The sequence below is a fragment of the Oncorhynchus gorbuscha genome, linkage group LG05 (assembly GCF_021184085.1).
Source record: "Oncorhynchus gorbuscha isolate QuinsamMale2020 ecotype Even-year linkage group LG05, OgorEven_v1.0, whole genome shotgun sequence".
Lineage (NCBI taxonomy): Eukaryota > Metazoa > Chordata > Actinopteri > Salmoniformes > Salmonidae > Oncorhynchus > Oncorhynchus gorbuscha.
Genome location: NC_060177.1, coordinates 68,758,822 through 68,901,346, shown reverse-complemented (window position 1 = coordinate 68,901,346; position 142,525 = coordinate 68,758,822). Strand labels below are relative to the sequence as shown.

Here is a 142,525-nt window from a genome sequence, read left to right as displayed (position 1 = left end):
CCTCCGCCGACAGCTTGGAGATCTTTAACGGCGACATGACTCGGAGGAACGAGAAGGAGATTCTGCAGACACTCAATGACCGTTTCGCCGGCTACATCGATAAGGTGCGGAACCTCGAGCTGATGAACTCGAATCTGGAGCAGGAAGCGGCAGCGCTGCGACAGAGCCAGACCGGGCGCGCTACCGTGGGAGAGCACTATGAGCGCGAGCTGGGGAACCTGAGGGGTCTGGTTCAGCAGCTGACCGGGGAGAAGGCATGCGCACTCTTGGAGCAAGACCACCTGGAAGAGGATATCCAACATGTGCGGACCAGGCTCGAGGACGAGGCACGCAGCAGGGAGGAGCTGGAAGCCAAGGCACGCCTAATGAACAAGTATGTGGATGAGTCTGGGCTCGCACGGCTAGAGCTGGACAAGAAGCTGAGCGCGCTGCAGGAAGAAGCAGCGTTCCTGAAGAAGAACCACGAGGAGGAGGTGGCGGAGCTGCTAGCACAGATCCAGGGTGCACAGGTGAGCTTCGAGGCTCGAGACACAATCAAGGCGGACGTCACGAACGCCCTGCGGGAGATCCGCGCTCAGCTGGATGGACACGCGACCAAGAGCGCAACGCACGCGGAGGAATGGTTCAAAGGTGAGAGGCGCAACTTTATGTCAATCTACCTTTACCTGGTTTTACTCAGCGATGTGTCAGTCAGTATGAGAAAGCCTGGTTTATAGAGTTTTAGGGCTCGGATGTTACGGTGCAGTTTGCTGTCCATGGTGCTGAACTTTGGAGGAGTTGGCTGGATCTCGTTTGTTTTATTATCAAATAGGCTCTTGGTACATAGTGGTGCATGGCCTATAGGCTATTATCAAACCTATTTGGGACATTGATTCGTTGTAAGGTCATCATTTGAAGTTAACTGTATTAGACTCGAGGCTATATATTCAGTTAAATCACTGCATAAACATCATCTAGTGCGCACCAATGACTGTAATGACAGCGTGTGTTACCCAAGAGTAGTATCGAATTGAACCATTCATAGTTATGGAATTATAGGCTCTGATTGCATTTGGAAAAATAAAATATGTGAATAATGTGGTGAAATAGCCTATTGGTTTATTTTATGGAGAGGAGAAAGTGTTCTGTCTGGTGTAAATGTGTGTCTGCAACAGTCCTGTTTTGAAAGCCTTATTGGTGCTCTGTCTGATCATGCATTCCTGCCGCAGGCAACTATGAGTCAGCACTATTAGGTCCCTAGAAACACTGATGCCGCATTCTAGTGTCCTTGGAAATGTATCTTGCCAAGAAAGCCCCCCCCCAATCCCTACATCATAAGATATTAAATATGTCTCTCAATCATTCCCGACGTGGCCCTGGTGAATGCACGCATTAACTCCATAATCAGATATATTTTGCAACTCAAAGTCACGTATCTTATCTCACCGTCCTACCTTTTCTTATAACTTGCAGTCTCTTGAGTGTCATGCCATGTTCCTACCACAAGGGGAGCGCTCCTCTGCAGAGTCAGACGCCGCAGGGTGAGATGACATGTATAGGGGGCGTCTGAGTACAGTGTGTATATAGCATGTTAATGGGACCATAGAAATAGAATCAATGGATTATATTTCTATTAATGTGACTGTGGGGGTTTGCCTGTGTTTGGTGATTATGTGTTTGAGGATGTTGTGGCCTTGTGTGTGTGGTTTCCAGTGAGTGTTGTGTATGTTTTCTAACCTTCATAACATTATAGAATTTCCTGAGGGCTACTGCCTCTACCTGATAGAAGAGATCAGAGGGCAATAACAATAAGATCAGGGATAATGCAGGCCTCCACCTCTAGCTCAGCCATCAGGGTCATGACCTGTCCCCATAGACCCACAAGCAATGCTATTGTGTCCTAACTATGTTATGTACCAGTGTTGGTGCTAGAATTAGGATTAGAGACCTTAGTTAAACTCTCTGAATGGATGGATAAATGTTGTGCATGGCTTGATTTGTACTAGTCCACCACCTCCCTGATTCAACAGTCCTCCTACCAGTGACCATTCCCCCTCTTTGTAGCTCTGAAGCCGACTGTGATGGAGCTGTCCGGCTGACTCTGGCAGCATGTTGTTCAGTGTCCTGTAGCTGAGTCAGACCTCAGACAGACAGACAGACAGACACTGTCAAGGTTACTCCTGGAGGAGAGGATTTGTGTTCTCAATGACCGACCTCTGTGGTGGTCACGGAGGAAAAGAGACAATGAGAGGATACAAGGAAAAGACACTATCTGAGAGTATAGGGTTGTTATAGCCCCTGTCTCTATGACCTCTAAAACCCTGTCTCTGACCCTGTTCCCCAACCTCACACCTCTCTCCTGTAGTGCGTATGGAGCGGTTGGCAGATGCAGCTCACTCTAACACAGATGCGATCCGTGGTGCCCAGGATGAGATAGCAGAGTACAGACGGCAGCTGCAGAGCCGCACCATCGAACTGGAGACCCTCAGAGGAACCAAGGACTCACTGGAGAGACAATGCATGGAGACTGAGGACAGACACCATGGAGATATCCACTCACTACAGGTACGTAAACTCTTCTGCCAGTCTGGCTCTTCTCTTTGCCTACACTTTGGCACGCATTTCTCACCAAAATTTATGTGTGTAGGAGACTATTCGTCAGCTGGACGGTGAACTGAAGAGTACTAAGTGGGAGATGGCCAGCCAGCTGAGAGAATACCAGGAGCTGCTGAACGTCAAGATGGCTCTGGACATAGAGATAGCAGCCTACAGGTGGGTCAGAGGTTAAGGGTGTGGTATATTATTTTGTTGGTGCACTCATGCAGACTCAGATCTCTAAATAAACCCTGCTCTTGTGGAAAAAACATGATCATCACAGAATCATTACTGATATGTTTTTGAACAGGAGACTGTATTGACACACACAATTCAGACTGTACTTCCTGTGTTCTTCCCCTAAACAGGAAGTTGCTGGAAGGGGAGGAGACTCGGTTCATACCTGGGCCAAGCCTGTACTCCTACTCCTCTGCCCACCTGAAGCTGAAGGGGGAGGAGCTCTCAGACACAGTCATACTGGAGGAACAGACGGATGAGACACAGGTCACTGAGGTGACAGAGGAAGCAGAAGATGAGGAAGAGGAAAAGGGAGAGGAGACAGAAAAGGAAGAAGAGAAGGAGGAAGAGGAAGAGGGAGAAAAGGAGGAGGAAGAGGATGAGACCAAAGCTGAGGAAGAAGAGGGAGAAGGAAAGGGAGTTGAGGATAAGGGGGGAGAGGAAGTGGAGGCAGGTGAGGAGAAAGAGGAAGAGAAGTCTAAGTCACCTGAAAAGGCTGCTTCGTCTCCATCCAAATCTCCCCAATCTCCCCCCAAAACCCTCCAGCCCAAATCACCTGCCCCCAAATCACCTGAATCAAAATCTCCCCTCCCCAAATCACCCGCCAAATCTCCTGCCCCCAAATCACCTGCCCCCAAATCACCTGAATCCAAATCACCCCAAGCCAAATCTCCCCTCCCCAAATCACCTGCCAAATCTCCCCTCCCCAAATCACCCACAGCTGTGAAATCACCAACATCTACATCTCTCCCCAGCAAATCCCCAGAGTCTAAGTCTCCCACTCCCAAATCCCCTCTCCCAAAGTCTCCTGAACCCAAGTCCCCCATCCAGGAGAAGGCCAAGCCCCCTGCAGAAGACAAACTGGCCAAGCAGGAGAAGAAAGAGAAGGAACAACCCCAGCCTGTAAAGGAGGAAAAGAAACAAGAGCCAGAACCCAAGGAGAAGGAGAAATGTGAGAGCCAGCCTAAAGAGGAGAAGGTTGAGGAGAAGACAGACAAACCAGATCCCAAGGAGAGCAAGCCAGATGAGAATCCCAAGATTGAGACCCCAACACCTGCCCCCCCTGCTGCCACCCCGGCCAAGCCTGTAGAGGAAAAGCCCGCCCCCGCCAAGGAGAGCCACGGCCCTGCTAAGAGAGAAGAGGAGAAACAAGCCAAAACAGATGACACACCCCAGGTAGAGGTGAAGCCTGCCCCCAAAGAATCACCACAGAAAACAGAGAGCACAAAGGAGAAGAAAGCAGAGCCCAAAGAGGAGGTGAAGGAGGAGGATAAGAAGGAGGACAAGAAGGAGGCCTCTAAAGCATCTGACAGTAAAGAGGCAAAGGATACGAAGGAGGTAGGGAAGGCAGAGAAGGACAAGAAATCTTCTGGCACTGAAGTCATAGACGAGAAATCTCCTGGCACTGAAGTCAAAGACGAGAAATCTTCTGGCACTGAAGTCAAAGACGAGAAATCTTCTAGCACTGAGGTCAAAGACGAGAAATCTTCTGGCACTGAAGTCAAAGACGAGAAATCTTCTGGCACTGAAGTCAAAGACGAGAAATCTTCTGGCACTGAAGTCAAAGACGAGAAATCTTCTGGCACTGAAGTCAAAGACAAGAAATCTTCTAGCACTGAGGTCAAAGACGAGAAAGCCAAGAAGTGAGTCACTAACACGCTGCATATGAGCCAGGAGAAGAGAGACGCCAAGGAACTATCGGGAGGTGGGGGGGGGGGGGGGGGGGCTTCTGAAGCCCTAAGCAGCCTTTGTAAAGGGAAGCCAAAGGGAAGCAGAACAGAGCAGGAGACAAACAGTAAAACAAACAAAGCAATAGCTTTTCTCTAGTTACTATCCCCCGGGTACTCAACCCTGATATGATGCTTCTTCTAATCTATGACTGTAGTGAATGCAGAATGCTCTAAACTCTATCTGAATTGTATCTATATAATTGCCCGTAAATAATAAGTGCATTAAAACAGCAGCTTTGCCTTGGCTGGGAGCACAGCACAGGGCTATGCACCTTCTAAAGCCTTCAAGGGTAACAATGTCAACAAATGTCTATAAAAGATTGTGACAGATCAATATATTGTACTGTATGTGTATATTTATGAAGATATAAATGTGTATATTATATTAACAACTATAAAAAGCAGAGAAAGACTACAAACCTGCTCATTGTGCATCTTAAACAGCTCCCTGTCTGATGGTTGTGCTGACTCACTGTGCTGTGGTCAGTAATGATACCTAGGCCAGTGAGGAGAACTCTGAAGTCAGGGATGACTGTTCTATGTATAAACTGCTGAGAGTATGCAATACAAACAGATGAAATAATAAAAGTTAAAACCAAAATATTTCTGTGTGTTGTCATTATTATATTACTCTAATACAAATGCAAAGAGATACTGTATTACTCTGGTGTGAATGATACGGATGGCTGCTGTGATGGTCTTGATCTGATGTGCTCACTTAGAGACAAATTAGCTCGCTAAAATAGATCATTTCCTGGTACAGTACTAAGACACTGAACTAAATGACGTAAATGCTATAGCTTCTGTCATGTTCTTCTCATGTACATTTCAGCATACACACTACGAAGGAAGGAACAGTTCTGAACAGTACACTGTCTGAGTGCTAAGGTGGTATGAAGAGAAGCACAGTGGAGGTGAGGAAGATGAGGTGTGTGTGAGAGGGAGGAAGTTGAAGTGTGAGAGGGGTGTGGTTCTCCTAAAACACTGTGTGTGTGTTGTGCTGCATTGCGGCTGAGGGGTGCAGTGACTGGTGTTGCAGCACCCTCACATCGCTCTCTCCTCCCCTCCACTCCCTGCTCTGACATCATTTATCTTGGGCTCATACATACATCCGGAGGTGGTCTGGAGAATAGAGCTACCTGAACAGAACTGTTCCCCTCTTCCACACAACATCCTAGACCTAGAGAATACATCTGCCCCTTCACATCTCTCTCGTCCTTTGGTTAGGTCTCTCCTTGTCTCACCTCTCCCTTCTTTTACCTCTCTCTCTCACACACACTGTACCTGCTCTACAATACCAGCCTGCTACAACAGTAACCATAAAGTAGAGATACTGCAGTAACCTACCCAGCCAGGGAAGAATCTACACACGCTAATCTGAAGATCTATGCAATTGCTGCAAAAGATAGATCGCAGTATGAGAAGTGCTTAAAAAAACACCCCATTTATTTCTGAACAGAAAAAGGTCTATTATTGACTTTGATATCAGTTTCTCTGTCATTTCCTTGATGTAACACAGTGGTCCATAATCATCATGGAAACAACACTAGTCAACTGCACTGGGGGACAGTGGTTGTGATATGCTGTGTAGTTGCTGACAGGTGTTTAAAATTGAGAACACAACCATGCAATCTCCATAGACAATCATTGACAGTAGAATGGCCTTATCGAAGAGCTCAGTGACTTTCAACGTGGCACTGTCATAGGATGCCACCTTTCCAACAAGTTAGTTTGTCAAGTTTCTGCCCCGGTCAAGTGCTGTTATTGTGAAGTGGAAACGTCTAGCAGCAACAACGGCTCAGCCGTGAAGTGGTAGGCCCCACAAGCTCACATAACAGGACAGCTCAGTGCTGAAACGCTTAAAATTGTCTGTAACACTCACTACCAAGTTCCAAACTGCCTCTGGAAGCAATGTCAGCACAAGAACTGTTTGTTGGGTTTCCATGGCCGAGCAGCCATACACAAGCCTAAGATCACCACGTGCAATGCAGAGTTGGCTGGAGTGATGTAAAGCTCACCGCCATTGAACACTGGAGCAGAGGAAGCGCATTCTCTGGAGCGATGAATCATGCTTCACCATCTGGCAGTCCAACGGACAAATCTGGGTTTGGAGGAGGATGCCAGGAGAACGCTACCTGCCCCAATGCATAGTGCCAACTGTTAAGTTTGGTGGAGAAGAAATAATGGTCTGGGGATGTTTTTCATAGTTCAGGCTAGGCCCCTAAGTTCCAGTGAAGGGAAATCTTAACGCTACAGCATACAATGACATTCCAGAGGATTTTGTGCTTCAAACTTCGTAGCAACAGTTTGGGGAAGGCCCTTTCCTTTTTCAACAAAATACCCCCGTGCACAGAGCAAGGCCAATACAGAAATGGTTAGTAGAGATCTGTGTGGAAGAACTTGACAGGCATGCACAGAGCTCTGACCTCAATCCCATCGAACACCTTTTTGGGTGAATTGGAACGCCGACTGCGAGCCAGACCTAATCGCCCAACATCAGTACCCGACCTCACTTACGCTCGTGGCTGAATGAAAGCAAGTCCCCGCAGTAATGTTCCAACATTTAGTGGAAAGCCTTCCCAGAAGAGTGGAGGCTGTTATAGCAGAAAAGGGGGGACCAACTCCATATTAATGCCTCTGACAAACAGGTGTCCAGATACTTTTGGCCATGTGGTGAATCTCCCTGAATTCTGACAGGATATCATCACGCATGTTAAGTTTCTCCTCTAATTATTTCATTCTCATTTACATTTACATTTAAGTCATTTAGCAGACGCTCTTATCTCTTTGTCTGATGGATGACTGGGTATCAACAGGAGACACAACCTGCAGCAAAACATCCTCAGAATACCACTTCCCCTAATGATCACCATGGTATGGAACCCACAAAACACCTCAGCTACATCCTAACAGTGGCAAGCTTGTCCTGGAGGAGAGAGCAGTACTGGGGCTCTGTGATGCTGCACTAATGTCAGATTACATCCAGAGCAATAATCAAGTGGTCCTGTATTATTCAACAGCTCTTGCCACACTGCAAGTACAGGATAGGGAACACATTTAATCATCTCTTACTGTAAATACATAGGAAACAATTAATCAGCTCTTATTACACTATAAATACAGAATAGGGAACACATTTCTAAGTGTGTGTGATAGTGTATACACTGTTTTTCCAGGACCCATAGGAATGAGTCATTTTAGAGAAGTGCTGAGCCATGATAATAAAGGACATAACAATGTGATCTGATGCAGAGAGAGAGAGAGAGAGCGGGGAGAAAGAAAAAGGGATGGCAGGGAGAGATGAGGAAATAAATATGTACTAGCTAAAAGAGAGATCATTCATAGTAGAATAAAAGTGAGCATAAATCAGTCAGCAGTGAAGAATAACATTAAAAAAGACAAAGAACTTGCAGATCCAAACAAGATCACTAGCTTTTTATTAACCAACCGACACACATAATGTGTCAAACAGTGTGTTAAACAAACAAGATATGGGGATATGAGGGCAGGGGCATGACAGAGGGTAAATTCAGGAGTCACTGGTGACTGAAGAAGCCTCGAGGTAGGGTAAGAGATCTGGGGTGAGGGGGTCAGGGGTGAAGGAAAGGTCAGCGGAGACTGAAGAAGCCTCGAGGTAGGGTAAGAGATCTGGGGTGAGGGGTGAAGGAGAGGTCAGCGGTGACTGAAGAAGCCTCGAGGTAGGGTAAGAGATCTGGGGTGAGGGGGTCAGGGGTGAAGGGAAAGGGGTAAAGGAGTGGTCACCGGTGACTAAAGAAGCCCTGGGGGTGGTTGTACTTGAATGGCTTCAGACGGTTCGGACCCCTGAAACACAACCAGAGAGAAACACACTGTCAGATATTTTGAGAGCAAGAGAGAGAGTCAAATCAAATTGTATTGGTCGCATACACATATTTAGCAGATGTTATTGTGGGTGTAGCGAAATGCTTGTGTTCCTAGCTCCAACAGTGCAGTAATATCCACGCATGCACACACACTACCAGTCAAAAGTTTGGACACACTCATTTAAGGGTTTTTCTTTATTTTTATATTTTTTTCTACATTGTAGAATAATAGCAAAGACATCAAAACTATGAAATAACACATATGGAATCATGTCGTAAGCAAAACAAAATATATTTTATAATTGAGATTCTTCAAAGTAGCCACCCTTTGCTTTGATGACAGCTTTGCACTCTTGGCATTCTCTCAACCAGCTTCATCTGGAATGCTTTTCCAACAGTCTTGGAGGAGTTACCACATATGCTGAGCACTTGTTGGCTGCTTCTCCTTCAATCTGCGGTCCAACTCATCCAAAAACCTCTCAATTTGGTTGAGGTCGGGTGATTGTGGAGGCCAGGTCATCTGATGCAGCAATCCCATAAATGTCACATTCAAACCCTTTACTCAGTAATTTGTTGAAGCACCTGGCAGCATTACAGACCGAGTCTTCTTGGTTATGACGTTACAAGCTTGGCACACCTGTATTTGGAGAGTTTCTCAAATTCATCTCTGTAGATCCTCTGTCCGGTTGGATGGGGAATGTTGCTGCAATGCTATTTTCTAGTTTCTCCTGATATGTTCGACTGGGTTCAAGCCCGGGCTCTGGCTGGGCCACTCAAGGACATTCAGAGACTTGTCCCGAAGCCACTCCTGCGTTGTCTTGGCTGTGTGCTTAGGGTCGGTGTCCTGTTAATATAATAATAATAATATATGCCATTTAGCAGACGCTTTTATCCAAAGCGACTTACAGTCATGTGTGCATACATTCTACGTATGGGTGGTCCCGGGAATCAAACCCACTACCCTGGCGTTACAAGCGCCATGCTCTACCAACTGAGCTACAGAAGGAAGGTGAGCATTTGCACCAGTCTGTCCTGAGCGCTCTTGGAGCAGGTTTTCATCAAGGATCCCTCTGTACTTTCCTTTGATCCTGAGTAGTGTCCCAGTCCCTGCTTTCAGATGTGTGATCATAATCCCTAGCTGTGTATTGCCACTTTCCATGTTGTCTGTAGCTTGTGAGGTGTGGAAACACAATTTTGTCTTGCTGCTTTTTGTTCTACGTTGCTCAATCTGTATGTTACGTCTTGCTTGTCCTATGTTGCTCTGTCTGTATGCTATGTCTTGCTTGTCCTATGTTGCTCTGCGTGTGCTCACTGCTCAATGATTGTCTATATTGTAATTGTTTTTAATAACCTGCCCAGAGACTGCGGTTGAAAATTAGCTGGCTGGCTAAAACCTGTACTTTTACTGAAACGTTGATTAATGTGCACTGTCCCTGTAAAAATAAAAAACTCAGACTCAAGTAATTAAAGAGGAGCAGTAAAAAAAAAATACATATATATATATATATATATATATATACAGGGGGTAGCCGGTACAGAGTCAATGTGCGGAGGCACCAGTTAGTTGAGGTAGTATGTACATGTAGGTAGAGTTAATTAATTAAAGTGACTATGCATAGATGACAACAGAGAGCGGCAGTGGTGTGGAGAGGGGAGGGGGCAATGCGAGTAGTCTGGGTAGACATTTGACTAGATGTTCAGGCGTCTTATGGCTTGGGAGTAGAAGCGGTTTAGAAGCCTCTTGGACCTAGACTTGGAGCTCCGGTACCGTTTGCCATGTGGTAGCAGAGAGAACAGTTTATGACTAGGGTTGCTTCCTTCCTCTGACACCGCCTGGTATAGAGGTCCTGGATGGCAGGAAGCTTGGCCCCAGTGATGTACTGGGCCGTTCACACTACCCTCTGCAGTGTGTTGCGTTCAGAGGCCGAGCAGTTGCCATACCAGGCAGTGATGCAACCAGTCAGGATTCTCTCGATGGTGCAGCTGTAGAACCTTTTGAGGATCTAAGGACCCATGCCAAATCTTTTCAGTCTCCTGAGGGGGAATAGGTTTTGTTGTGCCCGCTTCACGACTGTCATGGTGTGCTTGGACCATGTTAGTTTGTTGGTGATGTGGACACCAAGGAACATGAAACTCTCGACCTGCTCCATTGCAGCCCAGTTGATGAGAATGGGTGCTTGCTCTGTCCTCTTTTTCCTGTAGTCCACAATCATCTCCTTTGTCTTGATCACATTGAGGGAGAGGTTGTTGTCCTGGCACCACACGGCCAGGTCTCTGACCTCTTCCCTTTAGGCTGTCTCGTTGTTGTCGGTGATCAGGCCTACCACTGTTGTGTCATCGGCAAATATAATGGTGTTGGAGTCATGCCTAGCTGTGCAGTCATGAGTGAACAGGGAGTACAGAAGGGGGCTGATCACCCACCCCTGAGGTGCCCCTGTGTTGAGGATCAGCGTGGCAGATGTGTTGTTACCTACCCTTACCACCTGGCGGCGGCCCGTCAGGAAGTCCAGGATCCAGTTGCAGAGGGAGTTGTTAAGTCCCAGGGTGCTTAGCTTATAGATGAGCTTTGAGGGCATTATGGTGTTGAACGTTGAGCTGTCGTCTATGAATAGCATTCTCACATAGGTGTTCCTTTTGTCCAGGTGGGAAAGGGCAGTGTGGAGTGCAATAGAGACGGCATCATCTGTGGATCTGTTGGGGCGGTATGCAAATTGATATGGGTTTAGGGTGTCAGATAAGGTGGAGGTGATATGATCCTTATCTAACCTCTCAAGGCACTTCATGATGACAGAAGTGAGTGCTACAGGGCAATGGTCATTTAGCTCAGTTAACTTCACTTTCTTGAGTACAGGAACAATGGTGGACATCTTGAAGCAAGTGGGGACAGCAGACTGGAATAGGGAAAGATTGAATATGGCCGTAAACACTCGAGCCAGCTGGTCTGCACATGCTCTGAGGACACGGCTAGGGATGCTGCCTGGGCCGGTAGCCAAGCAAGGGCTAACACGCTTACTCACGTCAGCCACGAAGAACGAGAGCTCCCGGTCCTTGAGAGTGGCCCGTGTCGGCAGCACTGTGTTATCCTCAAAGCGGGCAAAGGTGTTGTTTAACTTATTCGGGAGCAAGACGTCAGTGTCCGCGACGTGGCTGGTTTTCCCTTTATAATCGCAGATTGTCTGGAGCCCCTGCCACATACATCTCGTGTGTGAGCCATTGAATTGCGACTCCACTTTGTCTCTGTACTGACGTTTTGCCTGTTTGACTGCGTTGCGGAGGGTATAACTAGACTGTTTCTATTTAGCCATATTCCCAGTCACCTTGCTGTGGTTCACACTTTCAGGTTTGCGTGATTGCTGCCATCTATCCACGGTTTTTGGTTTGAATAGTTTTTAATTGTCACAGTTGGAACAACATCCCCTATATACTTCATTATGAACTTAGTGACCATGTGTCAGCGTATAGGTCAATGTTATTCTCATAGTCAACCTAGAGCATATCCCAGTCCTGGTGATCAAAACAATCTTGAAGCATGGATTCCGATTGGTCAGACCAGCGTTGAATAGACCGTGGAACAGGTACTTCTTGTTTGAGTTATTGCCTATAGGAAGGGAGGAGCAGAATGGAGTTGTGATCTGATTTGCCGAAGTGAGGGCGGGGAGGGCCTTGTAGCCATCCTGAAAGGAAGAGAAACAATGTTTCAGAGTTTTTGAAGCACGAGTATATGTCGATAAAACTTAGGTAGCGTTTTCCTCAGATTTGCTTTATTAAAGTTCCCAGCTACAATAAATGTGGCCTCAGGATATGCGGTTTCCAGTTTGCACAAAGTCCAGCGTAGTTCCTTGAGAGCCATCGTGGTACCGGCTTGAGGGGGAATATACATGCCTGTGACGATTACCTCCTAAGACAATTATCTTAGGAGGTAATGCGATCAACATTTGATTGAGGTATTCTACGTCAGGTGAAAAAAAACTTGAGTTCCTGTATGTTACCACAATCTCGCCATGAGTAGGTAATCATGAAGCATACACCCCCCACTTTTCTTCTTCCCTGAGAGTTCTTTATTCCTATCTGCGCGATGTACTGAGACCCCAGCTGGCTATATGGAAGGGGACAGTATATCTGGAGAGAGCCATGATTCCGTGAAACAGAGTATGTTACAGTCCTTGAAGTCTCTCTGGAAGGAGATCCTCACCCTGAGCTTGTCTACTTCATTGTCCAGCTGACTGAACATTAGCGAGTAATATACTCAGAAGCGGTGGATGGTGTGTCCAAATACCTCTTCTCCACTGGCGGCGTCTTGGAGCAGCCACTGGGATAAGTTCAATTGCTTTGGGGGGTACCAACAAAGGATCCAATTCAGGAAAGTCGTATTTCTGGTCGAAACGCTGGCGAGTTACTGCCACTCTGATATCCAGAAGTTATTTCTGGCTGTATGTAATAATGCAAAAAACACTCTGGGCTAATAATGTGAGAACAACAACAAAAATATATACTGCAAAGTTGCTTAGGAGCCAGAAACAGGACGACCATGTCTATTGGCGCCAACTCTGTGTGTGTACGTGTACCTGACAGTGCGTAGACACATCTTCTCTCTGGGGAACTCCCTTGGTCCCTCCACGCTGTCGTCCTGTCCATCAGTTTCCAGGTACACATCCAGACAGACACCCAGACGAGCTACCTGATTGGTCAGCAGCTGGTGGCCTGGGCGGGGCCCCTGGAGCTCTGATTTGAAAACGTTCACCTCACTCTCCATGGCCTGGGGGAGGGGTTAGATGTGTCAATCACAGCCCGGTGAGTGTCTAACCACTAACATCAAAGGGCATAACAGCATATAGATTTGCCCTCCCCTGTGATAGCATCTCGTATTCACAGTGTGTGATGGGTGTGTATACTCACTCGAAGGTTGTCATCAGTACGTCCACTGCGCTCCCCCTTCCAGCTGATTGAGACAGCAAAGAGAGGAGAAATGACTGGGTAACGGGGGTTCAACACCACCGCAGCCTGAAGACGAGCTGGAAGGGAAAAAGATAACTTATTTCCCTGACTTTTCTAAAGAATTTGTCCAAACAAAGCAGACAGGCCTCCAATTCTTCAGGAATGTCTTAATATATTACATAGTGAATCATCACTTTAACCCCTGGTAATGACCTGTTCCTCTCTCCAACACGGCCATGAAGAAGAGGTCAGTTTCCCGAGCCAGACCTGCTTCTGACACATGCTGCGTGAACACCAGATTCTATAGAGCGAGAGAGAACAAAGAATAGTAAACTATATGGTTTATTTAATTAAACCACAATGCCTTTTATAGCCACACCATCTACACAGCAGCTACAATGAGAGTCAGAAATTGTTATATTGAGTGTGAGGTTGAGTTGTAGTCAAAGTTGTGTACTTCCTGTGTACTCCTCGGTTGTGTTGACAGCAAACAAAATGTGAGGAAGTGTTTTGTGTGTTCGTACCGTGTACTCCTGGTGTGTGATGGTAGTCCAGCGAGCCAGGCGAGAGAGAACCTTAGCAGGGAACAGGTGCTTGCAGTCACTGGACACTGGAACAATACTGTGCTCTGAAAAACACACACGCATACAATACCCTAAACATTTATTTTATTGTCTGTGTGCGTGTACCCAGTGATGAGAAATGTGAGGAGAACTGTTTGTGCAGGGCCAGGCGTGTGTATACCTAGTGAGGAGAACTGTTTGTGCAGGGCCAGGCGTGTGTGTACCTAGTGAGGAGAACTGTTTGTGCAGGGCCAGGCGTGTGTGTACCTAGTGAGGAGAACTGTTTGTGCAGGGCCAGGCGTGTGTATATCTAGTGAGGAGAACTGTTTGTGCAGGGCCAGGCGTGTGTATACCTAGTGAGGAGAACTGTTTGTGCAGGGCCAGGCGTGTGTATACCTAGTGAGGAGAACTGTTTGTGCAGGGCCAGGCGTGTGTGTACCTAGTGAGGAGAACTGTTTGTGCAGGGCCAGGCGTGTGTGTACCTAGTGAGGAGAACTGTTTGTGCAGGGCCAGGCGTGTGTATACCTAGTGAGAACTGTTTGTGCAGGGCCAGGCGTGTGTGTACCTAGTGAGGAGAACTGTTTGTGCAGGGCCAGGCGTGTGTGTACCTAGTGAGGAGAACTGTTTGTGCAGGGCCAGGCATGTGTATACCTAGTGAGGAGAACTGTTTGTGCAGGGCCAGGCGTGTGTATACCTAGTGAGGAGAACTGTTTGTGCAGGGCCAGGCGTGTGTGTACCTAGTGAGGAGAACTGTTTGTGCAGGGCCAGGCGTGTGTATACCTAGTGAGGAGAACTGTTTGTGCAGGGCCAGGCGTGACAGGACTCGTCCTCTCAGCAGCTTCATGGTGCTTTCCATGTGACTGGCACTCAGAGAACTGCCTGCATGCAAACCCTGACACACACACGGAGAGAAAGAAGCACACCATAGCAGCAGACACTTCATTAAATGCAATGGGAGGGCCACACACACACCTCCGGGGTGTCACTGGGGAACTTCAGTCCTCCCAGACTCTGCACCCACAGGTAGGGATGACCCAGTTCTGCCACGTAGTCTCCAAATGAACTGATCCTACAATAACACAAAATATATCAATTAATACTGATCCTACAATTAAACAATATCTGTACTGATACTGAAGCAACTGTACACACTGTGTATATAGGTGTTGGGCTTTAGGACAGCATCCTTACCCCACTTTATCAAACTGGTAGCGATTAGAGGGGTTGGGCGTTCCGCACCCCTGGTCGTTGGCATACAGGCAGTTGAGCAGCGTGCCAGAGTTCAACAGCTCCCTGGCAGAAAATAGAATCATTACAAGACAGACAGACACGCACTCCCCAAACTCCACACACACACGCAAGCACAGGCACGCACCCGGCGCTGATGGCTCCAGTGAGATCTGTGGCGCTGGAGACTTTGGCCTTGACAGTCATGATGTTCAGGTTCATCAGGTAGTAGAAGAACAGATGCAGCACACTGCCGTCTGGAAACAGAGGGACAGGGCTTCACTTAGTGTGATGCGATCTATTCATAATATATACATAATAGGCTATTTAGCAAACAGGGAGATGAAACATTGTGTGTGTGTGTGCGCATGTATCGTGGATGGAAAACTGCAAACAGGGAGATGAGACATTGTGTGTGTGTGTGTGTGTGCGCATGTATCGTGGATGGAAAACTGTATCTGCCACAAGACAGCCCAAAGGCCGGCAGATGGAAATATAGAGATGGCAATCTTAGCGTTCAAAAGCATTGTATGCAGCCAGCAATACACTTGTATCCCCCGTGGACTGGTTTGTACCTAAAACATTGTCCATTCAGGCTGCAAAGGCGTCAGATTCCTCAACTGTATTTAATGGGGAGAAGGCAGAGGAAAAAAAACAGGGAAAATATGCGTACTTTATGAAACACCATTTTCTATCACCATGCTAGAGTAGCTAATGCCTAGAAATGCTACTTTCTGATGTTGCGCCCGCTTTCATTCAGTGGTGAACAACAGACTGCTGTTACCTGATTGGCTGAATGCCATATGCAACATCCATATGCCACTCTAGCATGATGGTGGAAAATTATGTTTTTATAAAGAAAAGTATGCATAGTTTCCCTGTTTTTTCCATCTTCTCTGCATTAAATAAAGTTGAGGAAATTGAAGACTTTGCAGCCCGAAAGGAGAATGTTTTAGGCACGAACCGGTTCACGGGTGATGTCAATGTGAATTAACACAGGATGACTAGATTCTTAGCTATGACACGGTTACTCGGGGCTCTATTGTAACAAACCTAACGTACAAGGTAAATCTAGGTGATAGCGGTAGCGCTATAGGTTGGTGGGTCAAATATTTGTGCAATTTTCACAGCCGTTATTATGAACGCAATAGCTAGTGGTGGTGCGAAAGGGTTTTGATGAATAAACAAGTTGTAGGTGTGACAAAGGCTTGGCCCCTCACTGGCCAATCAAGGTGTTCCATGGCTTAATACTGCATGCGTTTGTCTCAAGTTCTGTAGGTTACTGATGGTCTTTGTGTTGTCATCAACTCCAATTCTGCGGGGGGGGGCAAGGAATATTCTCATCCTGGTCCATTGTGGATTGATACCACAGTTTATCAAATAGCATAGGTTACAGTAATGAGTAAGAGCAACATCTAGTGTTTGCTCAATATGCTTGGAGTGTTGACAGTCAACGTTGTTGTAAAAGGCCTATACTTCAACAACTTCTCCTTAAATAAAAAAAATACTATAGGCTCCTGTAAATTGTATGTGAGGCACATTCTCAATAAGCAAGGCCTACCGTGGATATGGCATTATAGGAATTAACATTTTAATATGTAGGAGCGCGTGTTTGGTAACCAGACAAGAGGCTGTCTTTGGAAATGGGGGTGGATAACAGTAGAATGGAGGATGCACGGCAGGTATGTGTATCGTGAATAATGCAAAAGCATGACGGCAAAAGCTTCATGAGTAGATCATTTAGAAACCCTTTATGGAAAGGCTACGTGGCTAATGAATGGCCAGGATAAGGAAGACAGCAGACACATAGCTGTTGAACTAGCTTTCATTATAGTAGCATAAGGGTAGTCTAAGGCCTTGCAAGCTTCTGAATATAAGTGTCACTGGATTATCTCATCTCTCGGTCCATGATGGGCATATAGCCTACATGGAGGGTATTTTAAGCACATCCAAAATAATAACATGAGCTGGTTAAAATAATGTACAATCGCCTACATAGATAAAAGGGGGATGTCCGCTCACTGTTTTGCTGCCGCCAAACTTTGGTGATTAAGACTCATTTCAAAGCGGACTCATGAGTCAAACTCTTCATCAACAGTCTTGACTACTTGACGAATGAATTGGACAGGGGAAAAACAGCCTTCATTGAGAGAGGGGGAAAAAACACGAGTTTGTGTTTCTAAATACAAGGTTTATGGGCACAAAAGGCACATCTCTTGTTCCATGTGTATATGGGCACTGTGCTTCACGGCTAGATAGGCTGCACTTCCAATGTTAAAATCCATGCCATAACCCATGTTAAAATCCATGCCATAACCCATGTTAAAATCCATGCCATAACCCATGTTAAAATCCATGCCATAACCCATGTTAAAATCCATGCCATAACCCATGTTAAAATCCATGCCATAACCCATGTTAAAATCCATGCCATAACCCATGTTAAAATCCATGCCATAACCCATGTTAAAATCCATGCCATAACCCATGTTAAAACCCATGCCATAACCCATGTTAAAATCCATGCCATAACCCATGTTAAAATCCATACCATAACCCATGTTAAAATCCATGCCATAACCCATGTTAAAATCCATACCATAACCCATGTTAAAATCCATACCATAACCCATGTTAAAATCCATACCATAACCCATGTTAAAATCCATGCCATAACCAACAGTGTTAGCGCTAAGACCAGCTTTCGGTTGGTCTTAAATAGCCCTACCAGCGCATAATGAAATTGCCACTTCGGCGTACGTTTTCAAGGACACACCTCAGATATTGCCAACCCTCCCACTTCAACGCAAGTGAGCTCATATACAACAGGTAAATAACCAATCCTGGCGCTAGGGTTTGAAAATAGCTTTTGGCTTCATAGCAGCCAAAAACAGAGTTCACAAGTACTATATAGGATGAAGTGAGGCATTATCTTGCTGACAGGGGAAGGAGGGGAGGAAGAGAGGAACTGGGGAATGGAGAAGAGGAGGGGAGGGAGAGACGTTAAAGAGGAGGAGAGATGAGGTGAGAGGGGAGGGGGATGTTCTGCATTGCAGGCGTAACTCTATCCACTGTCAAGCAGGGAGGAGAGGACGTATGTGTGTGTGTGTGTGTGTGTGTGTGTGTGTGTGTGTGTGTGTGTGTGTGTGTGTGTGTGTGTGTGTGTGTGTGTGTGTGTGTGTGTGTGTGTGTGTGTGTGTGTGTGTGTGTGTGTGTGTGTGTGTGTGTGTGTGGAGCTGGCAGCGATGTTGCGCTGCAGGCAGGGAGGAGAGGACAGTATGTGTGTGTGTGTGGAGCTGGCAGCACTGTAGCGCTGCAGCACTCACACCTTATTTTAAGCACATTTACATCAGCCTCCTCTCACACTCTCTGTTGTCCTCTAAACCAGTGGTTCCCAACCAGGAGTACTAGGACCCATGGGGGGTACTGGGCCTATCCACAGGGGGTATTTTAGAAGACTCATGAGACCATAGGCTTCGGTTGGTGGTACAGTAACTGAAAAAGGTTGGGAACCACTGCTCTAAACCATGAAGCAGCTTTTGGTGGTTTGCAGCAGTAAAAGCTGCGTATGTGTTTGTGTATATTTGTGAGAGCGTGTGTGTGTCTGGGTGTCCGTCTCTCAGGGTGCCATTGGGTTCTGTCTGACTGCAGAGCCAGGAGAGACGAGGCGACATTGCGTAACCTTAGTAGTGATGTTATTGTTGATTACACTAAATTAATAATTCTTGTTCAATCTATACACTTAACCATCACCATATACACTGCACCACAAAATCCTTATCACCAACATTAATAGCCATTTATAACAGTCATATACAGTTGAAGTCGGAAGTCTACATACACTTAGTCAATAAAACTTGTTTTTCACAAATTTCTTGTTAACAAACTATAGTTTTGGTCGGTTAGGACATCTACTTTGTGCATGACAAGAAGCTTCTGATAGTCTAATTGACATCATTTGAGTGAATTGGAGGTGTATCTGTGGATGTATTTCAAGGCCTACCTTCAAACAGTGCTTCTTTACTTGACATCATGGGAAAATTTTAAAAAATCAGCCAAGACTTCAGAAAAAGAAATGTAGACCTGCAAAATTTTGGTTCATCCTTGGGAGTAATTTCCAAATGCCTGAAGGTACCACATTCATCTATACAAACAATAGTAAGTATAAACACCATGGGACCACATAGCCGTCATACCGCTCAGGAAGGAGACGCATTCTGTCTCCTAGAGATGAACATACTTTGGTGCGAAAAGTGCAAATCAATACCAGAACAACAGCAAAGGACCTTGTGAAGATGCTGGAGGAAACAGGTACAAAAGTATCTATATCCACAGTAAAACGAGTCCTATATCGACATAACCTGAAAGTCCGCTCAGCAAGGAAGAAGCCACTGCTCCAAAACCACCATAAATAAGCCAGACTACAGTTTGCAACTGCACATGGGGGACAAAGACCGTACTTTTTGGAGAAATGTCCTCTGGTCTGATGAAACAAAAATAGAACTGTTTGGCCATAATGACCATCGTTATGTTTGGAGGAAAAAGGAGGAGCAACATCTCAAGACATCAGTCAGGAAGTTAAAGCTTGGTCGCAAATGGGTCTTCCAAATGGACAACGACCATAAACATACTTCCAAAGTTGTGGCAAAATGGCTTAAGGACAACAAAGTCAAGGTATTGGAGTGGCCATCACAAAGCCTTGACCTCAATCCCATAGAAAATATGTGGGCAGAACTGAAAAAGCGTGTGCGAACAAGGAGGCCTACAAACCTGACTCAGTTACACCAGCTCTGTCAGGAGGAATGGGCCAAAATTCACCCAACTTATTGTGGGAAGCTTGTGGAAGGACACCTGCAACTTTTGACTCAAGTTAAACAATTTAAAAGGCAATGCTACCCAATACACTCAATTAGTATGTAAACTTCTGACCCACTGGGAATGCAATGAAAGAAATAAAAGCTGAAATAAATCACTCTACTATTATTCTGACATTTCACATTTTTAAAATAAAGTGGTGATCCTAACTGACCTAAGACAGGGAATTTTTATTATGATTAAAATGTTAGGAATTGTGAAAAACTGAGTTTAAATGCATTTGGCTAAGGTGTATGTAAACTTCCGACTTCAACGGTAGCTCTGAATGATGTAATTTCTCCCCTTTACTGTCCCAGAGAGACTAAGAAGCAGTGACAGCGTCCTGCTGCCTGTCACACAGGAACAGTGTGTGTGTCACTGAGGAGCAGTGACGGAGTACTGCAGTCTTTCACAGAGATAAAAAAACAGCACCATCTGTGAGAGGCTGACACACAGAAACTACTGGAATAGAAAGTGTGTGTGTGTGTACCTTTGCATCTGAGGTCTAGGCAGAGGGAGAGAGGGTGTCTCTTCAGTATTTCACATCTCTTATCATCCAGCTGTCCACCTGTAGTAGGTCTCCTCCTCTTCTACACACACACAGAGAATTACCATTACTATGTAATCACACTGTCATGTTCTACTGCTCATTAATCAGATGTACTGATGTCTACACTAACTTAACCAAACATTAGGAACACCTTCCAAAAATGGAGTTGCACCCCTCCCTCTTTGCCCTCAGAACAGCCGCAATTTGTTGGAGCATGGACTCTACGAGGTGTCGAAAGCGTTCCACAGGGATGCTGGCCCATGTTGACTCCAATGTTTCCCACAGTTGTGTCAAGTTGGCTGGATGTCCTTTGGGTAGTGGACCATTCTTGATACACACGGGAAACTGCGTGGAAAAACCCAGCAGCGTTGTACTTCTTGACACAAACCGGTGCACCTGGCACCTACTACCATACCCCATTCAAAGGCACTTAAAATATTTTGTCTTGCCCATTCACCCTCTGAATGACACACATACACAATCCAGGTCTCAATTGTCTCAAGGATTAAAAACCCTTCTTTAAAAATCAGTCTCCTACCCTTCATCTACACTAATTGAAATGGATTTAACAAATGACATCAATAAGGGATCATAGCTTTCACCTGAATTCACCTATTTTCTATATTCAGTGTGTAAGTATATATATATATATATATTACCTTATGCCTTATATAGTGCACTACTTTAGACCAGAGCGCTGGTACAGCGCATTGGAAAGTATTCAGACCCTTTACTTTTTCCACATTTTGTTAGGTTGCAGCCTTATTCTAAAACACACACAATATCCCATAATGTAAAGCAAAAACAGTAAAAAAATTAAAAAGGATAGCTAATTTATACCAAAATTTAAACTGAAGTATTACATTTACATAAGTATTCAGACCCTTTACTCAGTACTTTGTTGAAGCACCTTTGGCAGTGATTACAGCTTTGCGTCTTCTTGGGTATGACTCTACAAGCTTGGCACACCTGTATTTGGGGAGTTTTTCCCATCCTTCTCAGCAGATCCTCTAAAGCTGTGTCAGGTTGGATGAGGAAAGTTGCTGCACAGCTATTTTCAGGTTTCTCCAGAGATGTTCGATTTAAGGTTTAAGTCTGGGTTCTGGCTGGCCCGCTCAAGGACATTCGACGAGTTGAGTTGTCTTGGCTGTGTGCATAAGGTTGTTGTCCTGTTAGAAGGTGAACCTTCACCCCAGTCTGAGGTCCTGGGTTCTCTGGAGCAGGTTTTCATCAAGGATCTCTCTGTACGATGCGCCGTTCATCTTTCCCTCGATCCTGACTGGCCTCCTAGTACTTTCCCCTGAAAACATCACCCCAGCATTATTCTGCCACCACCATGCTTCACCATAGGGATCGTGCCAGGTTTCTTCCAGATGTGATGCTTGGCACTCAAGAGTTGAATCTTGGTTTCATCAGACCAGAGAATCGTGTTTCTCATGGTCTGAGAGTCTTTAGGGGCATTTTGGCAAACTCCAAGTGGGCTGTCATTTGCCATTTAATGAGGAGTGGCTTCCATCTGGCCATTCTACCATAAAGGCCTGATTGTTGGAGGGCTGCAGAGAGGGTTGTCCTTCTGGAAGGTTCTCCCATCTCCACAGAGGAACTCTGCAGCTCTGTCAGTGACCATCGGGTTCTTGGTCACCTCCCTGACCAAGGCCCTTCTCCTCCGATTGCTCAGTGTAGCCGGGCGGCCAGCTCTTGGAAGAGTCTTGGTGTCTCCATCATTCTTCATTTAAGAACGAAGGAGGCCATTCAATGCTGCGACATTTTTTGGTACCCTTCTCCAGATATGTGCCTCGACACAATCTTGTCTCGGCGCTCTCCTGGCAATTCCATCAACCTCATGGCTTGGTTTTTGCTCTGACATGCACTGTCTACTGTGGGACTTTTTATAGACAGGTGTGTGCCTTTCCAAATCATGTCCAATCAATTGAATTTACCACAGGTGGACTCCAATCAAGTTGTAGAAACATCTCAAGGATGATCAATAGAAACAGGATAGACCGGAGCTCAAATTCAAGTCACATGGGTCTGAATAGTTATGAAAATAAGGTATTTAAAAAAATAAAATTGTTTAATAAATTTGCACCAATTTAAAAAATAAATAAAAAAGCGTTTCGCTTTGTCATTATTGGGTAGTGTGTGTAGATTACTAAGGATTTTTATTTAATCTATTTTAGAATAAGACTGTAATGTAAGAAAAAGTGGAAAAAGTGAAGGGGTCTGAATACCTACCGAAGGCACACATATATACGTACGTGTGTATATACACACACTTTTGGGGGAACTTAGTCTGGCTTTCAACTTACTTATGAAAGTTGTAATAGTAGAATGCACAAGTTGAAATTTTGAAATTGGGTAGTTCATCATCAGTTGCATACCTTAAAGAACCATTTATAACTAGTCAGAAATGTCCAGATCAACTAGCCCATGTCAGATAATGTTTTTTAGCTACCGGTAGGTTTTTTTGTGGTAATGTTGGAGTCACTCAAATGTCACAAGAATACTCATTAGACATGGCAAAATGTTAAGAATTGCAAGATTATTATTATTTAAAAAAAAATGTAAACAGTTTGTGTCATGAACAGTGTTTGTTTCCATAGAAAAGACGTTGCAGGATGTTCAACAATGCTGGAAGGGGGGCCTGAGTGAAAAAGTTTGGGAACCCTTGATATAGGGAATAGGGTGCCACTTGGGAAGCAATCTATAAGTGATCATCTGTTATTAAGATGATAGGAGGAGTATTCAATAGAGACAATCAGATCATACATATTTCACAGAGAAAGAGAAGGACTAGCTGGCGGGAAGGGAGGGAGGGAAGAGGGGTGAAAAGGAGTTTCAGCTGAGGTTTGGCAGAGCAGCAGTAATGTGTCCAGGCAACCACAGACAGTTGCTTTCAGCAGAAATATGAATCAATAAATAAATAACAACAATAGGCAATTTAAAATGTGTGTACGTAGGAGGGTTGGGTATAGGAGAGGTGAACTCGTTGACCCTGACACGTGTGTGTGTGTGTGTGGTATTACAGGGGCCTCTCGTGGCAGCATGGTGTGGGATACTCTCACACTCACCGTTTTCTCCTGTTCCTCCTCTGCATCAGAATCCCCAGAATCATCATCTAGAGAGGAGACAATCAAATGACACACACTTAGATACACATAGTCAAAATACACATAGACGTTTCTCTATTTAAATCACTGCCCTGTCGAACACTCACACGCACACATAATATAGAGTCATTAACATGCAGCCAGGCAGGTGTGCTGCAGTCTTACCCTGGGAGTCCTCTGGAGGTTTAGACAGAGCTTTGGCCTCGTCCACATCTCCACTGATGGACACACTCAGGCTCTTATCTGAAACACACACAAACACAAAACGCATAAAAACCGCATGTCCTCATCAAAATGGATAATGTGACAATTTAAAAAAATGTCTGGCACACAGTCACGTTCACAAATTTAAGTGAACACACACAAACGCTCACCGCAGGCCTGTCCGTAAGCACTGGCCTGTACCAGTAGGACATAGAGAGAGGTGGGAAGGTGGCGGGCGATCTCCGTCTGACTCTGGGTCTGTTCAAACGGCATGGAGAGATACTCCTGGACTGGAAGGGATGCCTGGGGAAAGGGACAGGTTTAGGCTTCAGGCCTGGAAGGTCACAGGAGTGTGAGTTACAAAGAGTGTATATGTTACCTGCATGATAGCGTTGAGTCCAGGCTGTAGAGAACTCAGGTGTTCCTTCTTCACCTCAATGCCTTTCTGGATCTTCTCCTTACTGGAGAGAGACTCCTTGTACTGCTCAGCCAGCCTACACACACACACAACAGTGGGAGCTCATGTACTGCTCAGCTAATCTACAGAGCAAGAAAGGTTTCTCAGTGTGTGTGGCACCTCTTCCTTTGCTCCAGTTCCCAGTCCAGCCTGGCCAGCGTGAGTTGGTGGGTGTCGTCCTTGGTGAGGGGGGTGCGGGATACCTCAGGGGGGGCCTCCTGGTAGAACTCATCTACACTCACAAGATCTATCTCCTCATGCTTTGACCTGGACACACACACACACACACACGCAGAGGACAACATCAACTTTGAAAATATACTATTAACGTTAGACATTGTGCCTCAAAACTCTTAAGCTTCTCATTCCTGGACAAATGTGAATTAGAACCCCATCTCCCCCTTTTACTGACTTGAACTCCAGACACTTGCTAATCTCCTTCTGCAGGTGCATGACCTCATAGAGCAGGTTCTGGAGCTGCAGGTGCAACACATCTACTCTCTGCTTGCCCTGGAGGAGGGAGAGCGGTGAGGAGAGTCAATAACTGCTTTTGCTGTGTGTGTGTGTAGAGGGAACTGTGAGTGAGAAAGAGAGAGACATACACATATATATATACACACACACACACACACACACACACACACACACACACACACACACACACACACACACATACATACATACATACATACATACATACATACATACATACATACATACATACATACATACATACATACATACATACATACATACATACATACATACATACATACATACATACATACATACATACATACATACATGTGTGTGTGTACCTCATGCGTCTGGTCTCTCCCCCTCTTCAGTCTCATGTGAGCCAGGCGGTTGAGTTTCTTCAGACTCATAAAGTGGATACAGCTCTGCATCCTCTTCTGTTCTACCTCAGCACACTGGAGGGAAGGGCAGACAACATGGGGGTTAGAGCAACAACTATCTTTTAACACCGAGGAGCGTCTGTGTCAAGGTTTCCCGTCAGGAAAATTTGCAGCCAAACAAGCAACTGGGAAGATTGACATTATTTGGGCATTTAAGAAATGTACCCGTCATCCATGTGCATTGGGTGCGTAACCCATTAGACCGTCCACCCACGCAGCGCTACTTTTTGTCAAGTAATGCCTCAATGTGAGACAGCATCATTGTGTTTTGGTACACCAGAAGTACATTCATTTCCAATGGAACGCTGCGTTTGCCTTGAAGCATTGTGTTGCATTGCATAAGTTGTATTTATCTAATGTATGCATCAAATTGTGTGCGTAGACTTGACAGAAATAGTAGCAAAATGTGAATGTTGAACTTTATTGGCACTCATATCCAGTATAAATGTTGGAATAAATAATTAAATACGTTTGACTGGCCAAACCCTCCTCGAACCCGGACGATGCTGGGCCAATTGTGCGCCGTTTCATGGGTCACCCGGTCGCGGCTGGCTGCGACAGTCTGGGATCGAACACGGGTCTGTGGGGACACCTCTAGCACTGCGATGCAGTGCCTTAGACCGCTGCGACCACTATGGAGGCCCTGCCATGTCCATTTTTACATGGCGGGAGATCATTCCTGCCAGAATAACGTACTGTTTGCAAAAATCCAACGGCCGTGTGTTTTCAGAGTCATTACAGAGTTTGACAGGTTCTGTTCGCAGTTAGAGCCAAAAAACAAGAACTGATTAGAATACAAATTATGCTTAAAACAAAGTACAGCGCACATATTTCATATGAATGGCCTACATTTAAAACGTTTTGGAGAAGGCAAGTTTACTTTCTCATCCATAAATTAGTGCAAGTGCGCTGTTCAGCAGCTCATGTCAGTGGGATTGGGGGGTGGCTTTTCATTAGCATGGACGTCTACTGTGGATCGCTAAAATAACTATTATGATCACACTTACTCAATTTAAATATTATGTGGACACCTACACATTTGGCAGACAAGTGTGATATATCAGTTTAGTCCTCACAACCAGAATAAAAACTACTCAATTGAATGAAAGAAAAAATTGTATCCCTTCCCAAACATCCTTGCTTTCTCTCTTAGCAGATGACCAACACCAATTTAGGGAATTCATCTTTCAGAACATTCATACCTATCCTACTGGTCAATAAGCACACAGTCGTCTGGACACTTTCCTACATGTGCAGGTCAGTCACATTCAGTATTTTCATATAGAAAAAATGCAACTGGTAATAGGCTAAAGTCAGACTTCACATATTGGTGCCAATCACTAGTAGCCTTAAACTCCTCCAATTGATGGAAAAATTCGGAGTGCTGACAAGTTCGAGAGGATCGGCCAGAACCAGCCACAATGCTTTGCTAAAGGCAATTCCTATCCAACATATTCTGTCTGAGTCTACATTAATGAAATATCATAGGCCTAGTTTTACTATTGATAATTAGATTATATGGCCAATTGAAGAAAATTAATTATTACCAGGATTACAGATTAGGCTAGTAAATGTTTCAAATAATCCGCCCAACCCTGTTTTATTCTTTCTACAAGGAAAACATCAAAAGGAGCGCATGCATCCTGTGACTCGTTCAATTGCATGCAGCTCAGATTTGTTATAGGCAAAGATATAATATAGGCTGTTTTCAGACAGGTTTAAACAGCCAGCCGTGTGTGCGCGTGGACGAAAGAGTCACATATGAAGGAGTTTGTTTCTTCTGCAGCATTCACCATATAGCACTTTGAGGCGGTGCTTTGATCTGCTTAACAGATATAGCCGAGGTTCATTCTTAAAGTATTATATTTTAAATGACAAGAGTTACTCTGGTAGGCCTAAAACATTCTTCCTCACCTCAAGTTTAACTGTCGGAGTAGAGCTGGGCAATATGGACAAAAATCCATATGGCACCAGGCCAGAGTTTGGGAAAATCTGTTTTAAACTAGTACTACTCGTTTGATGGTTGTAGCCATTCATTTTCACATTAACAAACACCTATATTAGCACACTCAATTTCCATCTTCACATCTCTCTAGTATAGGCTACTTATCGCAATGAACAAGATCTGCAAAATGTCTGCGATAAAAGTGAACGGTCTCGATAATTGTAGGTTTATTGGAGTCAGTCAGAGCGCCAATGCACACTGCCTTCATATCATTGGCCTACAGTATAAACGTTTCTAAACATTATTAGGGTAATATCAAAATGAAGACATTGTTTATAGGGAAAATACAAGCAGGATATTATATTGTGGTAAACAGAGTTAATTTGGCCAAAGAAATGGATCAACAAAAGGAAAAGAAAACACTTGCGAACTAATTTAAACCTTCAAAAGTTTTGAACAGGCTATATGGCAGCAATTATCAAGAAAGACTAGTGCCTACAGTATCCAACAAATGACAGCAACAAGCTAATGATACAGTGCCTTGCAAAAGTATTCATCCCTCTAGGCGTTTTTCCTATTTTGTTGCATTCCAACCTGTAATTTAAATAGATTTTTATTTGGATTTCATGTAATGGACATACAAAATAGTCCAAATTGGTGAAGTGAAAAAATAAAAATAAATACTTGTTTTAAAAAAATTCTAAAAAATAAACAAAAACAGGAAAGTGGTGTGTGCATATGTATTCAACAACAGACATAAACTGAACAAGTTTCAAGACATGTGACTAACAGAAATGGAAAAATATGTCCCTGAACAAAGGGGGGGGGGGGTCAAAACCAAAAGTTACAGTCAGTATCTGGTGTGGCCACCAGCCTCATTAAGTACTGCAGTGTATCTCCTCCTCATGGACTGCACCAGATTTGCAAGTTCTTGCTGTGAGATGTTACCCCGCTCTTCCACCAAGGCACCTGCAAGTTCCAGGACATTTCTGGGGGAATGGCTCTAGTCCTCACCCTCCGATCGAAAAGGTCCCAGATGTGCTCAAAAGGATTGCGATCCGGGCTCTTCACTGGCCATGGCAGAACACTGACATTCCTGTCTTGCAGGAAATCACACAGAACGAGCAGTATGGCTGGTGGCATTGTCATGCTGGAGGGTCATGTCAGGATGAGCCTGCAGGAAGGGTACCACGTGTGAGGAGGATGTCTTCCCTGTAACGCACAGCATTGAGATTGCCTGCAATGACAACAATCTCAGTCAGATGATGCTGTGACAAACTGCCCCAGACCATGACGGACCCTCCACCCCAAAATCTATCCCGCTCCAGATTACAGGCCTCGGTGTAACGCTCATTCCTTCAACGATAAATGCAAATCCGACCATCACCCCTGGTGAGACAAAACTGCGACTCCTCAATGAAGAGCACTTTTTGCCAGTCCTGTCTGGTCCAGCGACAGTGGGTTTGTGCCCATAGGCGACGTTGTTGTCGGGGATGTCTGGTGAGGGCCTGCCTTTACAACAGGCCTACAAGCCCTCAGTCCAGCCTCTCTCAGCCTACTGCGGACAGTCTGAGCACTGATGGAGGGATTGTGCAATCCTGGTGTACCTCGGGCAGTTGTTGTTGCCATCCTGTACCTGTCCCACAGGTGGTGATGTTCGGATGTACCGATCCTGTGCAGGTGTTGTTACACATGGTTTACCACTACGAGGACGATCAGCTATCCGTCCTTTCTCCCTGTAGTGCTGTCTTAGGCATCTCACAGTACAGACATTGCAATTTATTGCCCTGGCCACATCTGTAGTCCTCATGCCTCCTTGCAGCATGCCTAAGGCACATTCACGCAGATGAGCAGGGACCCTGGACATCTTTCTTTTGGGTGTTTTTCAGAGTCAGTGGAAAGGCCTCTTTAGTGTCCTAATTTTCCACAACTGTGACCTTAATTGCCTATCGTCTGTAAGCTGTTAGTGTCTTAACGACCGTTCCACAGGTGCATGTTCATTAATTGTTTATGGTTCATTAATTGTTTATGGTTCATTGAACAAGCATGGGAAACAGTGTTTACACTCTTTACAATGAAGATCGGTGAATTTATTTGGATTTTTACAAATTATCTTTGAAAGACAGGGTCCTGAAAAAGGGATGTTTCTTTTTTTTGCAGAGTTTATAAACCTTTTCTGAAAGGCCCCAGAGTCTGCAACACCACTAAACAAGGGGCAATATGAAGACCAAGGAGCTCTCCAAACAGGTCAGGGACAAAGTTGTGAAGTACAGATCAGGGTTGGGTTATAAAATAATATCTGAAACTTTGAACATCCCATGGAGCACCATTAAATCCGTTATTAAAAAATGGAAAGAATATGGCACCACAACAAACCAGCCAAAAGAGGGCCACCCACCAAAACTCACAGACCAGGCAAGGAGGGCATTAATCAGAGAGGCAACAAAGAGACCAAAAATAACCCTGAAGGAGCTGCGAAGCTCCACAGCGGAGATTGGAGTATCTGTCAATAGGACCACTTTAAGCCGTACACTCCACAGAGCCGGGCTTTACGGAAGAGTGGCCAGAAAAAAAGCCATTGCGTAAAGAAAAAAAATAAGCAAACACATTTAGCGTTCGCCAAAAGGCATGTGGGAGACTCCACAAACATATGGAAGAAGGTACTCTGGTCAGATGAGACTAATATTGAGCTTTTTGGTCATCAAAGAAAACGCTATGTCTGGCGCAAATCCAACACCTCTCATCAACCCGATAACACCATCAGTGAAGCATGGTGATGGCAGCATCATGCTGTGGGGATGTTGTTGTTTTTTTGTTTGTTTTTTAATCGTCAGGGACTGGGAAACTGGTCAGACTTGAAGGAATGACGGATGGCGCTAAATACAGGGAAATTCTTGAGGGAAATCTGTTTCAGTCTTCCAGAGATTTGAGACTGGGACGGAGGTTCACCTTCCAGCAGGACAATGACCCTAAGCATACTGTTAAAGAAGAACTTGAGTTGTTTAAGGGGAAACATTTAAAGGTCTTGGAATACCCCAGTCAAAGCCCAGACCTCAATCCAATTGAGAATCTGTGGCATGACAAATATTGCTGTACACCAGCGGAACCCATCCAACTTGAAGCAGCTGGAGCAGTTTTGCCTTGAAGAATGGGCAAAAATCCCAGTGGCTAGATGTGCCAAGCTTACAGAGACATACCCCAAGAGACTTGCAGCTGTAATTGCTGCAAAAGGTAGCTCTACTAAGTATTGACTTGCGAGGGTGAATAGTTATGCACACAAGTTTCTTTTGGTCTTATTTCTTGTTTGTTTCACATTAAAAACTATTTATCATCTTCAAAGTGTTAGGCACGTTGTGTAAATCAAATAATACAACCCCCCCTCAAAAAAATGTTAAAAAATAGGAAAAATGCCAAGGAGGGGTAAATACTTTCAAAAGCCATTGTATCTATTTTACAACAAGCCTACTTAACACCCATCTTAAACTAAACACATTTTGCATATTTAAAGAACTGGTTTATATTAATCAATAGGCCTACAACAACGACATATAATAATAATGCTAAAACAAATTATTATAAATACAAATGTTTTTATAAATAAAAGTTCCTACCTGAATACAGCTGCACAGTAGCCTGCATTTGGCCCCGCTAAAGAGGACATGCCCCTTCTACGCTATTCAACATAGAGATTATGCCTAATTTTCGCTTTACATCAATGAAAAAGTCCTCCCTCTTCACAATCAACAGTAGCGCAGGCCAAGGCTCCTCTCTCTCTTACCTCAGCAGCAGGTGCACGCACGTAAGGCAGTTGGCAATGCCAAGGAGTGAGAGAATGGTGCTTAAGCGCAAGATCCGGGGGTATGATATGCAGCTCCAGACAATATGGCCGGCTACATTTCTTTTTTGTTGTTGCTTTTATTAGATTTTATCGGCCAAAAGCCGGCAATTACCAGCTAACAAAAACCCTGGTGTGTGTATGTTTCTTACCCCATCCTTGGCTCTGTTGGCTTTCAGCTCCTGGATATCGTTCATCAGTTGGGCCAGAGCTTCACAGGTTAGTTTATATTGCTGGTAGTCCTCCTCTGGGTCCCTGCCATCCAGCTCCACCTCCTCACTATACACACGTACATCCTGAATACACACACACACACACACACACACCAAAGTAGTCAATTCCAGTAATGCTCCATCCTCTCTGCAGTTCCCATCTTGACCCCCACCCCCTCCCTTCCTCCACTGTACCTGCTGTCCACCCCTCTCCTCTCCAGTGCTCACCTGGTCCCCCTCTCCACGGCCACGTTTCACCTCCGGTGTGCCCATCTCGCTGCGGAGAACCTTCGACTTGCGCTTCTTCAGGGCGTCAGACATGGCTGGTCAACGTCAGACTAGTCTAGGACACTATAGCAGGTTTTTGGTATGGAAACAGACCAGTAAAAAATACAATGCCACTCTAAATAACATTTACATATCTTACATGTATAAACTGTATTTTACACCATCTATTGCACCTTCCCTATGCAGCTTGGCCATCGCTTATCCATATACTTATGTACATATTCTCATTCACCCCTTTAGATTTGTAAGTATTAGGTTGTTGTGGGGAATTGTTAGATTACTTGTTAGATATTACTGCACTGTCGGAACTAGAAGCACAAGCATTTCACTACACTCGCATTAACATCTGTTAACCATATGTATGTGACAAATAACATTTTATTTTATTTGTTACTAATGCATTTCACATAAATAGCTATTTACCAAAGTTCAACAAATGTTAATCATAAGTGACCATATGATTGTTCTAAAAACAAAGTCAACGTCAGTAACTGAGAGGATCTAGCTAGGTAGATGTGCTGAGCGATTACTGCTATTTGAGATTGGTTCGTTTTCAAAAATAGCACACATTCAATTGCCAAAACATTGAAAATATTCCATTGTCCACAATGGATAAACATCAATACAAAAAAAGGAAATTACTATGAAATAATACAATATTTCAGTTGTGTATATTACTTATGACTTCATTATTTTTAATTCCTTAAAGTCTTCATCTCAGCTCAGGCAGTTGCAGCCAGACAACCATCTAACGTTATTTCTGTACTGTCTTTAGTCATCCAATTTAGCTAGGCTTGACTGCCCAAGTATGCTGCAGAGCTGTCTGACTAAATAATTGTACTCGTTTTTCAAAGTAGTACTTTCACGAACTGTGTCTATCCTTCTCATTGTTGTGTTGTGTACATTCCTCTCTCATGTGGTCAGTGTGTATCAAACCTAATGTAGCAGGCGTAAACGTGTATTACAAGGAACCCAAACCGGCTGCACACGTGCGCCATCATGCATGAATTTATTTTGTCCCCCCACACCAAACACGATCACGCAGGATAAAATATCAAAACAAACTCTGAACCTATTGCATTCATTTAGGGACAGGTTGAAAAGCATTAAACATTTATGGCAATTTAGCTTGTCCTATTTAGCTAGCTTGCTGTTGCTAGCTAATTTGTCCTGGGATATAAACATTGAATTGTTATTTACCCTGATATGACCAAAGGTCCTCTACTCCAACAATTAATCAACACATAAAACGGTAAACCGAATCGTTTCTAGTCATCTCTCCTCCTTCCAGGCTTTTTTCTTCTCTTGACTTTATATTGCGATTGGCAACTTTCATAAATGAGGTGCATTACCGCCACTGACCTCATTCGTCTTCAGTCACCCACGTGGGTATAACCAATGAGATTGCACGTGGGTACCTGCTTCTACAAACCAATGAGGAGATGGGAGAGGCAGGACTTGCAGCGTGATCTGCGTCAGAAATAGAACTGATTTCTATTTTAGCCCTTGGCAACACAGACGCTCGTTGACGCGCACGAGCAGTGTGGTCAGCCTATTACACGGAACCCAAACCGGCTGCATGTGTGCATAAATGTATTTTGTCCCCCCACAACAAACGCGATCATGACATGCAGGTAAAAATATCAAAACAAACTCTGAACCAATTACATTAATTTGGGGACAGGTCAAAAAGCATTAAACAAAGTTGCCAACTTGCTGCTGCTAGTTCATTTGTCCTGGGATATAAACATTGAGTTATTTTATCTGGAAATGCACAAGATCCTCTACTCCAACAATTAATCCACACATAAAATGGTCAACTGAATAATTTCTAGTCATTTCTCCTCTTTCCAGGCTTTTTCATCTTTGGACTTATATGGTGATTGACATCTAAACTTTCATAGTATTACGACGACTACCAATTACGACGACATGCAACACAAGCGGTGTAGTTGGGTTATTAGTCTGTGCGAGCCGGAAAGAACAGGTGCAATGGATTATGGTCATTGTAGTTAATAACTACGTTTCTTCTCTGAACTTGGTCAGAAAGGAAAAGAGGCAAAGCGAGAGGTTTCACTTGCCAACATCTGTCCAAAATAATCCCAATGCATTTCTATGGGTTTATTTTGGAGCTAAACTTGTCGCCTGCCTTCCCAAATTGGGAATGACCCCTTCGCAACGACGATCGTTAGGGCGGAGACATGAGCATCTCGTCATTATAAAAAGATCTCTGACGAGGTTGAATAGTTAATTAAAGAAAACTACAATTCCCTTCAGCCCAGCATCCCACACAGTTCTTGCCTTGATCTCTCTCATGGATGATTTGATTTCGTTCTAGAAAACAGCACTGGGCTCACAAAAAGAACTCAAACTGAATGGAATTCAAGTAATTGAACTGATATTGGTCAATTAGTTGTTTAATACCCCCCCGCCCCGCCAAAATGGTGGTTAATCACCCAGCACTACTAGCCACGATGTAGGTACAAAACTTGGTGATGCTTTCAAATTATGTAGGAAACGCCATGCACATTTAGGTTCAACAATTCCGAACTGTCCCTCTACAAGTCCGAATGTTGAATAAACTTCATTTGACCTCTGCTAATTGTCTGTGGTGTTGGGTCCTTCAGTTGGTCTAAATTTGAGACAAAATATCCACAGGATAGTGTTCTTAACCCGTCTTCAAAACATGGGTCTATGTGTGGCAATCAAGATTTGTTTTCTTCTGACCAAAGGCAGCTGCTGAACACAAGACAGAAGAAAACGCCTACCTGTAACCAAAGTGTTGAGGGGCTTACATGCTTTTGCCAGGTGATTTACATTTCAACGGTAGTACGGGCGCTCTAAAAAGTAGGGTAAACAATACTTTCCTGTTGATATTTTGTCCCCCAAAAATTGAGTGGATGAAGGTACAACTGCACAGTTAGCGCCTAGACCCCTAGTTACCTCTAGGTGTCCACGCAGTGAGCCTAGCCGAAACATATTCTACCAGTTTTATCGCTGTTGGTCCTTTCGAAGGTAAGAATGCGATAATTATACTTTCCTGTGGATATATAGTAAGTCACCTTATCAAAGTGCTGGCAGTGCTTTCATATTTCTATCACCTGAAGCATATGCAGAACTCGGCAAGTATGGTGTGGCCGATGTGAAATGGCTAGCTAGTTAGCGGTGGTGCGCACTAATAGTGTTTCAGTTGGTGACGTCACTCGCTCTGAGACCTAGAAGTAGTTGTTCCCCTTGCTCTGCAAGGGCCGAGGCTTTTGTGGCGCGATGAATAACGATGCTTCGTGAGTGACTGTAGTTGATGTGTGCAGAGGGTCCCAGGTTGGGGCGAGGAGAGGGACGGAAGCTATACTGTTACATATGCACGCATGTATTGTCATCGTGTGTACATGCTTCAAGTGACAGCAATCTGAATGTACTACCAGCACTATAGTTGATATGTCTAATTCCTACCTGCAAAAGGACCAGCCACATGGACAACCGGTAAAGTAAGTTAAAATATAATTTTAATCAATGCTGCGTAGAGGACACATAACTGCACTCTATACTCCTCTGTAAACTGGTCATCTCTGTATACCTGTCGAAAGACCCACTGGCTGATGCTTATTTATAAACCCCCCCCATTTGAGATGCCTACTGCAGCCCTCATCCTCCATATACAACACCAGTCAGATTCTGTTAAAGGTCCCCAAAGCACACGCATCCATGTGTCACTCCTCTTTTCAGTTCGCTCCTGCAAAGGACTGGAACGAGCTGCAAAAAACACTCCCAACTGGACAGTTTTATCTCCATCTCTTCATTCAATGACTCAATCATGGACACTGACAGTTGTGGCTGCTTCGTGTGATGTGTTGGCTCTACTTGCCTTTGTGCTGCTGTTGTCCGTGCCAAATAACGTTTGTATGTTGTTATGTGGTGTTGCTGCCATGCTATGTTGTCTTAGATCTCTCTTGTTTTGTCCTATATTTTTAATCCCAGCTCCCACAGGAGGCCTTTTGGTAGGCCGTCGTCATTGTAAATAAGAATGTTTTCCTTACTGACTTGCCTAGTTAAAGTCCAGCATTGACGTTGTCGTGCTAAAAACTTACTTCCTGATGTTGCGGTGTGAATTTAGCCAGCAGTAAACAACAGCCTCACGCGGTGTGCAACATCAAGAATATCTGACAATTGTGAAAATTTGTTTTATAAGGAAGTACGCATATTTGATTTTTTCCAACGAGAAGTCATTCAATCAAGTTAAGGAAAAAACGACGCATTTCCAGCCTACATGGAGGATGTTTTATGTACGAGTTGGTCGATGGGGGACACCAGTGTATTGCTGGCTGAGCACATTGACAAACGACGTAGAATAAAATACATAATAGCTCCATCATGCGGCCGGTTGGGCTACCGCACAATTGAGTTCAAATGTAATTTTATTCTACATTCTTGCTTTTAAGGAACACTTCGACGATTTTGCAATGCTATGTTTGACTGTATATCAAGTATTGATATAAGTCAGATTTATTAGGCAAGCCAGGTTGGAGCTGTGTGAAGCGAGCCAGCTAACGTTAGCAAATGCACAAACTAGGTAGCTATCAAAGTAGCAATAACAAATATTACAGGCAACACACATACTCACCAAAACGAAATAAAATACGAAAAACTAAATCAGAATTAATTTAACCATAAATCTCGTGCACAAGTTGTTCTAAAGACACTTTGTTTCCAGTTCCAAAGCAAAGCACTATGGGTAACGACCTTCTTCGTTGGTGGCAACAACAGCAGGTAGTTTAGCGAGGAGAGATGCATACCGCTTCTTAGGGTACTGGAGGCCCGAACCTCAGAGAGTACAGTACTGAACAAAAATATAAATGCAATTTCAACGATTTTACTGAGTTACAGTTCATAGATGGAAATCAGTCAATTGAAATGAACTCATTTGGCCCTAATCTATGGTTTCACATGACTGGACAGGGGCACAGCCATGGGTGGGCCTGGGAGGGCATGGGCCTACTCACTGGGGAGCCAGGCCCAGCCAATCAGAATGAGTTTTTACCCACAAAATGGCTTTATTACAGACATAAATACTCAGTTTCATCAGCTGTTGGGTCTCAGATCCTGCAATTGAAGAAGCCAGACGTGGAGGTCCTGGGCTGGCGTGGTTACACTTGGTCTGCAGTTGTGAGGCCACCGCACCTGTCAGGTGGATGGATTATCTTGTAAAATTAGAAATGCTGACTAACAGGGATGTAAACTTTTCACGAAATAAGCTTTTTGTGCATATGGAAAATTTCAGACATATTTTATTTCAGCTCATGAAACATGGGACAAACACTTTACATGTTGTGTTTATATTTTTGTTTAGTAAAAAATATAATTTGCACCACAGTGGTAGGTATACACAAGGGTTTCAGTCAGCAAAAATGCTTATCTGGAATTATCAGTTAACTATTTTAACTCCCACTCTTGGCTTGCAGCGGTGAGTCTAACAATTTAAAAATAGGAGTCTAAAATAGAAAGTCCAAAAATCATTTATTCATGGTTCCCAATGACATATTCCAGTGACCTCTCCTCCCCAATGGCACCCTCCATCACTTGGCCATATCGATGAGACTCTGTAGGGACGTAGGGACCCAGGTCTTCTCTCCCGATGTAGATGAGGATGTGTCCGAAGGTGTACAGCTGTTTGGCAACCAGCGGCATGAAGACAATGTTGTTCTCCTCAGCCGTGGTCTGGATAAGGTCGCTGGTGGACAGGCTGGCACCGATGCCACACTGTGCCACGCTCGCAGCATCCCCGATGCTCTTGCAAAGCCTCGCACTGGTCCTTACAATGCTCTGTGTGTGTGAGATACGCTATGTTCTCACAGGTACCGGGCTGCATGTACCCCCCACCTACAGAAGGAGAATGAGAAGGGTGAGTATCATACTGTAGACCCCAGGAAGAGTAGTAGATGTTTTTGCAGCAGCTAATGGGGATCCTAATAAATACCAAATATTAACCTATACAAAGGTCAGTTCTCAGTTCATGTTGTCTGGTGCTGTGTGTGTGTGTTTGTAATACTAACCTAGGCTAGAGGAGAGAGTTCGGTTCATGATGTCCAGAGCTTCATTGTCTCAGGATGGTAAGTTGGTGGTTGAAGATATCCCTCTCGTGGTGTGGGGGCTGTGCTTTGGCAAAGTGGGTGGGGCTATATCCTGCCTGTTTGACCCTGTCCGGGGGTATCGTCGGACGGGGCCACAGTGTCTCCTGACCCCTCCAGCCTCCAGTATTTATGCTGCAGTAGTTTGTGTCGGGGGGCTAGGGTCAGTCTGTTATATCTGGAGTATTTCTCCTGTCTTATCCGGTGTCCTGTGTGAATTTAAGTATGCTCTCTCTAATTCTCTCTTTTTCCCTCTTGGAGGACCTGAGCCTTAGGACCATGCCTCAGGACTACCTGGCCTGATGACTCCTTGCTGCCCCCAGTCCACCTGGCCGTGCTGATGCTCCAGTTTCAACTGTTCTGCCTGCGGCCATAGAACCCTGACCTGTTCACCGGACATGCTACCTGTCCCAGACCTGCTGTTTTCAAATCTCTAGAGACAGCAGAAGAGGTAGAGATACTCTGAATGATCGGCTATGAAAAGTCAACTGACATTTACTCCTGAGGTGCTGACCTGTTGCATCCTCGACAACCACTGTGATTATTATTATTTGACCCTGCTGGTCATCTATGAACATTTGAACATCTTGGCCATGTTCTGTTATAATCTCCACCCAGCACAGCCAGAAGAGGACTGTCCACCCCTCATAGCCTGCTTCCTCTCTAGGTTTCTTCCTAGGTTCTGGCCTTTCTAGGGTGTGTTTCCTAGCCACTGTGCTTCTACACCTGTATTGCTTGCTGTTTTAGGCTGGGTTTCTGTACAGCACTTTGTGACATCAGCTGATGTAAGAAGGGCTTTATCAATTAATGTAATTCATTCATTGGTTGAACAAACTTGTCCTTTGAGTGGATGAGCCAGAACAGCATCACTGAACATGGACTTCCAGCCCAAGTACCACCTAGTAATCTCCTCATAGGTAGGACTGTTACTGAGCCACGAACACAACACCTACAATAAACAGTTATCTGCAATTACCCTACTATTTTAGGTCTAAGCAACAGCAACGGTAATCATAAATGAGTAAGTCAATGTGTTTTTTCACACACATACACTACTGGTCAAAAGTTTTAAAAGACCTACTCACTAAAGTGTTTTTCTTTATTTGTACTATTTTCTACATTGTAAAATACTATGAAATAACAAATATGGAATCATGTAACCAAAACCGTGTTAAACAAATCAACATTTTATATTTGATATTCTTCAAATAGCCACCGTTTTCCTTGATGACAGCTTTGTACACTCTTGGCATTCTCTCAACCAGCTTCACCTGTAATGTTTTTCAAACAGTCTTGAAGGAGTTACCACATATGCTGAGCACTTGTTGGCTGCTTTTCCTTCACTCTGCGGTCCGACTCATCCCAAAGCATCTCAATTTGGTTGAGGTTGGGTGATTGTGGAGGCCAGGTCATTTGATGCAGCACTCCATCACTCTGCTTCTTGGTAAATTGCCCGTACACAGCCTGGAGGTGGGTCATTGTCCTTTTGAAAAACAAATGAAAGTCCCACTAAGCCCAAACCAGATGGGATGGCGTATCACTGCAGAATGATGTGGTAGCCATGCTGGTTAAGTCTGCCTTGAATTCCAAATAAATCACAGTGTCACCATCAAAGCACCCCCACATTCTCCATACTTTACGGTGGGAAATACACATTCAGAGATCATCCGTTCACCCACACCGCATCTCACTCCAGACCAAAGGACACATTTACACTGGTCTAATGTCCATTGCTCGTGTTTCTTGGTCAAAGCAAGTCTCTTCTTATTGGTGTCCTTGAGTAGTTTCTTTGCAGCAATTCGACCATGAAGGCCTGATTCACACTGTCTCCTCTGAACAGTTGATGTGTCTTTTACTTGAAACTCTGAAGCATTTATTTGGGCTGCAATTTCTGAGGTTGGTAACTCTAATGAACTTATCCTCTGCAGCAGAGGTAAAGTCCTCATGAGAGTCAGTTCATCATAGCACTTGATGGTTTTTGCGACTGCACTTGAAGAAACTTTCAAAGTTCTTAAAATGTTCCATATTGACTGAACTTCATGTCTTAAAGTAATGATGCACTGTCATTTCTCTTTGCTTATTTGATCTGTTCTTGCCATAATATGGACTTGGTCTTTTACCAAATAGGACTCTCTTCTGTATACTCCCCCCATCTTATCACAACACAACTGAATGGCTCAAATGCATCAAGAAGGAAATAAATTCCACAAATGAAGGCACACCTGTTAATTGAAATGCATTCCAGGTGACTACCTCATGAAGCTGGTTGAGAGAATTCCAAAAGTGTGCAAAGCTGTCAAGGCAAAAGGTGGCTATTTGAAAAATATTTTGATTTGTTGAACACTTTTTTGGTTACTACATGATTCCATATGTGTTATTTCATAGTTTTGATGTCTTCACTACTATTCTACAATGTAGAAAATAGTAAAAATAAAGAAAAACCCTTGAATGAGTAGGTGTTCTAAAACTTCTGACCTGTATTGTACATACTGTAGCCACTTGGGGAAGTAGTGTTTGTCCAGCAGTGATACGAGGCTTGAGGGAGACAGCATGCCCTCCCAGTCTAACATCCAATTGAATTTCTTCATCTGCTGCTGGTGTGGATTTATTAACAGCTCCCCCAGACACAGAGCTATAAGAGGGGAGGCATAGCATGAAGTATGGAACTACTGTTCTACTAAGTAATATCTGTCTGCTTCCTTTTCACTTTATATAGTGCACCACTTATGACCAGAGCTGGACAAAACCAGTGCACTTGCATTTTAATGTGGGTGTGTGTGATAATGTACAGTGGGGCAAAAAAGTATTTAGTCAGCCACCAATTGTGCAAGTTCTCCCACTTAAAAAGATGAGAGGCCTGTAATTTTCATCATAGGTACACATCAACTATGACAGACAAAATGAGAAAAAAAATCCAGAAAATCACATTGTAGGATTTTTAATGAATTTATTTGCTAATTATGGTGGAAAATAAGTATTTGGTCAATAAGAAAAGTTCCTCAATACTTTGTTATATACATTTTGTTGGCAATGACAGAGGTCAAATGTTTTCTGTAAGTCTTCACAACGTTTTCACACACTGTTGCTGGTATTTTGGCCGGAAGCAAAAGATGCTACGCTTTCACCACTTTCAAAACAGTTTCCCCATGTGCTGCTATACATGGAAATAGCATGTTGTTTTATGCCTTAAAAATAAAAACATAGACCCATTTGATCATACGTGAGAGTATCGGTATCATTCACAATTGTGTCTAATCTATCTATATTGTATGTAGCTAGATAGATAGATAACGTTAGCTACCTAAACGAATTGGTCCAGATGTGGATATATCCACCGGAAGTAGTTAATGGTAGGGGTGCTGCGATTTATTTTTCCAGCTCTGAAGACTTCTATATCAGTCAGCTAATATAGGACTGGTAAATGCCCAGTGCACTACTTTTGTGAATTTTTTAAAACTACATGTATGAGTGTTTACCAGCATTTTCTAATTGAGCCTGATAAATATCTGCACCAAACAGTTAATCTGATAATACTTGTGGAATATAGAAATACTTGCTTTATATGTTTTCCAGTTTCTTGAAAAAATGTACAAATGCAACTTATTTCTGTGAAAACTGAAACAATCTATTCGTTCCTTTTCCATTCAAGTAGACACAAATATCCAAAGCAACTTACAGTAGTGAGTGCCTAGATTTTCATACTGATCCCCCGTGGAATCTGAACCCACAACCCTGGCATTGCAAGTGCCATGCTCTACCAACTGAGCCACATCATCACATCATAAACCACTTGATGTCTCAGTGTACTCAATTATTGTATTGTACATTGTTTTTCTACATGGTGATAGGAAGTCTACAGGTACACACCTAGATGACCAGCCTATGTACACCACAGTAATGTACATTTACATTAAGTGGTTTGTAAGGATGGTAAATTAACACTGCACATGTTGTTTGATCAAGAAAAATATTACATTTGATGTGGATGTTTTTTGTCTTTGTTCATAGCTTTTTGCCCAGGCTACAGACGTCTATATTGGTCTACTAATATTAGTAAAGGCCCAGTGCACTACTTTTGTGATTACATTTTATATATATTTTAATTGTGATTTTTCAGGGGGTGCTGCAACACCCCTACTTCTCGCGGCTATGGATGTGAAACAGAGGTAACAAGTGGTCCAGCGACGTAAGGGAGCAGCCCCACTGAGGGAAGCCTCACACGGCCCGGCAGATACCGGGACATGCCGACACCAGTGGAGGCTGCTGAGGGGAGGACGGCTCATAAAATGGCTGGAACGGAGCAAATGGAATGGCATCAAACACCTGGAAACCATCTGTTTGAGGTATTTAATAAAATAAAAGGTGCCACCAACACGGACAGGACCAAACAACAATGTAAGAAGAACACTATTAAAACCCAGGACTATCCTGACTGTTCCCTTAGCCTAGCATGTCATTCCTTGTTATAATGTATTGTACTAGTTGGACAGTAGGCCTATCTAGTCAAGGCAGTTGACACAAAATGATAAACTGTTGCTCACGTCCCTCTTTCTCCCCCTGTAGGGCTGGACTGAGTTGTGCAGACTTCTTGTTGGAGTGTAGAGGTCAGTTGAAGAACTCTAATGAATTATGTTGTGCCCCGTCCAGTCCCTTCGCCCAGTCCCCTTACTTTCAGCCTCTACTCATATAGCTACACACTAAACCTGAAAGGATTAGATAAGTGTAAACACTATGATAAGAGTTCCTTTCTGTGGTAAAGACAGACTCCCAGAGGCTGGAGCGGATCCAGCAGCAGGCTGTGACCCAGGGCCTGAGGGAGGGGAACTGGCCCCCTGAAGTCCCAACGGCCCGCCAGAGTCTGTGTATTATGATCTAGCCTCTTTTTCCTGTGTAACAGCTCATTACCAGCTTGTCATGCTTTTACTGCTGTTGGAATCACTACAGGCTCTCTCTCAAAAGACACAGCTTCACAGTTTATCCTGGCCCACTCTAGATCCCCATGGAGCAGTGTGGTGTGCAATGACACTGTATTCCATAATATACTGTATGTCATGTAAACTGTATTCCTGTCTAGATCTCAATTGAGCTGTGCAGTGTGTACGACCCTTTGTTCTCCTAAGGGGAGTTGGCGGTACTGAGACATCTTGACTTCACCGTGCTGACTGAAAATGAGGTAGGTTTGGTGTGTGTTCGGTTAAGTAATACAGAAGACAATGTGGGTCTCTGCAGATGGACTAATGAAGTACTGTTGTATTCATATGTGGGATCCTGGAGGGGAAGTGAGCTGTGTCGAGGCCAACTCTTTTCTACCTGATGCATTGGGGGAAGGACCTGTAAAACAGCCTGATGTGTAAATACCAGAGTAGAGAAACACTGCCTTTACTGACTATGACAGGAAACAGCTGGTATACAGGACCGGTCTGAGTGTGTGTGCGCACGCACATGTGAAACCTTGCCTTTAAACAATTGCCTTTTCCTTCAGGATGTTTCATAGAGAACTCAAGATACACAGTAGAAATCAAGTGAGATTCATATGATCCACTGTCTCTGGAGGTGTTTGACCCTTAACCTCCCTCAGTCAGGCTGTGTGTGTATACATATATATAAGGAGTGGCAATTCCCATGCCCAGCCAGACGTCTTCAATTACACTGCCACATCGCTTTCAATCCCAGCAGCCTAAAAAAACTCCCACAATCAACCTTGGCTGAGGTGCCAGAACTCCATTATCAACACTGCCCCGATCATACAGAGGGAACCACAGTGCTGAGAGGAAGGGGTGGAGGATGAAGGAATTATTAGAGTGGACGATGGAGAGATAATGATGAAGTAGTCTATGGATTCCAGTCCATTAAAATAGGATTGTGGGATCCTGGACATCCTGTTCTCTAAGTTGGATTTCTATAGACTCTCAGGCTGCTGTGTGTGAGTGCTGTATAACTTGTGTTTATTCATCTGTGGAATAATATATATATACAGACACATACATATACACACACCATGTGGAAAGTATTCAGACCTCTTCCCTTCTCCACATTGTGACTTTGATTCCAGTTTCCCTTGATCAACCCTTGAGTCCCCCTGTGGTAAATTCAATTGATTTTACATGATTTGGAGAAGCACACGCCTGTCTATATAAAGGTCCCACAGTTGACAGTGCAAAAACCAATTAATGAGGTCGAAGGAATTGTCCGTAGAGGTCCGAGACAGGATTGTGTCGAAGGCACAGATCTGGGGAAGCGTACCAAGAAATAGAAATGTCCGCAGCATTGAAGATCACCAAGAACACAGCCTCCATCATTCTTAAATGAAAGTTTGGAACCACCAAGACTCTTCCTAGAGCTGGGCGCCCGGCCAAACTAAGCAATCGGGAGAGAAGGGCCTTGGTCAGTGGGGTGACCAAGAACCCGATGGTCACTGACAGAGCTCCTCTGTGGAGATGGGAGAACATTCTAGAAGGACAACCATCTCTGCAGCACTCCACCAATCAGGCCTTTATGGTAGAGTGGCCAGATGGAAGCCACTCCTCAGTAAAAAGCACATGACAGCCCGCTTGCAGTTTGCCATAAGGTAACTAAAAGACTCTCAGACCACGAGAAACAAGATTCTCTGGTCTGATGAAACCAAGATTCAACTCTTTGGCCTGAATGCCAAGTGTCACATCTGGAGGAAACCAGGCACCATCCCTATGGTGAAGCATGGTGGCAGCATCATGTTGTGGGGATGTTTTTCAGGGGCAGGGCCTGGGAGACTAGTCAGGATCGAGGGAAAGATGAATGGAGCAAAATACTTGATAAATACCCAAGAAGACTTGAGGCTGTAAATCACTGCTTCAACAAAGTATGAAGTAAAGGGTCTGAATACTTATTTAAGTGTGATTTTGCAACCATTTAAAAAAACAATTGATTTGCTTTGTCATTATGGGGTATTGTGTGTGGATTGATGTGATTTAAAAAAATCAATTTGAGAATAAGGCTGTAACAAAAAGTGTAAAAGGTAAAGGGGTCTGAATACTTTCTGAATGCATTGTCAGTATGAAATGTACATTTTTTAAATTCATATTTTGGTTCAGTTGTAAGAATGATAAACTATAAAAATAGAGTCGCACACTCCATATATAAATTACTGGGGGTTTATGGAGTGCACAACTCTTTTTATAGTTTATTTGCCATTAGTCAGCACCTCCACATAAAATAATTTATCTTGGTGTGCGCCAGCTCATGTTTTTATTCAGTTGTATGAATTCACATTCAATTATATGCCATCTGTGACTAAATCAGATAACAGCAGTAAGATTTTTTTTTAATGGTTTATTTAAGAGTCAATGAAGTTACATGTTTCATAAACCCTGATGGGACAGTGATGCCAAAACGTTGGTGATAAAGACCAAATAAGTTCTCTCCCAATATCAGTAAACAACCCAGATAAAAGAGAACGGCACACTTCTATATTCTTTCTCCTCGTTTTCCCCTTTCATCATCCACAGCCATCTGCTCTCAGGATTCTGATCCAGCTGAATCGACAGCCCCTTTAATATGCCTATGGCTTCTCTTTGGTTATTTGTTCTGTTAATCCCTTAAAAAAAAATCCTCCCTCTCTGACAGATGTTCCGTTAGCTAGCATCTCACCCTCTGCTGTCGTCAGGGTTAGTTTTGCTTGGTCGATGGATAGAGGCATTCCCGTTCATGACGCCCTCTTGTTGTTCTGATTGGTCATCACTGGTGATCTGTTCACATCTGACCCTGGCTTATCATTGACTATCTCCATCTCACTGTCTGATTTGTTTCCGTCAGATTCCAAACCTCAATTTTGTGTCAGACTCTCCTCTATACTGGCTCAGTTTCCTCAGTAACCATCAATTCTGCCTCTCCATCCTCTGTCCCCTGTGTGCTGCTCAGCCTCTGGGGCAGCTCGGTCTTAATCTCCCTCACTGGATTATCCAAAAGCTCCACTCACTACTACTGAGCCCAGCTCTACGTTCTCCTCAATGGGCTCCAGTTGATGGCAGTCCACTGTCTGTTGGCTGGGTTCTTATTGTGACCTGCCTCTACTGAGAGCACCTTGCTGGTGATCTCCTGGACTGCCTCAGCCTCCTCTCCTTTAGATGTCCCCTCTGCTTCTTCTTCGTTCACAGTTTCTGTGCGTGTGTTGTCTGGTTTGACGTTAACTGCCTCTCTCTGTTCCATCAGCTTCTGTTTGAAATCCAGGAGCCTGTCTCTAAGAGACCAGAACGAGCCCATGTTTAGATTCATGTCTACTAATACACGTGGGCACTCACACGGTGGGATGGTAGGGGTGTGGTGCTTCTCTTCCGTGTTACCTGTGGCTTGGTGTCCTAATGCCTGTGACCAGGGCCAGCTGCTCCAGAGTGGTCTCAGCTGAGGGAGAAAGAGACTGACCCTGTGGAAAGAGGAGACAGACAGAAGAGGTCTTAATGGTCACCTCTTCCAGACCTTATTTAATACACAAGAAGAGAATAGTCTGTTATTACCTCAGCTGTGAGCGGGTCCCCGCCTTTCCTTGTAGAGCGCTCCACATGCACTGCCTGCTGGGTAATGGAGTGCAGAAATTCTTCTCTGGGGGTGGTCCTCACCATACTGAGAGAAACAACAAGGTCACACACAAACAGATAGTGTGATAGGTACTGAACAGGCTGGTGAAAGCAGACAGAGCCTCTATTTCATGGTTCATGGCAGAATGATGGTCTCCCACTCCGCACATCCATTGGGCCAACAGATGCTGACTGAAGAAAGGGGAGGCGAAGTGATTGAATAGTTAGTTGGTTGATAGGTAAATTGTGAGAATGATTTGAATGATAGATACCTGAAAGCGGTGTGCACATCAGTGGGGCCAAAGAAGGAAGTATTGATTTTGAGCGCGCTCTGTAGGAACTGCCCTGCCTGTTCATTTGGCAAAACCAAACCTAGACAGCTCTCTCTGTGTGTGTGTGTGTGTGTGTGTGTGTGTGTGTGTGTGTGTGTGTGTGTGTGTGTGTGTGTGTGTGTGTGTGTGTGTGTGTGTGTGTGTGTGTGTGTGTGTGTGTGTGTGTGTGTGTGTGTGTGTGTGTGTGTGTGTGTGTGTGTGTGTGAGAGAGTTATTCCCCTCAAGCAGTAGAGGTCTTGGAGTTGGGAGTGGGTAGGTATAGCATTACAGGATTAGATTTACTAGTGTAGCAGTGTCGGGGTGGTCTTCTCCATGAACTGTGAGCGTCAGGAGACGTGCTCTGAACAGACACCTCTGAGCTAGAGTAGACTCTCCTCCAGCAAACACATACACTGCCAACAGAGCCTCCAGGACACACACCTCATTCACAGCTAGGGATTACTCAGATTACAAATAAATAAGGTAAACAAAGGCTAACTTGTTTATTGGTGTTTTGATTTCCTCCAACTTGTGGGTGGTGGTGAGTAGTGGATGACAATGTGATACTTACGTAGTGTTGGGGTGGTCAAAGCCCAGGACCCTCTCACTGATGACCACAGGCTTGAGCTGAACACTGCGGGCCTGGTAGTTGTGGGTGGGGGTAGAGAGGCACAGGATAAGTTACAAAGCCCTTGAGACCATAATTGGAGGTGTGTGGGTGTGTGTACTAGAGGCTGACCGATTAAATGGCAACACACCACATCCACCAGCCTGGTCAGATAGACTAGACGTAACAGAGTAAAATGTACATTCCGGGACACTCAAATTAGAATGAAATGTTACATTTGATATGGTTACACAGATGGTTACTTAAGACAAAAATAAAGTAGGGTAGTTGGTCGGGGTGGAAGGGTGGGGCGCATAATGTGAACGTCTAGCAACAAGAAGGTTTCGAGTTTGAATCTCATCATGGACAATTTTGCTAATTAGCAACTGTTCAACTACTTAACTAACCCTTTCCCTAACCCTTTTAGCTAACCCTTTAACCTAACTCCAACCTTAACCCCTAGCCTAGTTAACGTTAGCAAGTTAGCTCATGTTAGCCACCGAGCTAGAATTTGTAACATATTGTAACGACCCTGGGTTTATAAGCCCAGAAATCGACCGCGCCGCACGAGCATGCTTTTTGCGGCACAATCGATAGCGTGCCGGACCTCGGGCTCAAAGGTCGAGGGTTCGACACCTACTCCCTGCCCGTTTCATTACAATATCATAGGTTTTGCAAATTCGTAACATATACTGTAATACAAAATGGGTGATGTACAACCACAAATTAATACATAGCATATGAATTGTAACATATTGTAATGAAACAGGCAGGGAGCAGGTCTCGAACCCTCGACCTTTGAGCCCGAGGTCCGGCGCACTATCGATTGTGCCGCAAAAGCATGCTCGTGTGGCAGGGTCGATTTCCGGCGCTTATAAACCCAGGGTCGTTACACTACTCCCTCCTTTCAAAGAGTGCATCCTCGCGCTAGCTTGCGACTCTACGTCTTACAGGAACGCGCTCACCGGCCAAGCACACACACTGTCGTGGATGGGAGGTCCGATCCCTTCTGACACCAATGTAATGAAACAGCAGGGAGCAGGTTTCGAACCCTCATCCCTCTGGCCCGAGGTCCGATCACTTCTGACACCAATGTAATGAAACAGGCAGGGAGCAGGTCATGAACCCTCAACCTTCTAGCCCGAGGTCCAATCACCTCTGACACCAATGTAATGAAACAGGCAGGGAGCAGGTCACAAACCCTCGACCTTCTAGCCAGAGGTCCGATCACTTCTGACACCAATGTAATTAAACAGCCGGGAGCAGGTCTCGAACCCTCGACCTTTGAGCACGAGGTCCGGCGTGCTATCGACTGTGCCGCAAAAGCATGCTCGTGCGGCAGGGTCGATTTCCTCGCTTATAAACCCAGGGTCGTTACACTATCATACTAAATGGAGCGTTTTGGATTTACGTAAAGAATAATACAAAACTCTGAGACCAAGTATTTTATTTATTTAACTAGGCAAGTCAGTTAAGAACAAATTCCTATTTTCAACAACGGCCTAGGAACAGTTGTTGTTCAGAGGCAGAACGACAGATTTTACTTTTGGTTACTAGTCTAATGCTCTAACCACTAGACTACCTGTCCTTGCATCCACTGGCAAGGAAAGAAACACACCATTACCAGGTGTGTTAAGCAAAGCGTGGCTGATGTGCACCCGTGACCGGCTCGGGAACCAGATTGCATAGTGGAGAAGGTACGGTGGGATTCGAAATGGTCAGTTATCTGTTTGTTCACTTGGCTTTCGAAGACTTTAGAAAGGCAGGGCAGGATGGATATAGGTCTGTAGCAGTTTGTGTCTAGAGTGTCACCCCCTTTGAAGAGGGGGATGACCGTGGCAGCTTTCCAATCTTTAGGGATCTCGGACGATATGAAACAGAGGTTGAACAGACTGGTAATAGGGTTTGCAACAATGGCGGCTTGATCCAGATTGTCTAGCCCAGCTGATTTGTAGGGGTCCAGGTTCTGCAGCTCTTTCAGAACATCTGCTATCTGGATTTGGGTGAAGGATAGGCTGGGGAGGCTTGGGTAAGTAGCCGCGGAGCTGTTGGCCGGGGTAACCAGGAGGAAAGCATGGCCAGCTGTAGAGAAATGCTTATTGAAATTCCCGATTATTGTGAATTTATCGGTGGTGACAGTGTTTCCTAGCCTCAGTGCAGTGGGCAGCTGGGAGGAGGTGCTCTTATTCTCCATGGACTTTACAATGTCCCAAAAGTGTTTGGAGTTTGAAAAAGCTAGCCTTTGCTTTCCTAACTGACTGCGTGTATTGGTTCCTGACTTCCCTGAACAGTTGCATATCGCGGGGACTATTCAATGCTAGTGCAGTCCTCCACAGGATGTTTTTGTGCTGGTTGAGGGCAGTGAACCAAGGGATATATCTGTTTTTAGTTCTACATTTTTTGAAAGGGACATGCTTATTTAAGATGGTGAGGAAATTACTTTCAAAGAACAACCAGGCATACTCTACTGACGGGATGAGGTCAATATCCTTCCAGGATACCCGGGCCAGGTCAATTAGAAAGGCCTGCTCGCATAAGTGTTTTAGGGAGAGTTTGACCGCGGACCCATAACGGACGCAGGCAATGAGGCAGTGATCGCTGAGATCCTGATTGAAAACAACAAATGTGTATTTGGAGGGCAAGTTGGTCAGGATAATATCTATGAGGGTGCCCATGTTTACGGATTTAGGGTTGTACCTAGTGGGTTCCTTGATAATTTGTGTGAGATTGAGGGCATGTGTCTTAGATTGTTGGACTGCCGGGGTGTTAAGCATATCTCAGTTTAGGTCACCTAACAGAACGAACTCTGAAGATAGAGATGGGGGGGCAATCAATTCACATATATTGTCCAGGGCACAGCTGGGGGCTGAGGGGGGTCTATAACAGGCTGCAACATGCAACAGTGAGAGACATATTTCTGGAGAGATTCATTTTTTTTTTAGAAGCTCGAACTGTTTGGGCATAGACCTGGAAAGTATGATCGTATAATAGCTCATGTTTATGTTGCTATTGAGCTTTACCTGGTAGGAGCAGAGGGGCCCTCCAGGCCAGAGGCCAGACCCTGGGCAGACAGGCGGATTCCCCTGTAGTCCACGGTGGCAGTGGGCAGGGTGTGGAGGCCCTGGAGCACCCCCCTCCAGGTCACTGTATGACTGTATACCCCTCAGCTGCAGCCTCTGGGCTGCCCTGGGGAGGGGTGTGTTATACAGCAGCATGGTGCCTTTAACAGGATTTTCTATGATTATACATTATGACAAACACTTCATTCTCCATCTACATACAATTAGACCGGCTGTAGACAAGCAGAACAAGAGCTTACCTGTGTCCCCTCTCGCCCCCTTGCCCCTCCCTGGTTCAGGAACAGCCTGCCCCAAAGGAAGGCAGTATTATCAGGACATCCACTGATTTGCTCTACACAGCTGTCAATAACAGTCTCTGCACCCTGGGCTACTGCCCACACAAACACACTGTTCACCTGAAAGGGTGATGAAAGAAGATAGACATTTCTAGAAAATACTAAATAATTTTACAGTTTTACAGTCCTCTCAGTGGCAGACCACGTGTAACAACACCTGCACAGGATCGGTACATCCGAACATCACACCTGCGGGACAGGTACAGGATGGCAACAACTGCCAGAGTTTCACCAGGATTGCACAATCCCTCCATCAGTGCTCAGACTGTCCGCAATAGGCGGAGAGAGGCTGGACTGAGGGCTTGTAGGCCTGTTGTAAGGCAGGTCCTCACCAGACATCACAGACAACAACGTCACCTATGGGCACAAACCCACTGTTGCTGGACCAGACTGGCAAAAAGTGCTCTTCACTGACGAGTCGTGGTTTTGTCTCACCAGGGGTGATGGTCAGATTCGCGTTTATCGTCGAAGGAATGAGCGTTACACTGAGGCCTGTACTCTGGAGTGGGAGGTGTATCACAGCATCATCAGACAGCTTGTTGTCATTGCAGACAATCTCAATACTGTGCGTTACAGGTAAGTCATCCTCCTCCCTCATGCGTGATTCCCTGCAAGACAAGAATTTCAGTGTTCTACCATGGCCAGCAAAGAGGCCGGATCTCAATCCCATTGAGAATGTCTGGGACCTGTTGGATCAGAGGGTGAGGACTAGGGCCATTCCACCCAGAAATGTCTGGGAACTTGCAGGTGCCTTGGTAGAAGAGTGGGGTAACATCTCACAGCAAGAACTGGCAAATCTGGTGCAGTCCATGAGGAGGAGATTCACTGAAGTACTTAATGCAGCTGGTGGCCACACCAGATAAGGGGGGGTCAAAATCTAAAGTAACAGTCTATGTTCAGGGACACATTATTCCATTTCTGTTAGTCACATGTCTGTGGAAATGGTTCAGTTTATGTCTCAACTGTTGAATCGTGTTGTGTAAATATTTGTGTGAACATATGTTAAGTTTGCTGAAAATAAAACGCAGTTGACAATGAGAGAACGTTTAGTTATTTTGCTGAGTTTAATTCTCAGCAAGCTCTACATCAGGTAGATTTCTTTTAGAATTGTTTTTAATTTGTTTTTGAAGTGTACATTGACTGATTGATTAATCTTATGCTAAACAAAGAAATCCCATTGTTTTGCACCCGTTACTGAAATGGTTGTTAGCGTTTAAATGGTTTAGGTAGTCTCTTCACAAAAATGGAAGAGTTAGCGGAATTTTGCAAGCCTACTTGCATGCCTGATGTGGCCTGTAATGCCATGCGTTTTAGGCCACTTTATTAGGGTGAATCTCAAAATAAGGCCTTATGAGGCATGTAATGTATTGTCATAAAGAGTTTAATTTATTCCTAGAAACTCACTTGGTGAAGGCCACAGGACTGAACATGAATGAATTCAACAACCATGTCGCTGTCACTAACAAATACAGGCATGGATGGTAAATCTACAATTCACTCAAAAAAAGGTAAGGCACACCAGGAAATTATATTGAGGGTGTGGCATAGTGGGGAAGTAGCTTTCAAATAGTTATTTCTGGTCACCCGTGAGTGGAAGTGTTGTACCAATTTAAGTGGTCTTTGGTAGAGGAACATTTTTGCCACTTTGCCACAAAGAACAAATAGTTTTGTCACTGTGGTGGTATATCAAAAGGCATACTTAGTACCTTTCTCCACAGGTACATATCTAAAGTATGGACTGGGGTACAATCATGTACCTATAACTAAAAGTACAAAGAGGACCTTACAGGGTACCACCCATGTGACAAGCAGTTATACCGCTTTGGGAACAAATCTAAACTTTATAGGGTCTGTGTGTGTGTGTTGCGTTGCTACCTGGCTCTGAGGATGGTGAGGGCCTGTTTGAAGGCAGGGCTGATGTGAGAAAGCAGGTTAGTGAGGCAATGGCTGACTGGAGAGGACGAGGCTGGACGAGGATCAAACACTCCTACTGTAGACCTGGAAAACACACACACACACACACACACACACACACACACACACACACACACACACACACACACACACACACACACACACACACACACACACACACACACACACACACACACACACACACACACACACACACACACACACCTGCTATTATTGTGGTGATAACATCTAGCTGAGATGTAATTTCGTTTAGATAACATTTATATGCCGGTTACATCTGAGAACCTCACCTATTCAGGAAGAATCCCCGAGGACAGGATGTGATGTCACACTTCCGGCTTCACACTTCTCTCCTGTGAGAGACGCACGGAGAGTGTGTGTAATTAATACACAGTATGTCATGTTTTGTCTTAGAGTGTCTTGTCATTATGCTTTCCCTTCTGTTCATTTTCCCCCTGCTGGTCTTTTTAGGTTCGTTCCCCTTTTTCTCTCTCCCTTCCTCTCTCTCTTCTCTCTATCGTTCTGTTCCTGCTCCCAGCTGTTCCTATTCCCCTAATCAATCATTTAGTCTTCCCACACCTGTTCCTTATCTTTTCCCCTGATTAGAGTCCCTATTTCTTCCCTTGTTTTCCGTTCCTGTCCTGTCGGATCCTTGTCTATTGTTCACCGTGCTGTGTCTGTGTATCGCCCTGTCGTGTCGTGTTTCCCTCAGATGCTGCGTGGAGAGCAGGTGTCTGAGTCTGCTAGGTTCAAGTGCCTTCCCGAGGCAACCTGCAGTTCTTGATCGAGTCTCCAGTCTGTTCTCGTCATTACGAGTGGAATTATGTCTTATGTTTGTAGAATTACGTTACTGGATTAAAGACTCTGTTTTCGCCAAGTCGCTTTTGGGTCCTCATTCACCTGCATGACAGAAGGATCCGACCAAAGAATGGACCCAGCGACTACAGACGTTCGTAACACTGCCGTCGAGATCCAAGGAGCCATGCTCGGCAGACACGAGCAGGAATTGTCTGCTGCTCGCCATGCCGTGGAGAACCTGTCCGCTCAGGTTTCCTACCTCTCTGGACAGTTCCAGAGTCTTCGTCTCGTGCCACCTGTTACTTCCTGGCCTGCCGAGCCTCCGGAACCTAGGGTTAATAACCCACCTTGCTACTCCGGGCAGCCCACGGAGTGCCGCTCCTTTCTCACCCAGTGTGATATTGTGTTCTCTCTCCAACCCAACACATACTCTAGCGAGAGAGCTCGGGTTGCTTACGTCATTTCACTCCTTACTGGCCGGGCTCGAGAGTGGGGCACAGCTATCTGGGAGGCAAGGGCTGATTGTTCAAACAATTACCAGAACTTTAAAGAGGAGATGATTCGGGTTTTTGACCGTTCAGTTTTTGGTAGGGAGGCTTCTAGGGCCCTGGCTTCCCTATGCCAAGGTGATCGATCCATAACGGATTACTCTATAGAGTTTCGCACTCTTGCTGCCTCTAGTGACTGGAACGAGCCGGCGCTGCTCGCTCGTTTTCTGGAGGGACTCCACGCAGTGGTCAAAGATGAGATTCTCTCTCGGGAGGTTCCCTCCAGTGTGGACTCTTTGATTGCTCTCGCCATCCGCATAGAACGACGGGTAGATCTTCGTCACCAAGCTCGTGGAAGAGAGCTCGCGTCAACGGTGTTTCCCTGCTCCGCATCGCAACCATCTCCCTCCTCTGGCTCAGAGACTGAGCCCATGCAGCTGGGAGGTATTCGCATCTCGACTAAGGAGAGGGAACGGAGGATCACCAACCGCCTGTGCCTCTATTGCGGATTTGATGGACATTTTGTCAATTCATGTCCAGTAAAAGGCCAGAGCTCATCAGTAAGCGGAGGGCTACTGGTGAGCGCTACTACTCAGGTCTCTTCATCTAGATCCTGTACTACTATGTCGGTCCATCTACGCTGGACCGGTTCGGGTGCTACATGCAGTGCCTTGATTGACTCGGGGGCTGAGGGTTGTTTCATGGACGAAGCATGGGCTCGGAAACATGACATTCCTTTCAGACAGTTAGACAAGCCTACGCCCATGTTTGCCTTAGATGGTAGTCATCTTCCCAGTATCAGATTTGAGACACTACCTTTAACTCTCACAGTATCTGGTAACCACAGTGAGACTATTTCTTTTTGATTTTTCGTTCACCTTTTACACCTGTTGTTTTGGGTCATCCCTGGCTAGTATGTCATAATCCTTCTATTAATTGGTCTAGCAATTCTATCCTATCCTGGAACGTTTCTTGTCATGTGAAGTGTTTAATGTCTGCCATCCCTCCCATTTCTTCTGTCCCCACTTCTCAGGAGGAACCTGGCGATTTGACAGGAGTGCCGGAGGAATATCATGATCTGCGCACGGTCTTCAGTCGGTCCCGAGCCAACTCCCTTCCTCCTCACCGGTCGTATGATTGTAGTATTGATCTCCTTCCGGGGACCACTCCCCCTCGGGGTAGACTATACTCTCTGTCGGCTCCCGAACGTAAGGCTCTCGAGGATTATTTATCTGTGTCTCTTGACGCCGGTACCATAGTGCCTTCTTCCTCTCCGGCCGGGGCGGGGTTCTTTTTGTTAAGAAGAAGGACGGTACTCTGCGCCCCTGCGTGGATTATCGAGGGCTGAATGACATAACGGTTAAGAATCGTTATCCGCTTCCCCTTATGTCATCAGCCTTCGAGATTCTGCAGGGAGCCAGGTGCTTTACTAAGTTGGACCTTCGTAACGCTTACCATCTCGTGCGCATCAGAGAGGGGGACGAGTGGAAAACGGCGTTTAACACTCCGTTAGGGCATTTTGAGTACCGGGTTCTGCCGTTTGGTCTCGCCAATGCGCCAGCTGTTTTTCAGGCATTAGTTAATGATGTTCTGAGAGACATGCTGAACATCTTTGTTTTTGTCTATCTTGACGATATCCTGATTTTTTCACCGTCACTCGAGATTCATGTTCAGCACGTTCGACGTGTTCTACAGCGCCTTTTAGAGAATTGTCTCTACGTGAAGGCTGAGAAGTGCTCTTTTCATGTCTCCTCCGTTACTTTTCTCGGTTCCGTTATTTCCGCTGAAGGCATTCAGATGGATTCCGCTAAGGTCCAAGCTGTCAGTGATTGGCCCGTTCCAAGGTCACGTGTCGAGTTGCAGCGCTTTTTAGGTTTCGCTAATTTCTATCGGCGTTTCATTCGTAATTTCGGTCAAGTTGCTGCCCCTCTCACAGCTCTTACTTCTGTCAAGACGTGTTTTAAGTGGTCCGGTTCCGCCCAGGGAGCTTTTGATCTTCTAAAAGAACGTTTTACGTCCGCTCCTATCCTCGTTACTCCTGACGTCACTAGACAATTCATTGTCGAGGTTGACGCTTCAGAGGTAGGCGTGGGAGCCATTCTATCCCAGCGCTTCCAGTCTGACGATAAGGTTCATCCTTGCGCTTATTTTTCTCATCGCCTGTCGCCATCTGAACGCAACTATGATGTGGGTAACCGCGAACTGCTCGCCATCCGCTTAGCCCTAGGCGAATGGCGACAGTGGTTGGAGGGGGCGACCGTTCCTTTTGTCGTTTGGACAGACCATAAGAACCTTGAGTACATCCGTTCTGCCAAACGACTTAATGCCCGTCAAGCTCGTTGGGCGTTGTTTTTCGCTCGTTTCGAGTTTGTGATTTCTTACCGTCCGGGTAGCAAAAACACCAAGCCTGATGCCTTATCCCGTCTGTTTAGTTCTTCTGTGGCTTCTACTGATCCCGAGGGGATTCTTCCTTATGGGCGTGTTGTCGGGTTGACAGTCTGGGGAATTGAAAGACAGGTTAAGCAAGCACTCACGCACACTGCGTCGCCGCGCGCTTGTCCTAGTAACCTCCTTTTCGTTCCTGTTTCCACTCGTCTGGCTGTTCTTCAGTGGGCTCACTCTGCCAATTTAGCTGGTCATCCCGGTGTTCGAGGCACTCTTGCGTCTATTCGCCAGCGCTTTTGGTGGCCGACTCAGGAGCGTGACACGCGCCGTTTCGTGGCTGCTTGTTCGGACTGCGCGCAGACTAAGTCGGGTAACTCTCCTCCTGCCGGTCGTCTCAGACCGCTCCCCATTCCTTCTCGACCATGGTCTCACATCGCCCTAGACTTCATTACCGGTCTGCCTTTGTCTGCGGGGAAGACTGTGATTCTTACGGTTGTCGATAGGTTCTCTAAGGCGGCACATTTCATTCCCCTCGCTAAACTTCCTTCCGCTAAGGAGACGGCACAAATCATCATCGAGAATGTGTTCAGAATTCATGGCCTCCCGTTAGACGCCGTTTCAGACAGAGGCCCGCAATTCACGTCACAGTTTTGGAGGGAGTTCTGTCGTTTGATTGGTGCGTCCGTCAGTCTCTCTTCCGGGTTTCATCCCCAGTCTAACGGTCAAGCAGAGAGGGCCAATCAGACAATTGGTCGCATACTACGCAGCCTTTCTTTCAGAAACCCTGCGTCTTGGGCAGAACAGCTCCCCTGGGCAGAATACGCTCACAACTCGCTTCCTTCGTCTGCTACCGGGTTATCTCCGTTTCAGAGTAGTCTGGGTTACCAGCCTCCTCTGTTCTCATCCCAGCTTGCCGAGTCCAGCGTTCCCTCCGCTCAAGCGTTTGTCCAACGTTGTGAGCGCACCTGGAGGAGGGTGAGGTCTGCACTTTGCCGTTACAGGGCACAGACTGTGAGAGCCGCCAATAAACGCAGGATTAAGAGTCCTAGGTATTGTTGCGGCCAGAGAGTGTGGCTTTCCACTCGCAACCTTCCTCTTACGACAGCTTCTCGTAAGTTGACTCCGCGGTTCATTGGTCCGTTCCGTGTCTCCCAGGTCGTCAATCCTGTCGCTGTGCGACTGCTTCTTCCGCGACATCTTCGTCGCGTCCATCCTGTCTTCCATGTCTCCTGTGTCAAGCCCTTTCTTCGCACCCCCGTTCGTCTTCCCTCCCCCTCCCGTCCTTGTCGAGAGCGCACCTATTTACAAGGTACGTAGGATCATGGACATGCGTTCTCGGGGACGGGGTCACCAATACTTAGTGGATTGGGAGGGTTACGGTCCTGAGGAGAGGAGTTGGGTTCCGTCTCGGGACGTGCTGGACCGTTCACTCATTGATGATTTCCTCCGTTGCCGCCAGGATTCCTCCTCGAGTGCGCCAGGAGGCGCTCGGTGAGTGGGGGGGTACTGTCATGTTTTGTCTTAGAGTGTCTTGTCATTATGCTTTCCCTTCTGTTCATTTTCCCCCTGCTGGTCTTTTTAGGTTCGTTCCCCTTTTTCTCTCTCCCTTCCTCTCTCTCTTCTCTCTATCGTTCCGTTCCTGCTCCCAGCTGTTCCTATTCCCCTAATCAATCATTTAGTCTTCCCACACCTGTTCCTTATCTTTTCCCCTGATTAGAGTCCCTATTTCTTCCCTTGTTTTCCGTTCCTGTCCTGTCGGATCCTTGTCTATTGTTCACCGTGCTGTGTCTGTGTATCGCCCTGTCGTGTCGTGTTTCCCTCAGATGCTGCGTGGAGAGCAGGTGTCTGAGTCTGCTAGGTTCAAGTGCCTTCCCGAGGCAACCTGCAGTTCTTGATCGAGTCTCCAGTCTGTTCTCGTCATTACGAGTGGAATTATGTCTTATGTTTGTAGAATTACGTTACTGGATTAAAGACTCTGTTTTCGCCAAGTCGCTTTTGGGTCCTCATTCACCTGCATGACACAGTAGGGCAAAAAAGTATTTAGTCAGCCACCAATTGTGCAAGTTCTCCCACTTAAAAAGATGAGAGAGGCCTGTAATTTTCATCATAGGTACACTTCAACTATGACGGACAAAATGAGGAAAAAAATACAGAAAATCACATTGTAGGATTTTTAATTAATTTATTTGAAAATGATGGTGAAAAATAAGTATTTGGTCAATAACAAAAGTTTATCTCAATACTTTGTTATATACTCTTTGTTGGCAATGACAGAGGTCAAACGTTTTCTGTAAGTCTTCACAAGGTTTTCACACACTGTTGCTGGTATTTTTGGCCCATTCCTCCATGCAGATCTCCTCAAGAGCAGTGATGTTTTGGGGCTGGTGCTGGGCAACACAGACTTTCAATTCCCTCCAAAGATTTTCTATGGGGTTGAGATCTGGAGACTGGCTAGGCCACTCCAGGACCTTGAAATTCTTCTTACGAAGCCACTCCTTCGTTGCCCGGGCGGTGTGTTTGGGATCATTGTCATGCTGAAAGACCCAGCCATGTTTCATCTTCAATGCCCTTGCTGATGGAAGGAGGTTTTCACTCAAAATCTCACGATACATGGCCCCATTCATTCTTTCATTTACACGGATCAGTCGTCCGTGTAAAGGACAGCCCCAAAGCATGATGTTTCCACCCCCATGCTTCACAATAGGTATGGTGTTCTTTGGATGCAACTCAGCATTCTTTGTCCTCCAAACATGACGAGTTGAGTTTTTACCAAAAAGTTATATTTTGGTTTCATCTGACCATATGACATTCTTCCAATCTTCTTCTGGATCATCAAAATGCTCTCTAGCAAACTTCAGACGGGCCTGGACATGTGCTGGCTTAAGCAGGGTGACACGTCTGGCACTGCAGGATTTGAGTCCCTGGCGGCGTAGTGTGTTACTGATGGTAGGCTTTGTTACTTTGGTTCCAGCTCTCTGCAGGTCATTCACTAGGTCCCCCCGTGTGGTTCTGGGATTTTTGCTCACCATACTTGTGATCATTTTGACCCCACGGGGTGAGATCTTGCGTGGAGCCCCAGATCGAGGGAGATTATCAGTGGTCTTGTATGTCTTCCATTTCCTAATAATTGCTCCCACAGTTGATTTCTTCAAACCAAGCTGCTTACCTATTGCAGATGCAGTCTTCTCAGCCTGGTGCAGGTCTACAATTTTGTTTCTGGTGTCCTTTGACAGCTCTTTGGTCTTGGCCATAGTGACGTTTGGAGTGTGACTGTTTGAGGTTGTGGACAGGTGTCTTTTATACTGATAACAAGTTCAAGCAGGTGCCATTAATACAGGTAACGAGTGGAGGACAGAGGAGCCTCTTAAAGAAGAAGTTACAGGTCTGTGAGAGCCAGAAATCTTGCTTGTTTGTAGGTGACCAAATACTTATGTTCCACCATAATTTGCAAATAATTAATTAAAAATTGTACAATGTGATTTTCTGGATTCTTTTTTTTCTCATTTTGTCTGTCATAGTTGAAGTGTACCTATGATGAAAATTACAGGCCTCTCTCATCGTTTTAAGTGGGAGAACTTGCACAATTGGTGGCTGACTATATATATATACAGTTGAAGTCGGATTACATACACCTTAACCAAATACATTTAAACTCAGTTTTTCACAATTCCTGACATTTAATCCTAGTAAAAAATTCCCTGTTTTAGGTCAGTTAGGATCACCACTTTATTTAAAGAATGTGAAATGTCAGAATAATAGTAGAGAGAATGATTTATTTCAGCTTTTTTTTCTTTCATCACATTCCCAGTGGGTCAGAAGTTTACATACACTCAATTAGTATTTGGTAGCATTGCCTTTAAATTGTTTAACTTGGGTCAAACGTTTCGGGTTGCCTTCCACAAGCTTCCCACAATAAGTTGGGTGAATTTTGGCCCATTCCTCCTGACAGAGTTTGTGTAACTGAGTCAGGTTTTTAGGCCTCCTTGCTCACACATGCTTTTTCAGTTCTGCCCACAAATTTTCTATAGGGTTGAGGTCAGGGTACGGTGATGGCCACTCCAATAACTTGACTTTGTTGTCCTTAAGCCATTTTACCATAAACTTCCTGACTGATGTTTTGAGATGTTGCTTCAATATATCCACATAATTTTCTTTCCACATGATGCAATCTATTTGGTGAAGTGCACCAGTCCCTCCTGCAGCAAAGCACCCCCACAACATGATGCTGCCACCCCCGTGATTCACGGCTGGGATGGTCTTCTTCGGCAGGCAAGCCTCCCCCTTTTCCTCCCAACATAACAATGGTCATTAACAGTTCTATTTTGGTTTCATCAGACCAGAGGACATTTCTCCAAATAGTACAATCTTTGTCCCCATGTGCAATTGCAAACCGTAGTCTGTCTTTTTTATGGCGGTTTTGGAGCAGTGGCTTCTTCCTTACTGAGGGGCCTTTCAGGTTATGTCGATTTAGGACTCGTTTTACTGTGGATATAGATACTTTTGTACCTGTGTCCTCCAGCATCTTCACAAGGTCCTTTGCTGTTGTTCTGGGATTGATTTGCACTTTTTGCTCCAAAATATGTTAATCTCTGGGAGACAGAACGCGTCTCCTTCCTGAGCGGTATGACGGCTGCATGGTCTCATGGTGTTTATACTGGCGTACTATTGTTTGTACAGATGAAAGTGGTACCTTTAGGCGTTTGGAAATTGCTCCCAAGGATGAACCAAACTTGCGGAGGTCTACAATTTTTTTTCTGAGGTCTTGGCTGATTTCATTTAATTTTCTCATGATCAAGACACTGAGTTTGAAGGTAGGCCGTGAAATACATCCACGGGGACACCTCCAATTGACTCAAATGATGTAAATTAGCTTATCAGAATCTTCTAAAACCATGACATAATTTTCTGGAATTATCCAAGCTGTTTAAAGGCACATTCAACTTAGTGTATGTAAACTTCTGACCCACTGGAATTGTGATACAGTGAATAATAAGTGAAATAATCTGTCTGTAAACAATTGTGTCATGCACAAAGTAGATGTCCTCACCGACTTGCCAAAACTATAGTTTGTTTACAAGATATTTGTGGAGTGGTTGAAAAAGGAGTTTTAATGACTCCAACCTAAGTGTATGTAAACTTCCAAATTCACCTGTATAATGTATATATAACATAGTTACAGGTATAAGGCTACTTATTGTAGGCAGGGTTGGATGGTGACCACAGGCCATAAGTTACTTTGGCATTAAGGGAAGGGCAATATCTGCACTTGCAATGTCATCGTAGGATAAGACTGATTCCTCATGTTTGTGATAGCATTAATAACTGTTAAAACGTGACATTTTAAATTATGTTGTTGCATGATGTGTCTGATCAATTACATTTGTATGTAATAATATCTCCCTCTCTATGAAGCAATTCAGGAGCCAAGTAGAGAGGAGTCTCGTCAAGAGGAGGTGAGTAAAGAAGAGAATCGGAAGAATAAATATTTTATTTTACCTTTATTTAACTAGGCAAGTCAGTTAAGAACAAATGCTTATTTTCAATGACAGCCTAAGAACTGTGGGTTAACTGTCTTGTTTAGGAGCAGAACGACAGATTTGTACCTTGTCAGCTCAGCAATTTGATCTTGCAACCTTTCAGTTACTAGTCCAACGCTCTAACCACTAGGCTACCTGCCACCCTGGTGGGATGTTAAGCTACGTACACTACCATTCAAAAGTTTGGGGTCACTTAGAAATGTCTTTGTTTTTGAAAGAAAAGCACATTTTTTGTCCATTAAAATAACATAAAATTGATCAGAAGAACATTGTTAATGTTGTAAATGACTATTGTAGCTGGAAACGGCTGATTTTTTTATGGAATATCTACATAGGGGTACAGAGGCCCATTATCAGCAACCATCCCTCCTGTGTTTCAATGGCACATTGTTTTAGCTAATCCAAGTTTATCATCTTAAAAGGCTAGCTCGTTATTAAATAGTGATAAAGTTAAGTTTGAGGTTAAAGATCTGCTTTCACACTTTTGGGAAAGGGCTTGTGAAGAAAAATCTTATTACAAGAACTGGGAGCTCTTTAAATTTGAGGTGTCCAAATAACTTAGAAAATATGGTAGTAATCTTGCTAAGACTAGAACAGCTGAGGAGGAAAAGGTGATCTTTAAGATAACTTCCCTTTCTTAGAGGTCCCCAGTCAGCCTCTTTGTTGGAGAAGAGGATGGAACTGATTGAGTTACAAAATCAACTGGATAATATATATAGATTAAAAGCAGAAGGAGCCTTTATTAGATCTAGGAAAAAATTGATTGAGGAGGGAGAACAGAATTCATCCTATTTCTTGAGAAAATTCACTCTACAAATAACACTATCCATAAGTTAAACATTGATGGTGTTATTACAGATGACCAAAAATCAATTGCTAAATACTGTAGCAATTTTTACAGAAAATTGTATACTGTAGCTCTATGTACTGTCAGGAATCCACAGATATGTTTTTTACTCAGGGAATAATGTTCACTCTATTAGTGATACAGAATCTAAACAGTGTGATGAACCCATCAAAGTTGAAGAGATTATAGTGTCTATCAAACATCTAAAGAACAATAAATCACCAGGTGTTGATGGAATTACATCAGAAGAAGCTAAATCAGTGGCTACAGAGGGACTTATCTTTAAAAGGAAGAGTCCTAACCAAGGCTGAAGGTATCTCTATCTTTATATCTTGACGGTAAAATAAGCAAGGAGATAGACCAGATCATTTTCAATTTTCTGTGGAGAAATCGTACCCATTTCATTAGGAAAACTGTTCTAATGAATACTTATGAGAATGGTGGGCTGGATTTTCTGGACTTTACTACCTTTAACAATACTTTTAAGATCAATTGGATAAAACAATTCCTAAGAAGACCCACTTCTATGTGGAATTGAGCCAACTGGTAAATGCAGAGGGTCTTTTACTTAGTTATATGGTATTCTTATCACTTTACAAGGTCCCTGAAACACCTAAAGATTTTGCAATTGTTTTAGATGCTCAGGTGTTGCTTTATTATTCAGGAACGTGTCAAGACCTGACCCTCAGAGCCTACCTTCCATTGACCCTGTTGACTCATCAGTAGGAAAAATGTGTTTCTCTTTTGGTCCATTCAACAACAAAGCGATACGAACCGTGTTTCAGCAGGATGTTGTATCTATCTATACCATGCCTTATTGGAATAGATTTATTGATAATATCTGTTGGAAAAAAGTTTGGAAGTTGCCACACACATACCTACTTGTTAACAAAATTAAGGACGTTTCCTTTAAAATGATTCATTAATATTATCCTGCCAACCATTATATGAAGAAGTGTAAGGAAAACATCAAATCAAATAGTTCCTTTTGTAATGACCACCCAGAAACAGTGTTGAATCTTTTTTGGCATTGTATTCATGCAAGAAAACTGTGGCAAGACATCAGTAGATTTATAATTGAACACATTTATGACGATTTTACACGATTATGGAGAGATGTACTGCTTGGATTCTTTACCTACGATAGAAATAAGCTGAAACATTTTATGTAATTAATTTCATTATTCTTTTGGACAAATTTCATATTCACAAATGTAAATTTACAAACAAAACACCACATTTTCTTAACGTACAAAAATAAATGTAACTATATTTTAAGACAAATTAAATACTATACTAACAAAAAAAGCTGTTAGAATAATAAGTGTATGTATGTCCCTTAAGGCCCTTGTGTAATGTGATATTGTGCCCCTTAGTCCAATTGTCCATTGTATATTATTTATATATACTTGCGTTCCCACATGTTCTTCCTGTATTGAGTTGTTGTCAATAAAACCTTTTTTTTTTTTTAACATCGCCAGTAGTGACAGGACAGCCTCTCTACAACTACACAACCGAGAGATGACCGCACACATTAGGTAGTTTGATAGCTATCTAGCTAGCTAGCTAGCTTTTGATTGTTTCAACCGTTTCTACACAGTTTTATTGATTTGGCAACCGTGCTTGGTGGAGTGATAGGTTGTTACGTCTGTAATGTAATAACAGTAGAAGAGCTATGTGAGTCCCCCGACCACCTAGTCCAGCAGCAGCAGGTCAGTTAATGTTGTTTTCTGACTGCCTTCTCCGTCCTGGCTAGCTAGCTACTACTGGCGCTACATTAACTGAGGAGAATCCGTTATAGCTGGCTAACTAAGAGTGTAGTGTTCCTGTAGGTAATAGTTAGCTAATAATCAAAAACATCTAATCAAGCGATATTAGCTAAACATGCAGCCAGGCTAAGCAAGCTATCCCAGATTGGTGGCTGACTGGCGTATGCCAGATGGTCTTTATTCATTAATGTTAGCTAGTTAGCTATCTCGCCATCACCGTCATGAGCCTCTAGTAAAAGCCAACAATTTGACCTGTACTCCTGACAGCTCTTCTCTTTCCGTCCTACAAGAGAAACCTATAACGTTAACGCGCTGCCATAATAGTAAAGAACCAGCAAATAATAACGAACCAGCACTATTCCGTCACCATTTGGACTATTGCGGATCTAATCCGAAATAGATACCATGCATGGGTTCCGTTACTTTCTTGTGTATCTCTAGTTAGTGCTAAATAAATAAAGGTCTAATAAAACAAAGTGCCCACAGATGAGCTAACATGATGGTTTTGTTGTTATTATTTCTCTTTCAGGTCCTCAGTTAGCTACAGTAGTACCTCAGTGTGCCTCAGTGCCCAACTCTCTCTCTGTGTAGGGCTGTGCAGTAAGGGTGATGTCAGAGGGCCTGGGGCCAGAGGGGGGGCACTCACAGCCTTCCCCCACCATCACTGTTCAGGACCTGTCAGACAGACCTGCACATACACCTCTGGACAGGATCCCACCTGCGCACACACTTCTGGATGGGAACACGCCTGTGGAGCAGGTAAGTTTGTGTAACTGTGTACTGTGTAACTGTGTACTGTGTAACTGTGTAACTGTGTACTGTGTAACTGTGTACTGTGCAACTGTGTACAGTTCTGTGACGGCATAATCAGTAAAGTGTGTGTCAGGGTTGGGCTCAATTCAGGTTTGAATTGAGAATGCTTCATGAATTCCAATTTAATTATCAAATTTTAATTACATTTTAATTGATGTACTAAACAGAATATAGAATTGCAATTTGAATTAAAAGGAAATAGAATTTAATTTGAATTTAAGGAAATAGAATTGAATTCAGTTAAATTCAATGAAATTCAAATGCCTCTTCTATTCCATGTTAGGTGTAGTCTATACACATATACATATTGTAAATAAAACATCAAACATGTCGTTATATACTGCATATTAAATATTTGTTGAAGCAGTTGATTTTCAGGACAAACTTTTGAAATGAATGATCAAGGAAAGCGAAACCTGTATGTGAATATTCTGTTATTATATTTAATTAATCACTTACATTTAGTTCAATATGGGGGCAATGTCCATTGTTATCAGGCTTCCCTGTCACTCTCCAATAACCCAGTAGAAATCCCCTGATAGTCTATAACCACAAATACATCAGACCTGGCTGATGTAAAACAGATTCTGAAAGGCCAAAAAAATCCCCAAATGTCACAAGTGAACAGTAATGTTATCACACTATAGGCAATGGGAATACAGCGTGTACTGGTGGTATTTACTCCTCCCATAACACTTCTATAGCAGAGGCCCTATAAGGCAGCTTGTCTTGTCAGTGAACACTTGACTAATGTCAGTCACTGCTAGGCCCCTCCCCGGCCTCTTACAACTATGCCCCCTCCGATAGTCTCCCTGCTCTAGTGTGTGTGTGTGTGCTCTGGTCCCCTTGCTCAAAGTCAACTGTTACATTCTCCTGCCCCACAGAGCTAATGTTACAATAAGAATTATATGTCCTGCAGTTACCTTAGGGCCTGTGCCAACTGCCAACACACAACAGAGGTTAGGAAGGGAGAGGTAGTCATACAGTTGACACTTTTATAGTGTTGGTCTATTCAGAAGCATTGTCATGATTGGCAAAAGCCAATTTGTGTGAGCGGGTACAGGTCATTTATTAGTTTGGTTAAAAACTCAGTTGCGAGCCGAAGGAGACTTCCTGTTTGGGCAGCTAACAGGAAGAACCTTCCCATAAACATTCCTGGTTCATTCCTGAAGCCACATTACGGAATCTGTTTTAGAAGAACAATGTCATGGTGAAGTTGTGTAAAATCTGCATTGGTGTCACAATAATAAAATTATTGCCCAGGCAACGGAAGATTTAACAGCACAAATCAGAGATTTTATTTCGCAACCCAGAGTTTAAAGGTTTGGCTGTGGAAAATACTGTCGCAGAATCTCCTTTTGCGTACAGAATTCTAGCACAGCACGTGATGTGAGGATGTCAATCTCCCTTCCAGAGGTACAGAGAGATCCAACCTTTGTGCTGTTCTTTCACACACTGGGGCCGAGCCCGGGCCCATGTTAGCTGTGAATAGAGGAGAAAATTGGAAAATAGAGGGGAAGAGTGGAGAGGAAAGAAGAGCGGAACAGAGGAAAGGCAAAGGAGAGAGGAGATGCTTGCTGCAGTAGAGAGAATAAAGCAGGGTTTGTTTAGCCCGAGAGAGGTCCGTTACGCTGTGCTCTGTCCTGGACTCGTCTCTGCTCGTCTCCTGAGGATCAGTGACCAGTGGGAGCTACAGGAAAAAGGAACAACCGAAGCCCTGCTTGGCTGCTGTTTAATTATTGAAGCTCCTGGATGTAACTGTAGAATGGTGTGATTGTGGAGAGACTGTGCTGAGTGGAGGGGAAGGTAGGTCGAACTACGTCAGGGGTTGTGACGATACTACCTCCCTAGAATAGAAACTATGGATCTCTACAGAGACCTCCTGGTTATAGGGGTCTTAAAGTAGACTTTCCCAGTGAAGGTGAATGATCACTAAATGATCAGGTGGGTGCTACTGTAGCTGCTGTGTTTCACAGAGCTTAGTGTTATTTATATTTATACACACACACAGACGGTTATTTATACTATTTGTTTATCCAGTGTTGATTCTTACTGTATGTGCATGTGTAAATACAGAATTCTAGTCGCGTTCATGCTGCATTCAAGGCAACTCGGAAAGGTATGCACATTTTCACTCAGAGGTTCCGAGTTTCTGAGTTGTCTTGAAAGCACCATTACACCTCAGGTATCAGTATGATGATGTCATGTTGATGATTTCACCCCTGCAGGTGTCAGGAGTGGTGGAGGAGACCTCCCCTTCCTCCACTTCCTCCTTCGAGTTGGTTGACATGGAGCCAGCCCCGCCCCTGTACCAGCCCGTGCAACCCCATTGGTTCTACTGTCGCCGTGTCGACTCCAAGGATATGTGGCTCCCTTTCAGCAGAGAGGACTCGGAGAGACTGGAACATGCCTTGTCTACCGGTGAGTGGGAGAGAAGGAGAGCAGCAGAAAGAGGTAGACGTAGCGAGAGAGAGGTGGAGAGAGTGTGTGTTGAACAACTGTCAGATATCACCATAACAGCCCTCTCTGGTCTGCTGCCCACTGGGTCAGTCCCTGCGGCTGGCAGAAATGAGAGGAATAGGCTACACACACTCACATACTCACACGGTCTCTGTATCAGTGTAATCTGTGTTCATTGAGAATATTTGTGTGTGTATGTTGTGTATGTTGTATGTGTTGTGTATGTTGTGTGTGTTTAGCAGGAGAGGAGGAGGTGGTGGTGGCAGTAGAAGGGGAGAGGTATGACGTGCGTGTTCGGGAGCGGCAGAGGTATGCGGTGTACTGGGAGCAGGGCCCGTCAGAGGTGCGACGCTGTACCTGGTTCTATAAAGGAGATAAAGATACCAGATACATGCCCTACCCGGAGGAGTTCAGCACCAACCTGGAGGTACGACACTCTAACGTTACCCTGGCAGTGCTGTAACATCACTACAATGTTATTACAGCATCATGTCAACATCAGTACCCCCATTATTACACCATTGGTACAACATTTCTACAACATAATCAACATTACAACACTAATACACCATTACAACAACAATAGTACATAACTACAATATTATTACAGCACTACTAAGTTGTGTAATCCCCCCGTCTGTCCGTCCGTCCGTCTGTCCGTCCGTCTGTCTGTCCGTCTGTCTGTCTGTCTGTCTGTCTGTCTGTCTGTCTGTCTGTCTGTCTGTCTGTCTGTCTGTCTGTCTGTCTGTCTGTCTGTCTGTCTGTCTGTCTGTCTGTCTGTCTGTCTGTCTGTCTGTCTGTCTGTCTGTCTGTCTGTCTGTCTGTCTGTCTGTCTGTCTGTCTGTCTGTCTGTCTGTCTGTCTGTCTGTCAGGAGGCCTATATGATAGCAGTGACTCTAGATGAGTGGAAGAGGAAGCTGGATTTTCCTTCAGGAGAGACAGTCATCCTGCACAACCCTAAAGTAAGAATGCTGACCGCTCCTCATGTCTGTACTACACCAATGGGACTGACTCATGCTATGCTAAGTTTGGATGCATTAGTTATGGGGTGTCATGTTTTTAGCATCTCCTCAACCTGTATTTACTCTCTCTCTTTTTCTCTCCACCTCTAACCCCCCTTCCATGGTCAGCTGATCATGCAGTACCAGCCAATCACATTGCAGGACGAGTGGGTCTCCTCTCCCTCGGAGCAGACTCGCCCACGTACTGTCAAGAGGGGTGTCGACAACATCACAACAGAGATACCTGACGGTGTGTGTGTGTGTGTATATATGTGTGTGAGAGATATATTTACTGTTTGACCTCTGGTCAGTCTCAAAACCATTTAGGATAATGGATTACTTTCAGTATATCTGTCCTACATTACTAAACACCTTTTTTGGTGTGTGCGCGAGTTTCTAATCTCCGTGTGTGTGAGAGACATGCGTCCTGCTCTACTGAAGGCCTGTTTGTTTGTGTTATCCAGGTGAACCAGAGACAATAGATCACCTGGTATTCATGGTTCACGGCATCGGCCCCGCCTGTGATATACGCTTCAGATCTATCATACAGTGTGGTGAGTGTGTGTGTGTGCCTGTTTGACTGTGTTGTGTGTGTGTGTGTGTGTGTGTGTGTGTGTGTGTGTGTGTCAATGCATCTGTTTGACTGTGTTTGTGGCTGTGTGTGTATGCGTGTGTTAACGGTCTCTGTGTCTGTGTGTGTCAACTATCTCTGTGTGTTAATGGTCTGTGTGTGTGTGTGTGTGTGTGTGTGTGTGTGTGTGTGTGTGTGTGTGTGTGTGTGTGTGTGTGTGTGTGTGTGTGTGTGTGTGTGTGTGTGTGTGTGTGTGTGTGTGTGTGTGTGTGTGTGTGTGTGTGTGTGTGTGTGTGTGTGTGTGTGTGAATGCCTTTCTGTGTGTGTATGTGTGTATTAACGGTCTCTCTCTCTTTGTATAGTGAATGACTTCAGGAGTGCGTCCCTATCCCTACTGGGGAGCCATTACAGGAGAGGTCAGGAAGAGGGCAGGGTGGGCAGAGTGGAGTTCCTACCTGTCAACTGGCACAGCGCACTACACGGAGACGCCACTGGAGTAGACGAGTAAGAATACACACACACACACACACACACACACACACACACACACACACACACACACACACACACACACACACACACACACACACACACACACACACACACACACACACACACACACACACACACACACACACACACACACACACACACACACACACACACACACACAAGCATCCTCAGTCTAGTCAACCAGTATCTAGTACTGCATTTTTTACTAATATTTTTATCTCTTGTCTACCGACCTCCTCTCTCCACTCTCCTTATCTCATCTCATCTCACTCCCCCTCACCCCTCCTCTCTCTCCTCCTCTTAACCCCCCCCTTTACCCATCTCTCTCCCCTATCCTCCCCTTCTCACCCCCTCTGTCCCCTCGCATCCCCTTTTCTCTGTCCCCTCTTATCCCCTTTTCTCTCTCCCCTCTCATCCCATTCTCTCTCTCCCCTCTCATCCCATTCTCTCTCTCCCCCTCACCTCTCCCTCCCCTCTCATCCCCTTCTCTCTTTCCCCCTCACCCTGCTCTCTCCCCTATCCTCCCCTTCTCACCCCCCTCTGTCCCTTCTTATCCCCTTCTCTCTGTCCCCTCGCATCCCCTTTTCTCTCTCCCCTCGCATCCCATTCTCTCTCTCCCCCTCACCCCTCCCTCCCCTCTCATCCCCTTCTCTCTTTCCCCCTCACCCTGCTCTCTCCCCAACCTCCCTTTCTCTCTCTCTCCCCCTCTCCCCCACCTTCTCTTTCTCTCTCCCCTCTCATCCCATCCTCTCTCTCCCCCTCACCCCTCCCTCCCCTCTCATCCCCTTCTCTCTTTCCCCCTCACCCTGCTCTCTCCCCTATCCTCCCCTTCTCACCCCCTCTGTCCCCTCTTATCCCCTTCTCTCTGTCCCCTCGCATCCCCTTTTCTCGCTCCCCTCGCATCCCATTCTCTCTCTCCCCCTCACCCCTCCCTCCCCTCTCATCCCCTTCTCTCTTTCCCCCTCACACTGCTCTCTCCCCAACCTCCATGTTTCTCTCTCTCTCCCCTCTCCCCCCTTCTCTTTCTCTCTTCCCTCTCTTCCCATTCTCTTTCCCCTATCTCTCAGGGACATTCAGAGGATCACTCTCCCCAGTATCAGTCGTCTGAGACATTTCACCAATGACACTCTGCTCGACCTGTTCTTCTACAACAGTCCTACCTACTGCCAGACCATAGTGGACACTGTGGCGTCCGAGGTTAACAAGCTCCACTCACTGTTCAAACACAGACACCCAGAATTCACTGGAGCAGTGTCTGTGGTTGGACACAGCCTGGGTGAGACACACAGCCATGCACACACACCAGGGTTCGATAGTGTGATCAAAACAGCATTTGCGACCATTTGACTTGGGAGTGCAACACACATTTTTTCTTTGCAAGGGTGCCAGTGAAATTGTTTAACCTGGTCACATTATAATTTGCTTTATCATCATGATTTATTGAAACAGTAATGTGCAATTGACCAAAAATAAACCAACTTTCTGAAGAGGCAGCAACGGTACAGGTGTGTGTGTGTGTGTGTGTGTGTGTGTGTGTGTGTGTGTGTGTGTGTGTGTGTGTGTGTGTGTGTGTGTGTGTGTGTGTGTGTGTGTGTGTGTGTGTGTGTGTGTGTGTGTGTGTGTGTGTGTGTGTGTGTGTGTGTGTGTGTGTGTGTGTCAGTCAGGACTCGATATGAAGATGGGGGGGTTTCGGGCCAGTAGATCATCCCTGTGAGGCGCTGCTTGGGCCAGTGTAAAAATGATTGTAATATTGCTATTTTTAACCTAGTCTATTGTATTTATCACATGCACACTGCACACACACAGCCTATAGATCAGGGATGGGCATTTGGCGGCCCACAGGCTGCATGCGACCCTTGGCCCCTCTTTTGTAGGCATGCCAATATATATTTTTTTATCAAATAAATAAATATATACACACACACACAAAATGCATTCGGAAAATATTCAGACGCCTTCCCTTTTTCACATTTTGTTACGTTACAGCCTTATTCAAAAATGGATTAAACAAAAAAAAAATGTCCTCCTCAATCTAAACACAATACCCCATAATGATGAAGCAAAAACCTTTTTTTATACATCTTTGCAAATTTATAAAATATAAAAGCGGATACCTTAATTAAATAAGTATTCAGACCCTTTGCTATGAGACTCGAAATTGAGCTCAGGTGCATCCTGTTTCTGAACATTTCAACAACTTTTGAAAGTTTCTTCAAGTGCTGGTCACAAAAACAATCAAGCGCTATGATGAATCTGGCTCTCGTGAGGACCGCCACAGGAAAGGAAGACCCAGAGTTGGGTGCAAAGGATAAGTTCATTCAAATTACCAGCCTCAGAAATTGCAGCCCAAATAAATACGTCACAGAGTTCAAGTAACAGACAGCTCAACATCAACTGCTCAGTGGAGACTGCCTGAATCAGGCCTTCATGATGAATTTCTGCAAAGAAACCACTACTAATGGACACCAATAAGAAGAAGAGACTTGCTTGGGCCAAGAAACGCGAGCAATGGACATTAGACCGGTGGAAATCTGTCCTTTGGTCTGATGAGTCCAATTTTGAGATTTTTTGTTCCAACCGCAATGTCTTTGTGAGATGCAGAGTAGGTGAACGGATGATCTCCACATGTGTGGTTCCCACCGTGAAGCATGGAGGAGGACGTGTGATGGTGTGGGGGTGCTTTGCTGGTGACACTGTCAGTGATTTATTTAGAATTCAAGGCACACTTAACTAGCATGGCTACCACAGCATTCTGAGGCAATACGCCATCCCATCTGGTTTGGGCTTAGTGGGACTATCATTTGTTTTTCAACAGGACAATGACCCGACTCACCTCCAGGCTGTGTAAGGGCTATTTGATCAAGAAGGAGAGTGATGGAGTGCTGCATCAGATGACCTGGGCTCCACAATCACCCTACCTCAACCCAATTGAGATGGTTTGGGCTGAGTTGGTCCGCAAAGTGAAGGAAAAGCAGCCAACAAGTTGTCAGCATATGTGAGAACTCCTTCAAAACTGTTGGAAAAGCATTCCAGGTGAAGTTGGTTGAGAGAATGCCAAAAGTGTGCAAAGCTGTCATCAAGGAAAAGGGTGGCTACTTTGAAGAATCTCAAATATAAAATATATTTTGATTTGTTTAACACTTTTCTGGTTACCACATAATTCCATATGTGTTATTTCATAGTTTATGTCTTCACTATTATTCTACAATGTAGAAAATAGTAAAAATAAAGAAAAAGTGTGTCCACACTTTTGACTGGTACTGTATATATTGTAGTGGCTAAATTGTCCAATATAACATTATTCTTTTAAAAATTATTATTAGGTTATTTTTTTTAAATTGATGAACTCAGTCGTGGTCTCAGCTTACTATTGAAAGTTTGAATAATAAAATACGCAAGGTGCAATTTGGTTGTGCATCAGCAGTCACTAAATTAGCCCATGTCAGCAAAACGTTTTTGGATTGGTAAATTAGTCTAGCGGCCATCTGTTTAAACTTGTAGTAAGCATGGTCGAATTGCCGACCGGGGTGGGGCCCATTGATCATCAGTTATCATATTAAAAACTGCAAACATTTGCACCTACATCCTATGGCCAAATGTGTAGAATTGCTGGAAATTATCTGTACAACTGCTTATTATTCTCTCTGCCCCATGGCAAAATTAATACAATTACATTAAATGAGTTGTACAATTGCTAAATCTTCTGTCAGCCCCATGGCAAAATGTGCAGAATTGCTGCAAACCTGCTATAAAACTGCCCCCCAAAATTCTATGCTCCATGGCAAAATGTGCTGAATTGCAGGAAATTAACTGCGGCCCTTCTTGAGGAGTTCAGATTTTTTGGTGGCCCCAACCCCATTTTAAGTTGTTCACACCTGCTATAGATAGTCTGTCGGGCAGAGAGAGCACGCAGCCTGAAACAGCTGGTTGTTGTGTGGAGGAAAGATCGCCAGCGGAAAGGGTACGAAAGATTTTCCAAGTTATGATACAGTATCTACTAATAAATGTTAAGGCAAAAATGGCTATGCAAGCCAGGTATTTATAAAGTTCAGTCTTGGTTGAATATTTGCATGCACAATTCACTCATAATGAGATTGCCTACCTTGAAAATCAAGACATTTCTCTAGTCTAGGCTCTTTGGTCCTTGAAAAGTCATTGAAGTTAGTCGCCGATTTAAAAGTTCTACCGCTCCAATATAATTATTCCATGATTTCATTTCTGGTCAGTTTTTATGAGAGATGTAACGTTAGGTGCTTTCGTTTGTTTTCCGACGTTTCTATTGAAGTGTGTTGTGCTAGTGTGTTGCCGTAAAACCATGTGCGGTTATTATGAGCAAGATGACATCGAATGTTGCCTTCAACATAGTTGTCCATACAAAGTGTTGCATTACAAACAGAACCCGGTTCTTCGTCTCTTTTACGTTTTAAAACATACAGTAACCCCTCAATATCTCTTCAACATCTCAAATAGCAAGACAGACTAGATACCACATGGACAGACTCCATTAGTTGTGATTGTGTCGGGAGCATGACTATTTAGTCAGGCAATGCCCACATTATTCTGACGTTTTAGAATGTAAAATAATCCTTATTCTAAAATGTATTACATTGAATTTTCCCCTCATCAATTTACACACAATAGCCCATAATGTCTTTTTGCAAATGTATAAAAAGAAAACAACTGAAATATCACATTTACATAAGTATTCAGACCCTTTACTCAGTACATTGTCGAATGGCAGTGATTACAGCCTCAAGTCTTCTTGGGTATGACGCTACAAGCTTGGCACATCTGTATTTGGAGAGTTTCTCACATTCTACTCTCCAGATCCTCTCAAGCTCTGTCAGGTTGGATCGGGAGCGTCACTGCACAGCTATTTTCACTTCTCTCCAGATATGTTAGATCGGGTTTAAGTCTGGGCTCTGGCCGGGCCACTCAAGGACATTCAGAGACTTATCCCGAAGCCACTCCTGCATTGTCTTGGCTGTGTACTTAGGGTCATTGTCCTGTTGGAAGGTGAGCCTTCGCCCCAGTCTGTCCTGAGAGCTCTGGAGCAGGTTTTCATCAAGGATCTTTCTGTACTTTACTCTGTTCATCTTTCTCTCAATCTTTCCCTGACTAGTGTCCCAGTCCCTGCTGCTGAAAAATATCCCACAGCATGATGCTGCCACCACCATACTTCAGCGTAGGGATGGGGCCAGGTTTCCTCCAGATGTGACGCTTGGCATTCAGGTTAATTCAGAATCTTTGTTTCATCAGACATAAAAACCTTGTTTCTCATGGTTAGAGTCCTTTAGATGCCTCTTTGAAAACGTCAAGCAGGCCGTTGTGCATTTTACAGAGGAGTTGGAGGAGTGCTGCAGAGATGGTTGTCCTTTTGGAAGGTTCTCCCATATCCAAAGAGGAACTCTGGATCTCTGTCTGGATGATCAAGGCCCATCCCCCCCTCGATTTGCTCAGTTTGGTCAAGCGGCCAACTCTAGGAAGAGTCTTGGTGGTTCCAAACTTCTTCCATTTAAGAATGATGGGGTCAATGTATTTTTGGGGACCTTCAATACTGCAGAAATGTTTTGGTACCCTTCTCCAGATCTGTGCCTTGACAATTCTGTCTCGGAGCTCTACGAACAATTCCTTCAACCTCATTGCTTGGTTTTTGCTCTGACATGCACTGTCAACTGCAGGACCTTACATAGACAGGTGTGTGCCTTTCCAAATCATGTCCAATTAATTGAATTTACCACAGGTGGACTCCAATCAAGTTGTAGAAACATCTCAAGGAAGATCAATGGAAACAGGATGGACCTGAGCTAAATTTCAAAACTCATAGCAAAGAGTATGAATACTTATGTAAATAAGGTATTTCTAAAAACCTGTTTTCAATTAGTCATTATGGGGTATTGTGTGTGTAGATTGATGAGGAGAAAAATGCATTCAATCAATTTGACAATAAAGCTGTAATGTAATAAAATGTGTGAAAACAGTTAAAACAGTTCAATATCAAATGTAGGTCCTTGAAAATGATAATTAAGTGCTTGAAGAAGTCCTTGAATTTGACCTGCCAATGTATTTATGAATCCTGTATAGGCTACTTGCTCACCACGCAAATGAAAGATAAAATCCCCTGCTATTAAAATGATGCATGCATCATACTGACCCTGGCCAGTATAGATTTTTTCATTTGGGCCAGTAACTTTCAGTTGGCACTGGCCTGGTGTGCCACTGGCAGATTTACCTGAATGTCGAGCCCCGCTGTGTGTGGTGCCTGTAGGGCCTATATACTGTAAATGTCTACCACTTTGTGTAACCGTAATGGCGATGCTAATGATAGCCTAAACTTTTTTCGGGTAGATAGAAAGGCAATTAAAGGGTAACTACAAAGTAGCCTATGCCTACTTGGCAGAATCATGATTATTTTTATCAATCAAGTGGCCATTTGTTTTGAAAACTCCCATCGCATGTGTGCTGCAGAAACACCGCTAGCTAACTGTCTGGCTGGTGCACATCTGAAATAAAGGTTGTCTACACAAAAAATATACATTCCTCAGATTTTTCGCAGACCTCAAATTGTCCCTTGATGTGGTTTTAAGCATTGTTGTGGACTTAGAACATCCAATTTTGTTGTTTTTCTATAAAACATTGTTATTTTGGGAACGAAACCCCTCCCAGAATTTTGGGAAATCAGTCTTTCTCCCCGCTTTCTTTTTTTGTTGCAGTGATATCATTTTGGCGTCTAGTATCGTCTTTTTTTCTTCAAATTCTGCCCTCCAAAGGATTTAGCAGAAAATAAAACATGGCACTAAGAAATCTGCAGAAAATATATTTAGCACTTTATTTGAAGTCTCTTTTCTTTGCTGTAAGAACACAAGGGCCTACTAATTTAAAATACATTTTTGTACAAAGAAAATTGGTGCGAACAAACACACACACCCACACACGTTGTTGGCAAGGGTTTCATTTGTATGATACAGTTTGTCAACTGTCCTCCTCAAAATATGATTTGACAACCATTCTAATTAGAATTCATTCAAATGATGCAAGTGTCTAGAAACACCACCTGTAGGAATCGTACATCTTATACAGGATTGGCCTATCTTGAACTGTGACCTTTATTGAATGACCTTGGATGCCCCTACAGGCTCGCTGATCCTGTTTGATCTGCTGACCAATCAGAAGACAGGATCAGGAGAGGCAGACAGAGATGAGGTAACCAGGTTTTTGCCATGACAGAGACTCAGTATTATTACATACCTGACACACACCTCAAGCTAAACTCCAGGTAACAGAGATCTTTTATAATCTGATAAGGGAATTTATATGTTTAAAGTAATGACTGAAGGCTTCCACCCTGAAATCATATAATTGTATGAAATGTGTTAGTCGTCATAATTCCATAATATGTGTGACTGGACCATTGTGTTGCTGTGTAGTGGTGTGAGAGTTGAAAGAACAAAGGACAACAGGAAAGAGGCTCCTTCCAAGGTCCCTCTAATCTAGGGAGGGAGGGAACGGCATGGAACTGCCAGCTTGGTAGTGATAAACGAGGAATGTGGACTGTTGGGAAAGATACAGCCCACCTACTGTTTGTGTGTCTGTGTGTGCATGTAAGTAGGACTGTGGGGAAAGATACAGCCCACCTACTGTGTGTTTGTCTGTGTGTGTGTGCGTGTTACTAGTTGGTGGATGGGAGTTATAAAATTACATGTCTTTGCATTTTGGACTTTAGAACGTTCTCTGAATAAACTTTACGGACCTTTTGCTGAAGCTGAGTCTTAGCCTAATTATTATTAAACCCAGAGTCTTACAAACCTCGGGGATTGGTCAAAGCTTAAATAATTGTAGTTATAATCATTGGGATTGAAAATTCTCGTGACATAATCTCACAGCAGTGCGGTTCTGTTGCGGTAAATGTACTACATAGCTCACGTCTTCTCAATATTAGGGGGAACTGTAGGCCTCTTAGTGATATACATCCTGCTGTAAAGTGCAATTAAGGTCTAGATGCCACTTTGTTAATGCTATAGACATCACAGTGTATGAATGTAATGACTATCCCATTATATTTATGTTCTATAACATGATAACACCCCTCGTCTGGCCTGTAGGGTCGTAACCGTGACCCCTGCCCTCTGACCTGTGATGCGTTGGAGCAGGCTCTATGCAGAATGGGCCTCCAGGAGCACCTGGCTACACTACAGAGCGTGGACCTAGACCTTGACTCACTGGTGAGACTGTGTGAGTGCGTACCTGCCTGCCTGTCTGTCTGCGTGCGCTAATCTCCCAGTCTTCCCTCAGGCTATGTGTGACGAAACTGACCTGACAGAGCTCGGAATCCCTCTGGGACCGAGGAAGAAGATCCTCAGCTTCATACGGAAGAGACACTTCCTACAGGTCAGGGTTCATAAGGTCACAAAGTACTGTATCTGTGTGTGCAGCGCTTTCATGCAGTGGAGTCTCAGCTGCAAACGTCAGATATTTAACATTCTCATTTATTGTTCTTTGTCACATATTTGTGTGTGTGTGTAGGAGGGTCGGCAGGGAACGGTGCTTTTGGCCCCCGGGCTGCAGGCCCTTCCAGACCCCTCCGAAGATTCCCCCTCTCCCACGGTTAGCTTTGGCAACCAGTCTTCAGAGGCGTCAGCACGCCGACAGCAGTTTCTCAGAGCCCAGTCCATAACCAGCGCCGTTGACTACGAATACTTCGACGTGGGCATTGGACAGGTAACACAAACACACAAAGACACATACCCACTACCTGGGGTTGCGTGCAAGGTGTACTTTGTGGTAACTAACTCTGTAGTGACTAACTCTGTGGTGACTTAATTGGTAACTAACTCAGTCATAATTTGGCAGTAACTTAAATCAGTGGTAACTAAATCAGTGGTAACTCGGAGACAACTAACTCAGTGACAACTAACTTTCTACTCTTGAAACACTGCTCTCAAGGTATCATCACCTCTGCTGCCCTGTCTGATTGGTGTGATCTGTAGTAGTAGTAGTAGTAGTGTCGACGTCGCAGTAGTAGTAGTAGCAGCATTAGTTGTAGTCATAGTAGTAGTCGTCATCGCAGCAGCAGTCGTCGTTGCAGCAGCAGTCGTCGTCGTCACAGCGGCAGTTGTCGTCGTCGTCACAGCAGCAGTCGTCGTCGTCACAGCAGCAGTTGTCGTCGTCGTCACAACAGCAGTTGTCGTCGTCGTCACAGCAGCAGTCGTTGTCGTCACAGCAGCAGTCGTCGTCGTCACAGCAGCAGTTGTCGTCGTCGTCACAGCAGCAGTCGTCGTCGTCACAGCAGCAGTTGTCGTCGTCGTCACAGCAGCAGTCGTCGTCGTCGTCACAGCAGTAGTCATCGTCGGATCAGCAGCAGTCGTCGCAGTAGTACTAGTAGTAGTAATAGTCGTAACACCACTAGTAGTAGTCGTAGTAGTAGTCGCCGTAGTAGTAGTCGCCGCAGTAGTAGTCGCCGTAGTAGTAGTAGTTGACGTAGTAGTAGTTGTTGTCGTAGTAGTAGTCATCGCAGTAGTTGTAATAGTAGCAGTAGTAGTAGTAGCAGCAGCAGTAGACTGTAGTAGTAGCAGCAGTAGTAGCAGCAGCAGTAGACTGTAGTAGCAGTAGTAGTAGCAGCAGCAGTAGTAGCAGCTGTAGCAGTAGTAGCAGCAGTAGTTGTAGCAGCAATAGTTGTATCAGAAGTAGTAGTTGTAGTAGTGGTAGCAGCAGTAGTAGTTGTAGCAGTAGTAGTTGTAGCAGTAGTAGTTGTAGTAGTTGTAGCAGCAGCAGTAGTAGTTGTTGTAGCAGCAACAATAGTAGTAGTTGTAGTAGCTGTAACAGCAGTAGTTGTAGCGGCAGCAGTAGTAGTTGTAGCAGCAGCAGTAGTAGTTGTAGTAGCTGTAGCAGCAGTAGTAGCAGCAGTAGTTGTAGTAGCTGTCGCAGCAGTTGCAGCAGGAGCAGTTGTAGCTGTAGCAGCAGTAGTTGTAGCAGCAGTAGTTGCAGTAGTAGTAGTTGTAGTTGTAGCAGCAGTAGTTGCAGCAGCAGCAGTTGTAGTAGTTGTAGCAGCAGTAGTTGTAGCAGCAGTAGTAGTAGTTCTAGTAGCAGTAGTAGTTGTAGCAGCAGCAGTAGTTGTAGCAGCAGTAGCAGTTGTAGTAGTTCTAGTAGTTGTAGTTGTAGCAGCAGTAGTTGCAGCAGCAGTAGCAGTTGTAGTAGTTGTAGTAGTAGTTGTAGCAGCAGCAGTAGTAGTTGTAGTAGCTGTAGTAGCAGTAGTTGTAGCAGCAGTAGTTGCAGTAGTAGTTGTAGCAGCAGCAGTAGTAGTTGTAGTTGTAGTTGTAGTAGTTGTAGCAGCAGTAGTAGTTGTAGTAGTTGTAGCAGCAGCAGTAGTAGTTGTAGTAGTTGTAGCAACAGCAGTAGTAGTTGTAGTAGTTGTAGCAGCAGTAGTTGTAGCATCAGTAGTTGTAGCAGTAGTAGTTGTAGTAGTTGTAGCAGCAGTAGTTGTAGCAGCAGTAGTAGTTGTAGAAGTAGTTGTAGCAGCAGTAGTAGTTGTAGCAGCAGCAGTAGTAGTTGTAGTAGTTGTAGCAGCAGTAGTAGTTGTAGTAGTTGTAGCAGCAGTAGTTGTAGCAGCAGTAGTTGCAGTAGCAGTAGTAGTAGTTGTAGCAGCAGTAGTAGTTGTAGCAGTAGTAGTAGTTGTAGTAGTTGTAGCAGCAGTAGTTGTAGTTGTAGCAGCAGCAGTAGTAGTTGTAGCAGCAGCAGTAGTAGTTGTAGCAGCAGCAGTAGTAGTTGTAGCTGCAGCAGTAGTAGTTGTAGTAGCAGCAGTAGTTGTAGCAGCAGTAGTTGCAGCAGCAGTAGTAGTAGTTGTAGCAGCAGCAGTAGTAGTAGTTGTAGCAGCAGAAGTAGTAGTTGTAGTAGTTGTAGCAACAGCAGTAGTAGTTGTAGTAGTTGTAGCATCAGTAGTTGTAGCATCAGTAGTTGTAGCAGTAGTAGTTGTAGCATTAGTAGTTGTAGCAGCAGCAGTATTCGTTTTAGTAGCTGTAGCAGCAGTAGTTGCAGCAGCAGTAGTTGTAGCAGCAGTTGCAGCAGTAGTAGTTGTAGCAATAGTAGTTGTAGCAGCAGCATTAGTTGTTGTAGTAGCTGCAGCAGCAGTAGTTGTAGCAGCAGTAGTTGCAGCAGCAGTAGTAGTAGTTGTAGCAGTAGTAGTAGTTGAAGCAGCAGTAGTTGCAGCAGTAGTTGTAGCAGCAGTAGTGGTAGCAGCTGTAGTTGTAGTAGTAGGTGCAGTAGTTGTAGCAGCAGTAGTTGTAGTAGTTTTAGCAGCAGTAGTAGTTGTAGTAGTTGTAGCAGCAGCAGTAGTAGTTGTAGTAGTTGTAGCAGCAGCAGTAGTAGTAGCAGCAGTAGTAGTTGTATTAGCTGTAACAGCAGTAGTAGCTGTAGCAGCAGCAGTAGTAATTGTAGTAGCTGTAGCAGCAGTAGTTGTTGTAGTAGTTGTAGCAGCAGTAGTAGCTGTAGCAGCAGTAGCAGCAGCAGCAGTAGTTGCAGCAGCAGTAGCTGTAGCAGCAGTAGTTGTAGCAGTACTTGTAGTTGTAGCAGCAGTTGTAGCAGCAGTAGTTGCAGCAGTAGTTGTAGCAGCAGTAGTTGCAGCAGTAGTAGTTTTAGCAGCAGTAGTAGTTGTAGCAGCAGCAGTAGTATTTGTAGCAGTAGTAGCTGTAGCAGCAGCAGTAGTAGTTGTAGTAGCTGTAGCAGCAGTAGTTGTAGCAGCAGTAGTTGTTGTAGTAGTTGTAGCAGCAGCAGTAGTAGTTTCAGCAGTTGTAGCAGCAGTAGTTGTAGTAGTAGTTGTAGCAGTAGTAGTTGTAGCAGCAGCAGTAGTAGTTGTAGCAGCAGTAGTTGTTGTAGCAGTAGTTGCAGCAGCAGTAGTTGCAGCAGTAGTTGTAGCAGCAGTAGATGTAGTAGTAGTTGTAGCAGTAGGTGTTGTAGTGGTATCAGCAGTAGTAGTTGTAGTAGTAGTTCTAGTGGTAGCAGTAGTAGTAGCAGCAGCAGTAGTAGTTGTAGCAGTTGTAGTAGTAGTAGTTGTAGCAGTTGTAGTAGTAGTAGTTGTAGTAGCTGTCGCAGCAGTTGCAGCAGGAGCAGTTGTAGTTGTAGTAGCTTTAGCAGCAGTAGTTGTAGCAGCAGTAGTTGCAGTACTAGTAGTTGTAGTAGTAGTTGTAGCAGCAGTAGTTGCAGCAGCAGTTGTAGCAGTAGTAGTTGTAGCAGCAGTAGTTGTAGCAGCAGTAGTAGTAGTTCTAGTATCAGTAGTAGTTGTAGCAGCAGCAGTAGTTGTAGCAGCAGTAGCAGTTGTAGTAGTTGTAGTAGTAGTTGTAGTAGCTGTAGCAGCAGCAGTAGCAGTTGTAGCAGCAGTAGTAGTAGTAGTTGTAGCAGCAGTAGTTGTTGTAGCAGCAGCAGTAGTAGTTGTTGTAGTAGTTTTAGCAGCAGTAGTAGTAGTAGTTGTAGCAGCAGCAGTAGTAGTTGTAGTAGCTGTAGCAGCAGTAGTTGTAGCAGCAGTAGTTGCAGTAGTAGTTGTAGTAGTAGTTGTAGCAGCAGCAGTAGTTGTAGTAGTAGTTGTAGTAGTTGTAGCAGTAGTAGTTGTAGTAGTTGTAGCAGCAGCAGTAGTAGTTGTAGTAGTTGTAGCAGCAGTAGTTGTAGCATCAGTAGTTGTAGCAGTAGTAGTTGTAGCAGAAGCAGTAGTAGTTGTAGAAGTAGTTGTAGCAGCAGTAGTAGTTGTAGCAGCAGCAGTAGTAGTTGTAGTAGTTGTAGCAGCAGTAGTAGTTGTAGTAGTTGTAGCAGTAGTAGTTGTAGTAGTTGTAGCAGCAGTAGTTGTAGCAGCAGTAGTTGCAGTAGTAGTTGTAGCAGTAGTTGTAGCAGCAGTAGTAGTTGTAGCAGCAGTAGTAGTTGTAGCAGCAGCAGTAGTAGTTGTAGCTGCAGCAGTAGTAGTTGTAGTAGCAGCAGTAGTTTTAGTTAGTTGCAGTAGCAGGAGTAGTAGTTGTAGTAGTAGTTGTAGTGGCAGTATTAGTAGTTGTAGTAGTAGTTGTAGCATTAGTAGTTGTAGCAGCAGCAGTATTAGTTATAGTAGCTGTAGCAGCAGTAGTTGCAGCAGTAGTAGTTGTAGCAGCAGCAGTAGTAGTTGTAGCAATAGTAGTTGTAGCAGCAGTATTAGTTGTTGTAGTAGCTGCAGCAGCAGTAGTTGCAGCAGCAGCAGTAGTAGTAGTTGTAGCAGTAGTAGTAGTTGAGCAGCAGTAGTTGCAGTTGTAGCAGTAGTAGTTGTAGCAGCTGTAGTTGTAGCAGCAGTAGTTGTAGCAGTAGTAGTTTTAGCAGTAGTAGTAGTAGTTGTAGCAGCAGCAGTAGTAGTTGTAGTAGCAGCAGCAGTAATAGTAGCAGCAGTAGTAGTTGTAGCAGCTGTAAGCAGCAGTTGTAGCAGCAGCAGTAGTAGTTGTAGTAGTGTAGCAGCAGTTGTTGCAGTAGTAGTTGTTTTAGTAGTTGTAGTAGTTGTAGTTGCAGCAGTAGTAGTTGTAGTAGCTGTAGCAGCAGTAGCAGCAGCAGTAGTTGCAGCAGCAGTAGTTGCAGCAGCAGTAGTTGCAGTAGCAGTAGTAGTTGTAGCAGCAGTAGTTGCAGCAGTAGTAGTTGCAGCAGTAGTTGCAGCATTAGTAGTTTTAGCAGCAGTAGTAGTTGTAGCAGTAGTAGTTGTAGCAGCAGCAGTAGTATTTGTAGCAGTAGTAGCTGTAGCAGCAGCAGTAGTAGTTGTAGTAGCTGTAGCAGCAGTAGTTGTAGCAGCAGTAGTTGTTGTAGTAGTTGTAGCAGCAGCAGTAGTAGTTGCAGCAGTCGTAGCAGCAGTAGTTGTAGCAGCAGCAGCAGTAGTAGTTGTAGCAGCAGTAGTTGTTGTAGCAGTAGTTGCAGCAGTAGTTGCAGCAGCAGTAGTTGCAGCAGTAGTTGTAGCAGCAGTAGATGTAGTAGTAGTTGTGGCAGTAGGTGTTGTAGTGGTATCAGCAGTAGTAATTGTAGCAGTTGTAGTAGTAGTAGTTGTAGTAGTAGTTGTAGCAGCAGTAGTTGCAGCAGCAGTTGTAGCAGTAGTAGTTGTAGCAGCAGTAGTTGTAGCAGCAGTAGTAGTAGTTCTAGTATCAGTAGTAGTTGTAGCAGCAGCAGTAGTTGTAGCAGCAGTAGCAGTTGTAGTAGTTGTAGTAGTAGTTGTAGTAGCTGTAGCAGCAGCAGTAGCAGTTGTAGTAGTTGTAGTAGTAGTTGTAGCAGCAGTAGTAGTAGTAGTTGTAGCAGCAGTAGTTGTTGTAGCAGCAGCAGTAGTAGTTGTTGTAGTAGTTTTAGCAGCAGTAGTAGTAGTAGTTGTAGCAGCAGCAGTAGTAGTTGTAGTAGCTGTAGCAGCAGTAGTTGTAGTTGTGCAGTAGTAGTTGTAGCAGCAGCAGTAGTAGTTGTAGTAGTAGTTGTAGTAGTTGTAGCAGTAGTAGTTGTAGTAGTAGTTGTAGTAGTTGTTGCAGTAGTAGCAGCAGTAGTTGTAGCAGCAGTAGTTGTAGCAGTAGTAGTTGTAGCAGCGCAGTAGTAGTTGTAGCAAGTAGTTGTAGCAGCAGCAGTAGTTGCAGCAGTAGTAGTTGTAGTAGTTGTAGCAGCAGTAGTAGTTGTAGTAGTTGTAGCAGTAGTAGTTGTAGCAGTTGTAGTTAGTTGTAGCAGCAGTAGTTGTTGTAGTAGTAGTAGTTGTAGTAGTTGTAGCAGCAGTAGTTGTAGTTGTAGCAGTAGTAGTAGTTGTAGCAGCAGTAGTAGTTGTAGCAGCAGTAGCAGTAGCAGTAGTAGTTGTAGCAGCAGTAGTAGCAGCAGCAGCAGTAGTTGTAGTAGTAGTTGTAGTTGCAGTAGTAGTTGTAGCAGTAGTTGTAGCAGCAGTAGTTGTAGCAGTAGCAGTAGTAGTTGTAGCATAGTAGTTGTAGTTGCAGTATTAGTAGTAGTAGTAGTAGTTGCAGTAGTAGTAGCAGTAGTTGTAGTAGTTGCAGTAGTAGTTGTAGCAGCAGTAGTTGTTGCAGCAGTAGTTGTAGCAGCAGTAGTTAGCAGCAGCAGTAGTAGTTGTAGCAGTAGTAGTAGTTGTAGCAGCAGTAGTAGTTGCAGCAGTAGTTGTAGCAGCAGTAGTGGTAGCAGCTGTAGTTGTAGTTGTAGCAGCAGTTGTTGCAGCAGTAGTAGTTGTAGTAGCAGTAGTTGTAGTAGTTGTAGCAGCAGCAGTAGTAGTTGTAGTAGTTGTAGCAGCAGTAGTAGCAGCAATAGTAGTTGTAGTAGCTGTAACAGCAGTAGTTGCTGTAGCATTAGTAGTTTGTAGTAGCTGTAGCAGCAGTTGTTGCAGCAGTAGTTGTTGTAGTAGTTGTAGTAGTTGTAACAGCAGCAGTAGTAGTTGTAGTAGCTGTAGCAGCAGTAGCAGCAGCAGTAGTTGTAGCAGTAGCAGCAGCAGTAGTTGCAGTAGCTGTAGCAGCAGTTGTAGCAGCAGTAGTTGTAGCAGCAGTAGTTGTAGCAGCAGTAGTTGCAGCAGCAGTAGTTGCAGCAGCAGTAGTTGCAGCAGTAGTTGTAGCAGTAGTAGTTGTAGTTGTAGCAGCAGCAGTAGTTTTGTAGCAGTAGTAGCTGTAGCATCAGCAGTAGTAGTTGTAGTAGCTGTAGCAGTAGTAGTTGTAGCAGCAGTAGTTGTTGTAGTAGTTGTAGCAGCAGCAGTAGTTGTTGCAGTAGTTGCAGCAGTAGATGTAGTAGTAGTTGTGGCAGTAGGTGTTGTAGTGGTATCAGCAGTAGTAGTTGTAGCAGTTGTAGTAGTAGTAGTTGTAGTAGCTGTAGCAGCAATAGCTGTAGCAGCAGTAGTTGCAGCAGCAGTAGTTGTTGTAGCAGTATTTGCAGTAGCAGTAGTTGTAGCATTAGTAGTTGTAGTGGGATCAGCAGTAGTAGTTGTGGTATTAGCAGTAGTAGTTGTAGCAGCAGTAGTAGTTGTAGCAGTAGTAGTTGTAGCAGCAGCAGTAGTAGTTGTAGCAGTTGTAGTCGTTGTAGTAGCTGTAGCAGCAGTAGTTGCAGTAGCAGTAGTAGTAGTTGTAGCAGTTGTAGTTGTAGCAGCAGTAGTCGTTGTTGTAGTAGTTGTAGTAGTTGTAGTAGTGGTATCAGCAGTAGTAGTTGTAGCAGTAGTAGTAGTTCTAGTAGTTGTAGTAGTAGTTGTAGTAGTTGTAGTAGCAGTAGTAGTTGTAGCAGCAGCAGGGTTGTAGTAGTTGTAGCAGCAATAGCTGTAGCAGCAGTAGATGCAGCAGCAGTAGTTGTAGTTAAGCAGTAGTTGCAGCAGTAGTTGCAGCAGCAGTAGTTGCAGCAGTAGATGTAGCAGCAGTAGTTGTAGCAGCAGTAGTTGCAGCAGTAGTAGTTGTAGCAGCAGCAGTAGTAGTTGTAGTAGTAGTTGTAGCAGCAGCAGTAGTAGTTGTAGCAGTAGTAGTTGTAGCAGTAGTAGTTGTAGCAGCAGTAGTAGTTGTATTGGTATCAGCAGTAGTAGTTGTAGTGGTATCAGCAGTAGTAGTTGTAGCAGTAGTAGTTGTAGTGGTATCAGCAGTAGTAGTTGTAGCAGCAGTAGTAGTTGTAGCAGCAGTAGTAGTTGTAGTAGTTGTAGCAGTAGTAGTTGTAGTAGTTGTAGCAGCAGTAGTTGTAGCAGCAGTAGTTGCAGTAGCAGTAGTAGTTGTAGCAGTAGTTGTAGCAGCAGTAGTTGTAGCAGCAGTAGTAGTTGTAGCAGCAGTAGTAGTTGTAGTTGCAGTAGTAGTTGTAGCTGCAGCAGTAGTAGTTGTAGTAGCAGCAGTAGTTTTAGCAGCAGTAGTTGCAGCAGCAGTAGTGGGAGTAGTAGTTGTAGTAGTAGTTGTAGTTGCAGTATTAGTAGTTGTAGTAGTAGTTGTAGCATTAGTAGTTGTAGCAGCAGCAGTATTAGTTATAGTAGCTGTAGCAGCAGTAGTTGCAGCAGCAGTAGTTGTAGCAGCAGTAGTTGTAGCAGCAGCAGTAGTAGTTGTAGCAATAGTAGTTGTAGCAGCAACATTAGTTGTTGTAGTAGCTGCAGCAGCAGTAGTTGCAGCAGTAGTAGTAGTTGTAGCAGTAGTAGTAGTTGAAGCAGCAGTAGTTGCAGCAGTAGTTGTAGCAGCAGCAGTGGTAGCAGCTGTAGTTGTAGTTAGCAGCAGTAGTTGTAGCAGTAGTAGTTTTAGCATCAGTAGTAGTTGTAGTAGTTGTAGCAGCAGTAGTTGTTGTAGTAGTTGTAGCAGCAGCAGTAATAGTAGCAGCAATAGTAGTTGTAGTAGCTGTAACAGCAGTAGTAGCTGTAGCAGCAGCAGTAGTAGTTGTAGTAGCTGTAGCAGCAGTAGTTGTTGCAGCAGTAGTTGTTGTAGTAGTTGTAGTAGTTGTAACAGCAGCAGTAGTAGTTGTAGTAGCTGTAGCAGCAGTAGCAGCAGCAGCAGTAGTTGCAGCAGCAGTAGCAGCAGCAGCAGTAGTTGCAGTAGCTGTAGCAGCAGTTGTAGCAGCAGTAGTTGCAGCAGCAGTAGTTGCAGCAGCAGTAGTAGTTGTAGCAGCAGTAGTTGCAGCATTAGTAGTTTTAGCAGCAGTAGTAGTTGTAGCAGTAGTAGTTGTAGCAGTAGTAGTATTTGTAGCAGTAGTAGCTGTAGCATCAGCAGTAGTAGTTGTAGTAGCTGTAGCAGCAGTAGTTGTAGCAGCAGTAGTTGTTGTAGTAGTTGTAGCAGCAGCAGTAGTTGTTGCAGCAGTCGTAGCAGCAGTAGATGTAGTAGTAGTTGTGGCAGTAGGTGTTGTAGTGGTATCAGCAGTAGTAGTTGTAGCAGTTGTAGTAGTAGTAGTTGTAGTAGCTGTAGCAGCAATAGCTGTAGCAGCAGTAGTTGCAGCAGCAGTAGTTGTTGTAGCAGTATTTGCAGTAGTAGTAGTTGTAGCATTAGTAGTTGTAGTGGGATCAGCAGTAGTAGTTGTGGTATTAGCAGTAGTAGTTGTAGCAGCAGTAGTAGTTGTAGCAGTAGTAGTTGTAGCAGCAGCAGTAGTAGTTGTAGCAGCAGCAGTAGTCGTTGTAGTAGCTGTAGCAGCAGTAGTTGCAGTAGCAGTAGTAGTAGTTGTAGCAGTTGTAGCAGCAGTAGCAGCAGTAGTCGTTGTTGTAGTCGTTGTAGTAGTTGTAGTAGTGGTATCAGCAGTAGTAGTTGTAGCAGTAGTAGTAGTTCTAGTAGTTGTAGTAGTAGTTGTAGTAGTTGTAGTAGCAGTAGTAGTTGTAGCAGCAGCAGGAGTTGTAGTAGTTGTAGCAGCAATAGCTGTAGCAGCAGTAGATGCAGCAGCAGTAGTTGTAGTTGCAGCAGTAGTTGCAGCAGTAGTTGCAGCAGCAGTAGTTGCAGCAGTAGATGTAGCAGCAGTAGTTGTAGCAGCAGTAGTTGCAGCAGTAGTAGTTGTAGCAGCAGCAGTAGTAGTTGTAGTAGTAGTTGTAGCAGCAGCAGTAGTAGTTGTAGCAGTAGTAGTTGTAGCAGTAGTAGTTGTAGTAGCTGTAGCAGGAATAGCTGTAGCAGCAGTAGTAGTTGTTGTAGCAGTAGTTGTTGTAGCAGTAGTTGTTGTAGCAGTAGTTGTAGTAGCAGTAGTTGTTGTAGCAGTAGTGGCAGCAGTAGTTGGAGCATTAGTAGTTGTAGTGGTATCAGCAGTATTAGTTGTAGCAGTAGTAGTTGTAGCATTAGTAGTTGTAGCATTAGTAGTTGTAGTGGTATCAGCAGTAGTAGTTGTAGCAGTAGTAGTTGTAGCATTAGTAGTTGTAGTGGTATCAGCAGTAGTAGTTGTAGCAGTAGTAGTTGTAGCATTAGTAGTTGTAGTGGTATCAGCAGTAGTAGTTGTAGTAGTAGTAGTTGTAGTAGTAGTTCTAGTGGTATCAGCAGTAGTAGTAGTTGTATTGGTATCAGCAGTAGTAGTTGTAGTAGTAGTTGTAGTAGTTGTAGTGGTATCAGCAGTAGTAGTTGTAGCAGTAGTAGTAGTTGTAGTGGTATCAGCAGTAGTAGTTGTAGCAGTAGTAGTTGTAGCAGCAGTAGTAGTTGTATTGGTATCAGCAGTAGTAGTTGTAGTGGTATCAGCAGTAGTAGTTGTAGCAGTAGTAGTTGTAGTGGTATCAGCAGTAGTAGTTGTAGCAGCAGTAGTAGTTGTAGCAGCAGTAGTAGTTGTATTGGTATCAGCATTAGTATTTGTAGTGGTATCAGCAGTAGTAGTTGTAGCAGTAGTAGTTGTAGCAGCAGTAGTAGTTGTATTGGTATCAGCAGTAGTAGTTGTAGTGGTATCAGCAGTAGTAGTTGTAGCAGTAGTAGTAGTTGTAGTGGTATCAGCAGTAGTGGTTGTAGCAGTAGTGGTTGTAGCAGCAGTAGTAGTTGTATTGGTATCAGCAGTAGTAGTTGTAGTGGTATCAGCAGTAGTAGTTGTAGTAGTTGTAGTGGTATCAGCAGTAGTAGTTGTAGCAGTAGCAGTAGTTGTAGTGGGATCAGCAGTAGTAGTTGTGGTATCAGCAGTAGTAGTTGTAGCAGCAGTAGTAGTTGTAGCAGTAGTAGTTGTAGCAGCAGCAGTAGTAGTTGTAGTAGTAGTTGTAGCAGCAGCAGTAGTCGTTGTAGTAGCTGTAGCAGCAGTAGTTGCAGTAGCAGTAGTAGTAGTTGTAGCAGTTGTAGCAGCAGTAGCAGCAGTAGTCGTTGTTGTAGTCGTTGTAGTAGTTGTAGTAGTGGTATCAGCAGTAGTAGTTGTAGCAGTAGTAGTAGTTCTAGTAGTTGTAGTAGTAGTTGTAGTAGTTGTAGTAGCAGTAGTAGTTGTAGCAGCAGCAGGAGTTGTAGTAGTTGTAGCAGCAATAGCTGTAGCAGCAGTAGATGCAGCAGCAGTAGTTGTAGTTGCAGCAGTAGTTGCAGCAGTAGTTGCAGCAGCAGTAGTTGCAGCAGTAGATGTAGCAGCAGTAGTTGTAGCAGCAGTAGTTGCAGCAGTAGTAGTTGTAGCAGCAGCAGTAGTAGTTGTAGTAGTAGTTGTAGCAGCAGCAGTAGTAGTTGTAGCAGTAGTAGTTGTAGCAGTAGTAGTTGTAGTAGCTGTAGCAGGAATAGCTGTAGCAGCAGTAGTAGTTGTTGTAGCAGTAGTTGTTGTAGCAGTAGTTGTTGTAGCAGTAGTTGTAGTAGCAGTAGTTGTTGTAGCAGTAGTGGCAGCAGTAGTTGGAGCATTAGTAGTTGTAGTGGTATCAGCAGTATTAGTTGTAGCAGTAGTAGTTGTAGCATTAGTAGTTGTAGCATTAGTAGTTGTAGTGGTATCAGCAGTAGTAGTTGTAGCAGTAGTAGTTGTAGCATTAGTAGTTGTAGTGGTATCAGCAGTAGTAGTTGTAGCAGTAGTAGTTGTAGCATTAGTAGTTGTAGTGGTATCAGCAGTAGTAGTTGTAGTAGTAGTAGTTGTAGTAGTAGTTCTAGTGGTATCAGCAGTAGTAGTAGTTGTATTGGTATCAGCAGTAGTAGTTGTAGTAGTAGTTGTAGTAGTTGTAGTGGTATCAGCAGTAGTAGTTGTAGCAGTAGTAGTAGTTGTAGTGGTATCAGCAGTAGTAGTTGTAGCAGTAGTAGTTGTAGCAGCAGTAGTAGTTGTATTGGTATCAGCAGTAGTAGTTGTAGTGGTATCAGCAGTAGTAGTTGTAGCAGTAGTAGTTGTAGTGGTATCAGCAGTAGTAGTTGTAGCAGCAGTAGTAGTTGTAGCAGCAGTAGTAGTTGTATTGGTATCAGCATTAGTATTTGTAGTGGTATCAGCAGTAGTAGTTGTAGCAGTAGTAGTTGTAGCAGCAGTAGTAGTTGTATTGGTATCAGCAGTAGTAGTTGTAGTGGTATCAGCAGTAGTAGTTGTAGCAGTAGTAGTAGTTGTAGTGGTATCAGCAGTAGTGGTTGTAGCAGTAGTGGTTGTAGCAGCAGTAGTAGTTGTATTGGTATCAGCAGTAGTAGTTGTAGTGGTATCAGCAGTAGTAGTTGTAGTAGTTGTAGTGGTATCAGCAGTAGTAGTTGTAGCAGTAGTAGTAGTTGTATTGGTATCAGCAGTAGTAGTTGTGGTATCAGCAGTAGTACTTGTAGTAGTTGTAGCAGCAGTAGTAGTTGTAGTAGCTGTAGCAACGGTAGTTTTAGCAGCAGTAGTTTTAGCAGCAGTAGTTGCAGTAGTAGTAGTTGTAGCAGCAGTAGTTGTAGCAGTAGTTGTAGCAGCAGTAGTTGTAGTTGTAGCAGTAGTAGTTGCAGTAGTAGTTGTAGCAGCAGCAGTAGTTGTAGTAGCTGTAGCAGCAGTATCTGTAGCAGCAGTAGTTGCAGTAGTAGTTGTAGTAGTTATGTCAGCAGTAGTAGTTGTTGTAGTGGTATCAGCAGTAGTAGTGCTAGTAGTTGTAGTTGTAGTAGTTGTAGCAGCAGTAGTAGTTGTAGCAGCAGCATTAGTAGTTGTAGTAGCTGTAGCAGCAATAGCTGTAGGAGTAGCAGCAGCAGTAGTAGTAGTAGCAGCAGTAGCAGCAGCGGTAGTAGTAGCAGCAGTAGTAGTAGTAGCAGCAGCAGCGGTAGTAGTAGTAGCAGTAGTAGTAGTAGCAGCAGCAGTAGTAGTAGTAGCAGTAGTAGTAGTAGCAGCAGCGGTAGTAGTAGCAGCAGTAGTAGTAGCAGCAGTAGCAGCAGCGGTAGTAGTAGTAGCAGTGGTAGTAGTAGTGGCAGCAGTAGTAGTAGTAGCAGCAGCGGTAGTAGTAGTAGCAACAGCAGCAGTAGTAGTAGTAGCAGTAGCAGCAGCGGTCGTAGTAGCAGCAGCAGTAGTAGTAGTAGTAGCAGTAGTAGTAGTAGCAGCAGCAGTAGTAGTAGTAGCAGCAGTAGCAGCAGCGGTAGTAGTAGCAGCAGTAGTAGTAGCAGCAGTAGCAGCAGCGGTAGTAGTAGTAGCAGTGGTAGTAGCGGCAGCAGTGGTAGTAGTAGCAGCAGCAGTAGGTAGTAGTAGTAGCAGCAGCAGCAGTAGTAGCAGCAGCAATAGCAGCAGCGGTGCAGTAGTAGTAGCAGCAGCAGTAGTAGCAGCAGCAGTAGTAGTAGCAGCAGTAGTAGTAGCAGCAGCAGCGGTAGTAGTAGTAGTAGCAGTAGTAGTAGCAGCAGCAGTAGTAGTAGTAGTAGTAGTAGCAGTAGCAGTAGTAGTAGTAGCAGCAGTAGTAGTAGTAGTAGTGTAGCAGTAGTGCAGTAGTAGTAGTAGCATTAGTAGTAGTAGTAGTAGTAGCAGCAGCAGCAGTAGCTGTAGTAGTAGTAGTAGCAGCAGCAGTAGAATTAGTAGTAGTAGCAGCAGCAGTAGTAGTAGTAGTAGTAGCAGCAGCAGTAGTAGTAGTAGTAGTAGCAGCAGTAGTAGCAGCAGTAGTAGCAGCAGCAGTAGTAGTAGTAGTAGTAGCAGCAGCGGTAGTAGTAGTAGTAGTAGTAGTAGCAGCAGCAGCAGTAGGAGCAGCAGTAGTAGTAGTAGTAGCAGCAGCAGTAGTAGTAGTAGCAGTAGTAGTAGGTAGTAGCAGTAGTAGTAGTAGCAGCAGTAGTAGTAGTAGCAGCAGTAGTAGTAGTAGCAGCAGTAGTAGTAGTAGCAGCAGTAGTAGTAGTAGCAGCAATAGCAGCAGCGGTAGTAGTAGCAGCAGCGGTAGTAGTAGCAGCAGCGGTAGTAGTAGCAGCAGCAATAGCAGCAGCGGTAGTAATAGTAGCAGCAGTAGCAGCAGCAGTAGTAGTAGCAGCAGTAGTAGTAGTAGCAGCAGTAGTAGTAGTAGCAGCAGCAGCGGTAGTAGTAGCAGCAGTAGTAGTAGTAGCAGCAGTGGTAGTAGTAGCAGCAGCAGTTGTAGTAGCAGTAGCAGCAGTAGTAGTAGTAGTAGCAGCAGCGGTAGTAGTAGCAGTAGTAGTAGTAGTAGTAGTAGTAGTAGTAGCAGTAGCAGCATAGTAGTAGTAGTAGTAGTAGTATAGTAGTAGCAGTAGTAGTAGTAGCAGCAGTGGTAGTAGTAGTAGCAGCAGCAGTAGTAGTAGTAGTAGTAGTAGTAGTAGTAGTAGTAGTAGTAGCAGCAGCAGCGGTAGTAGTAGTAGTAGTAGTAGCAGCAGTAGTAGAATTAGTAGTAGTAGCAGCAGCAGTAGTAGTAGTAGTAGTAGTAGCAGCAGCGGTAGTAGTAGTAGTAGTAGTAGCAGCAGTAGTAGTAGAATTAGTAGTAGTAGCAGCAGCAGCAGTAGTAGTAGTAGTAGCAGCAGCGGTAGTAGTAGCAGTAGTAGCAGTAGTAGTAGTAGTAGCAGCGGTAGTAGTAGCAGCGGTAGTAGTAGCAGCAGCAATAGTAGTAGTAGCAGTAGTAGTAGTAGCAGCAGCAGCAGTAGTAGCGGTAGTAGTAGCAGCGGTAGTAGTAGCAGCAGCAATAGTAGTAGTAGCAGCAGCGGTAGTAGTTGTCGCAGTAGTCGTAGTAGTAGTAGCAGCAGCGGTAGTAGTAGCAGCAGCAGCAATAGTAGTAGTAGTAGCAGCAGCGGTAGTAGTAGTAGCAGCAGCAATAGTAGTAGTAGCAGCAGCGGTAGTAGTTGTCGCAGCAGTAGTAGTAGTAGTAGCAGCAGCGGTAGTAGTAGCAGCAGCAGCAGCAGTAGTAATAGTAGTAGCAGCGGTAGTAGTAGCAGCGGTAGTAGTAGCAGCAGCAATAGTAGTAGTAGCAGCAGCGGTAGTAGTTGTCGCAGTAGTCGTAGTAGTTGTAGCAGCAGTAGTAATAGTAGCAGCAGTAGCAGCAGCTGTGTAGTAGTAGTAGCAGCAGTAGTAGTAGTAGCAGCAGCGGTAGTAGTAGTAGCAGCAGCTGTAGTAGTAGCAGCAGTAGTATTAGTAGCAGCAGCAGCAGTAGTAGTAGTAGTAGTAGCAGCGGTAGTAGTAGCAGCGGTAGTAGTAGCAGCAGCAATAGTAGTAGTAGCAGCAGCGGTAGTAGTTGTCGCAGTAGTCGTAGTAGTTGTAGCAGCAGTAGTAGTAGTAGTAGTAGCAGCAGCAGTAGTAGTAGTAGTAGCAGCGGTAGTAGTAGCAGCCGTAGTAGTAGCAGCAGCAATAGTAGTAGTAGCAGTAGTAGTAGTAGCAGCAGCAGCAGTAGTAGTAGTAGTAGTAGCAGCGGTAGTAGTTGTCGCAGTAGTCGTAGTAGTTGTAGCAGCAGTAGTAGTAGTAGTAGTAGTAAAGGTGACTGTGAGGTCTAACTAGCCCTCCTGCTTGTCTCCCTCTGCCTGCCTGGACAGACCAACGGGGGCATAGCCAAGGGACAGGTCTGTCACACTGTCTCTCTATACAGGACATGCTGTTGGTTGTGCCTCCCAACACTAGTTCTCTTCTCTTTCCTCTTCCATTTCCTCTTATGCTCCTATCCTCATAGAAAGCATTAGAATGTATCCTTAGAAAGAACTCCAGCCCCGCCCCTAAACTCAACACCAATGTGACCAGTCAACTAGTCTGTCAGGCCCTCTCAAAGATCTATTCTACTGTCCTCATATAAGTCAGACAAATCTCTCATTCCACCTCCACCCTTCCTTCCATATAGGACTCTCACTGTTACCAGGATACATACTGTATGTACATGAACACCTCCACTGTTCATGCCTGTGAGTCCTCATCTCCATGGTTTCCTGCTATCTGCTGTGAGGGTACCCAGACCTTGTGTTGCCATCACTGTTTGCTGGCTTGTTGTGATGCATGAACATTTTGCACCCATGTTGAATGTATGTATGTGTGTGTGAATGTTATTGGGTCGTTATTTTTCACCGTATTGACCCATGTATTATCACTTAATGTTGACATTTTGCATGGGATCGATTTCTATTGGGCTGTTCAAGCCTATTGTCTTGGTTTTCTCTGGGCTGAATATACACGTGATTTATAAACCCCACCAACTCTCTCTCTCGCTCACTTTCCTTCCCTCCCTGTCTTCTCTCCAGGTGTCCATTAACTACCCCCAGCTGGCATTCCATCCTCAGACCTTCTTTGCGTTCGGTTCTCCCATCGGAATGTTCCTGACCGTCCGTGGACTCAAACGCATCGACCCAAACTACACCTTTCCCACCTGCAAGAACTTCTATAACATATACCACCCTGTAAGCACACACATACACACCATTCCTGAGATTTGTATAATATAACACCCACACACGTGCACACATCCGATTTATTGGGACATGGCTTGTTCTCTCTCCCTCTAAAGTTTGACCCTGTGGCCTATCGGATCGAGCCCATGATTGTGTCTGAGTCAGACCTAGAGCCCATGCTGATCCCACATCACAAGGGCCGCAAGAGGATGCACCTGGGTACGGATATCAACCTACTTTTCTATCAATACGTCTGTTAAAGAATTCATCTTTGTGTCTGTAATGTGTTGTGGTGTTGAAAAGCCTTATGACATGAAATATAATAACATTTGGAGTGTGTGTGCAGGTGTGTGTTCTCTAGAGTTGAAAGAGAGTCTGACACGGATGAGTACTGACCTGAAGAATAACGTTCTCGGCTCGTTTCGTACTGCCTGGCAGTCTCTGGTCCGAATGCCTGTCGCTGCACTGCCCCCTGTGGAGGATGGAGAAACTACAGCAGAGAGATCCCTGCAGGAGACAGAGAGTAACACATATGCACACACACAGAGTCAGTGCATTACTGCTCTGCGTAGGCTAATACCCCAAGTTTTAAGGCTTTTAACATAACTGTTAACATCCAGTCCTCAGCATGTTTGAAGCGTGTGAGAGTGTTTTTGCTGACATGTCTAACCTTGTCTCCTCCTGCATGTTCCCTTTCCTCTCCTCTCTGCTGTTCTGGTGTTCTTTCCTTTACCCTGACCCCTAACCCCTGACCCTAGCCCCTGCAGCAGCCTGCGCTGCTGTGAGGGAAAAGAGTAAGGCTGATTTGTGGACTAAAATTCTGGAGTGGCCCAAAGCCCTTCACTTACATTACTTCCAAGGTAAGAAGCCAGGAGATATGGAGGCCAGAATGATCTACTGTATGGGTGGTCTGACTGTCAGCTGCAGCCCAGAACTCTGTACACAGAGAATACTCCTTACAGCACCCCCTCTGTCAGAGAGAGAGACATAGCCGCGCCTGTGTGCACTCACAGATATGGTAATTTAACTTTTTGTAGCAACAATGGCCGGTTATTTGGCCTCATATTTTGTCTTGAACTTGGATGAAATAGCCTAATATTTAGAGTTGAAATTGTCCTCTAGGCATAGAGTCCCTTAGCTACCTGGAAATTGAAGCCTGATATGGGCCTCAAAGCATTTATTTTAAGGCTACTCCTAGCTAAAGCAGTATTTTCTGACAGACTAGTTACAATAATATTTCAGTTATATCTATGGACTGATTTTAAAACTAGATAATGAAGCTAGACATAGTGTGGTTAAATCAATAGCATTAACTGTCTTCAGGAAAGTATCCATCTTACCTTGGATGTGTTCTGTTGACGCAGTGTCTCACAGCTCACGCTCTTCAGTAGTGTGTTATTATCCTCCTTCTTCTCTCAGCATATCAAGCCTTTTAAACACTCTCTTCTTAGCATATCTCACCTGTTGCCATGTTATCTCTGAGCCCCTTCCCCCATCACCTGTCCCCTCTCCCATGCACCTGGCCCCTCCCCCTGCACATGGCCTCTCCCAGTGCCTTGATAGACTGCCTGACTTGTGGCTGCTGCTTCCTGAAGCTCAGCTTTATTTTTCTTTAACCCCACTCACTAACTCCTCTCACAAACTCTACTCGTTCACTCCCTATGCACACTCAACTCTCTAACTCCCCTCGCCCACTGAACTCTCACTCCACTCGCTAACTTTCTCTCTACAATTTCTAGCAATCTCCCCTCCCCTTCGATATCTTTCCTTCAAACAGGAGTTACTTACCTGGCCCAGAAACACTTGTCATTCCCAGGTAGCTTCATCATCTGCAGATTTGTATGTGCAAAATGGCAGAAACTTCACTAATCCTATTCATTAGAAGTCTAGGTGCATCTGCAAATGGCAAGTAAGGGCTAGGAGTTGTTTCTGGACTGGACATAGGAGTCCGTCTGCCTCTGTGTGATTGGTCCATCTCTGACCCTGCAGGTGTGCATGAAGAGGTGGAGTCTCCAGGGTCGGCGGAGGACAAGGGGCGTCAGGTGAAGGTGGGGATGCTGAATGGAGGGCGGAGGATAGACTATGTACTGCAGGAGGCGCCCATTGAGAGTTTCAACGAATATCTGTTTGCCATCCAGTCCCACCTCTGCTACTGGTCAGTACCTGTGTGTGTGTGTGTGCGTGTCCTTGTGTGTGTGTAATGCTAATCCTTTAGATTTTGGGGATTTATTAGGATCCCCATTAGCTGATGCCAATTACCCCTTGACATGTTCCACATTTTGTTACGTAACAGCCTTATTCTAAAATGTATATATATTTTTTCCCTTATCAATCTACGCACAATACCTCATAATGACAAAGCAAAAAAAGGTTTATTGAAATTTTTGCTAATTTATCAAAAATACATAAATATTCGGACCCTTTACTCAGTACTATGTTGAAGCACCTTTAGCAGCGATTACAGCTTCGACTCTTCTTGAGTATGACGCTACAAGCTTGGCACACCTGTATTTGGGGAGTTTCTCCCATTCTTCTCTGCAGATCCCCTCAAGCTCTGTCAGATCCCCTCAATCCAGAGATGTTAGATCGGGTTCTGGGCTCTGACTGGGCCACTCCTGCATTGTATCGGGCGTGTGCTTAGGGTCGTTGTCCTGCTGGAAGGTGAACCTTCGACCCAGTCTGAGGTCCTGAGCACTCTGGAGCAGGTTTTCATCAAGGATCATTCTGTACTTTGCACCGTTCATCTTTCCTTCGATCCTGACTAGTGTCCCAGTCCCTGCCACTGAAAAATATCCCAACAGCATGATGCTGCCACCACCATGCTTCACCGTAGGGATGGTGCCAGGTTTCCTACAGACGTGATGCTTGGCATTCAGGCCAAAGAGTTCAGTCTTGGTTTCACCAGAGAATCTTGTTTCTCATTGTCTGAGAGTCTTTAGGTGCATTTTGGAAAACTCCAAGCGGGCTGTCATGTGCCTTTTCTTTTACTGACGAGTGGCTTCCGTCTGGCCACTACCATAAAGGTCTGATTGGTGGAGTGCTGCAGAGATGGTTATCACCTTCCTGATCAAGTCCCTTCTCCCCCGATTGCTCAGTTTTGCCTGGCAGCCAGCTCTAGAAAGAATAATGGAGGCCACTGTGATCTTGGGGACCTTCAATGCTGCAGAAATAGTTTGATACCCTTCCCCAGATCTGGGCCTCGACCCAATCCGGTCTCGGAGCTCTACGGACAATTCCTTTGACCTCATGGCTTGGTCTCTGACATTCACTGTCAACAGTGGGACCTTTATATAGACAAGTGTACATTTCCAAATCATGTCCAAACAATTTAATTGACCACAGGTGTCTTCCAATCAAGATGTAGAAACATCTCAAGGATGATCAATCGAAACAGGATGCACCTGAGCTCAATTTCGAGTCTCATAGCAAATGGCCTGAATACTAATGTAAATTAAACATTATTAAAATTATAATTGTCATTATTGGGTATTGTGTGTAGATTAATGAGATGTTTTATTTATTTAATCAATTGTAGAATAAGGCTGTAACATAACAAAATGTGTAAAAGGGGAAGGGGTCTGATTACTTTCCAAATGCACTATTCATGTCAGTACATACACACAAGTAAGTCACTCTTTTGTCTCTCCTGTGTGTGTAGGGAGTCTGAGGACACTGCTCTGCTGCTGCTAAAGGAGATCTACGACAAACTGGGTGTGGCCTTTGAGCAGCCACAGCAATAACAAAGGCTTTATAAACACAGAGACCGGTATAGAGGCTTCATAACAACACATGAATTCCGTGGAGATGCACCAACGAGGCCCTTTGCTTTATTAGGAGCTGAAAGGAGTAAGGCAAGTATGTCAGTAAAAACACAGAGATATAAATATTGAATAACCACAGAGTTTTAAAGGCTTTATAAACACACAGAGAGGGCTATAAAGTCTTTATAAACACACAGAGAGGGCTATAAAGTCTTTATAAACACACAGAGAGGGCTATAAAGTCTTTATAAACACACAGAGTGTTATTTATAAGTTACTAAAAATGTAATGAAAGCAACATGAAAAAGGACATGCAGCCACTGCTCTCTCCCAGAATTCCTTGTGTCTGAGCCTCACAAAACCGTCAAGTCACCTCCTCGGACAGATGGCGTCTGCCTCTGGGTGTGTGTGTCTCAAGGGTGTGACAGAGAAGTGCTCCGTGAAGAACCAAACCTGTCCCAGCTGACATGAAGAGGACTGGAGAACCCATTGGAGATGAGCTCTCTAGTGCATTTCTATCTCTGAAATTTCTCGTCCTGTGACCACATGGGCAGCAACATTGAATACTATCCAAATGAGCCCTCTACCCATCTCTATGGGAGAACCATAGTGACTGGTTTTCCATTTTCCTAAAACCACACTGAAGGATCTGGGTTTGAGCTGCTGGATCCTCCTGTTGAATGGGCAGACTGCATTTAACATGTGTGTTTCTAAAGAATCAGATCCTGTTTGATCATGTCTGGATCATAACTTTTATATATGTTATTTTCAAGTCATTTCTTTTTACTTGGCCTTAGACTTGACATGTCCTATAATACATTTACAACGACAGATCATGCAGGATGATGATTCCTCTCCCGTGTGTTTGGTGCATGTCTCCAGAAGGTTGTATACCAGTACGTATCAGTACGTACTTGACTACCAAAAAGGTAGCACTTTACTTAGGTGCTGCTTAAGGCTTAGAAAATCATTTTATAAAGGGCATATGAAGGGCATATGCATATGAAGGCTGCATATGAAGGCTGCATATGAAGGCTGCATGTCGCTCTTAAGTAAAGTGTTACCATAAAAAGTACTCCACCCATAATTCCAGTGCAATGTGATGTTCTGATAATCTCACTCCTCTCTAGATGAACTGACTGACTATAGATAATTACATTTTTTTATTTATTTGTATCATGTAAAAGCTAAGTATTAAAATTATTGTAGAAAATAACATGATATATCTTTAATGGAACTGACAAGACATTTTTCCTCCAAGTACTTATCTTAGAGGAAGGTATGTATGAGGGGAGAAAAGGAACAGGGTTGTTTTCTTTCTATGAGTGTGTGTGTAAATCACCCCCCCCCCCCCCCCCCTCCCTTTGGTGTGTGCCAACCAACCTCTTTTAAACTGTGGTTAGGGCCAATTTTGCTCGTCGAACATCTCATTCCCAAATCATGTGCGTTAATATGGAGTTGAGTTGGTTCCCCCCCTTTGCTGTTATAACAGCCTCCACTTTTCTGGGAAGGCTTTCCACGAGATGTTGGAACATTTCTGTGGGGACTTGCTTCCATTCAGCCACGGGCATTAGTGAGGTCGAGCACTGATGTTGGGCGATTAGGCCTGGCTAGCAGGCGGCGTTCCAATTCATCCCAAATGTGTTCGATGGGGTTTGAGGTCAGGGCTCTGTGCAGGCCAGTCAAGTTCTTCCACACCGATCTCAACAAACCATTCTGCATGGACGTTGCTTTGTGCACGGGGACATTGTCATGCTGAAACAGGAAAGGGCCTTCCCCAAACTGTTGCCACCAAGTTGGAAGCACAGAATCGTCTAGTGTCATTTTATGCTGTAGCGTTAAGATTTAATTTCATTGGTACTAGCCTGAACTATGGAAAAACAGCCCCAGACCATTATTCCTCCTCCACCAAACGTTACAGTTGGCACTATGCATTGGGGCAGGTAGTGTTCTCCTGTCATCCGCCAAACCTAGATTCACCAGTTGGACTGCCAGATGGCGAAGCGTGATTCATCACTCCAGAGAATGTTTCCACTGAGTCCAATGGCGGTGAGCTTTACACCACTCCAGACGATGCTTGGGATACCCCTGTTTTCAATACCTCACCTTGCGAGGATAATGGCACTGAGCCTTTTTCTAAAAGGCTTTATGAGATTAACAAAATGGTTAATTGACCACAAAATCAAAAACCATTTTGCAATTGCCATCTCAGTCTCCAGATTTAAATCTCATTGATAACCCGTGGTTTGAATTGAAGGGAGCAGTCCATAAGAGAAGATGAATGATATGCAGGATCTGGAAAGATTATGTATGGAGGAATGGCCTAAGATCCCTCCCCATGTAGCCTCCAATCAGATAAAACATTTTAGAAAGAGTCTCAATGCCTTAATACTCGCAGGGTAAGGTGTTGAAAACGGGTGTCAATGCTTTTGACCCATATCTTTTTTAGATAAAAACATATATATTATTATTACATTTGTACATGTGTGAAATATGACACATATAAGCACCCACCTAATTATTATTATAATATAATTTCCCTTTTTTGATTATACAATATAGCTCAGTATTTGAATTGTAATTGTAATCTTTATCAAGGGTGCCAATAATTTCTGTCCCTACTGTATCACTGACACTGGTTTCACTGTCAGTCAACCAGCAACAAACCTGCAGTCCTTTAACATGGCATGAATCATCACTGTGGTCCAATCAGACCATGGACCTCCTCACTCCAGCTAGCTCGTCAGCAGAGGGGAGAACAATAGCTTTGGTCCAGGGTGTTAGGTGTGGCTTACTGCGACAGCAAGCCACATGTAAACACCCTGGACAGGACCTAGCTGAACAATAGATCTTAGTTTTCTAATCATTCTACAACCACAGAAGAGGCTTTGAGGTTCTGATTAGGCAGCTTGACTCCCTGCTGTGTGAGATATCCCTCTGACCCCTAGACCCTGCTGTGTGAGATATCCCTCTGAACCCTAGACCCCGCTGTGTGAGATATCCCTCTGACCCCTAGACCCTGCTGTGTGAGATATCCCTCTGACCCCTAGACCCTGCTGTGTGAGATATCCCTCTGACCCCTAGACCCTGCTGTGTGAGATATCCCTCTGACCCCTAGACCCTGCTGTGTGAGATATCCCTCTGACCCCTAGACCCTGCTGTGTGAGATATCCCTCTGACCCCTAGACCCTGCTGTGTGAGATATCCCTCTGACCCCTAGACCCTGCTGTGTGAGATATCCCTCTGACCCCTAGACCCTGCTGTGTGAGATATCCCTCTGACCCCTAGACCCTGCTGTGTGAGATATCCCTCTGACCCCTAGACCCTGCTGTGTGAGATATCCCTCTGACCCCTAGACCCTGCTGTGTGAGATATCCCTCTGACCCCTAGACCCTGCTGTGTGAGATATCCCTCTGCCCCCTAGACCCTGCTGTGTGAGAGATCCCTCTGACCCCTAGACCCTGCTGTGTGAGATATCTCTCTGACCCCTAGACCCTGCTGTGTGAGATATCCCTCTGACCCCTAGACCCTGCTGTGTGAGATATCCCTCTGACCCCTAGACCCTGCTGTGTGAGATATCCCTCTGACCCCTAGACCCTGCTGTGTGAGATATCCCTCTGACCCCTAGACCCTGCTGTGTGAGATATCCCTCTGACCCCTAGACCCTGTTGTGTGAGATATCCCTCTGACCCCTAGACCCTGCTGTGTGAGATATCCCTCTGACCCCTAGACCCTGCTGTGTGAGATATCCCTCTGACCCCTAGACCCTGCTGTGTGAGATATCCCTCTGACCCCTAGACCCTGCTGTGTGAGATATCCCTCTGAACCCTAGACCCTGCTGTGTGAGATAACCCTCTGACCCCTAGACCCTGCTGTGTGAGATATCCCTCTGACCCCTAGACCCTGCTGTGTGAGATATCCCTCTGACCCCTAGACCCTGCTGTGTGAGATATCCCTCTGACCCCTAGACCCTGCTGTGTGAGATATCCCTCTGACCCCTAGACCCTGCTGTGTGAGATATCCCTCTGACCCCTAGACCCTGCTGTGTGAGATATCCCTCTGACCCCTAGACCCTGCTGTGTGAGAGATCCCTCTGACCCCTAGACCCTGCTGTGTGAGATATCCCTCTGACCCCTAGACCCTGCTGTGTGAGATATCCCTCTGACCCCTTGACCCTGCTGTGTGAGATATCCCTCTGACCCCTAGACCCTGCTGTGTGAGATATCCCTCTGACCCCTAGACCCTGCTGTGTGAGATATCCCTCTGACCCCTAGACCCTGCTGTGTGAGATATCCCTCTGACCCCTAGACCCTGCTGTGTGAGAGATCCCTCTGACCCCTAGACCCTGCTGTGTGAGATATCCCTCTGACCCCTAGACCCTGCTGTGTGAGATATCCCTCTGACCCCTAGACCCTGCTGTGTGAGATATCCCTCTGACCCCTAGACCCTGCTGTGTGAGATATCCCTCTGACCCCTAGACCCTGCTGTGTGAGATATCCCTCTGACCCCTAGACCCTGCTGTGTGAGATATCCCTCTGACCCCCAGACCCTGCTGTGTGAGATATCCCTCTGACCCCTAGACCCTGCTGTGTGAGATATCCCTCTGACCCCTAGACCCTGCTGTGTGAGATATCCCTCTGACCCCTAGACCCTGCTGTGTGAGCACTCATCCTCTCTGTTTCACTCCTGAATGATGTATTTTGTTCTGTTAACCTCAAGTTTTGCACTTAGTGACATTGTATATTCAAACCGCCCCCAAAATATAATATTAATGACATTTAATGTAAGCTGACAAGTATACTTTAATACTTGATATAAGCATGTATGAGCCCTTATTGTGTCTTATTATAATAGTTTTACTGACTCAATGGTTGTACTTTAGTCAGGATTATTATGAGATAAGATGTTTATAAGGAGGTCATATAGCATCGTAATGCATTAAACCTGTCGTGTTACCAATTTTTATTTATTTATTCAACCACAGTACCATACATAGGCTATACAGTGTGCTTACATATTGTTTATGTCGTAATAAAACTTTAAAAGAGTCTTTTTGTCACAAGTGTTTTTTATTTCATTGTTTGACAGGCTATCGGATTGACTTATTCATATAAACTGGTTTACAATTTAATCTTACAGAGACTAAGAACCATATACAGTCGTGGCCAAAAGTTTTGAGAATGACACAAATATTAAATTGCACAAAGTCTGCTGCTTCAGTGTCTTTAGATATTTTTGTCAGATGTTACTATGGAATAGTGAAGTATAATTACAATAATTTCATAAGTGTCAAAGGCATTTATTGACAATTACATGAAGTTGATGCAAAGAGTCAATATTTGCAGTGTTGACCTGTCTTTTTCAAGACCTCAGCAATCCACCCTGACATGCTGTCAATTAACTTCTAGGTCACATCCTGACTGATGGCAGCCCATTCTTGCATAATCAATGCTTGGAGTTTGTCAGAATTTGTGGGTTTTTGTTTGTCCACCCACCTCTTGAGGATTGACAATAAATTCTCAATGGGATTAAGGTCTGGGGAGCTTCCTGGCCATGGACCCAAAATATTGATGTTTTGTTCCCCGAGCCACTTAGTTATCTCTTTTGCCTTATGGCAAGGTGCTCCATCATGCTGGAAAAGGCATTGTTCATCACCAAACTGTTCCTGGATGGTTGGGAGAAGTTGCTCTTGGAGGATGTGTTGGTACCATTCTTTATTCATGGCTGAGAAGCAACCCCAGACATGAATGGTCTCAGGATGCTTTACTGTTGGCATGACACAGGACTGATGGTAGCGCTCACCTTGTCTTCTCTGGATAAGCTTTTTTCCAGATGCCCCAAACAATCGGAAAGGGGATTCATCAGAGAAAATTACTTTACCCCAGGCCTCATCAGTCTAATCCCTGTACCTTTTGCAGTATATCAGTCTGTCCCTGATGTTTTTCCTGGAGAGAAGTGGCTTCTTTGCTGCCCTTCTTGACACCAGGCCATCCTCCAAAAGTCTTCGCCTCACTGAGATGCACTCACACCTGCCTGCTGCCATTCCTGAGCAAGCTCTGTACTGGTGGTGCCCTGATCCTGCAGCTGAATCAACTTTAGGAGATGGTTCTGGTGTTTGCTGGACTTTCTTGAGCGCCCTGAAGCCTTCTTCACAACAATTGAACCGTTCTCCTTGACGTTCTTGATGATCCGATAAATGGTTGATTTTAGGTGCAATCTTACTGGCAGCAATATCCTTGCCTGTGAAGCAATTTTTGTGCAAAGCAATGATGACGGCATGTATTTCCTTGCAGGTAACCATGGTTGACAGAGGAAGAACAATGATTCCAAGCACCACCCTCCTTTTGAAGCTTCCAGTCTGTTATTCGAACTCAATCAGCATGACAGACTGATCTCCAGCCTTGTCCTCGTCAACACTCACACCTGTGTTAACGAGAGAATCACTGATTCTAGCTGGACCTAGCTGGTCCTTTTGTGGCAGGGCTGAAATGCAGTGGAAATGTTTTGGGGGGATTCAGTTCATTTGCATGGCAAAGAGGGACTTTGCAATTAATTGCAATTCATCTGATCACTCTTCATAACATTCTGGAGTATATACAAATTGCCATCATACAAACTGAGGCAGCAGACTGTGAAAATTAATATTTGTGTCATTTTCAAAACTTTTGGCCACGACTGTATATGTGTTTAGAAAAATATTAGACTTCATGAATCATGTTTTGATAAGGAAGCATGTGTCAGTGGTTTAAAGTACTTCTTGCACCTGACCCTTTGGTTAGGGTTATTGTAGTTTCTCACGCCAGATCAGGGGTGCCTGCTGAGGGAATACCTGCCAGAGAGACCAGAGGAATGTGTATCTGAGCCTTACCAGGAGGCAAACATGTACCCACTGCTGCCCAATGTCTAGAGGAACGTTCAGAGGAAAGTTCAGAGTTAGTTTATCAGCATCTCATCCACTGCAACGATATTCACATGCTACTGCTGGTCTTTGTGTGTGGGAGCCGGGGTTCACAGAGATTAACTACATGTTATAAGAATGGCGGTGAACTGTGAAACCTGTCTGACTGTTAGTTATTATTAAAGAGAGTTAAATGAGAACTAGGACAACTTCTTTCATTCAACAACACAACAGTTGACATGAAGCAGTGTTAAGGGCTGCCGGGTTTATGAGTAGAGATGCAGTTCCTCATCTCTCCAGTTGGGGGTCAGGCTTCACATAAAGGAAAGGAGGCTGGATGTGTTTCCTAAACAACAGAGACATTGGGGGCCCAGTACTCAACCATCTGCACTGAACAAAAATATAAACACAACATGCAACAATTTCAAAGATTTTACAGTTCATTTTAAGGAAATCAGTAAATTTACTTAAATTCATTAGGCCCTAATCTTTGACTTTTACATGACTATGAATACAGATACTTATTTTCCACCATAATTTGCAAATAAATTCATTAAAAATCCTACAATCTTATTTCCTGGATTTTTTCTCTCATTTTGTCTGTCATAGTTGAAGTGTACCTATGATGAAAATTAAAGGCCTCTCTCATCTTTTTAAGTGGGAGAACTTGCACAATTGGTGGCTGACTAAATAATTTTTTGCCCCACTGTACATGTTGAAGGTCTTCGTCGGGTATCTCTGTTGGGCCCAGGCATTCGTGGAAAGGGTTCCGCTTTGTGAGGAGGGTTGATTGGGCCTTCTCCTTCGGACGTTGTTCTCCTTCGTTCTCAGGTGTAAGTCTCTGATTGTCCACAATAGGTCACAATATCCTTCTTAGTTGTCTGTTTACTTGCAATTGTTCTGGAAGAGTGGACAGCTAATCAGCCGTGTCGATGATCCCAGAGCGGTGACCTTCACCTCTTCTGAGTCCGTACAGGAGTTGTAGGCGATGATGATTTGAAGAGAATGATCCTAGGATGATCCTACTGATCCTACTTAAATTCACCTTCTTAGATACAGTACAGCATTGGATTGTTAGAGTTCTTTTGTCTTCTTCAACCTCATGTTTTGTTCCGGGTTCGTCACTATCGTAGAGCTCACTGCAGCCTGTGTTAAATTTAAATATATATAAAAAATGTATTACCCCTTTTCGCCCCAATTTCGAGGTATCCAAGATCTCTTGGACTTGAACCAAAATAAATATGGGTTGTATTTACTATTTACAATGGTGTTTGTTATTCACTGGTTGCCCTTTTTTTGAGGCAACACGTCGCAAATATTGCTGCTGTGATGACACACTGTTGTATTTCACCTAACCGATATGGGAGTTTATCAAAATGTGATTTGATTTTCTAATTCTTTGTGAGTGTGTAATCTGAGGGAAATGTGTGTCTCTTATATGGTCATACATTTGGCAGTAGGTTAGGAAGTAAAGCTCAGTTTGTGGACAGTGTGCACATCACCTGTCTTCTCTTGAGAGCCAGGTCTGCTAACGACGGCCTTTCTCAATAACAAGGCTATATTCACTGAATCTGTACATAGTCAAAGCTTTCCTTAGTTTTGGGTCAGTCACAGTGTTCAGGTATTCTGCCACTATGTACACTGTTTTAAGGGCCAAATAGCATTCCATTTTGCTCTGTTTTTTGGTTATTTCTTTCCAATGTGTCAAGTAATTATCTTTTGTTTTCTCATGAATTGGTTGGGTCTATTTGTGTTGCTGTCCTGGGGCTCTGTTTGTATTTGTGGACGGAGCCTCAGGACCAGCTTGCCGAGGGTACTTTTCTCTAGATTCATCTCTCTGTAGGGGATGGCTATGTTATGGAAGGTTTGGGAATCGCTTCCATCTAGGTGGTTGCAAATTTAATTGCTATTTTCTAGATTTTGATCATTAGCGGGTATCGTCCTAATTCTGCTCTCTCTCTCATCTCACCAACCCCTCTCCCTCCTCCCATCTCTGTCTGTTGTTCAGCGACTAACAATAGGGTCGAGACTCCCTCCGGACAGTACCCTCACCCATACCAGGCTAGCCACACCTCCCCATCCCCCCTCCCCTCTGCCAAGCTATCCTCCCCCGCCCTCATTCCCAGAGCTTAGTGGCCTTTAACACTACCCCCTCCTTCCCACTTTCTCTCTCTCTTTCTCTTTCTCTCCCCTATTCACTGTCTTTCTCTAGAGAATCTCTGTAATTCCTGACAAGTGACTGTAATTTGCTCTGTGCAGGAGGGACGGCAAGATAGAAGCAGATAGAGAGAGAGAGAGGGGTTAGAAGGAGGGAGAGGAGATGGAAAGAGGGAGAGGAGGGGTTAGAAGGAGAGAGAGGAGAGGGAGAGAGGGAGAGAGGGAGAGGAGGGGTTAGAAGGAGAGAGAGGAGAGGGAGAGAGGGAGAGGAGGGGTTAGAAGGAGGGAGAGGAGATGGAAAGAGGGAGAGGAGGGGTTAGAAGGAGAGAAAGGAGAGGGAGAGAGGGAGGGGAGGGGTTAGAAGGAGGGAGAGGAGAGGGAAAGAGGGAGAGGAGGGGTTAGAAGGAGAGAGAGGAGAGGGAGAGAGGGAGAGGAGGGGTTAGAAGGAGGGAGAGGAGAGGGAAAGAGGGAGAGGAGGGGTTAGAAGGAGGGAGAGGAGATGGAAAGAGGGAGAGGAGGGGTTAGAAGGAGAGAGAGGAGAGGGAGAGGAGGGGTTAGAAGGAGGGAGAGGAGAGGGAAAGAGGGAGAGGAGGGGTTAGAAGGAGAGAGAGGAGAGGGAGAGGAGGGGTTAGAAGGAGGGAGAGGAGAGGGAAAGAGGGAGAGGAGGGGTTAGAAGGAGGGAAAGGAGAGGGAAAGAGGGAGAGGAGGGGTAAGAAGGAGGGAGAGGAGAGGGAGAGGAGGGGTTAGAAGGAGGGAGAGGAGGGGTTAGAAGGAGGGAGAGGAGAGGGAGAGGGGCAGGGACTGGTGTAGTAGTTGACATGTGATCAGGGCTCCTGGGCTGCTAGACCATTCAGCCTAGATGAGATAGAGAAAGAGAGATGCAGTGTGTTAAATGAGAAGAGTCTATAGAGGCTGTGCCTTCATCACCAGGATTCTACTATTTTGGAAGAGTGGGAATATGGAGAAAGCGCTCTAAAAAAGACTAGCCGGTCGCTTTGAACAAGATACAACACACACACCACACACCCAGCGTTGCCATGGGGGGCTCCCTCAGTCAGCACAGAAAGAACTCCTTTGGTTTCCCCAGGAAGAAGAGCAGCATGTGAGTAGACTACACCCCCCTATCACTGTTACAGTGTGTGTGTGTGTGTGTGTGTGTGTGTGTGTGTGTGTGTGTGTGTGTGTGTGTGTGTGTGTGTGTGTGTGTGTGTGTGTGTGTGTGTGTGTGTGTGTGTGTGTGTGTGTGTGTGTGTGTGTGTGTGTGTGTGTGTGTGTGTGTGTGTGTGTGTGTGTGTGTGTTATGACTTATTCCGAGCGACTGGCGTGTCTCTTTTAGCGCACTCTATCCAAATTGATATTTTTCCTGTCCTGTGAGCATGTAAATGATTTAATTTTAGAACAGGGGAAGGAGAGAACAGGTCATTGGGATCATTAGTAGAGGCTAATCTAATGTAATGAATAATGATGTAATGAGAGAGATGTGGTCAGGTTTACTGACAGACACACTTCTGACAGAGGCACACCTGACCACTAACAGCTGCTGGATTCACAGTTTTGTACTTCAACCCTTGTGAAGTAAGATGTCTTGCAGAGAAGCAACAAGCAAAAACGTTTATTGTTAAAGCTAAAATTGAATTATATGATACTACACAGTGTTTAATGAAAGGCAGTTCAATTACAAATACATGTTAGGGAGAAAGTTAGAAACAATGTTCTAGATGTGTACATAAGAAACCCAATAGTGGGGTGTAAATTCAGTAACAATATTTTCTGTCAATATAGCCTTTTCTGCATTATCTCTGGTATTGATGTGTGGTTGAGTCCCTTAATTATGGTCTTATGTGATAAAAGATCTGGTTGTTATTTATCTCACTCACTCACTCACTCACTCACTCACTCACTCACCACTCACTCACTCACTCACTCACTCACTCACTCACTCACTCACTCACTTACTCGCTCAAAAATCCATTGTAACATATCAGCCAGTCCTTTCTTTCTCCAAGTAGGACCCAGTGGATCAGTACCATGTTAATGATATGCTAATCTTCTTACACTTCATCACTTTCCCTTTAGTACCCCACACACACACGCACAAACGTCAGCTTATTTTTCCCGCAAACACATGCTTGTGAATATTTCCTGAAATCTTTCCCAGACTAGCTGATATTTTATATATACTACCCAGTCAAACCATGATGCTGCTCTGCTCTAACCATCCGGTTGTCACGGTGACTCATTAGTACCACTTGATGTATTAGTGGTGTTGTTATGTTCCACAGCAGTTGTTTACAGTGGAGGTCATTCTGATTGGCACTGAATTACTCAGAGTAGTGCAGCTGTAAGGTATTTTACAGCCTCAAGCCCTGTGTGGCTCTGAGACATGGATCTGAGACTTCTTCTGTTAGCTGGAGCCCTCATGAAATCAGAGGAAAGACTACAGACAGAGCCGCCTTTGTTTGGCTGATTTTACAGAGCATTCGGATAGTATTCAGACCCCTTCACTTTTTCTACATTTTGTTACATTACAGCCTTATTCTAAAATTGATTTAATTGTTTTTTCCCCCTCAATCTACACACAATACCCCATAATGACAACATTTTTGCAAATCTACAAAAACTAAAAGACTGAAAAATCCCATTGACATAAGTATTCAGACCCTTTACTCGGTACTTTGCTGAAGCACCTTTAGCAGCGATTACAGCCTCAAGTCTTCTTGAGTATGACGCTACAAGCTTGGCAAACCTGTATTTGGGGAGTTTCTCCCATTCTTCTCTGCAGATACTTTCAAGCTCTGTCAGGTTGGATGGGGAGCGTATCTGCACAGCTATTTTCAGGTCTCTCCAGAGGTGTTCGATCTGGTTTATGTCCGGGCTCTAGATGGGCCACTCAAGGACATTCAGAGACTTGTCCTGAAGCCACTCCTGCATTGTCTTAGCTGTGTGCTTAGGGTCGTTGTCCTGTTGGAAGGTGAACCTTTGCCTCAGTCTGAGTTTTTCCCACTCTTCTTTGCAGGTCCTCTCCAGCTCTGTCAGGTTGAATAGGGAGCGTTGCTGCACAGTTATTTTCAGGTCTCTCCAGAGATGTTCGATGGGGTTCAAGTCAGAGCTCTGGCTGAGCCACTCAAGGATATTCAGAGACTTGTCCCAAGCCACTCCTGCATTGTCTTGGATGTGTGCTTAGATTCGTTGTCCTGTTGGAAGGTGAACCTTTGCCTCAGTCTGAGGTCCTGAGCTCTCTGGAGCAGGTTTTCATCAAGGATCTCTCTGTATCTGGTCTTTCCCTTGATCCCGACTAGTCTCCCAGTCCCTGCTGCTGAAAACATCCCCACAGCATGATGCTGCCAACACAATGCTTCACCTTAGGGATGGTGCCAGGTTTCCTCCAGATGTGACACTTGGCATTCAGGCCAAAGAGCTCAATCTTGGTTTCATCAGACCAGAGAATCTTGTTTCTCATGGTCTGGGAGTCCTTTAGGTGCCCTTTGGTAAACTCTAAGCAGACTGTAATGTGCCTTTTACCGACGAGTGGCTTCTGTATTGTGAAAGGACAGACTGACAGAGAGGAGGGACAGAGGGACAGACAGACACCAGAATATTGTGTGTAGCAATACAGGGACACACAGGGTACATAATTCCCCGAACAATGGTGTACACACAGTGGTGGAAAAAGTACTGAATTGTCAGACTTGAGGAAAAGTAAAGATAAAAACCTTAATGGAAATGAAAAATGAAAAGTCACCCAGTAAAATTCTACTTGAGTAAAGTCTAAAAGTATCTGGTTTTAAATGTACTTAAGTACAGTAATGGGGAAAGTACTCAATTGTCAATCTTGAGTAAAAATATAAAATAAATGCTATACATCAAATTCCTTATATGAAGCAAACCAGGTGACATAATGTTCTTGTTTTTACATTTACGAACAAACGGGCACACAGACATAGTTTACAAACACAGTATTTGGTTTTAGTTAGTCCGCCAGATCAGAGACAGTAGGGATGGCAAAAGCTTTATATTGTTAGGTTTGTGAATTGGACCATATTGATGTCCTGTCTGAGCATTCAAAATGTAACTAGTACTTTTGGGTGTCAGGGAAAATGTATAGGAGTAAAAAGTACATACTTTCTTTAGGAATGTAAAGTAAACGTTTAAAAAAATATAAAAAGTAAGATACAGATACCTCCAAACAGTACTTAAGTAGTACTTCAGAACTTTACACCACTGCATGCACACGAACACACACGCACAATGTCTGTCTATAGACAGCGAGTTGTAATGTTGGTGATTTAGTACTGACAGAGAGGTGGAGAGGAACAGAGGAAGAGGAGAAGAGGTGGAGAGGAAGAGGGAGAGCTTCAGGCCAAAGATAGATCAACGTTCTACATTCTGAATAGGCTCTAAAGATCTGATAGGGGGTGCTTATATTTGTCCTGTTTCACACATGTATAAGTGTGTAACCTGTACAAGTGTGTGGTGTGAAATAGAAGATAATTTTTTTGTATATCCCACTCCCCCTGAGAAACCCTCCAAATGCAGGTCACTCTCAACTCACAATAGGAATGAAAGAGATGGAGGAGGGGCAGTGAGGGGAGGAGGATGAAGAAATTAGGAGTCAGATTTCTGTTCCACTTAAAAATGATGATTTGCTTGAAATAGATCAGCAAATAAGAGCCACAATCTTATCCCTCATAGCCACACACACGCACACACACATGCACACACAGGCAAAAACTTAAGCAAATCTGACCATAACTTTATCCTCCTGATTGCGGCTGATTGCGGCAAAAACTCAAACAGGAAGTACCAGTGAGACGCTCAATTAGGAAGTGGTCCGATGAAGCGGATGCTAAACTACTGTTATGCTAGCACAGATTGGAATATGTTCCGGGTTTCATCTGATGGCATTGAGGAGTTTACCACATCAGTCACCGGCTTCATTACATCGTCGATGCACTTTTAAGTCTCCACAGTGACCTACGTACATATCCCAACCAGAAGCCATGGATTACAGGCAACATCCACACTGAGCTAAAGGCTAGAGCTGACACTTTCAAGGAGTGGGACCCTAACCCAGACATTTATAAGTACTCCCGCTAAGCCCTCCGACGAACCATCAAACAGGCAAAGCATGAATACTAACATCTGATGCTACAACACCGGCTCTGAGCACGTCGGATGTGGCAGGGCTTGCAAATTCACGGATTACAAAGGGAAACCCAGCCACGAGCTGGCCAGTGACACAAGCTAAATACCTTCTAGGCTCACTTCGAGGCAAGCAACACTGAACCATGCGTGAGAGAACCAGCTGTTCCAGATAACTGTGTGATCACGCTCTCTGTAGCTGATGTGAGTAAGACCTTTTAACCAGGTTAACATTGCCAAGGCCACAGGGCCAGACCGATTACCAGGACGCGTACGCAGAGTATGCTGACATTTTCAACCTCTCCCTGATCCAGTCTGTGATACTGTACCTACATGTTTCAAGCAGACCACCATAGTCCCTATGCCCAAGAACGGCAAGGAAAAATGTCTAAATTACTTTCGCCATGTAGCACTCACATCTGTAACCATGAAATGAAAGTCTTGTCATGGCTCACATCAACACCATCAGCCCAGACACCCTGGACCCAATCCATTTCGCATACGGCCCAACAGATCCACAGATGTACTCTCTATTGCACTCCACACTGCCTTTCCCAAAAGGAACACCAATGTAAGAATGCTGTTCATTGACTACAGCTCAGCGTTCAACATCATAGTGCCCTCAAAGCTCATCACTAAGCTAAGGTCCCTGGGACTGAACACCTCCCTCTGCAACTGGATCCTGGACTCCCTAACGGGCTTCCCCCAGGTGGTGAGGGTAGGCAACAACACATCCACCACGCTGACCCTCAACATGCGGGCCACTCAGGGGTGCATGCTTAGTTTCCTCCTTTACTTCATGTTCACCCATGACTACGTGGCCACACACGATTCCAACGCCATCATTAAGTTTGCAGACGACATGCCAATGGTAGGCCTGATCACCGACGACGATGAGACAGCCTACAAGGAGGAGATCAGAGACCTGGCAGTGTGGTGCCAGGACAACAGCTTCTCCGTCAACGTAAGAAAGACAAAGGAGCTGATCATGGACTACAGAAAAGGGAGGGCCGAGGACACTCCAATTCACACGAGGGGGGCTGTAGTGGAGCGGGTTGAGAGCTTCAAGTTAACATCACTAAGGATCAATCATGGTCCAAACACACGCCTCTTCATCATTTTTAAGTGGAACAGAAATCTGACTCCTAATTTCTTCATCCCCCTCCCCTCATCGCCCCCCACCACTCCTCCTCCATGGGCCATCAGATCCTCAAAAAAGTTATACAGCTGCACCATTGAGAGCATCTTGATTGGCTGCATCACCGCTTGGTATGCAACTGCTTGGCATCCGACCGCAAAGCGTTATAGGGTAATACGTAAGGCCCAGTATATCACTGGGGCTGAGTTCCCAGGCCATCCATGACCTCTATACCAGGCGGTGTCAGAGGAAGGCCCCATAAATTGTCAAAGACTCCAGCCACCCAAGCCACAGACTATGCTCTCTGCATGGCAAGTGTAGCAATGCACCAAGTCTAGAACCAACAGGATCTTGAACAGCAAGACTGCTAAATAGCTAATTAAATGGCTACCCAAACTACCTGCATTGACCCTTTTTTTCACTAGTTCTTTTGCAACGACTAATCACACACACTGGACTCTAACCAGACACTCACACACACTTACACTGACACCTCAACACACACACACACACACACACACACACACACACAGATTGAGGGGGGAAAATATTTTTAATCAATAAGGCTGTAACGTAACAAAAGAGTTAAGGGGTCTGAATACTTTCCGAATGTACTGTAAATTGTTTGTCCTTCCCATTCACCCTCTGAATGGCACACATACACAATCCATATATCAATTGTCTTAAGGCTTAAAAATCTTTCTTTAACCTGTCTCTTCCCCGTCATCTGAAGTGGATTTAAAAAGTGACATCAATAAGGGATCATAGTTTTCACCTGGTCAGTCTAAGTCATGGAAAGAGCAGGTGTCCTTAATCTTTCAAGATAATATGTCTAGACCTCTGTGTAGTAGAGGTTGTACTGATCCTTTCATCTATCATTTGTGTGTCAGTGTGTGTTTTCTGGGGCCTAAATTAAATGTGCAGATGTTAGTCATCTGCAAACTATCTCGGGGATGCCTCCCAAATTCACCATCAAAGGACTGATTGTAGCACTATCTGCACTTGTCTTTCCTACTCATGTCTCTCTCTCTCTCTCTGTCTGTCTGTCTGTCTGTCCCTCCCTCTTTTCTCTCTCTCTCTCTCTGTCCCTCCCTCTTTTCTCTCTCTCTCTCTCTCTCTGTCCCTCCCTCTTTTCTCTCTCTCTCTCTCTCTCTCTCTGTCCCTCCCTCTTTTCTCTCTCTCTCTCTCTCTCTCTCTGTCCCTCCCTCTTTTCTCTCTCTGTCTGTCTGTCTGTCTGTCCCTCCCTCTTTTCTCTCTCTGTCTGTCTGTCCCTCCCTCTCTCTCTCTCTCTCTCTCTCTCTCTCTCTCTCTCTCTGTGTGCATACATTCTACGTATGGGTGGTCCCGGGGATCGAACCCACTACCCTGGCGTTACAAGTGCCATGCTCTACCAACTGAGCTACAGAAGGACCGATGATGCCATTCACTTCAGACTACATCCCCAGGATGATGATGTAATGTCAGCTGGCCTGGTTACTTGTAACCATGCTGACAATAGTCAATTATATTTAAACACCATCATGATGATGCTTTACACACACGTACACACATATACACACGCATGGGAGAAACTAGGTTAAAGCATTACTGCATTCAGAACAGAGTTGTACAACAGTATTCAAATTTCAAACATGGTTAGTACTGCCTGAGGGGGACTGAGAGAGACATAGAGAGACTGAGAGGTACTGAGAGAGAGACAGAGACAGAGAGGGACTCGTAGAGACAGAGAGGGACAGAGGGGGACTCAGAGAGACAGAGGGTGGGTGTACTTAGCACTCTAAACAGTGATTTTCTCTCTCATTCCTGTGTGTTTCTGTCTGACTAAAACAGAGCCTCTCGTCCAGACTGACAGTTAGAGACTGGACCTGGTCAGAGACCACTGATCACCATTAGATGGAGCTCTCCTCCTGCACAAGACAGACAACATTCATGTGTATCCACCATAAGTTCACATGGACAGTTTGAGTGTTGGGTTTTGTGATCAAACCATGAATAAAACTGTTAGGGTGCTGTAAGGTGCTCAGTGTTTAGGTATGTATGGCCTTAGACTGGAGGGACTGTATCACCAATGCTGTGGTTCACCACTACATTATAGTATGTAGGCCAACTTGCCCAGAAGGAGAGATATGTTGACTTCTATTGACCACCGGATGGGGTTGTTGAACCTGTTTTTGTCTCAGTGCCACGGCTTCACCAGGCAGGCCTGCTATTATAAGAAATACACATTTACTGTTCAGATCATCATTCAGAGTCATGGAAGGGATTAAAACGCTTTTGGTAATCCCCATCTGTGTGTCCTAGCCTGCTCAATTATCTCATACGGTATATCATTCCTCATGTGGCTACAATGAATGTTTATCATACTAGTTATATTTAGCTCCTAACCACACACACACACACACACACACACACACACACACACACACACACACACACACACACACACACACACACACACACACACACACACACACACACACACACACACACACACACACACACACACACACACACACACACACACACACACCTGTCACTTTCAGTCACATCTTAATTAAATGAAAAGGGATGATAGACTAGGCTGTTCGCACGTACACAACACACACACACTAGTCTGCTAGTTGTCTGGGGGATAGGGTTAGGATGTGGTCAGACTTCCAGACACAGGGAATGTTGCCATCTGTGTTTACTCAGGGAATGTTACCCTCTGTGTTTACTCAGGGAATGTTACCATCTGTGTTTACTCAGGGAATGTTACCCTCTGTGTTTACTCAGGGAATGTTACCCTCTGTGTTTACTCAGGGAATGTTACCGTCTGTGTTTACTCAGGGAATGTTACCCTCTGTGTTTACTCAGGGAATGTTACCCTCTGTGTTTACTCAGGGAATGTTACCCTCTGTGTTTACCCAGGGAATGTTACCCTCTGTGTTTACTCAGGGAATGTTACCCTCTGTGTTTACTCAGGGAATGTTACCCTCTGTGTTTACTGTCTGTGTTTACTCAGGGAATGTTACCCTCTGTGTTTACTCAGGGAATGTTACCCTGTGTTTACTCAGGGAATGTTACTGTGTTTACTCAGGGAATGTTACCCTCTGTGTTTACCCAGGGAATGTTACCCTCTGTGTTTACTCAGGGAATGTTACCCTCTGTGTTTACTCAGGGAATGTTACCCTCTGTGTTTACTCAGGGAATGTTACCCTCTGTGTTTACTCAGGGAAGCTGAAGTCATCTATAGTCATAAATGTGACTGGCTGTATGTCTGTTAGGATTCTAATATCCTTCTTTACTCCATAGAAACAGCCTCTGTTTGGTTTAAGCTCTGTGAAGCTTCATGGAGTTAGACCTTTGGTGTTGTTCTAGAAGTGTCAGTGTGAAGTCTCAGTGTGTTCCAGATTGCATGGGTTCTAGACTAGAGTATGGCTCCGCCAGGGTTCCATGTGTGCTGGTCTATTTCTGGATGCAAGGAAAGGAGTTACGTAAGACCTGACTATTCCTTCTTTCACTCTGTCTTCTCTTCATCTCCTTCTCTTTCCTTTCTTCTGCACATTTTCCTGCCTGTGAGTCAAGGCACTCTCAACCTCCGATGTGTCAGACCTAACTGTGTTTGTGTGTGCATACGTATGTGTGCTTGTGTTTAAAGTGGACTGTTTATCCCACATGTAGTCTGGGTGTAGCCTTGTGAAACCAGCCTGAGCTCGCAATAGCTCACATTCTGAAACAATACTTGTGTCTGCTTGACCAGGCTAGTGTGAGTGGACCCTGGTCTATACAGATGTAGAGAGAGGGTGTTGACATGGTGATAAGGGATGTGAAGGCTGTGATGAAAACGGTTGAATAGCTCCCCCAACAGGTCTATCCTGCCTGCCACAGACAGCAGACAATAGAGAGGGGAGGGAATGCTATGCCAGGCATTCCTGATAGACGTGACAAGAAGTCCTACCAAAATATACAGAATACGCGGTACCCACTTTCTCAAAGGTCTACAGTGGGGTTTGGTCTGAGAGAGGTTGAGACAGAGAAGGTGTCAGAGGGAGAGAGGTTACCCTCTGTGTGTCTTTGTGGGTTCTCCATCTTGCTGATCACATCTGAGCAGAAGAGAGCAGAGTAAAGACATGAAATTGGAGATAAAAGAGAAGCTGTCAACTGTTTCCTCTCTCTATCCATCCCTCGCTCCGCTCTTCCACAGTGCTCAACTGGGTACTGGACTTCCTGACGGGCCGCCCCCAGGTGGTGAGGGTAGGCAACAACATCTCCACCCCGCTGATCCTCAACACTGGGGCCCCACAAGGGTGCGTTCTGAGCCCTCTCCTGTACTCCCTGTTCACCCACGACTGCGTGGCCACGCACGCCTCCAACTCAATCATCAAGTTTGCGGACGACACAACATGGGTAGGCTTGATTACCAACAACGACAAGACGGCCTACAGGGAGGAGGTGAGGGCCCTCGGAGTGTGGAGGAAAATAACCTCACACTCAACGTCAACAAAATTAAGGAGATGATTGTGGACATCAGGAAACAGCAGAGGGAACACCCCCCTATCCACATCGATGGAACAGTAGTGGAGAGGGTTGCAAGTTTTAAGTTCCTCGGCATACACATCACAGACAAACTGAATTGGTCCACTCACACAGACAGCATCGTGAAGAAGGCGCAGCAGCGCCTCTTCAACCTCAGGAGGCTGAAGAAATTCGGCTTGTCACCAAAAGCACTCACAAACTTCTACAGATGCACAATCGAGAGCATCCTGGCGGGCTGTATCACCGCCTGGTACGGCAACTGCTCCGCCCACAACCGTAAGGCTCTCCAGAGGGTAGTGAGGTCTGCACAACGCATCACCGGGGGCAAACTACCTGCCCTCCAGGACACCTACACCACCCGATGTTACAGGAAGGCCATAAAGATAATCAAGGACAACAACCACCCGAGCCACTGCCTGTTCACCCCGCTATCATCCAGAAGGCGAGGTCAGTACAGGTGCATCAAAGCTGGGGACGAGAGACTGAAAAACAGCTTCTATCTCAAGGCCATCAAACTGTTAAACAGCCACCACTAACATTGAGTGGCTGCTGCCAACACACTGACACTGACACTGACTCGACTCCAGCCACTTTAATAATGGGAATTGATGGGAAATTATGTAAATATATCACTAGCCACTTTAAACAATGCTACCTTATATAATGTTACATACCCTACATTATTCATCTCAAATGCATACGTATATACTGTACTCTATATCATCGACTGCATCCTTATGTAATACATGTATCACTAGCCACTTTAACTATGCCACTTTGTTTACATACTCATCTCATATTTATATACTATACTCGATACCATCTACTGTATCTTGCCTATGATGCTCTGTACCATCACTCCTTCATATATCTTTATGTACATATTCTTTATCCCCTTACACTGTGTATAAGACAGTAGTTTTGGAATTGTTAGAACATCTGCTAACCATGTGTATGTGACAAATTAAATTTGATTTGATTTGATTTGATTTGAAGTGGTTATTCGATTAGTCATGGTTGATGTTTCTCATCCAACACATCTCATTTGGCTTGGACTAGTTTGTGTGTGTGCGTATGTTTGTGTGTACAGTGGGGCAAAAATTATTTAATCAGCCACCAATTGTGCAAGTTCTCCCACTTAAAAAGATGAGAGAGGCCTGTAATTTTCATCATAGGTACACTTCAACTATGACAGACAAAATTAGAAAAAAATCCAGAAAATCACATTGTAGGATTTTTAATGAATTTATTTGCAAATTATGGTGGAAAATAAGTATTTGGTCAATAACAAAAGTTTATCTCAATACTTTGTTTTTTACCCTTTGTTGGCAATGACAGAGGTCAAACGTTTTCTGTAAGTCTTCACAAGGTTTTCACACACTGTTGCTGGTATTTTGGCCCATTCCTCCATGCAGATCTCATCTAGAGCAGTGATGTTTTGGGGCTGTTGCTGGGCAACACAGACTTTCAACTCGCTCCAAAGATTTTCTATGGGGTTGAGATCTGGAGACTGGCTAGGCCACTCCAGGACCTTGAAATGCTTCTTACGAAGCCACTCCTTTGTTGCCTGGGCGGTGTGTTTGGGATCATTGTCATGCTGAAAGACCCAGCCACGTTTCATCTTCAATGCCCTTGCTGATGGAAGGAGGCTTTCACTCAAAATCTCACGATACATGGCCCCATTCATTCTTTCCTTTACACGGATCAGTCGTCCTTGTCCCTTTGCAGAAAAACAGCCCCAAAGTATGATATTTCCACCCCCATGCTTCACAGTAGGTATGGTGTTCTTTGGATGCAACTCAGCATTCTTTGTCCTCCAAACACAACGGGTTGAGTTTTTACCAAAAAGTTATATTTTGGTTTCATCTGACCATATGACATTCTCCCAATCTTCTTCTGGTTCATCCAAATGCTCTCTAGCAAACTTCAGACGGGCCTGGACGTGTACTGGCTTAAGCAGGGGGACACATCTGGCACTGCAGGATTTGAGTCCCTGGCGGCGTAGTGTGTTACTGATGGTAGGCTTTGTTACTTTGGTCCCAGCTCTCTGCAGGTCATTCACTAGGTCCCCCCGTGTGGTTCTGGGATTTTTGCTCACCGTTCTTATGATCATTTTGACCCCACGGGGTGAGATCTTGCATGGAGCCCCAGATCGAGGAAGATTATCAGTGGTCTTGTATGTCTTCCATTTCCTAATAATTGCTCCCACAGTTGATTTCTCCAAACCAAGCTGCTTACCTATTGCAGATTCAGTCTTGCCAGCCTGGTGCAGGTCTACAATTTTGTTTCTGGTGTCCTTTGACAGTTCTTTGGTCTTGGCAATAGTGGAGTTTGGAGTGTGACTGTTTGAGGTTGTGGACAGGTATCTTTTATACTGATAACAAGTTCAAACAGGTGCCATTAATACAGATAACGAGTGGAGGACAAAGGAGCCTATTAAAGAAGAAGTTACAGGTCTGTGAGAGCCAGAAATCTTGCTTGTTTATAGGTGACCAAATACTTATTTTCCACCATAATTTGCAAATAAATTCATAAAAAATTGTACAATGTGATTTTCTGGAATTTTTTTTCTCATTTTGTCTGTCATAGTTGAAGTGTACCTATGATGAAAATTACAGGCCTCTCTCATCTTTTTAAGTGGGAGAACTTGCACAATTGGTGGCTGACTAAATACTTTTTTTGCCCCACTGTATGTGTTTCAGTGATTGGGATGGTTGTTAGTCAGATTTTTGTCACGACATGTGGTACTCAGTGCTGTGTGTCAGTGTGAGTGTGTCTGTGTGTGCGCATTTTGTGAGTTATGTAAGCCATCATGAGCACCCTTCAGGCTTGTGGGTGTATATATTCATGTGTGTGTGCATGTGTGGTTCATGTTGTGTGTGTGTGTCTGCAGAGATGGGAAAGAGAGAGTTTCCATATGGTTGACACACCGCTATAGATAGAACTGGTCTGGAGGGTCGTAAGGATGGTTGTTGTCTATTCATGAGAGGAACTAAATGTTTTAGTTGGATTTGTTTTGATGTGACAGATGTAGTAAACTGTAATGATGAGGATAGAAGAGTCAGTGGAAAAAATACAGCAGTATCAAACTGAATGTTGTTAATGTTATAGCGATAGATTGATCTATCTATCTAGAGATATCTATCTACAGTTGAAGTCGGAAGTTTACATACACTTAGGTTGGAGTCATTAGAACTCATTTTTCAACCACTCCACACATTTCTTGCTAGGTCAGTTAGGACATCTACTTTGCACATGACAAAAATCATTTTCGCAACAATTGTTTACAGAGAGATTATTTCACTTATAATTCACTGTATCACAATTCCAGTGGCTCAAATGTTTACATACACTAAGTTGACTGTGCCTTTAAACAGCTTGGAAAATTCCAGAAAATGATGTCATGGCTTTAGAAGCTTCTGATAGGCTAATTGACATGATTTGAGTCAATTGGAGGTGTACCTGTGGATGTATTTCAAGGCCAACCTTCACTCAGTGCCTCTTTGCTTGACATCTTGGGAAAATCTAAAGAAATCAACTAAAGAAAAATTGTAGACCTCCACAAGTCTGGTTCATCCTTGGGAGCAATTTCCAAATGCCTGAAGGTACCACGCTTATCTGTACAAACAATAGTATGCAAGTATAAACACCATGGGACCACTCAGCTGTCATACCACTCAGGAAGGAGACGCGTTCTGTCTCCAAGAGATGAACATACTTTGGTGCGAAATGTGCAAATCAATCCCAGAACAACAGCAAAGGACCTTGTGAAAATGCTGGAGGAAACAGGTACAAAAGTATCTATATGCACAGTAAAACAAGTCCTATATCGACATAACCTGAAAGGCCGCTCAGCAAGGAAGAAGCCACTCCTCCAAAACCGCCATAAAAAGGCCAGACTATGGTTTGCAACTGCACATGGGGACAAAGAACATGCTATTTGGAGAAATGTCCTCTGGTCTGATGAAATAAAAATATAACTGTTTGGCCATAATGACCATCGTTATGTTTGGAGGAAAAAGGGAGAGGCTTGCAAGCCGAAGAATACCATCCCAACCGTGAAGCACGGAGGTGGCAGCATCATGTTGTGGGGGTGCTTTGCTGGGGGAGGGACTGGTGCACTAAATAGATGGCATCATGAGGAATTGAAAATGATGTGGATATATTCAAGCAACATCTCAAGACATCAGTCAAGAAGTTAAAGCTTGTTCGCAAATGGGTCTTCCAAATGGACAATGACCCCAAGCATACTTCCAAAGTTGTGGCAAAATGGCAACAAAGTCAAGGTATTGGAGAGGCCATAACAAAGCCCTGACCTCAATCTTATAGAAAATTTGTCGGTAGAACTGAAAAAGTGTGTGTGAGCAAGGAGGCCTACAAACTCGACTCAGTTACAGGAGCTCTGTCAGGAGGAATAGGCCAACGTTCACCCAACTTATTGTGGGAAGCTTGTGAAAGGCTACCCGAAACATTTGACACAAGTTAAACAATTTGAAGGTAATGCTACCAAATACTCATTGAGTGTATGTAAACTTCTGACCCACTGGGAATGTGATTTAAGAAATAATAGCTGAAATAAATAATTCTCTCTACTATTATTCTGACATTTCACATTCTTAAAATAAAGCGGTGATCCTAACTGACCTAAAACAGAGATTTTTATTAGGATTAAATGTGAGGGATTGTGAAAAACTGAGTTTAAATGTATTTGGCTAAAGTCTATGTAAACGTCCGACATCAACTCTATCTATCTAACTCTCTATCTATATTGTGTCTGGTCAGGTCTGACAGAAACATGTGTACTACCTGTCGTCCTAGCTGTGTAAGGTGTCTTCCTCTCTCCTCCTCCTCCTCCTCCTCTCCCTTCTTCCTCGCTCTCTTTCCCACTCCTTGGGACACTAGGGATCTACCACTCTGTGTAAACAGTCAGCTGACTCTTAAAAATCCAACGGCTCTTTTGAAACAGGAAACTTGCTCCCTTCCTTCTCTAACCCCCTTCCTTCTACCCTCCCTCTCTTCTCCCTCCTCTCACAACATGCCTCTCTCCATTTCACAATAGAACAGCCTGAGAGAGATGGGGGAAGGGGTGGAGGGCTAGGCAAACTCTCTTTGGGTGGGAGTGAGAGCAGACGAGGGAGGGAGCGGGGAGAGGAAAGGGGAGGGAGCAGTCTGGCAGCCAGCTGATTGCTGGTCTAGCATTCAGAGTTGGAGCGGAGGATAGAGAGAGGCAGAGAGAAACCGAGAGAGGCAGAGGAAGAAGAGAAGAGGCTACTGATGCTACATTAATCTGTAATCTGACAGAGAGTCAGAAACCAACAGCGTCATCACAGAACTGTCAGCCTCTGTCACAGTTTGTTCCGGAAATCAACAATGTAAAAGAACAGGCTGGGAAACTAGAGCAAGAGGAGGAAGTGAAGAGAGAAGAGAGAAACGAGAGATGCCATAAAACCAACATCCTCTCAAAGAGAAAGAACACACACAACAGCTCAAAGAGAGAGCTAGACAGAAGGAGAAGGGAGAGAGGTAAACATACTCTGTGGTGAGTCACTCCTCCTCCCCCTCTGCTTTCCTTTCCGCTCCTCTCCTCTGGTGTGTTGATGCTGATGCACAGAGGAGCAGCAGAACTAAGAAAAGAGTCCGATCCAGAACACTAGCTGAAGACGAGAACTGGACTCTGTGTGGGAGTAGCAGAACCGACAATGGAACTGTAGAACCATCAGGTTACCAGAACTAGAACCAGGAGTATCATCAGAGCCAGAGCGGTGGAACCGTACCCAAAGGGTTGTGTACTGTATAAAGGAGTGGTAGTGGACTTGGTGTGTCTCAATAAAGATGTCCTGGGGGTCTCTGCTGTCTCCGGTCCAGTGGGCCAAATGGACCTGGTCAGCTGTACGGGGAGGAGGGGAGGAAGAGGACGGAGGGCCCAGAACCAAGGATGAAGGCGGAAAGTAAGTAGGCTACAGGTGTGTATGTGTGTGTGTGTGTGTGATGCCTGTCTGGCACACGTGCGAGGGAGAGGAGAGACATTGTGTGTGTACACGTGCAGAGAGATTATCAACAGACTGAAGTAACCTGTCCGGATGACTGGGGGAATTTTCTGTTATTATTCATACAGACAGAGAGAGAGAGAAAGAGAGGAGGGAGAGGGCAGAAACCTAGAGGGAAGGAGAGGGAGGCAGAAACCTAGAGGGAAGGAGAGGCAGAAACCTAGAGGGAAGGAGGGACAGAAACCTAGAGGGAAGGAGGGACAGAAACCTAGAGGGAGAGAGAGGCAGAAACCTAGAGGGAAGGAGGGACAGAAACCTAGAGGGAGAGAGAGGCAGAAACCTAGAGGGAAGGAGAGGGAGGCAGAAACCTAGAGGGAGAGGGCAGAAACCTAGAGGGAAGGAGAGGCAGAAACCTAGAGGGAAGGAGAGAGGCAGAAACCTAGAGGGAGGAGATAGAGGCAGAAACCTAGAGGGAAGGAGAGACAGAAACCTAGAGGGAGAGAAACCTAGAGGGAAGGAGATAGGCAGAAACCTAGCAGAAACCTAGAGGGAAGGAGAGAGGGAGAGAGAGGCAGAAACCTAGAGGGAAGAGAGGCAGAAACCTAGAGGGAAGAGAGGCAGAAACCTAGAGGGAAGGAGAGGCAGAAACCTAGAGGGAAGGAGAGGGAGGCAGAAACCTAGAGGGAGAGAGAGGCAGAAACCTAGAGGGAGAGGAGAGGCAGAAACCTAGAGGGAGAGAGAGGCAGAAACCTAGAGGGAGGAGAGAAACCTAGAGGGAAGGAGAGGCAGAAACCTAGAGGGAGAGAGAGGCAGAAACCTAGAGGGAGGAGAGGCAGAAACCTAGAGGGAGAGAGAGGCAGAAACCTAGAGGGAGAGAGAGGCAGAAACCTAGAGGGAGAGAGAGGCAGAAACCTAGAGGGAGAGAGGGCAGAAACCTAGAGGGAAGGAGAGGCAGAAACCTAGAGGGAGAGAGAGGCAGAAACCTAGAGGGAGAGAGAGGCAGAAACCTAGAGGGAAGGAGAGGGAGGCAGAAACCTAGAGGGAGAGAGAGGCAGAAACCTAGAGGGAGAGAGGAGAGGCAGAAACCTAGAGGGAAGGAGAGGCAGAAACCTAGAGGGAGAGAGAGGCAGAAACCTAGAGGGAAGAGAGGCAGAAACCTAGAGGGAGAGAGAGGCAGAAACCTAGAGGGAGAGAGAGGCAGAAACCTAGAGGGAGAGAGAGGCAGAAACCTAGAGGGAAGGAGAGGGAGGCAGAAACCTAGAGGGAGAGGAGGCAGAAACCTAGAGGGAAGAGGCAGAAACCTAGAGGGAGAGAGAGGCAGAAACCTAGAGGGAGGAGAGAGAAACCTAGAAACCTAGAGGGAGAGAGGCAGAAACCTAGAGGGAAGGAGAGGCAGAAACCTAGAGGGAGGAGAGGCAGAAACCTAGAGGGAGGAGAGGGCAGAAACCTAGAGGGAAGGAGAGGGAGGCAGAAACCTAGAGGGAAGGAGAGGCAGAAACCTAGAGGGAAGGAGAGGCAGAAACCAGAAAGGAGAGGCCCTAGAGGGAAGGAGAGGCAGAAACCTAGAGGGAAGGAGAGGGGAGGCAGAAACAGAGGGAAGGAGAGGCAGAAACCTAGAGGGAGGCAGAAACCTAGAGGGAAGGAGAGGAGGGAGGAGAGGCAGAAACCTAGAGGGAAGGAGAGGCAGAAACCTAGAGGGAGAGGCAGAAACCTAGAGGGAAGGAGAGGCAGAAACCTAGAGGGAAGGAGAGGCAGAAACCTAGAGGGAAGGAGAGGCAGAAACCTAGAGGAAGGAGAGGCAGAAACCTAGAGGGAAGGAGAAACCTAGAGGGAGAGAGAGGCAGAAACCTAGAGGGAGAGAGGCAGTAAAAGACAGAGAGAAAGAGTCAGAAAGAGAAAGAGGGAGATGTGATGTTGTTTTGACGTGGTCACTTGTTCTTTGCTGCCGCTCTGCGTAACCGTGATTAGATCATGTTGTCATGTCTAAAAGCAGGTGACCACTCATACACACTCTGTTTTTGTAGGTACTGTAGCTCTGTTTGCATTCTTATGGGACAACAAATAATCTGTCTGCTTTCATATGTCTGTCTGTGAGAGAGGGCCAGGAGGAGAGGGTTGGTGGAAGGTTAGGGAAGGTTGGAGGAGGGTTGGGGGAAGGGAGGTTGAGCTTTCTAAATATGTGGGATTTTTTTGTGCCAGTTTCTAGTTTCCAAGTAACTGTCCAAGATCGCAGTGTAGAGGCCATCGCTGGGACTGATTGTCTGGGCCTGCTTTGTGTGTGTGTTTTTTAAGGATTACCTCTGTGTGGTTTAGATGTGATGTGTGTGATATATAGAGAGAGAGGGAGGGAGGGCTGACTGTCTGTGTTTCAGGAGCCTGTGTCTTTGTTCCCCTGAGCTGTTTTTCATTAGTATGTGGACGGTCTGATGTGCATTTAAGTGCCTGGGAAAACACACACACACACACCCGTCTCTGGGTCCCAGACACCAGGCCCAGACTTATTTCCAAGCTGTGTGTGTGTGGACGTGTTTAACTATTCTTGTGGGGACCAGATGTCCCCACAAGAATAGTAAACAGACCAACATTTGACCAACTGGGGACATTTTGTTGGTCCCCACAAGGTGAAATGCTGTTCCTATGGGGTTTAGGAGTACGGTTAGAATTAGTGTTAGGGTTAGAATTAGGTTTAGGGTTAGGAGCTAGGGTTAGTGTTAGGGTTAGGTTTTTGGGTTAGGATTGGAGTACAGGTTAAGGTTAGGGTTAGTGGGTTAGGGAAAATAGGACTTTGAATGGGGACTGAATTGTGTGTGCCGACAAGGTTAGCTATACAAGACTCTGTGTGTGTGTGCGTGAGAGTGAAAGAGACCGAGAGAGAGAAAGTGGAAGAGAGCGAGAGACTGCGACACAGTCTGTCCTTGTGTATTGAGGACACGTTGGCAGGATGAGGAGGAGGCTAGTGGAAGCAGGTGGCCAGGCAGGGTTCATCTCCCTTCCTCCCTCTTTCCCTTTCCTCCCCCTTTACTTCTCTTACTGTGACACTCCTTATAAACTCCATTGGCGGGCTGTTGAAGGAGCCATACAGAGCAGCAGGTGGTACACTAACATGACAGGATATGACATCATAGAGAATGTATGACCTCACTCCACCAGACATCCTGAAACTTCCATGGAAATAGATCAGAGTGTACTGACCTGTAATCTCTCTCTCTCTCTCTCTCTCTCTCTCTCTCTCTCTCTCTCTCTCTCTCTCTCTCTCTCTCTCTCTCTCTCTCTCTGTCTCTCTCTCGCTGTCTCTCTCTCTCGCTGTCTCTCTCTCGCTGCCTCTCTCTCTCTCTCTCCCGCTGTCTCTCTCTCGCTGTTTCTCTCTCTCGCTGTCTCTCTCGCTGTCTTTCTCTCTCTCTCTCTTGCTGTCTCTCTCTCTTGCTGTCTCTCTCTCTCGCTGTCTCTCTCTCTCGCTGTCTCTCTCTCTCTCTCTCTCTCTCTCTCTCTCTCTCTCTCTCTCTCTCTCTCTCTCTCTCTCTCTCTGTCTCTCTCGCTGTCTCTCTCGCTGTCTCTCTCTCTCTCGCTGTCTCTCTCTCTCGCTGTCTCTCTCTAGTTCAGATTCAGAAGGGAACTTTGAGACACCAGTGGCGGAGTCTCCAGGTCTGCAGAATGACCTGACTCAGCTAGATAACTCTGCCGACAAAGGTGAGACTCCATCCTCAGCTCACTACCTATGTATCAGTTAAACCCCTATCCTGCTCAGAGGGAAAAAATTGACAGATGGCCGCTGGTCATAAGCTAGTCTATTATTGCTCAGTAATGCCACAGAGACCAATAAAGACAACTCTTTTTTTGGGTCAGTGCCAACAACATAAACGAGAGTGCCCCTCTAACAAACAAACACGCACGCACGCACGCACGCACGCACGCACGCACGCACGCACGCACACACACACACACACACACACACACACACACACACACACACACACACACACACACACACACACACACACAACACACACACACACACACACACCAAACCTACACGGGTCATATGAAACAGATCATGTGTTGTTGACCATTGTGGAGTTTGTAGACACACAATGTTATCCTATTAAAATTAACTGCTCTGTGGCGTCTTGGATTAGTTGATTTTGTTTTGGATTCATTATCCTATATCTAGACACAATGCAATCAGAAGATGGCATTCTATGATCCAAATGTACTACATCTCTGTCTCTGTAGACAATAACAACCCCTCCTCCAATCACATGCTGCTTGTGTATATTTGGGTTAGTGCCCTAAATAAAACATTCACTGAGAGACAATTCAGTCTGGAGGAATAATCACAGTCTACTTGACTACGTCACCTCAGGGAGCAATCTACATGGTAACAACAACACTAGATGTCTGATGTCTGCCCACATGAAAAAATAGTATACTATGGTTGAATACAATAGTATTCACTGTAGTGTTTTTGTGGACTTTACTGTAATATACTGTACTATTTACAGTTTACTATAGTAGAAGTACTGCAGTAAGAAAAATAATAGTATATACTATAGTAATTACAGTAGTGTTTTTGCAGACTGTAGTATTTATATAGTAAGTACTACACATGATCAAGGCATACTACAGTGTGTAGTATAGTATTCTACAGTATTCTACAGTTTACTATAGAATTCTATATTAAGTACTCTCTCTCCCTCTCATCAATGTGGTACCCTGTTAAAGACTAGTAGAAATTTTTTAAACGTCCCACATTGGGCTGGATGTGTCAGTATGTAGTTCATACATGCATAATCTATGAGCAGGATTACTACTAGCAAGATGCACACACTGCAGAGCGAGAGAGAGAAAGCAATGGCGTGGTGCACATGTCTGCATTTATGTGGCGTAGTACGCCATTTTTGAGGGCCACTTTTGTCTCAAGAGCCAAACTTCTGGCTGAAAAGATGATAAAAGTACCGGAGAATCTCTTTAAAATGTTTAGAAGCTGGTGTAGGCTACAGTGTGAGGCCTGTTCTAAAGGGCAGGGGTGAGGTTGTCCTGCTCTACTCCCAGATAATTCTGGTTAGTTAGGTTAAGGAACGTTTCTTCGTTCTGACAGAGCATACATTTGGGATTGTCATAATGACTCTGTATTACACATCCACAGAGGGCAGTTTAACTGTGACATGTTATTGATATCTCTGAGAAAGGACAATTGAAAGATGATCTGACACACCCTATCTCTCTGAGAAAGAGAGAGTAATATCACAAGGGTGTGTGTCTGTGTGTCTGTGTGTTGGTGTGCGTGCGTGTGTGGATGGCTGTGTAGTCTCATTGTTCTGTGTTCCTGAAATCTGTTGGATTTCTCTGTAACAGCGAGATCACTGTACAGCAGTATGAGTCTGCAACCCTCATGCGCACGCACACACACACACGTAATAACCCAAGGACACTGACTTGTGTCTGTAGAGCTCCATGTATCCCAATGTTAATGAGACATGCAGGACATAGTGGCAGGACTGCTCAGCGATGCCTTCTCTCTGGAGCCTAACCCCTCAAATGTGGTTGACAGGGGCCTGGGCTGGAGCCCCTCCCAGACTGGAATGAGCAGCCCCGGCCCCCAGAGAACAGAAGCATGTTAGCAGCATTGCAGGTTGTCCTAAACACAACAGGGTCCTGGGCTGAACATGTACTCAAACCATGACTGTATTACTGTGTAACCATGACTGTATTACTGTGTGTGTGTGGGTGTGGGTGTGTGTGTGTGTGTGTGTGTGTGTGTGTGTGTGTGTTTGTGTGTGTGTGTGTGTGTGTGTGTGTGTGTGTGTGTGTGTGTGTGTGTGTGTGTGTGTGTGTGCGTGCGTGCGTGCGTGCGTGCGTGTATCAGTGTTTGCTTTTGACGAGGTGTTTGTTGACACAGGGATCATTGTAAGGTACCATTCTTAGCATTCTAGAAGTGAGGAGCCATTGTGAGTGTTCTAACAGGAAGTGAGAGGATATTCAAACATACCTCAGTCCATACATGCTTTTAAATAGCCATGAACTGATGTGGTGGAGCTGCAGTGGTCTGAGTCACTGTAGGGTTTAAAGATGAGACACCATGCATCCCAAATGTCACCCTATATAGTGCACTATGTAGGGAATAGGGTGTCATTTGGAATACATACACCCAATGCCCCATCCTATTCCAGAGATATTTTCCACCCTGCGCACTGGGGACTGAGGAGCACTCCCACACATTTTATGAATGTGTTTTACAGCAAGACTTTAAATGCAGAGATGTTTCTGAGAATGGGAGAGTGCCCCACAGTCACATCTAATAGTGATTACACAGGAAGCTCTTACAGCCCAGGGTCACTGTGTCCTTGGTGGAGAGAATGCTGGCAGGAAATCTGTAGCACATTAAGGGAGAGAGACTAACACACACATAGACACATAGAGATGCACACGCACACACACAAAAGAGAGAAGAGGACAAACGTCTTGCTTTTCTCGATAACATGAGAGCAGATTTACCGCTTGGAGAGAGGGAATAGGCTTTAGAGAAAAGATAAGCTATAGAGGGATTGGTGAAGAGACTGTGAGAGAGAGATGTACACATTCTGTAGTATATTATCTGAAACAAGAAACAGAGAAATCTAAAAATTATATCCCTGAAAAAAACTTTTGAAAGGTTGCTGTCTTGCTTGTCTCCAGCGTGAGATACTGACTCTGCGTCTCCTCTCTGCAGCCCTCACCAGAGATGACGGACAGCTGACGCCCCGTGCCGTCCTGGACAGGAACTCCAATCAGGATGTTTATCCCGCCTCCCTCCAGGAAGTCCAGGATGCCCTGAACAACCTCAATAGCCCCTCCCCCTCCCAGAGCAGAGCAGGTTTGGACCAGAACCTAAACCTGATGTTTACCTCCAGACCTGGAGAAGATGGTCTCTCCCTGTCCCCTCTGCCTCAGCCCCGCGCCCTACGTCCCCCCTCGCTCCCCGTCCACAACCCCCCCGTCCCCGCTGAGTTTGAGGATCTCGCTCCTATGACCTCTGACCCCAATGGCAACATCAACTCTCACCCCAACAGCCTGACTTCTGAAATGGACAGACCAGAGGACTCAGACAGACAGTCACCTAGGAAGAGCACAGGCATCACGTGAGTAACAATCTTATAAGACATCTTATCTTACAGTATCTTGTGTTGCCTATCATTCAGTCCTAACACCCTCCCCTTCTGGTTTAAGGAACCAAACTAACCATCCTGGCTCTACCAGTACAGTTCCCTGCCTGACCACTTAGCATAAAATCACATGATCTTATCTCTCCCTTCCTCAACCAATCTTCTCTCCCCCTCCCTCCCTCTCCGCCGCCCCCCAACCCCTCTCCTGTCTCCCCTATACTCTGTCCTGACCTGTCTCTGAGTCTCTTTCTGTGTGGCATCAGGACCGCTGAGCAGGTCCGTTTCCTCTGTATGACGCTGTAAGTACTGTTTACTGTATGTCTCTGTAGGCCCTCCACTAGGCCTCAACCACATCGCCAGACTCTTTGTCTCCCCCTGCCCAGTTGAGCTATCTCTCCCCCTGCCTGTTCCTCTCCCTGCCCCCCATGCATGTTCTCCTACACCACAATCCTACAGAGAGCAGCCCTGGTCCGCACTCTCTAGTCTCAGGTTGTCGCAGTCATCAGCTTCTCCCAGGCGGGGCTAGTCAATTACATCATCTACCTGACCTCAATACCGAGAAAAGGAGAGAGGTGACCTCATAATACCCGACAGCAATTTCACAGATACTCTCTGTATGAGCATAGTCATGCTCTGTGCAGTGGTTTGGTGACCCTGCTCTTATTCTATTAGGCAACAGCCTGTCGTCTGCTTTTTGCTGTTTAGCAGCAGACGCACAGAGCAACGCAACAGAGAGAGCACATAATGAGGGCTGATTTCAAAGCCTGCTTTCTCTTGTATTTCCTCTGCTTTTATCCTACTGTACTCTCTCTCTATGCTCAGTACATTGATTCAGTCTCACACAGTCTCATATCACAGGAATCCTATACCTTTAGGTCTAGCTGCTACCCCTGACATACACACACACACACACACACACACACACACACACACACACACACACACACACACACACACACACACACACACACACACACACACACACACACACACACACACACACACACACACACACACACACACACACACACACACACACACACACACACACACACACACACACACACACACACACACGGTCGGTGGGTCAGCTACGATCTGGGTAGGGTTAGCGTTAGGATTGGTCTCAGTAGCTCTGACCTCAGTGCTTGTCTTCAGGAACTCCTGTAAAGTGAAGAAGCTGGACAACCAGACTCCATTACAGAACACCTGCGGACAGGTAAGGGTTCATGTTCTTTACCAACTCCTCAAACAGGAAATGCTTCACTTGCCTCCTTTACTCATAAAGACAGCAAACTTTATTTATGTTTAAAATAATGTTTTTCAAATAAATGTGTGTATATTGCTGTCCTTGGCTATCATTGTATTACATATGCAAGCGTTTGTGCGTGCTTGTGTGTGTGTGCGTGTGTGTGTGTGTGTGTGTGTGTGTGTAATGTAGTGTTATAGTGCTTTCCACTCTGGTGCAATTTCTCTGTGTATCTGACCGTGACCCTGGTTAACCTGGGCATTCCACTCTGAGAGACTGAGCAAGTTCCATCAGTATACATCAGCCCTGTCCTCTACTCTACCTCAGCCCTGTCCTCTACTCTACTTCAGCCCTCAGTATACATCAGCCCTGTCCTCTACTCTACCTCAGCCCTCAGTATACATCAGCCCTGTCCTCTACTCTACCTCAGCCCTCAGTATACCTCAGCCCTGTCCTCTACTCTACCTCAGCCCTCAGTATACCTCAGCCCTGTCCTCTACTCTACCTCAGCCCTCAGTATACCTCAGCCCTGTCCTCTACTCTACCTCAGCCCTCAGTATACCTCAGCCCTGTCCTCTACTCTACTTCAGCCCTCAGTATACATCAGCCCTGTCCTCTACTCTACCTCAGCCCTCAGTATACATCAGCCCTGTCCTCTACTCTACCTCAGCCCTCAGTATACCTCAGCCCTGTCCTCTACTCTACCTCAGCCCTCAGTATACATCAGCCCTGCTCTGGCACAGCACCAGGGAGCAAAGGGAGACAGCCCCATTAAACAGATTAAAATGTCCCTGCCTGTCTGTAGGAGAATGACCACGGCGAGGGCCACGCCACAGATGAGGAGAAGCTAGCCAGCACAGCAGGAGTCAGAGCAGACGGTGAGTGGGGGTTGAGGGGATCAGACACTCCCAAACATCAGTGTCTGTGTGAACTCATGTGTTGGTTAATCAATGTCACAGGGAAGGTCATGGTTGTCTTTCATAGAGCCCTGTAGGAACAGCTATCAATTAGTAACTCATTGTCAACATCCACAAAAGCTTCATTGGATCCAAGGAATCTGTATGAGTGTTCCTAAGTTCCTGTGCTCTGATCTGGGCTCCCTCCCCTCCCTCAGCGCAACCACTAGTGTAGGCTATATGAGTCATGTAGCTTGCTGTTATGTATGACTGGTGGGTCTGTGTGTTTATGAGCCAAACAGCAGAACCCCAGCAGTGTGACAGGAAGTAGACAGACTGTACCAGATCAATAGTCCCTCAGGCTGCATGTAACACACTTCTACTGTAGCTCGGTTCTGTTGAGCTGAGTTTACCTTATTGTCTGTTCTAATCTGCTCTGCTCTGTTCAGTTCTTCTCTGTCGAGTCTGGGGAGATGTATACTGTATATTCTGTCTGTCAACTCACAGGTTTATTATGAGACAGAATTGTGTCATCATTCCCTCTGTGCTGCAGGCATACACTGCCCCCTTCTGGTCAGGCAGCAGCAGTAGCACATGGAGCTCCCAGTGACTGGAGTCAGAATAGAATAGTTCCTTATGAGAATACAGTGTGGGATATTTCACACAGATATTTTTGTGACATTTCATTTTCTCTCCCAGGGACAGAACTGAGTGTGTCAGGCAGATCAGAGGAGTCAGACTGCTGTTCTATGGTGAGTACCACAAAAGCTTGGCCCACTTCAAAGACCAAGGATCTAGTGATGGTTCCATCAAAATCATGTGATCTCCCTGGTGACTACTAGATGGAGACATTAGTGAGCCAGAAGTTTAGAATGCTGTCCTCAGAACACATTATGTCACTGTAGTTAGGAGGGTTAGTCAATTACTTAGTCACCATCCATCTAGCTGATCTTGGCCCATCATCATGTTTCTAGTAGATGTAGTGGATTAGAGCTGTGTTGACAGTGATGTTGAGGAGCTTGTGCTATTGTACCTGATTGTCTGGGATGGTGATGGTGACTGGCTTCATTGGTCTACCCACCCGGTGCCTAACAGTGCTCTGTTGCCCATTACAGTACAGTGCAGCACCATGGTAGCTTCACTCCCACACTGTACATGAACTGACCACGAGCTCCTCAGCCTGTCATCATCTCCAACTCATCAGGTGATAGAGGGATTGAGATTACCAGACCCATAGGATTAGTATATGACTGAGTTATAATCCAGGGAAGGACAACAGGAGGGTGAGGGTTGAGGGGTAGGGCGAGAGAAAGAGATGAAGTAACCAAATTAACCAAGACCTCAAATTCAAACTACCATCTCCCTGTCAAGCTGTGTTTAGACAGGCAGCCCAATTCAGTTTTTTTTCTTCACTAATTGACTAATCAGATGAGCTCTGAAAAATATCTGATGTGATTGGTCAAAGGACCAATTAGTGGAAAAACGATCAGAATTGGGCTGCCTGTGTAAACAGCCTCAGAGCTCCTGTGCATCATGCTGATGAAGGCAGGGCCAATGCAGAGATGTCTTTGTACGGCTCTGAATGGAGGAGATGAGAATATCACCACAACCCTCCAATAAACACTATATTGCATTGTACTATAATCACTTTATTATTGAGTCAAACATGCAGATGGAAAGGACATTTAAACAGTTTGAACCTGCCACACACCACACAGACATTGTGACTAAATCAGGATTAGGGTCACGTTAATCTAACATATTCTTATTTACAATGACGGCCTACCAAAAGGCAAAAGGCCTCCTGTGGGGAAAGGGCAGGGATTAAAAATGAAAAATATATAAATATAGGACAAAACACACATCACGACGAGAGAACACAACACTACATAAAGAGAGACCTAAGGCAGCAACACAGCATGGTAGCAACACAACATGGTAGCAGCACAAAACATGGTACAAACATTATTGAGCACCGACAACAGCACAAAGGGGAATAAGGTAGAGACAACAATGCATCACACAAAGCAGCCACAACTGTCAGTAAGAGTGTCCATGATTGAATCTATGAATGAAGAGATAAAACTGTCCAGTTTGAGTGTTTGTTGCAGCTCGTTCCAGTCGCTAGCTGCAGCGAACTGAAAAGACGAGCGACCCAGGGATGTGTGTGCTTTGGGGACATTGAACAGAATGTGACTGGCAGAACGGGTGTTGTATGTGGAGGATGAAGGTTTCAGTATATATCTCAGATAAGGGGGAGTGAGGCCTAAGAGGGTTTTATAAAATAAGCATCAACCAGTGAGTCTTGCGACGGGTTTACAGAGATGACCAGTTTACAGAGGAGTAGAGAGTGCAGTGATGTGTCCTATAAGGAGCATTGGTGGAAAATCTGATGGCCAAATGGTAAAGAACATCTAGCCGCTCGAGAGCACCCTCCTTACCTGCCGATCTATAAATGATGTCTCCGTAATCTAGCATGGGTAGGATGGTCATCTGAATCAGGGTTAGTTTGGCAGCTGGGGTGAAAGAGGAGCGATTACAATAGAGGAAACCAAGTCTAGATTTAACTTTAGCCTGCAGCATTGATATGTGCTGAGAGAAGGACAGTGTACCATCTAGCCATTCTCCCAAGTACTTGTATGAGGTGACTACATCAAGCTCTAAACCCTCGGAGGTAGTAATCACACCTGTGGGTAGAGGGGCATTCTTCTTACCAAACCACATGACTTTTGTTTTTGAAGGTGTTCAGAACAAGGTTAAGGGTAGAGAAAGCTTGTTGGACACTAAGAAAGCTTTGTTGTAGAGCATTTAACACAAAATCCAGGGTGGGCCAGCTGAGTATAAGACTGTATCATCTGCATATACATAAGTCGGAAGATTACATACACCTTAGCCAAATACATCTAAACTCAGTTTTTCACAATTCCTTATTTAATCCTATTTTTAAAAAATCATTGTTTTAGATCAGTTAGGATCACCACTTTATTTTAAGAATGTGAAATGTCAGAATAATAGTAGAGAGAATAATTTGTTTCAGCTTTTAATTCTTTCATCACATTCCCAGTGGGTCAGAAGTTTCCATACACTCAATTAGTATTTGGTAGCATTGCCTTTAAATTGTTTAACTTGGGGCAAACTTTTCAGGTAGCCTTCCACAAGCTTTTTCAGTTCTGCCCACACATTTTCTATAAGATTGAGGTCAGGGCTTTGTGATCGCCACTCCAATACCTTGACTTTGTTGTCCTTACGCCATTTTGCCACAACTTTGGAAGTATGCTTGGGGTCATTGTCCAATTGGAAGACCTATTTGCGACCAAGCTTTAACTTCCTCACTGATATCTTGAGATGTTGCTTGAATATATCCACATAATTTTCAATCCCTCTTGATGCCATCTATTTTGTGAAGTGCACCAGTCCCTCCTGCAGCAAAGCACCCCAACAACATGATGCAGCCACCCCCTTGCTTCACGGTTGGGATGGTGTTCTTCGGCTTGCAAGCCTCCCCCTTTTTCCACCAAACATAACAATGGTCTTTATGGCCAAACAATTCCATTTTTGTTTTATCAGACCAGAGGACATTTCTCCAAATAGTACGATCTTTGTCCCCATGTGCAGTTACAAACCGTAGTCTGGCTTTTTTATGGTGGTTTTTAGAGCTTTTGTACCTGTTTCCTCCAGCATCGTCACAAGGTCCTTTGCTGTTGTTCTGGGATTGATTTGCACTTTTCGCACCAAAGTCTGTTCATCTCTAGGAGACAGAACACGCCTCCTTCCCGAGTGGTATGATGGCTACGTGGTCCCATGGTGTTTATACTTGCGTACTGTTGTTTGTACAGATGAATGTGGTACCTTCAGGTGTTTGGAAATTTCTCCCAAGGATGAACCAGACTTGTGGAGGTCTACAATATTTTTTATTAAGTCTTTGCTAATTTCTTTTGATTTTCCCCTGATGTCAAGCAAAGAGGCACTGAGTGTGAAGGTAGGCCTTGAAATACATCCACAGGCGTACCTCCAATTGACTCAAATTATGACAATTAGCCTATCAGAAGCTTCTAAAGCCATGACATTTTGTGGAATTTTCCAAGCTGTTTAAAGGCACAGTCAATTTAGTGTATGTAAACATCTGAGCAACTGGAATTGTGATACAGTGAATTATAAGTGAAATAATCTGTCTGTAAACAATTGTTGGAAAAATTACTTGTCATGCACAAAGTAGATGTCCTAATCGACTTGCCAAAACTATACTTTATTAACAAGAAATTTGTGGAGTGGTTGAAAAACTAATTTTAATGACTCCAACCTAAGTGTATGTAAACTTCCGACTTCAACTCTAAATTGATGAGAGCGCCTCCTACTGCCCGAGCTATGTTGTTGACACCTATGTTTCTGCAGTATGAGGACACCTGCCAGCTGAAGAACGCCAAGCTGGGAGGAAGTGACACAGAGAAGAAGACAGGAAGTGAGGTTCTAGACTCGATTTTCATCAGCGAGGCAGAGAAGACGACTGTTCTCACCCTCATCAGAGGGGAGGTAAGTTAAACAACAGGCCACACATGCATGCACGTGTACACACACACACACACACACACACACACACACACACACACACACACACACACACACACACACACACACACACACACACACACACACACACACACACACACACACACACACACACACACACACACACACAGGGTAACATAGTAATAACTGTCTCCTGTGCCAGATCATCACTAAGGAGATGGAGGCCAATGACTGGAGGAGGAAGTATGAGGACAGCAGACAGGAAGTCATGGAGATGAGGTACTGTAGGCCAATTCACATGTACCATTCTGTTACCATTCACCTCAACTATACTGTGAGGTTAGTAATGACGTGATATGTGCTGAGCAGTGAACAGACTGATTTTTAGCTAATCAAGATTCACAAGTAATCATTCCTCTCTCACAGAAAGATAGTGGCAGAGTATGAGAAGACCATCGCCCAGATGATTGGTGAGTGGCTTAGGTCAACCAAACCTCTTCAAATATTCCTCTACATAAATGTAGTGGTGGCCTCAATACACGGAATCATAAAATTACCTGTCTGTGTGACCTCTCTCTTTGTCAGAGGACGAACAGCGCAACACCATGAGCTCCCAGAAGTCTTTGCAGGCTGTTAGCATGGAGAAGGAGTCGGCCCTAACAGACCTGAACTCAGTAGAGCGCTCGCTGTCCGGTATGTTCCGCCGCTACGAGAACATGAAGAGCACCCTGGACGGCTTTAAGAAGGTTAGGGGTCAGAGTTCAGGGATCAAGAATAGTCTGACCTTACTACGATTAGTCTTTGAGCTCATATATTAGTTATGTGTAACATTGTGGTTCTACTATTATGTACATGTAGAATGAGGAGGTGTTGAAGAAGTGTGCTCAGGAGTATCTGGCCAGAGTCAAGCAGGAGGAGCAGAGATACCAGACGCTCAAACTCCATGCCGAGGAGAAACTAGACAAGTATGATTAGACACACACACACACACACACACACACACACACACACACACACACACACACACACACACACACACACACACACACACACACACACACACACACACACACACACACACACACACACACACACACACACACACACACACACACACACACACAGACACACAGACACACACACACACACACACACACACACACACACACACACACAGAGGAGTCTATCAGTAACTACCAACCCCTACTATTCCCTTCAGGGCTAATGAGGACATAGCCCAGGTACGCAGCAAGGCCAGCTCTGAGAGTGTTGCTCTGACCGCCAGCCTGAGGAAGGAGCAGATGAGGGTAGAGTCTCTGGAGAAAGCTCTGCAGCAAAAGGTAAGGGCTAACATTACCTAGCTACATGCTAATGCCCACTGCTAGGACTAGAGCAGAAGGTAGCACACAACCATAGAGATAGTTAAAGGATGCAACACTGTATCTGTACCATTATGGCGTCTGTTAGAGCATGGGCAGCTCCATTGAGGCCATCTCCATTTTGAAGTAGTCAATGTTCTTCTTCTACTTCTATGAGTTGGTAAACAAACAGAAAGGGAGCATACTGCCACCTGGAGTGTGTTTGAACAGGTATAAAGCTAATGTTGGTGATTTACTGCCACATGCAGTAATGGAATGTTTGCTCACGAGTATAATTCATTGGCTGGTCCCTTCTGATGAACTGGATGGAATTATGTGATCCTTCCTTAACCCCAGTGGTGTAAAGTACTGAAGTAAAAATACTTGAAAGTACTACTTAAGTAGTTTTTTTGGTTATCTGTACTTTACTATTCATATTTTTGACAACTTTTACTTCACTGCATTCCTAAAGAAAATGATGTACTTTTTGTACCCGTTACGTTTTGAATGGACAAGAAAATTGCCTAATTCCCACACTTATCAAGAGAACATACCTGGTCATACCCTACTGCCTCTGATCTGGCAGACTCATTAAACACATGCTTCATTTGTATATTATGTCTAAGTGTTGGCGGATGCCCCTGGCTATCTGTAAATTAAAGGAAATTATGCCATCTGGTTTGCTTGATATAAGGAATTTGAAATTATTTATACTTTTGATACTTAAGTATATTTAAAACCAAATACTTTTAGACTTTTACTCAAGTAGTATTTTACTGGGTGACTTTCACTTTCACTTTTACTAAAACTGCCTTTTGGGCACGAGAGTCCTCTGTCTCTATACACACAACCCTAACGCTACATGCTAATGCTAACCCTGCAACAAAAGGTAATGGCCAACACTTTTTGCTGACCAGGTGACCTAAACAGGAGAAACTCCATGCCTAAGTCCTGAGTCACCAGTCTCCCTGACAAGGGTCTTCTGTCTATTCACAGACCGAGGAGATCGAGGAGCTCACCAAGATCTGTGATGAGCTCATCGCAAAGATGGGCAGAACAGACTGAGATTCCATACTTCCGAATCGACCAATCTTGACCCTCCAAGCCAACCCTGCCTACAACATATAGTGTACTCACTCCTGTGCATGCCTCCAGCCAATGAGCAGCTAGCTCTATTTCCCCACAGGGCGCCTGCACCTAGTGCTGCTGTACTGGTCAAATGTCATACGATGACCCATTTCTCTTAGTCAGTATTTGGAGAATAGGGTGTCTTTTGAGCCTGTGTTATGTACATGTGGACTCACATTTTTGGCTTGGTCATTATTTACCACGCAAGAACCCACACCCGTTTGTCTTTCTGTACTGTAACATAAACACAATATAATGTGCTGTCTTGGCATTGCATAGGTTTGTGCTTATTTAACTTAGGATAACATTTTGTTAAGCATTTATTAATATATTATACACATAAACCCCACACTTACAAAACACCCTGGCTGAGATGTACTGTACATATGGTACTGTACATATGGTACTGTACAAATGGTATTTATTCTGAACACTAGGAGACTAGGGCAGGACCAGGTAGACATTCTCTAGGCTCCAGGACAGTCAGGGGTCAGGGGTGAGCTATGCTTGACCCCTTTGTATAACTGCACTATTATAGGGAGGATGTGGGAGTAGGTTCAGGGTTAGGAGGCACTACTATAGATAGGGGTGGGGTGGGGGGTTGTCCTGGGAAAAATAAAGCTTTTCTCCTGTCTGTATATGAGGTGTTGTTTTAGCAGAGGAAGAGGAGCTGTACAGTGACTGTGTATTCTGTACGACTTCAGCACAAATGCACAGGGGAGGGTTTCCCACTGTCCTCAGCTGTACCTGGTTAGTCTCTTTCTCAGGCCAGAGGGGTGGAGCAGAGAGTAGTACACTCAGTAAGTGGAAATCTGGATATGGTGAAGTCAATACAAAGACTATATATTTGTATATGCACAAACAAATACCGTAAACTGGGAGAGTGTTTGATTTGGTTTTTCAAAATCCAAAATTGTTTAAAATCTCCTGTGGCCGTGGATACCTGTAGTATTTGGGTATGAAACGTTACAGCATGGAGGTAGAGAGAATTGTTCAGGGATTATGTGAGCTCCCATGAGCCCTGCTCAAAGGTAGAGCACTAAATAGGGAATAGGGTGCCATTTGGGATGGAATCACTGTGTTTTACTGCAGCACCTAGTTAGTGGCATAGAAAGTTCCAGTGTGTTTCTCATATTCACTGTTCACTGCTTCACTGTTCTCAGCTAACCTGGTTCTGTTAAATACTCTTCCACAGTGGAGAGTTTCACACCAGCTCACAGTACTAGTTCCCCCTCCGCCACACTGCACTGTGGATGACGTAGTTAAACAATATAACACGCATGCAGTGAAACACCACGTAGACATACATACATGTGCCAGTGTCTATAATACACATCTTTGTACCATACTGAAGTTGTAGCTTCATTGAAAGTTTCTTTAGATAATATTGTTTTTAACGGTTTGTACATCACCAATGATCCCTTTTTGCATTGTCATTAATATTTGTAAAGTGAATAAGAAGCATTCAGCTGTACTGACTTTTACTGTACAGACTATGTTGACTAATATGTGCAGTGTGTGTGCTGAGTAAACATGACTAGTAATAAGGGAGTGTGTTCTCATGGCTTCTGTGTTCTCATGGCTTCTGTGTTCTCATGGCTTTCTCTGTTCACAGCTACACAGGTTGGGTCTGATATCACAGCTACACAGGTTGGGTCTGATATCACAGCTACACAGGTTGGGTCTGATATCACAGCTACACAGGTTGGGTCTGATATCACAGCTACACAGGTTGGGTCTGACATCACAGCTACACAGGTTGGGTCTGATATCACAGCTACACAGGTTGGGTCTGATATCACAGCAACACAGGTTGGGTCTGATATCACAGCTACACAGGTTGGGTCTGACATCACAGCTACACAGGTTGGGTCTGATATCACAGCTACACAGGTTGGGTCTGATATCACAGCAACACAGGTTGGGTCTGATATCACAGCTACACAGGTTGGGTCTGACATCACA

General features: G+C 44.8%; 4 protein-coding genes and 1 long non-coding RNA gene across 17 annotated transcripts in view; 3 read left to right on the top strand and 2 right to left on the bottom strand.

The window, feature by feature from the left end:
• The window catches only part of LOC124036405, a 6,867-nt gene extending 6,319 nt beyond the window's left edge, over positions 1-548 (bottom strand). Inside the window, exon 1 of the long non-coding RNA XR_006838909.1 lies at positions 1-548. This exon is cut by the window's left edge and continues 177 nt beyond it. This is a non-coding gene — a long non-coding RNA (uncharacterized LOC124036405).
• The window catches only part of LOC124036403 (neurofilament heavy polypeptide-like), a 5,405-nt gene extending 270 nt beyond the window's left edge, over positions 1-5,135 (top strand). Inside the window, exons 1-4 of the mRNA XM_046350961.1 lie at positions 1-630; positions 2,345-2,544; positions 2,627-2,751; positions 2,943-5,135. The exon at positions 1-630 is cut by the window's left edge and continues 270 nt beyond it. Coding sequence (XP_046206917.1) covers positions 1-630; positions 2,345-2,544; positions 2,627-2,751; positions 2,943-4,458 — 2,471 coding nt within the window. The 3' untranslated portion in view covers positions 4,459-5,135. The remainder of the gene's footprint in view (positions 631-2,344; positions 2,545-2,626; positions 2,752-2,942) is intronic.
• A 2,820-nt stretch (positions 5,136-7,955) lies between these two features.
• LOC124036402 (THO complex subunit 5 homolog) lies at positions 7,956-36,258 on the bottom strand. 2 transcript variants are annotated; one of them, XM_046350959.1, is made up of 20 exons: positions 36,102-36,258; positions 31,421-31,543; positions 31,133-31,276; positions 25,102-25,215; positions 24,696-24,793; positions 24,404-24,550; positions 24,206-24,320; positions 23,997-24,129; positions 23,788-23,865; positions 23,584-23,630; positions 20,453-20,552; positions 15,257-15,365; positions 15,073-15,174; positions 14,854-14,950; positions 14,662-14,773; positions 13,843-13,946; positions 13,532-13,619; positions 13,280-13,395; positions 12,949-13,139; positions 7,956-8,363 (listed from the first exon to the last, which is right to left on the bottom strand). In XM_046350959.1, the coding sequence occupies exons 2-20, from the start codon at positions 31,511-31,513 to the stop codon at positions 8,300-8,302; spliced, it is 2,052 nt and encodes a 683-aa protein (XP_046206915.1). In that variant the 5' UTR covers positions 31,514-31,543; positions 36,102-36,258; the 3' UTR covers positions 7,956-8,299. The 2 variants fall into 2 exon arrangements, with proteins under 2 accessions (XP_046206915.1, XP_046206916.1); XM_046350960.1 differs by lacking the exon at positions 36,102-36,258 and adding an exon at positions 35,346-36,012.
• A 27,694-nt stretch (positions 36,259-63,952) lies between these two features.
• Positions 63,953-100,020, top strand: LOC124036401 (phospholipase DDHD2-like). 10 transcript variants are annotated; one of them, XM_046350948.1, is made up of 20 exons: positions 63,953-64,015; positions 64,776-65,005; positions 67,288-67,480; positions 67,759-67,946; positions 68,392-68,481; positions 68,650-68,770; positions 68,985-69,074; positions 69,454-69,595; positions 70,672-70,880; positions 76,740-76,807; positions 77,707-77,826; positions 77,897-77,992; positions 78,128-78,322; positions 93,823-93,849; positions 94,516-94,671; positions 94,779-94,881; positions 95,024-95,185; positions 95,421-95,522; positions 96,652-96,817; positions 98,321-100,020. In XM_046350948.1, exons 2-20 carry the CDS (start codon positions 64,856-64,858, stop codon positions 98,400-98,402), a joined length of 2,460 nt encoding a protein of 819 aa, XP_046206904.1. In that variant the 5' UTR covers positions 63,953-64,015; positions 64,776-64,855; the 3' UTR covers positions 98,403-100,020. The 10 variants fall into 10 exon arrangements, with proteins under 10 accessions (XP_046206904.1, XP_046206905.1, XP_046206909.1 ...); XM_046350949.1 differs by having other exon boundaries at positions 63,972-64,189; positions 64,838-65,005; XM_046350953.1 differs by having other exon boundaries at positions 63,972-64,189; positions 67,762-67,946.
• Positions 100,021-108,346: 8,326 nt separating this feature from the next.
• Positions 108,347-142,112, top strand: LOC124036399 (transforming acidic coiled-coil-containing protein 1-like). 3 transcript variants are annotated; one of them, XM_046350946.1, is made up of 14 exons: positions 108,347-108,580; positions 127,859-127,950; positions 130,970-131,378; positions 131,666-131,701; positions 132,561-132,621; positions 133,457-133,529; positions 134,247-134,299; positions 137,940-138,077; positions 138,277-138,353; positions 138,501-138,544; positions 138,660-138,820; positions 138,933-139,039; positions 139,294-139,414; positions 140,429-142,112. In XM_046350946.1, exons 1-14 carry the CDS (start codon positions 108,516-108,518, stop codon positions 140,495-140,497), a joined length of 1,506 nt encoding a protein of 501 aa, XP_046206902.1. In that variant the 5' UTR covers positions 108,347-108,515; the 3' UTR covers positions 140,498-142,112. The 3 variants fall into 3 exon arrangements, with proteins under 3 accessions (XP_046206902.1, XP_046206900.1, XP_046206901.1); XM_046350944.1 differs by lacking the exon at positions 108,347-108,580 and adding an exon at positions 123,463-124,224; XM_046350945.1 differs by lacking the exons at positions 108,347-108,580; positions 131,666-131,701 and adding an exon at positions 123,464-124,224.
• The last annotated feature ends 413 nt before the right edge of the window (positions 142,113-142,525 follow it).

Excerpts from the sequence above, each read along its gene's own strand:
- LOC124036401 (XM_046350948.1), top strand. The coding sequence starts at position 64,856 with ATGTCAGAGGGCCTGGGGCCAGAGGGGGGGCACTCACAGCCTTCCCCC. Across the intron at positions 69,075-69,453 it reads CAGATCTATCATACAGTGTG|TGAATGACTTCAGGAGTGCG; the intron begins GTGAGTGTGTGT and ends CTCTTTGTATAG. Across the intron at positions 77,827-77,896 it reads ACCTAGACCTTGACTCACTG|GCTATGTGTGACGAAACTGA; the intron begins GTGAGACTGTGT and ends GTCTTCCCTCAG.
- LOC124036402 (XM_046350959.1), bottom strand. The coding sequence starts at position 31,513 with ATGTCTGACGCCCTGAAGAAGCGCAAGTCGAAGGTTCTCCGCAGCGAG. Across the intron at positions 23,866-23,996 it reads TGCTTACGGACAGGCCTGCG|ATAAGAGCCTGAGTGTGTCC; the intron begins GTGAGCGTTTGT and ends TGTGTGTTTCAG. Across the intron at positions 13,620-13,842 it reads TCACACACCAGGAGTACACG|AATCTGGTGTTCACGCAGCA; the intron begins GTACGAACACAC and ends CTCGCTCTATAG.
- LOC124036399 (XM_046350944.1), top strand. The coding sequence starts at position 124,109 with ATGTCCTGGGGGTCTCTGCTGTCTCCGGTCCAGTGGGCCAAATGGACC. Across the intron at positions 138,821-138,932 it reads CCCTGGACGGCTTTAAGAAG|AATGAGGAGGTGTTGAAGAA; the intron begins GTTAGGGGTCAG and ends ATGTACATGTAG. Across the intron at positions 139,040-139,293 it reads GCCGAGGAGAAACTAGACAA|GGCTAATGAGGACATAGCCC; the intron begins GTATGATTAGAC and ends TATTCCCTTCAG.